The sequence below is a fragment of the Myotis myotis genome, unplaced genomic scaffold, assembly GCF_014108235.1.
Source record: "Myotis myotis isolate mMyoMyo1 unplaced genomic scaffold, mMyoMyo1.p scaffold_m19_p_8, whole genome shotgun sequence".
NCBI lineage: Eukaryota > Metazoa > Chordata > Mammalia > Chiroptera > Vespertilionidae > Myotis > Myotis myotis.
This window is the reverse complement of record NW_023416390.1, coordinates 54,494,397-54,638,575: the sequence shown is the minus strand read 5'-3', so window position 1 is coordinate 54,638,575 and position 144,179 is coordinate 54,494,397. Positions and strand designations below refer to the sequence as shown.

At 39.6% G+C, this 144,179-nt stretch overlaps 2 protein-coding genes and 2 pseudogenes across 10 annotated transcripts; 3 read left to right on the top strand and 1 right to left on the bottom strand.

Moving 5' to 3' along the window:
• Positions 1 to 9,407: 9,407 nt before the first annotated feature.
• Positions 9,408 to 23,795, top strand: LOC118662046 (annotated as a pseudogene).
• A 12,914-nt stretch (positions 23,796 to 36,709) lies between these two features.
• Positions 36,710 to 142,312, top strand: TANK (TRAF family member associated NFKB activator). 9 transcript variants are annotated; one of them, XM_036318629.1, is made up of 9 exons: positions 52,563 to 52,716; positions 73,646 to 73,681; positions 79,304 to 79,451; positions 105,295 to 105,406; positions 106,256 to 106,374; positions 131,069 to 131,145; positions 131,801 to 131,916; positions 137,592 to 138,172; positions 141,763 to 142,312. In XM_036318629.1, the coding sequence occupies exons 3-9, from the start codon at positions 79,353 to 79,355 to the stop codon at positions 141,931 to 141,933; spliced, it is 1,275 nt and encodes a 424-aa protein (XP_036174522.1). In that variant the 5' UTR covers positions 52,563 to 52,716; positions 73,646 to 73,681; positions 79,304 to 79,352; the 3' UTR covers positions 141,934 to 142,312. The 9 variants fall into 9 exon arrangements, with proteins under 9 accessions (XP_036174527.1, XP_036174522.1, XP_036174524.1 ...); XM_036318630.1 differs by lacking the exon at positions 52,563 to 52,716 and adding an exon at positions 62,587 to 62,717; XM_036318633.1 differs by lacking the exons at positions 52,563 to 52,716; positions 73,646 to 73,681 and adding exons at positions 62,587 to 62,717; positions 63,295 to 63,441.
• Positions 41,555 to 42,242, bottom strand: LOC118662045 (annotated as a pseudogene).
• Positions 107,579 to 109,588, top strand: LOC118661090 (cyclin-Q-like). Its single transcript, XM_036318636.1, has one exon. The coding sequence runs from the start codon at positions 107,677 to 107,679 to the stop codon at positions 108,259 to 108,261; it is 585 nt and encodes a 194-aa protein (XP_036174529.1). The 5' UTR covers positions 107,579 to 107,676; the 3' UTR covers positions 108,262 to 109,588.
• Positions 142,313 to 144,179: the final 1,867 nt, after the last annotated feature.

Sequence of the window (144,179 nt, the reverse complement as noted above, 5' to 3'; positions counted from 1 at the left end):
TTAAAATATCCAAGGGTGGAAGTGGGGTTGGGGGTGGGCAAGTCCTAAACATCTGTGCAGGCGAATCTGATGAGCAGTTAGGGTTACAAATGATTTCTTTATTGCATCCAGCAAGAATTCACTGCCTCCCAACATTTTGCGGGGGTAACAATGTAAGAAAGTTCTTTCCTCAGGCAAGTCTTAGTGTTCAAACTAGAGACAGAGAAGTGTTACCTGCCTCTCAGCCCTGGAGTGGTTTGACAGTATATCAGAGAGCCTTGTCAAAACTTGCAGAGGTTTGTTATAGAAACTACTCTTCACTTCTTCCGCTTCCTGCCATATGTTTCATTCCCTGCTGTCTCCATCCTGAGAAATTTTTCCATCCCTATGTCCATGTGAAAGCTAAAGCTACCTATTCAGGTGTTACAGCTGTCACCAACAATATCCTGGTGATGGATGAAATAGAATTTGCTTCAGGAACTATAAAAAAAAATCGGTGCAGAGAAATGACACGTTATGAAATGATGAAATACAACATCTGGCTCAAAAGTGAGTCATGCAGGTGTCATTAACAAGACAAACAGGAAGCTTCTTTGTTAAATAGCAGAGTTACATTTTCAGGCTATTTTAGACTTTCTCTTTAATAAATTCAGTCAAAATAACATTACAGTGGATTTGCCCAAATGTTTGACTGAATTAGGTAAAATGGCTGGTTATTATAATATAACGAAGAGTCATCTACATAATTGCCAACTGAAATTTGATAGCTATAGGTAAAAAAATACATCATTACAATACCAAGTCAAAACTGTACACACTTATACCTTTCAAAGCACTTGCTCAAAAATTATCTCTTTGAAATTTTAAAGAATTCCTTTTGTTAGGTGATAATGATATCATTGTATTAGCTAATTATTAATAATAGGAAAGAAGCAAAGGGAAGGCCAGATATTATAGGCATGGTCATTTGGGCAACTACACAGGAAGCTGCAACTTTGCACTCCCCAGGGAATCACCTGCCCATTCCCCACAGATTACTGGGCAAAGGGGTCCAACAAAGAGGAGATGGATGCATGTGCAGTGAAGTTGGAATGGCTAGGGAGGGTGCTTGTCAGTGACACCTAGGGGCAGAGGTGGCTGGACAGAATGGGTAGGGCCGCTGCTGTCAGGGCCAGCCTGACAAGGTTGAGCAGGGCTGAGGCAGGGAGGTGGGAATTGAGAAAAGAAAGAAAGACAGGAAAGTGGGGTCAGGAGGACTCCAGTTCTCTCGATGAACTGAAGCGAGTTTATTAGCTATACAATCCTATTTATACACAACACACTGAATAGGAGGTCTGTCAAGAGGAATGTATTCTTTGTTCCTCTTAATCTCTAAGGTAGAGACACAGCAGAAGGACAAGTTCTCAGTACAGCATATCTCAGTAAATAGTTACAGACTTCTTGGTAAGCTATGAAAGGCTGTTCTCATTCTATAAAGGTTGCTCTCATTCTACTGATAATCACCATCCAAACAAGTCTGGAAAAACTGTGTGGGTAAGGGTCCCAGCCTTGCTAGCCCCTTAGGTGCAAGGACCTTGCCAGCTTACATCTGGCCCCCAACATGCTGCAAGCCCACAACTTTGTGAATACATAATCCCCTAAACAAAGACATTTGCTCATGGGGCTCTCTTGTTCCTGCTTCCTTGCACCTGCCCAGGTTTCCTCCATAGCCATGTGGGCCCCACATGCATGGGCTGATGGACTACAGTGGGGAACACGAACTATGCTAGCCTGATGCTGGACTGGACTCTGCTCCAACATGGGAAGGAAACTGTGGACACTGGCTTGGATTTAACTCTGCTGAAACCCGGCTGCACTTCTCCTATGACTGGACAAAGGGAAATGGGATTTGGAAACTCGGGGATTTAATTCCAAAGAAATAAAACTTTCTACAATATCTCATTCTCCCGTGCAAGTCTCAGAAAATTCTTTTTCTTGGGATATTGTAAGAATTCCACTCCCGGGAGCAACAGATAGGGATGAGGACCTTTCCCCACCAGTAACAATAATAAATTCATATAATAGATGAAGAAATAGAGGCCTCTGTCAAAGGACTTACCCAAGTTTATTTAATTAGGTAAGAGGTTGCACAGATCCCAGATTCTCTAAATCTAAAATCATGCTCAAATTCTGAAGACCTTCAGGTTTTTAGATTACAAGAAGCTTAAAAATAATTAAGTGATGATAGGTAGATAGATAAATAGATAGCCAACATAAACCTAACCATAATTCTAAAAAACACATGACTGAACAGGAAGAAATGCAGTAAAAAAGAGAATGTGTGAGGAACATCTATCCTTGGCTGCCAAGGGGACATGTCAGTTTTCAAACTGAGCCCTAAAGGACTGCTGGTGACATAAACATCTGCAGTTGATTCCAAGGCTCACTGGCAACCAGCTGTCGAAGGCACAGAAATAGAGCAGAGAGCAGAAGAATGCCACCACCTTATGATTCTGCAAAACTTTATATGCTATGCAAAAGAGATGAGACCCACTTCCCTGCCAGGTAAATCCTGGCTGTGGAATATTGGGGCACAGGAAGTTTGAGGGGAAAAACATGTGAAGTGCAGCTGAACAAACTTGTTGAACTTCAGCCATGCCAATGCTTTCTGATGGTCCACCATGATAAGGGATGAAATTGAGGTCCAAGACAGTAAACAAATAACTATGAAAATATAGTTTATTATGTGTTGTTTGATTCTCTCATATTTGGGTCAGCAAGCAAAGTTAAGTCATGGTGAATGAGGAAGAATGTCTGTTAAATATTAAGTTCTTAAAGCCCTAAATGATGAAGCCCCTGGATCATTAGTTGACAAGAAGTTGACAGTGAAAACAGTAGGGCCCCAAGGCCCTCTGTATTAAAATATACAGAGGAGAAATTAAATGTGGATAATACTTTGCCATTTAGGACATTTTATTAGAACTCTGCTATGAAATTGTTAGCAGATTGAAAATTTCTTATGGTTTAATTTCTTTTTACTTTCCAAATATTATTTTCAGTGTTGACTTTAAAGATGGAGGAACTAACTCAAAATGTTATGTATCCTTATACTAATTTTTTAAACTCTTTATTATTGAAAGTATTACATATGTCCCTCTTTTCCTACCCATTGACTCCTTCTAGTTTGTCCCTGCTCCCCACCCCAGGCCTTCACCCCACTATTTTCTGTGTTCATGGGTTATACATATCTATATATATAAAAGCCTAAGAAACCATAACAACTGGTCAACTGATCGACTATTCGACCAGTGACTATGATGCACACTGACCCACAATTAACCTCCCCCTGGCCAGCCAACCTCCCGTGGTCCCTCCTCCGGCTGGCCGGCCCTGATCAGGACTGGGCAAGATGGCCCTGATTGGCCCCAACAGCTGGCCAGGCGAGGGACCCCACCTGTGCATGAATTCATGCACCAGGCTTCTAGTATGTATATATGCATGTTTTTTGGTTGATCTCTTCCCACCCACCCATCCACCCCCACCTTCCCACTGAAATTCGACAGTCTGTTCTATGCTTCTATGTCTCTGGGTCTATTTTGTTCCTCAGTTTATTTTGTTCATTAGATTCCACATATGAGTGAGATCATATGATACTTGTCTTTCTCTGACTGGCTTATTTCACTTAGCATAATACTCTCCAAACCTATACTAATTTTTGTTAATGGGATATATATATATATCTGTTTTAGGAAAAGCCAATTTAATTATATACATATATATTTCAACTTAAGAAAAAGCCAAAGTAACAAAATTCAAAATAATAAAATAGGAGGGATTATTTGCTTTCATTACATTTATTAGGTACTTATCTTGTTTCAGACACTATGTTAGATATAAGAATGCAAAGATGAGTAATACAGGACTTCCCTTTAAGCGGTTTACTAAAGGCAAAGCAATTCAATGCTAAGAGAAAGGAAAAAAAAAAGTTATTCAGGATATGGTAGAGACACAAACCAGTAATCAAAACTCAAATGTTAAGCAACCTTATATTCTACTCTAAGAAATGTAGACTTTTTATTGTAGGCAAGGAGAGCCATTGAAAAGTTTAAACAGTAATTGTCAAAATCATGTTTTTTAAGAAGCAACACTCCAGAAACGGGACACAGGATAGCTTGAAAGGATAAAGACTAAAGATGATATAACTAAATAGAAGACTGTGAGAGGGTTCACATTAAAAAAAAAAAAAAATGTTATGGGCTTCAACTAGAATCATAGCAGCAGCAATGGAAGTTAAGCAGGGTGAAGGTGAGGGGTGGTAGGAGAACAGGAAATGAATGCCATAGGTATTAAATATTCTTTTTCAAGAACTAGAGTGGAGGGGAGATGAAATAATTAACAATGGGAGTTTCCTGACCCAGGAAAGGGGGATTTCTTCCATAGGGTGCTAGGAGATATATGTCAGCAAAAAGGAAAAAAGGAAAATGGGCAAAGGACTTGAATAAATAGACATTTTTCCAAAAAAGATATGCAAATGACCAACATGCAATATGAAAAGATGTGCAATAGCATTAATCATCAGAGAAATGCAAATCAAGGCCACAGTGAGATATTACCTCACAACCATTAGGACAGCTACTTTCAAAAAAAGAAAGAACAGAAAAGAATAAGTGTTGGAAAGAATGTGGAGAAGTCGGAATTCTTGTGCACTATTGATTTGATTGTAAAATGGTGCAAACTTCTGGAAAACAATCCAGAAGTTCCTCAAAAAATTAAAAATAGAACTACCATATGATCCAGGAACCCTTCTTCTGGGTATACATCCAAAAGAATCAAAAGCAGTTTCAAAGAGACATTTTTACACCCATGTTCTTAGCAGCACTATCCACAATAGCTAAGACGTGGAATCAACCCAGATGTCCAACACAGATGAATGGATAAACAAAATGTGGTCTGTCACACAGTAGCAGATTAGCCAGCCTTAAAAAGGACGGAAATCCTGTCACATACTATGACATGGATGAACCTTGAGAACATTATGCTAAGGAAAATAAGCCAGTCACAGAAAGATACTTCCATTTATGTGAGGTAACTGGAGTCGTCAAATTTATAGAGGCAGAAAGTAGAATGGTGGCTGCTAGATGGTTGGGGGACAGGAAAAGGGAGCTGTGGTTTGTGGGCACGTAGTTGCCAATTTGCAAGATGAAAAACATCTGTAGCTCTATTAACACTACTGAACTGTGCACTTCAAAAATAGTGAAATAGTTAAGATAGCTAAAAAGAAGGAGGAGGAAGGGAAGAGGAAGAGGAGAAGGAGAAGAAGGAGAAGGAGGAGGAGGGGGAGAGGAGGAGGAGAAGGGGGAGGAGGAGGAGGAGAAGGAGGAGGAGGAGGAGGAGGAGGAGGAGGAGGAGGAGGAGGAGTGGGGGGGAGCTTCCACTTCCCCCTTACCTCCTCGGGGTTAAACGTTAAGTGAGCTGTGTAGCAGAAATACTGAGATTGGTTGAGGAGAGCAGTTTTCTAGAGCAGGAATATTTCTCCTGGACAGGCTATAAGCCTCTCAGAGAAACCCCACTATCACATACGGCCTTTCCAAACCAACAGGGCACCTGCGCAATAGAGGAGAAGCAACTGGGCAAGGTGCCTGGCCAGATGGCCTAGAATTCCTTTTCCCCAGGCCCTGCATGTGTCTGGGGTGGTCACAGAAACTGTTCAGGGTGTCAAGCTCATAAGAAGTTCACCAAGATCATGGGTGAGGAGACTGTAGTGGATCGCAGCCAGAACCCAGAACCCACAAGGTTTTTCTCACTGAAACTAAGGTGAGGGTCAAGTCAACAAAGAAAGGCATTACACCATAATTATGGGGGCCAGGGGCATGCCAGCAGCTCGTTCAGCAAGAATCCAGAGTGTGGCATAAGGGCAGACATTCCTCTCCATTGCCAGCATTTCCTCTCACCTACATATTATCTTGAGAAGAAGAAAGGGAAAGAGTAGACACTTGAGAAGGGGAAGAGAGGGGCAAATCCAGATTTTGCAGTGCCCAAAGCTTATACAATTTAAGGATTCATCTTCAGGGGAAAAAATTATAAATAGAAAATTGCTAGGGTACCTCCCAGGAACTTTTAAGAGTCACAGGCAAATTAGGAGCCCTGAAGCATATGCTGCCTTTAATTCACCTCTGGGAGGAAGCCCTGGAAACCTGAGTAATTGCCCAAACAGACTGTTTTGAACCTGCAGAAATGCAGGTATATGTTACTGGCATGGCCCGTGTGCTTTGCTGTCATTTGGGAATGGGGTCTCCAGAGTACCGTGAAATCAGTTGTAGAAAATAAAGTGAAAATATGAGTCTTGATGTGTAAATTTCTACCACTTGCCACATTTTCTATGTTCAGAGATTCAAAAGTCACTGTAAATTACTCAAAAAGAAATAAGCTGCTGGAAGTCAGATTTGAGTTTTGTTGCTATCTGAGTTTAACTCCATGCCCGCCCATAACAATGAGGGATGAAATCCCCTTGCAACTAATAAATGTGAGGATAAGATCACCAGATTTCTATGTACCAGGAATAGTTTTCACTCTTCCTAGCATTGTAGTATAGACAAACTGAGATAAAAGCTACTTTGTGCCGGAGGGCTCTCAGAGGATACATGAGGTCCTCCCTTTTCCAACTACAAAGTTGTGTGTGGCTGGATTTTTTAAAATATACACTTCAAGCAAAACAACATTTCACAACAGATTGAATGCAGGAGCAGACATGTGAATCCAGCTGTCTTCTATTCAGCCAAAAAAAGATGGAGATTTGCAGACATGTAAAACAATGCCACTTTCTTCATTAATGTTTTTGCTTAAAAAATAATTTTAAAGTGCATATGTGAATGTATAATATAGAATATAAATCACGTGACCTATGTTAACAATGAGAAACTCATCACGTGTTGTTTTTAAATTCATACATTTAAGTTAATAAATGTTTAAACTTTGCTAATTACTAATATTAACATAATAGTAATACAATCCACATAACCCAAAGCTTTTTGGGATCCTCAACAATTGTTAAGAGTGTAAAGGGAGGCTGAGAATCACTGGTCTATGAGAACCAATATGTGGGTTGTATAGCAAGCTTTATTCCAAAGAAATCAATAATGAAATATTGTTCTACTTTTATAGTACAGGGGAACCAACAGAGACTAAGGAACACATAAATAACAGATATTGTATTAACAGTGCCTTTAGACCTCAGCTTCAATGTCACTTCACTCTCTTAGAAAAGTCTTTTCTGACCACCTTTTCCAAAGGGGCCTCTCATGTTTTCTGTGTGTGTGTGTGTGTGTGTGTGTGTGTGTGTGTGTGTGTGTGCCCATTCATATCCTATTTCCTTCAGAACACATTATAATAATCTCTCATTATCTTATTTCTTTTTTTGGCTTTCTATGTGTTTATTTCCTTAGTCTCCCACTTTTTTCTTGCTTATGATCTGTCTTTCCCCTGGAATATCAGTTTCTTGAAGACCTTGGATGTCTTATTCAATGCTCCGTCCCCTACACCTACATAAAGATCTGACACACAGCATAAGTTTAACTAATATTTGTTGACTGACTGAACAAACTGACAACATCTGTTAAATATTTGCTTCCAGAGCTATGCAATGAAAAGAACTGAGAAGTCTAGAGAGCATTTTTTTAAAGAGCATTTTAAAATGTGATCCTAGCTCTTTTTTCCTGAAATAGTACATTTTCCTTAACTATTAGAGGAGCTTCTGTTCTCCTTGCAGTTTTTCTTGTGAAGCAAGGTTTTGTCAACAGCCTAGTCTACGGGGACCTCCAACTAGGAATGTTTCCATTAGTGAAAACTGACACCCACATGCAAATCCCAAGGAAACCTGTCAAGTGCATCTACGATTGACAGGACTTTGTTACAGATTTATCTCTGACCAGATTTACTGCTGCTCTTTGTCTAAATTTGTTCTAATAACAGTAGCCCAGGTTGGACCAACGTATCAAAAAGTCCCACACCTCAACACACACACACACACACACACACACACACACACACACACACACACAACTGAACTCAGGCTATCATAAACATATATTTCCATCAAAAGAACAACTTTGTGCTAGAGAAAGGCCTTTAAGTGTTTTCACTCAGGCTAAGGACACCTGTTATATTACAGAGACACATCACTATGAACGCAACTAGCGTTCCCTAAGCAGAGGCTCTGATCTTTGTCCGCAGACAATGCTGGTCAGGCCATTACATTCCATCCCGGTCTGGGTCTGCACAGATCTGAACAGTGTAGCTGCTACAAAGCTATCCCATAGTTAAAACATGTCCTATACATGCCCCGGCTAACAGCGTGACCTTGCTCAAATCACTAAACCATGTGCCCTGGTGTTCCTATTTGTAAAACACAGATAATAATTCCTGTCCCAGGCAATCATCCTATCAGGGTGCTGGAAAGATAGTTGAGATTAGTGATGGTGAAGCTCTTTGTTTGAAAGGTGCTATTTAAATCGCAAGTACTATTATTAGGGCTCTCTGCAATTTCTCAGCTAATGGACTATGCAACAGATGGGGCCCAGAAGACGTTTGATATTATTGATATCTCCCTTGAATTTTTTTTTCCTCTTTCCACTTCTCTTGTTTATTGTTTATTAAAATTCTAGCTCTGAACTACATAATAAAAAAAAAAAAAAAACAGAAGGCTTCTGTGTTTGGGATGAATTTGTGAAGATCACCTTATCCAGGTAGTTTAAAATGTATTACTCCTGTCATTTGTAAATGCGTGGAGGCCTTACCAGCAGGAACAACTGACACAGTTGGATTAAGCAGTTACAAATGTGTTAGGATTTAATGCAGGTGAGTGGATGGATTATGAGTTCTTTTTCTTCCTTTTATAACATTCTTTTTTCGTGTTTGATGTTTGGGAAATAAAAATGGATGGGGGGGAACTTTAAAGCCCTACCTATACTAAAAATGTTTGTCTGGGAGGTCTGACATGAACACTTTAGACTAAACTAATAGGATAGCGTTAACTACTGACCGAAGATACACCAGTCATTTACAATTCCACAAACGAGGCTATCATAAACATATCAGAAAGACTCAATAATGGGGGCACTGGCCACTCAGAGCCAGGAGAGGAGGGAGGAAGTGGAGGTTTAGATCTGGCAGGTGGAGGTGAGACAGTTAAGAATATAAAAGGTTTTGAAAAACAGCCTGATTCATTGACCTGTCATAATCACAATCTCATGCCCAGCAGCCTCTACCGCCAGCTTACTTTCTGCTTAAAATCACCTCTGGCCAAACCAATTGCATTTTTAGTGTGTGTTTTAGTCTGCCTTTTAATACAAATTATTTCAACAATTAACTCACCGTCAAGATGCAACTTTAAGCTGAAACACACATCTAAGATTTGAGAGGGAGATGCCTAGTAAGGCGCTGTATTTGACCCAATGGGGTTTAACCCAGCCAACTCAAGGCTGCTGCTGCTGCTACCAGGAGTCTCCAGTGAGCAGGCGGCGCAGGCGGTGGCTGCTGGGCAGAATAAGAGCGAAAGGAACAGGTTGTGCCTGTGTATTGCTGCTTGGTGTTGCTCCCAAATAAATGGATGCTAACTGAGAGGGAGTGTGGCTTCAGATTTTATGACACCCTGGGTATATGTTAGGAAGTCTCAGGAGGGCTGCTTTAAATTAAAGCTAATGTTAAACTGCTTAATTAGCATTGCTTATAGCGAATTTCATTTTTCCCTGTTAGGAGAAGGATGTGCTATGTTACAGTTTTCCTATTGCAAAATACTAAACTCTATGATGGAGGTAAAGAAGTGATTTTGGAACTGAATGACTTGCTGGCAAGGTAGGACCAGACTGGATGGCATTTTACTAATTAAGATGAGTGGTGTGCTATTCCGATGGGAGGAATACAGAGTGGAACAATGGAATGAAATCCTCAGGATGACACCATTATTTTGGAAACTATTATCTATCAGATGGGGCTGGGGACCTACAAGCAATTCCCAGTGAAAAATGAACCAGTCACTCTTGAACAGTCTTTGGTAAAAAGCATTAAAGATGCTGAGGACTAAAAGTCCTGAATTCCATGTAAATCATTCGTACCTGGTGAGAGTATAATAGAAACAGCAGAGGTGGGAATAGTCTCTACTTTTGCCAAATATCACTGCCAATCAGCACTCCAACTGCTCTATCTTTGACTTTTCTTAATCTCATCTCTGACACTGGCTTTAGCTTTGTTCCCATTTACACATAAACTGTGCAGCCTTTGTGCATTAGTTCAAGCTCCTTCCTTAGTGTCACAGCAAGTCCCCCAATCTCTGGGTGATTTCATCTGCAGCAGATGTGGAAGGTGGAAGTATCAGATTGGTTGTCTGTGGGCTGGCCACCAGACACGAAGCTCTAGCCATAGCATAAGGTACAACCACACCAAAGGGCCTTTCACAGATTGATCGAGTAAGAAGCTGCCCAGAAAAAGAAACCCAAGCTTGTAGTTGTGCATAAAAATGGTTTTCTAAGTGAACTGTCCTGCTCACTCTCTCAGGAGAAAATTTCTGAGGGTGACCCCACTGAGTCTGCCAAAAAGGACGATTGTCATCTGAGAATAAAGAGATGATTATTTGGCTCTCTGATGCAAGTCAAAACACATCTCCTGCTCACAAGGAGCCAGCATGAAATGGGTACCGAGCTGGGAGAACAGGTGTGTTTGCACTTGTAGGAAGCAGTAGGGATATGAAAATGACTTAGCAGCTGGTGAAAAAGAAGATTGAAGTTGTGCCAGGAAAAAGGGTGTTTTTCCCCTAATTATGCAAAAGCCTTAATTTTATTGATCATGTTGTTCTCTTCTTTCTCCATCTAAATAATATGAAGTCTGTGCAACAGCTCATTTGGGAAGTCAAAAACATGGCAAGGGATGCTTATTAAGGGAATGAGGGTCAAAAAACACTCGTTAGTAGATAACCTTGCTATTTTCACAGGGTTTATGAACCATAGAAGCTTAATTAGAAAAAAAATAAAAGATGTAATAAAATGAGATGCAGTCATTAGAGCTGACAAAAATGGCATGAAGGGAGTGACCTCAGAAAACAAAACCGAGGAAACCTGAAAGGTTCTTTTTTTTATTTGCACTGTTTCTTAATTGTTGGTGTTTATTGCTTCACTCATTTGACAAAACTTTATGAGACATGTATTTAGTGGCAGGCACTGAGCTACACTTTTAGAATACAAAGATGAAAAATGTGTTTTCTGCCTTCTACAATGGTTCACAATCCCGGGGGTGAAAAAAATGTTTCACCCTAATTCAGTCGAGGTGGTTGTCGGGTCAGCTGCTTAGCTAGAACTTTATTTTAATTAAGAAGATTAGTCTGACCTCTCATGTCAGGTGCAGATTCCACTTTTAAAAGTTGAATCTTAGTTGAATTCTTCAGATGATTTGTGAGAAACTTAGCAAAAGATTTGCATTGAGGGCAAGAACCTCACTCACCCATATATGACCATGCGATTCAGAAGGCCCATGTCTCCCCCTTGACTTGCTCTGTGATCCTGTAAGTGATCCCACATGAGCATGTAACCCAGATATGATCATCTTTTCTGAATCCAAATATAGTAAAAGACTACAAACAGCAAAATAAATAAATAAATAAAAAACACCCCCAGCATTCACCAAAAAGGAACAACTCTTTGAAAATGTGTTAGCGACATCACTGCCCTTTGCTTCCAATCTCCCCAACTCAAGGAAGCAACGTGTGCCAAGCGACCAAGGAGCTGAGGCAACCTTCCGACTCTACAGCTTGTGGTTTTGAACCAACATTGCACATCTCTCCTCACTGTCAGAAACTGTATCAGCAGTCCTCAGAGCTGGAAACAGCAGTCACCGTGTGAGGTTCCATGTCTCTCTGTTTCCCTTACAAAGTGTCAATCATCGCGTGGTCTCAGATACGTTGACTTGCGCACTGTTTGGTAACATTGCAATGACAATGTGTTTTAAATATATGCTGGAAGGACAATTTAAACACTTGACAGAAGTGAGAGTCAAGACAGACCATATTTTCCTTTCTGAATCTAGTATGCAAGAGAAGCTGCACATACTGCCAGTGTTTTATTGTCGTTTACATAGTCTTCAAATGTGAAAGTGTTGGCTAAGCAGGCATTTTCTGGTTGGTTTTACCTTGAGAGCCTAGTAGAAGGGGGAAACTTGCTAGTTAAAAAGAGAACAAAGAGGTCAGGAGCCTAAGGCACCAACCTCCAGGTTTCCTATTCATTCTGTGGCTCTCCAGATGCGGCACCTTTTTCCTTAAACTCACGCTTATCCCCAGGCTACTGTCCTGGAAATTACACCCTTACAATGGTCCATGCAACACTCTACAAATGGTCATCCACTTGTAGTAGGGGAAAGAATCTAAGGAGAACGTAAGAAAGAAAAGATATAAAACAGTGTGGCAGGATGATTCACTGAGCTATTAAATCATGCTTTATTCTTAAATTACTTTTCCCTCTTCAGTTCCTTTCCAGGAAAAAGATCCATGCCCTTTGGACTCCGTTGCCCCAGAGGTCCAAATATATTCCTCCTGCCTTTGTTTTCCAAACATTGTGAGCATTGATGATATTATGTTAAGAGGATGATGAGAAAGAAGTTGGCTTGACAGAGAGAAGGTTCACCTTGCCTGTAAACAGAGTGAGGAGCCTGCGACCTGCACCTTCCTCCAGGTTGGGCTTCAGCAGAGATGCCTATGGTTGTGGGGGAGCACGGGAGACTTGGTTGGAAAGTTTGTAAGGAGGGAATTTTGACCTAGAGGAGTTGGCTGAAGGCAACAACCCCTAATTGTTCCTTGTCTTTTCCAAACAAGTCTGTGTACTGGGGACCCTCAGGTGTTTACTAGGATCTTTATGCTTAATCTTTAGGCGTCCTTGCTTAAAGGACACTGCAGACACATGTGTCCTCCCAAGAATGCTTACCTCATTGGTTGTCTCTAAAAGTTAAACTTTATCTCAAATTGCTATTACAATAAAAGCCTGAAGAGGCAGGCGAACGAGGCTGAATGGTTCCTATAGCCAGGCAGCCCCTTAGCCCTCTCTTTCCCAGCAATTGTGTGTCAGAGTAATCATTCATCCATCGCTCACGGTCTGCTGGTCGGCATCGGCATATGATCAGGTCATCACAGAAGGAGCAGGGTTAGCTGCTTCAAGGGGACTGTACTTGCTCAGACAAAGAGCCTATCAGTGGTGACCATAATGGACCATCCTGCCTCTTCCCCATGTTCTGAGCAAAATTTAATCCCCTGGAATGAAGGAAAGGGAGCACAATAATGGCAAAATTTGGGTTTCCGACCACTTTAGTAAGTTACAGAAAATAAATATGACATTTCTTGATCACAAAAATTTATGACCCCAAATTCAACAGTTTCAGATACAAGCAAAGTAGACTAACTACATTTGATAGCAGTTTGTTCTGCTAGGTGTCTTTTTCTCCCAGGGAATGTGTGGCTGCTGTTATTTCTTCTTTGGCTATACTTTGCAGAAAAGTGCTGACTTCTCCAAGAGCCATAAATTATGGTCAGCAGCCCCAGAATCTGTTATTTGGCTTTTTTTATTCTACTCTATAATTTTTCTTTGAATACCATTTTGTGGTGTCAAGAACTGTTAGTTTTATCATATTGACTAGGTAACAAGTTAGCCTGCCACAGTTTCATGGATGTTGGCTGATAACTCTTGGGTTAAAGATGAAGGACTTTATTACTCATGGCACAGCAAGCAGCATGAGTAGCATATTGTTGTCTGTTCTTCCTTGTCTTCAAGTCCTACAGAGGCAATACAGATGGGCCCATATGGATGCCTGCACATGCAGTGGCTTGCATTTCAGGAAAAGAACTTTGAACTTAGGGAACTTGAATCTTGTAAACTGGGCAGCATGCTTATCTTTTGCTCTGGAGGGAAATACCATCTCAAAAATGGTTTGCTATACTAATCTCCTTGAGAAGACAATCCAGGGCAAAGGACAGTCCATGTCTCTGCTCCCAAGACAGACAGAAATGTGAGAAATACATGGAAAATTACCTCTGAGCAGTGCTAAGCCTTCCATAGCACTTATAAAGGCTAAAGAAACATGGCCTCGACCCCCAGAAAATCCAGTGAAATAGATCAGTTAGCAGGTGTGGGACTATAAGCAGAGAAATCCACTCTCCAGTGCTTCTCTTTCTGTGATTAGAAAATAGGAATGAAATCTTCCCACTCACTGCTTATTTTGAGAAATAAAGGAAAAAGAACAGTCTGACAAATGCTTGAGCTTCATGATGGACACTCTAAAATAGAAGACATCGTATAAAAAACATACTGGGTTCTAATCACACTTTTATTCTCTGATGCCTTTGGAGGAAGTGTGATAAACAGGGATATTTATTCTGGTAGAGATACTGATTTCTTTAAATGGCAAATATAAGTTTAAACCCTTAGTTTCATCAAACTATAAAGCTGACTAGATATATTCACTCTGTTCTTATTAAAATCACTACTTAGATTTCTTAAGAAATCAAATAAGTTTGCTGTCTCTTGAGCACATCACTTTCTAGCTAGAAGAGAATATTGATGTGTGATTCCACAGTCCTCCTTACAATGTCTTCCCCTTACCTCTCATCATCTGTCTCTCTCTCTCTCTCTCTCTCTCTCTCTCTCTCTCTCTCTCTCTCACACACACACACACACACACACACACACACACACACACACACACACAGTTGGCAGGACTGCCTCCCTATCTATCTCCCAGCTAAGGGGTAGCTGATCTCTTCATTCTCCCTGTCTTCACTCCCTCTCTGCTGCCTAGTGAGTTTTGACATAAAGCCAAAACTAGACTTTATACTTACAGATACAAGAATCATTAGACTATGCAGGCTGTATTTAAAAGTTTACCTATGCCTGGCTGGTGTTGCTCAGTGGTTGAGCATCCACCTAAGAACTAGGAGGTCAGGGTTCAATTCCTGGTCAGGGCATATGCCCAGGTTGCAAGCTCGATTTCCAGTGTGGTGTGTGCAGGAGGCAACTGATGAATAATTCTCACCATTGATATTTCTCTCTCCCCCCCCCCTTCCTTTCTCTCTGATATCAATAAATATATTTTGGGGGGAAAATAAAAGTTTACGTAAATTCAAATATAAAACCTCCAGCATTCTATGGTAAATTCTACAACAATTGTGTTAAAATATGTCCTAGCCTCAGGCTGGGTGGCTCAGTAGGTTGGAGCATTGTCCATGAACCAAAAGGTTGTGGGCTCGATTCCTGGTCAGGGCACATACCTGGGTTTCCAGCTCAATCCCCAGTCGGTGCACCTATGGGAGGAAACTGATCTACTAGTACGTTTCTCTCTCACATCCATGGTTTCTTTCTTTTTCTCTGTCTCATATGTGGAATTTAATGAACAAACGGAACTATCAGGCAGACAGCACAGGGTGGAAGGTAGGGTGTTGGGGGAGGGTGGTTGAAGGGATTGAGCCAAAAAAAAAAAAAAAATAGAGAGAACTCATAGACATGAGCAACAGTGTGGTGATTGTGGCGAGGGAGGGGGGTGGGGCTGAGTGATAGAGGTGGAAGAGGGTATAGAGGGGATAAATGGTGTTGGAAAAAAATTAAATTTAATTAAAAAATAAAATCAATAAACAAATAAACATATCCTGAGGTGAGAATTTAAAAAAAAGATGTTCTAAATTTCCCTGAAGACAGTGTTTATCACATATATGCTCTATAACCCTTACAAAAGAATGCCTAGGCCTACACTCCAGATCTAGTTAATCAGCATATCTGAGGACAGAACCCAGAAATTCGAGTTTAACAAGTACCACAGGTGATCCTCATAGCCACTAAAGTTTGAGAACCACTTCTTTACTATAATCACCAATAGGATTTCAATAATGATGTTTATCTTCTAAATTTTACAATATAAGACAAAAGAAGAGGCCGTTACTTTAAAGATAAAAAAAAGGCAAGAAACAAAGTTTTTTAATTAAATAGAATGATTTCTAAAGACCAAATGCTTTCTAAAGACCAGACTTAATTATATACATAAATAGCCCCATTTCCTTTATTAAAAGGCAAAGAATCTGAATAGATTAACTATCCAACAATAAGCAAATAGTGAACTAAAATATAGTACATCTACTCAATGAAATATTCTGCAGTTGTTATAAATGGTTATTATGAAAACTATTACGCAATATAGAAATCTTCAAGAAAACAAACAATAATGTAGAGCACAAAATTGCAGCTAAATCTGTGTATGTATTTGGAAAAAACTAAAAGAGAAAAAGTCAGATTATGGGTGAGTCCACTCTCTTCATTTTTTGTGGGGTTTTTTCAAAAATACATTTAATGTTGTATTTCCCTAAAATTTTAAATAACATTTAGATTGTGATAGGGGTGGGACTCCAAATGCAGCCTCTGACAAGTCTACCAAGTAGATTAACACTAATTTGGCAAGTGTTATGAAACAAAGAAATAGATGAAAAATTTTCAGTATCACATATTAAGATCTTTTTTATTTCCTATCATCTTCCCACTAACATCCAACTACTTATCATCAAGACTCTTTAACTCACTTCTCAAACTAGAAATCAAATAACTCTTCTCCTCCCTCCCATAATGGCTTCAAGGGCCTGCATCTGCTCACTGTCTTGAGGGGTAGCACAAAGATCCACCCTCCAGAAAACACCTATAGTTCCTCTTTAGAAGTCCATAGGTCATCTGGCCAAATTTAGAATTCATAATAAATTTTACTCTGCAGTACATTGAACACATTTGGTTTTTTATTGCAGCTGTTTTTCTTAGAGTTTCAGTTTAGGAAGAGAGAATATTTTTCCCTCTACTTACAAATTGAAAATGATATTGAGAATCTCAAGACTCTTAGAAGAGTATAAGCAATAAAATCTACACTAATAAAAGAGAAACATGGTAATTGGCGTACAACCACTACCCTTTTCATTGACTAATCAGCGAGATATGCAAATTAACTGTCAGCCAAGATGGCGGCCGGCAGCCAGGCAGCTTGAAACTAACATGAGGCTTGGTTGCCTCAGTGACGGAGGATCGTTGGAGGAAACCAACGTTCCCCGCCTGCGGCTGCAGGCCTCTGAGCGGGCAGTTTAAGAAACATTGTAACAAATCCCTCCGGACTTCAGCCAGCAGATTCGCAACATTGTAAGCAAAGGCCAGAAACCTACTTTCAGCCGTGGGTCGGAGGCCTAAGAGCTGGAGCCAAGCCTCAAGGTAAAGCTGGCCCAGAATAAAAAGAAAAAAAAAGAAAAAAAGGAGCGGTTGGGAACTTTAGTCACTCCCAGCCTGAAAACAGCCCTCCCCCCTGAGTGCACAAATTTTTGTGCACCGGGCCTCTAGTCCTATATAATAAAAGCCTAATATGCTAAGTGCCTGGTCATCCGGTTGGCCGTTCAGCCAATCAAAGTGTAATATGCTAATGATATGCTAAGGCCACTCCACTGCTCGCTATGACGTGCACTGACCACCAGGGGGCAGACACTCCAACTGGTAGGTTAACTTGCTGCTGAGGTCTGGCCCATTGGGACTGAATGAGATGGGCCAGACGTGCCCTGGAGCCCTCCCTCGGTCCCTCCCAGCTGGCCAACCTACCGTGTCCCTCCCCGGCCCTGATCATGCACCGGTGGGGTCTCTTGGCCTGGCCTGCGCCCTCTCACAATCCGGGACCCCTCAGGGGTTGTCAGAGAGCCGGTTTCAGCCTGATCCCTCAGGCCAGGCTGAGGGACCCCACTGGTGCACGAATTTGTACACCCGGCCTCTAGTAATACAGATAAAATCTATGTCAGGGATGTCATGAAAAGTGTCTCAAGAAGGGCACTGCACAGGGCTCAGGCAAGAGGTTGAGTGGCGCCAATATCCAGCTGGAACTTGGCTCACCAAATCTGTTCTTTTGTTGATGCAACACCCAGAAGAGAGTGTACATTTCTCTCTTGAGAGAAGAAATCGGCTATATGTTCATTTTCAAAGCTGTTTGATTCCATGACTTTCACCCCATCAAATTCACCTGCCCAGGAAAAGCTTCAATATAACAGAGGATCTGGATCAGATGCTACCAAGTCTACTCCTAATGCTCAATTTTTTCTGGGCGCACAGACTCCTGAACAGAGCTTGACTTGTACATAGGGGGGAAATCTTCAACTCTAGCATCTGTCCCATCCAAGCGCAATTCCAGAGAAGCTCAATAATAATGATGTTGGTGTCCCTGAAAATGACATAGCTCCTTTAGGATGTGGAGTAAGAGATGGAAACTGGCACTCTGTGCCTACCCTAAGTCCTCTCTACTGACGAGCTTTTAACTTCACAGCTAATGTATGCAAGTGCCGAACACAATACCTAGGACAGTTGCATGCCTAATGAGTCACAATATTATTATCATTATTATTGTATCTCTCATCTAAACGCTAAGTGAAGAGGAAATCAGTCAAACATTAAATTGGAGGTGGGGAGATCCCACAGTCATGCACTGGGTAAGTTTCAGACCAGTTATAAAACTGCATTTTCCGCTTAGCTAACTAACCCTTACCCAGCCTAGTGAATGCTCACACCAAGCTTCGTAGTGAAACTGTAACTTGTGACAGTCATGTGCCCATACAGCTGCCCTAATCCACCACAAGTCTGTTTTTATCACGAAACCCATCTTACAACTGTTATTAATTTTTAGTCATTGGTATTAATTTTTAGTCACTGATTGTTGTTGTTTTTTACAGAATTTCTCATTTTTAACACTTTCTAACCCATCAATTTCAAATCCAACAATTTTAAATCCAACAAAAAATAGAGCTTTCATTTTCATGATTCAATATTGTGTCCATTTGTTAAGATCGAAAAATTTTTCCCATGAGCTCAGCCTTCATGATTCAGTCTTAAATGCATCAAATTGTAGAGAAGAGGCAGCCTCAGAATATTAACCTTTGAAAACAGCCTGTTTTATTCAGTCCCATCAATAATTCAGAAATTCACAGGGGCTCAGAAACCCATAATGCTAACTACTGGGTGTTAAGCCTGAACTACTCTCTAAATTAGAGTGTTTGAGGCTACGAGTCTTCCCTAGTTCCACCTGGCTCTACCTGAAATCAAGGCTCAAACACCATGCTTGGGCCAATCTGACCCTCCACCTAAACTTACAGACTATCCGGCCACAATAAGCAGCTACAGAATTTAGAGAGAAGCTGGGAGGTCAGCTGGCATTTGGCTCTATTTAGATCCTCAGGGAAAGAAGAAACATATCATAGGATTGGAATAGTCAAAGATTCACCAAAAAGAGAATCAAGGGAGGTGATGAAAAGTGAGGGGAGCCAGGTCACAGCCCACTCACACAATATAAAACAGAGCTGTACACATCTGCCTAGTATGTTTCACATACAAAACAATTGCTGAATCTTAAAGAAATAATTGTCAGCCATCTTTCATGTGTAGAAAATATCTTTATGGATATAAAGAAACATGATCTAACAGGCCCTTCTGCCCTCTGGGGAACATATAGCATGTGTGTCATACAAAGACCCTAGACTAGCGGTTCTCAACCTGTGGGTCATGACCCCTTTGGGGTCGAACGACCCTTTCACAGGGGTCGCCTAAATACATCCTGCATATCAGATATTTACATTACAATTCATAACAGTAGCAAAATTACAGTTATGAAGTAGCAACAAAAAATAATTTTATGGTTGGGGGTCACCACAACATGAGGAACTGTATTAAAGGGCCGCGGCATTAGGAAGGTTGAGAACCACTGCCCTAGACCCTGGATACAGACATTCCTGAGATCAAATCCTGATCTTCCATTTATTATCTACGTACAATTTACTTAGTCTCTCTGAGCTTGTTTTATCCTCCGAAAAATATCTAATTTACAAGGTAGTTGTCAAAACGAAATGAGAAAACCTAGTTCAGCACAGAATAGGCACCCAGTGAGAGTTAGCTTCTTGCTCCTTATCTTCATAAGAATTTGCAAACTAGGTGTTAAGGTAATAAAAAGAATCTCCTTGTTTCCAAGATTAGCCTTTTGTGGAGCTGCTCCACTTCCAGACAGTCTAATTAACACCCAGTCTTCACCTTCACCCACACATTCATCAGTTTCAAGAACAGTTAATGGCCAGCAAGAAGTCACAGAGCAGATCCAGTCTCCCAATTCTTAATCCCAATGGATACTTCTGAGAATCTGTTTGTGACAAAAATATTAAATAAAATTAAAACAGAATATTTTATTTGTAGTTTAAAATACATATACAGATCTTCAAATTCATCCTCACTGTCATCCTTCAAGGTCCTGACACAATAAAAAGATATTTCCAATTAAATGTTTACTTTAGTTTTTATATTAATTTGTATAGCAGATATTTATGCTGTATTATAGCTGCTTTAAATATATATATATATATACACATGTATATATAATATATAAATATATTTTATTTCAGAGAGGAAGGGAGAGGGAGAGAGAAATAGAAACATCAATGATGAGAGAGAATCACTGATTGGCTGCCTCCTGCAACGCCCCACATTGGGGATGGAGCCTACAATCCCAGCATGTGCCCTAACTGGGAATCGAATCGTGACCTTCTGGTTCATAGGTTGATGCTCAACCACTGAGCCACACTGGCTGGGCTAGGGCTGCTTTTTTGTGAAGTGTAAATACTTATTTTCTTCTCTGCGGATCTTTATTTTAAAGTTCTATAAACAAATAAAATATTACAGACTTTGCGATGCTGTTTGCACATAACTAGAGAAATGTTTTAAATACTGAAGCTTGGGACAAACCTCAGACCAATTAAATCAGAATCTCTGGGGTAGTTCCCAGGCACTGGACGGTGTCCAAGGCTCCCCAGATGATTTTAATGAGCAGCCTGAGGGGAGTGGGATGGAGTAGACATGACTATTTCTCTCCCCCTTTGTTTATTACACTTCAGAGCCCTGCTCCCCACTGATTAATCTCTGAGTGCCAACTCTAGCCAAGACACTGGTTGGGATTTTAGAAGAGCCACATCATCTCTCCCAGGAAGAAGCCCCGTGAGCTTGCAGTGAGTTTCCAGGCCCAGCCTGGAAGCATGTCTTATGATGCAGCTCTTCCTTGCAACCTTCCAGATGACTTGGCCTGGTCCTGTGTCCCCCTTGCACTGGGCTTATGCCCCCTTCCAGTATTTATAATAGACTTTGTTCTGTCTGCTAGTCCTCCTGGTCTGGTTTCCTGGACAGAACTAGAAGCATCTGGGGATCTTATTAAAATGCAGATTCATCAGATTCAGGTTGAGAAATGCAAAGGCAGGGCCCTGGTATTCTGCATTTCTAATAATCTAATGGTGCTGATGCTGCCTTTCTGCCAACCACACTTAGGTAGCAAAGTCATAGGTGGTCCTTTTCATCTCTAACTTCTGAAGCAGATACAATTCTTTTGTTTCAAGGCCTTTTTTCTTCTGTGAGATATTCTCTGCTTGCCATTTCTGGTATATTTGATGCTGAGTGTTTGGGTGGAAATGCATCCCACAATGAAAACATTCCTCATCTGGAAAAGCACAATCCATTTTATGAAAACCCAATTTTACATTCAGCTCACAGGAAGCTCCATGGTGAAGAGTGAGAATTTCCTGTATAAATAAATTGATAAGTAGTTATACATCTGGAGCAATATGTGCTGAGTATCAAGTGAAGGTACAGACCTGAAATGGCAAATACACAACAATCACAAATATCTCCCATTGTCTTCCCTCTGGAGTCCTTGGCAGACATCAATGTCCATTCATAACATTCTTTTTTTCCTTTGAGATCATAGTTTGCCTTAGAATCCTTCCCAACACAGAGACCTACCCAATAGCCAATATTGACATCCCTGATATGGATATGATGAGAGCTCAGAGAAAGAAACAATTGACTCCAACTAGGAGCACTTCCCTAAGGGAATTGATTTTGATTTAGCCTGGCGAGACAATGTTCTTTCTTTGTGACGCCAACCTGCCAGTGATAATAAGCTAGAATGTTTAAGTGTTCATACACTTAAAATAACAGTAAATAGTCATCTTATTCTAACTATGTAATTATAATGTGTGCTTTATCGATACTTCTCACGAATCCTTGATTTTCATCTTCCTGGTATATCATTAATACTAACAAAACAACAACAATTTCAAATGGTTCCCAGAAATAGCACCGATAGAAAATCCATAGGCAACACTTCCGCTGGGCTCAGCTCCTGCTGCTGACTTGGAGAACTGCCTCTGGAATGTGCTGCCACTTTTGCTCCACAATCTGTTTGCCACTATCCAAAGAACATGCTCCCTTCCTGATTAGGTTATCTGTGTCTTTGTCAGTTGGTATATATCACTGTATAATGAGTGACTTACATCAGAACTTCAAAAATATTTGCTGAGGAAATGAACTGGCTCTTTTGAAACCAGGTTGAAAACCAGTATCTGCTAAATCATCCCTCATCCCTGCACATATCCTGTTTGTTGTGCCCTGTGCAGTAGACATCCAGCTGTCCCTGGAAGGCCAGTTTCTATTTCCATGTGCTCCACTTCAGCTTCCCTCTTCTACCTGCTGGTCCATTTTGGCCTATCAAGGCCAACCAGTGTTAATCCTATCTCCTATCTTTTGAGGGAAGGCCAGGCTCTGGTCAAAAAGAACTTTTCATTTTTTTCAGTTATTGTAGAATATGAACCACTGATTTCCCCCAAGTTGTCACACTCTGCCTTACACTGTGCGAACTGCATTAGTGAACCCATTTATGAGCAGCCCACACCGTGCAATTACCTGGAAAAGGAACAAATTTCTGAGTCTGTCAGGATTTAATTCTGCCACCATTTTTAGGAAGTTGTGATAGCTTTGAAAAGAAGGCAAAACTATGTTTCTCTCACGTTTCAAAAGTGACTTCAATAAAGGTAAAATTAAATCAAAAAAGACTTTGTAGTTAAAGATGCCTTAACTTTGAAATCTTTATTAATCATAGAGCAGTGGAAGCAGTGGCAGAATCCTTCCTTCTGAGTATTGATAATGGGACAAATCATAGTGAAGCAAATTCAGGGCCACAGACACCAGAACTCAACAAGGGAGAAGTAGAAATCCAGACAGGTTGCAAATTCAGGGTTGGAAATATGAGCATTGAAATCAAGAGTAAAGCTGCCAGGCTTCCTTCTACAACAGGTATGGGTCACACTCTCACTCTCTCTTTCTGCCATCATCTAGGTTCTGCGTTCCCCACACAAAGAACCCTGTGAAACCTCAGAAATCATCCCTGCTACAGAGCAGGAGCTGCCACAGCCCCAGGCTGAAACAGGGTCTGGAACAGAACCGGACAGTGATGAATCAGTGCCAGAGCTCGAGGAACACCACACAGGCAACCACACAACAAGCCCAGCTGGCAGCAGCTGCTGAAATTGATAAACAACAAGTCAGTAAAGCAAAGGGAGCCAGTGTGAAAAGGCGGCACCGTAAACTGGGTCCTAACAGGTTTCAGAGGTTACTAGGAAATCTAAGAATATCCTCTTTATCATCACAAAACCAGATGTCTACAAGAGCCCTGTTTCAGATACCTCCATAATTTGGGGGAAAGCCAGAATGTAAGATTCAGCTCAGCAAACACAGCTAGCAGCTGCTGAGAAATTCAAAGTTCAAGGTGAAGCTGTCACAACATTCAAGAAAACACACAGACTCCAACTATACAAGAGGAGAGTAAAGAGGAATGGGGTTGATTAAACAGGTGTGGAAGTTAAAGACATAGAGTTGGTCACATCACAAGCAAATGTGTTGAAAGCAAAGGCAGTCCAAGCCCTGAGGAACAACAATGACATTGTAACCATCTAAAAATGAGGAGTGTGTGTGGGGGGGGGGGCGCTTTAAAAGAGTAACTGCAGCCCATCTACAGTGGTGGCTCAATGGTTGAGCATTGACCTATGAACCATGAGGACATGGTTCAGTCGGGGCACATGTCCCGGTTGTGTGCTCGATCCCCAGTAGGGGGTATGCAGAAGGCAGATGATCCATGATTCTCTCTCATCATTGATGTTTCTATCTCTCTCTCCCTCTCCCTTCCTCTCTGAAATCAATAAAAATATATTTTTAAAAAGAGTAACTGCAGCTTGGTTTGAAATTTGTACTCTATCATTAAAAACCTATGGCTTCTTGTGGGATGAGGGAAAAAAAAGAAATCAAGAACAAAGCAGAAATAGCATAGAAACAGGCTGTTGGAGTTTGGTGATCAGGCCAAAATTAGCAATACAGTAGATCAGAACTAAGTCTTTATTTGAGGAGCATGAACACAAAAGACCACAGATAGGCGAATGCTTAGTAAAGTGCCTTAATTCAGAGTTTCTGGGAAGGAAGGCTGAAGAGACCTTAAATCTATCTCTCAGAAATCTTTTCCTTTGTCATCTCCAGCCTACAAAATAACTCCCATTTGCTCTGTCTATCCATTTGCTTGTCTGAAGAAACCACCTGAAAAGAATGATGAAAGTCTCTGAGACTAATTCTACAAACCAAACTGGTCCAACCATATTGACTGAAGCAATACCTTGAGAAAACAAGCCCATAAATTAAGTCATATAATTGTCTGTAGATAAAGCCTGAATCTAAATGTGCTTAAATTGTCTCAATAGTGAAATTACTGATATATATATAGCACTATAAGTAGACTTGTTCCTGTTGCCTCTGATTTTCATCTGAAACCCCAGAGTAAAGAACAGTGTTAAGAGCTTACATATCCATAAATTTGCTCAAGGGTTACCTAAAAAGGTAATCCAGAAACTCAATCCAGAGAGAGTAATCAAAGCAGACGGCATTTTTCTCTAACCATCACATTGCAGAATTCGGGAGAATATTCGCAAGCATATAATGCATCCAGCCAGGTGAGAGGGAGAGGAAGCCTGGCTGTATCCACTAAAGCTGGTTGGGTAGAAACTCAAGCAAGAGGCTGGCCTGGACCTGCCTTTGAAGAAAGAGCAAGGAGAGAGGTTTGTTGCAGAAGTAGCCCACACTTCTACAATTGAGCAGAGAAATGTCACAGGTTTTCTGGTGGACACTAGAGGAGAGAATCAGGTGTAAGTCAAGGTCCCAAAACCAAGAGTCTGTGTAGGATATACTGCTGAAGCAGGGGCTGATGGGCAATAGTAAGAAATCAGAGATTACATTGTTCATGCCAGGGACAAGTCAAATGACTCACAAACAACTGGGATTAGGGCTACACAGAGGCCTTCCAAGTCAGATTAACACTCCAGCAGCAGACCTTCTGTCCCATACCTCTCCTTCTTTCTCACAACCTCGCACCCGTGTCTGGAAGACACAGAGTTTCTCTCTGCTGGCCCTGAAGGTCCTGGTTTTCTAGAAAGAGCAATAATCACCTGGGCATCTTGTTAAAATGCAGATTCATCAGATTCAGGTTGAGAAATGCAGAGGCAGGGCCCTGATAGTCTGTATTTCTGATGGTGCTGATGCTGCTGACCTGCCAACCACACTGAGGTAGCAAAGCCATAGTTGGTATCACAGTAAGGTGGGGACTGAGGACTGTCAGAGCAAGTTAGAAGAATGAAGAGGCCCACCATTCCTTCTTAATGCCTTTTTCCTCACTGTAGATTCTGAGTCCAAGTCAGGCCCACGCTGGGGAAAAAAATTAGTACTTATTTAGATGGAACAAGACTTTTTTAAAATGGTGATAAAAGAAATTAAGTTGCTTTCTGTTTGTCCCATGCCAAGTTCAGTTCATATAATGTTGTGGGCTAAATTGTGTTCCACCAAAATCTTCCATGGAAGCTCTAACCCCTAATTCCTAAGAATGTGACTATATTTGCAGATAGGGCCTTAAGAAGGTGATTAAGTTAAGATGAGGTTATTAGGGTAAGCCCCAATCCAACCTGACTGGTGTCCTTATAAAAAGAAGAAACGTTGCCTGGCCCATGTACTCAGTGGTTGAGCATCAACCTACAAACCAGGAGGTCGGGTTTCGATTCCAAAAGGGCAAATGCCCAGGTTGTGGGCTCAATCCCCAGTGTGGGGCGTGCAGGAGGCAACTGATCAAGGATTCTCTCTCATCATTGATGTTTCTATCTCTCTCTCCCTTTCCCTTCCTCTCTGAAATCAATAAAAATATTTATTTAAAAAAAGGAGAAATATGGATACACAAATACATACCACAAGGCATGTCTGCACAGAGAGACCACCATGTGAAGAGGCAGCAGGAGAGCTGCCATCTGCAAGCAAAGGAGAAAGGTCTGAAACAGTTTCCTCCCCAGTGGTCCTCAGAGGAAACCATCTCTGCCAGCACCTTGATCTTGGTTTTTGGCAGAAAATAAATGTCTGTCATTTAAGCCACCTAGCCTGTGGTGATTTGTTATGGCAACCCTAGGAAACTAATACATCTAGTAAACCAGTTAATAGAGAGAATATTTCTTCTGCGTATTAACTTCAATGCTATATGTCTTATAGCTTCAGAGAACTTCTGCAGCATACTTCTATCACATTTAAAAATCAACCTAAAACGTCAAGTTAGAATGCAATCAGTATCTTTGTAGGAAGCTTACCATCTTTGTCTTCAAATCTTCTAATACAGAATGTCTGAAATATTATAGCCTCATACTGTATCTTATCACATGTCAGAAAAATAAACTATTTTCCCCCTACATGAAATAAGTAAACTTTTCTCATTAACATACGCATATGTTTAAACAGGAGTACTATCTTCAAGGCTTTAATCATGTTTCTATAGCTAGAAAAGAAGGGAATATTTGAGAGCTCAGTTTGATACCATTTGTTTAAAAGTTTCAAAAGGGACTGGTGATTAAGATTCAGAGCTGCAGTTAAAGTCTTCTCCTCAGACCCTTGGTAGGATTTACCATCTTAAGAGTTTATGGGTGAATTAAAGTCCTGATAGACCTCATGCCCAACTACTTGCTCAATTACCTCCACATGAATGCTTTCCCCGCTCCTGATATCAAGTTCTGTAAAAATGAACATCTCTCCTCCACTAACATGGTCCCGTTTTCTTTAAATCCTTTCTTCCAGGTTCTGATGTGGTTGGAAAGGTTCGAGGAAATGACATCTTTGTGTGCAGCAGCGAGAATGGTGCCTGGCACCACAGGGACTCTCAGTCACTGGATTAAGGCTTACCCTAATAAACCAACTTTCCAGTGACACCGTCAGAAACCCGGTAGCTTCTTCAACAACTTCCTTTCCTTGGTTTCCCTTATTTAATCCATCCATGTTCTGCCAATTTTATAGTTTAAAAAAAATTATTCCTGACTGATCTCCCTGTCTCTAATCTCTCTCCTCTTCATCCAATTATAATGTTTTCTTCCTCTCTGTACCCCACAGAGTAGTTCAAAGTAATTTATTCTACTCAACTAGAGTTTTCAGCTATTAAATAACCATTTCCTCTGAAACCTCAGAAAGGTGTGTATATACAAAAGGTGTCTCCTCCAGTTGACAGAAGCCAAACATAAAAATGAAATGGGAAACCCCAAGAAATAACTATTTAATGTACTTCTGTCTTCAAACATTCACCAGGCTCCAAAGCTCTCCCAGCTGTGGTGCCATTTTTTTCCAGACCACGCCCCCACCTTTGGAAAGGAGCACCCAACTGGAGAAAATCTGCACCAGTATACCCCCTCCCTGCTGGGCCACCAACTGGACTAAAGCTGTGTTTCCTGTCTCGGCAGCTTTCTAACTAGCCGCCACTCCACTCTAGCTAATTTCATTCAAAGTTACACACTCAAGCCCCATGAAAAAGTTCCCTGCTTTTAGAGGAAACTCAGGTCATGGGCCTAAACTAAGGAAGTGAATTTTTCACTCATTCTGATTATTATAAATTTTCCTCTTAAGAGAGACTGAGTCGTGTGGTAGAAAAAGCATGGGCTGCAGAGTTAGATAGGCCTCAATTCAAATCCTGGTTCCCCATTAGAAGCGGTGTGATCCTTCTCTCCTGTTTTCTCACCTATAGAATGAGAATTCAATCTACTTCCTAGTGTGGTTGAGATGACTCAGTAAGGTGATGTATTTGTATATAACAACTAGCATGATGCCTGGCACAATAAAGTTACTTGATAAACATATCTCTTTATCTTCTTTATTAATTTAATTTCTCTCTCTAGTTTTCCAGCAATACGTGTATAAATTCACATTATGATTTCACAGAGACAGTGAATAAAAATATACCAGGGAGTAAAGAACAATAACAAAAAACTTACATAGCCTCACCATGTGCTCAACATTTTATGTTTTACATACATTAATTCACTCATTCTATGCTCCAACTACCATAAGAGTTAGGCAAAGAACTATTCAAGAATGGAGTCAGGATTTGGAACCTAGGCAATATGGCTCCACCATCGGTGTGCCTAAACTTCTGATAGACTGCCTCTCAACACAGAGATGATGTTTAATTCCTCTGATGTGCTACAAAGTGCTTGGTTCTATGGCACCCTCTGCCCAGAGGTGATCAACCTAGAGCAGTGGTCGGCAAACTCATTAGTCAACAGAGCCAAATATCAACAGTACAATTGAAATTTCTTTTGAGAGCCAAATTTTTTAAACGTAAACTATATAGGTAGGTACATTGTTATTAACTTAATTAGAGTACTCCTAAGCTGGTCTTTGCTAAAAACGTCCTCAATCTGATTGAAGTATGTTTGATGAGGTCGACCCCTTCCAACTCGTCTTGTATACTTGTTTCGTCTATCTCCTTTCGTTCATCCTCTCTATATGTCCAAACCATCTCAACATACCTAACCACTGCACAATGAGACTGCTGACTGACTGGCTCACTCAACTAGTGCATGAATCTCATGCGCCTCCCTCGCTCTGCGTATCCCGCGGCCCACCTGCGCCTCGTCTCCCATCACCCGACCGACCGACGGACCTACCGACACCCCCCCACTTCTTCTAATGCCACTTCTTCAAAATAGACTCGTCCAGGCCGAAAACCGACTTCTGCGCATGGGCCACAAAGTTTCAAACGCACTGTACGTGCGCTCCCACACATGGTATTTTGTGGAAGAGCCACACTCAAGGGGCCAAAGAGCCGCATGTGGCTCGCAAGCCGCGGTTTGCCGACCACTGACCTAGAGCAACTGATAAATAAATGGAGGACATGGACAGTTCCTAGAGGGGTGTGTTTTTTTTCCATTCAAACAATATTTAAAAATATGAAACCCAATGAAAAGTGATGAGACGGCATTTCCCCAGTAGAGTAATCAGAAAAAAGTTCTCCAGTCACACCCCACTCAGCTTCCAAACCTTACAGCATCCTCAAATTATAAAGTCAGAGTTGATTATTTTGGAGGCAGGTTCTCTAATGCCAGGGGAAATTTCTCAACACCATTAATCAGCTATTTGATATTGAGAAAAATCTCTTTGATTCCTGCACTTCTAGCACTGCTTCAATTTCCCCCCTCAAACTATAGCTTGTGATTTTACTTGAAACCCATGTTTATTGAATCTCTCATCATGTCTCTGACATTCCCCAAATAGGATCAAATTAAAAGGAAACTTAACTGGTAAGCCAACGAATAAAGAACAGAAGGAATCTTGAAATCTCTCTGCGAACTTCAGCTACTCAGTCTTCCCAACCTCCCCCTGGAGTCAAGCTAAATGGTTTTCAAAGGTCAGAGCTTTTTGGAAGTCTGACTTATTAAAGTCACAGATAAACTCAGATTTTATGGATTATCTTTCCTGTCTCTCCCTCTTTTTTCTTCTAATTTCTCGCTGTTATTGCTGTGCATAAGCTCTCATATTTTTTTTATCCCCTCATTCATAGAGAATTACAAGTATGAACCATTGATCCTATTAATATTAGAAACTGAATCAGAACTAAATTACTGTATTGTGTGTGCTCACATAGAAAATTATTGATGACCTTAAGCATCTCACAGCAATTGCAATTTCATGAATTTGTAAATCCAAAAGATATATGTTTTAAGTAATGCAAACTTGTTTTCTACCATTTATAAATTCTGGATCTCTATGAGGGAGCCAAGTAATTTCTGTTTTCTTTATTCTAATATCTGAACCACTTTTCTGGGTTTCTCAATATAGAAAGAAAATGTCTGTGAGACTCATTCTTTTGGCTGGTGGTTCTCATTAACCTTAGATAGGAGAAATCTCAGTACATAGATCAAAATAAAAGGGCCATTTGGCAATAAATTCAATGTATCACTACCTTGACCACTAAAAGAGAAAGTAGAATGAGTAATGCCTGGAGCAGGCCTTTCTATGGAGAGGTGCCTTCATTCCCTGATGAAATTCTGTCACTCATAGAAATTTTTTATGGAGCCTTAGATAGTTCACCTTGTACCCTGAAGAAAGTATCGTGGATTTTTTATGAGACTTACTACACTATACATAACAGATTGGAAAGGAAAAACTGAAGGATAAGTAAATCTGCAGAAACAAATTGTGTTCTGTCATCATCCTTAACTAATGGCATTGACTCTGCTCCAAGGCTGCCTCATTTTCCTAAATTGGCATTTGAGAAATAGCAGCAAGTCTAGTTCCCTTTTCCATTTCTCAACAGAGGCCCCACTTCTGCATCACTCTCCTTTTCTTTTCCCATCCTCTGGCTGTCTCCAATTATATCATCTTTACATGCCCATCCTAATACCAAACCGGTAGATATTGAACAGGGATTAGAGGTGGCACACTCTCAGTTCATTAACTTCTTGTCAGGTTGGAAGCTTTCAAAATTGGGCCTAAGAAGGACTAAAATCTGGTAGGGTAAACATTTGAGTTTCTTTTTGCCTCCTCTAAAATTCCATGCTACCAGTGAATAAGGGACTCTGTGTTAGGTAAAGCGCGCTATAATGAACATCCCAGCTGCACTACAGTAAAGTTGTCAAGAGTATGGACTCTGGAGACAGATGCCTGGGCTCCCACTTGCTAGCTACATGTACTTGGTTAAGTTAATTAACTTCTTTATGCCTCAGTTTTATTTCTATAAAAGAGCACCTTCCTGATAGGGTACTTGTAAGGATTAAATGAAGAGGTACATGTGAAGTACTCACTAGTAGAATCATGCCAGGACCAGAGTAAATGCTATATTAGTCATTATGATTTCACATGAGATGTTAATGCCCTTTCAACATTCCCAAGAAGTGGTTGTTTATCTTATGCTTGATTTTCCCAAGAACAGGGAACTCATTATCTCCCAGGGTGACTTACTATTATGTTTAATATTGGAATGTTGATCTCTCTGTAATGAGAGATCAACATTTTCCTTTTAGTTCCTACGTACTAGTCTGAGGACCACATTGGAGTGATATAAAAAAAAGATAATTGATATTTGAATTGATATATTTTCTCATTTTCTCTAAGTTAAACATCCTCCATTCCTACAATCATACACATATAATATGGATAAGTATTTAATAACTATTTTTCCCATGATTTTCTTAAAGAGTGGTACCCAGAAAGAGGGTCTGAAAGCACAGTTCCCCTCATTCTAGAGCAGTGGTTCTCAACCTTCCTAATGCCGCGACCCTTTAATACAGTTCCTCATGTTGTAGTGACCCCCAATTTCATTGTTACAAATGGAACATAATTAAAGCATAGTGATTAATCACAAAAACAATATGTAATTATATATGTGTTTCCCGATGGTCTTAGGCAACCCCTGTGAAAGGGTGGTTTGACCCCCAAAGGGATCGCGACCCACAGGTTGAGAACCGCTATTCTAGAGGAACTTCTAAGAATGGAGCTTCTAAGTTCATTTTGGAATTTTTTTTAACATCCCCATAACATTACCGCATGTAAAACTCTTAAGTCTTTTCTGTATGACTACTACTAAATTGCATTTCATCATTGCCTTTCCGGGCTAGTGCAATTTTTTTTCTGTTTTTTTGTAGGATGGTGGATGGTATGGCATGGTTGTAGGATGGTGTAAGGCAAGCATGTCAAATTCAAAGGCTAACACAGGCCAAATAAACGAGGCATGCGACCCACAGGCCACGAGTTTGACATGCTTGGTGTAGTGTATAAGATGGGAGTAGTAACTAGACAACCTTATAATTATTCTTGTTAAATTTCATGCTGGCACCCGCCTATAACTTGAGTTTCTTAAGATACTTTTGGATTTTAGTTCGATTAACCTTCTTTACATCATACATCACTAAGTGTCCTCTTTCTTTTGATAACCAAAAACATGTAGCCATCATACAATAAGGATGAAAGAGTGCTGAGAAAACCAGTGTCCTACTTTTATTCCTAGTCTCAAAAATAATAGGCCTGAGGTACTTCTTAACTGTTCAGGATATCTGTGTACCTCACAGATTTGTTTTTGTTTTTGTTGTTTTGAAGTTAAATCTTTATTGTTGAAAGTATTACATATGATTAAAAAAAAAAAAAAAAAAAAAAAAAACCCCGAATAGCTGCGATCCTGAGAAAGAAGAACAAAGTAGGAGGGATCTCAATACCAGATACCAAGCTGTATTATAAAGCCACTGTTTTCAAAACTGCCTGGTACTGGCACAAGAACAGACACATAGACCAACGTAATAGAATAGAGAACCCAGAAATCGACCCAAACCACTATGCTCAATTAATATTTGACAAAGGAGTCAAGATAGTCTCTTCAATAAATGGTTCTGGGAAATCTGGTCAGACACATAAAAAAAAAAAATGAAACTAGACCACCAACTTACACCATACACAAAAATAAACTCAAAATGGATAAAGGACTTAACATAAGACGGGAAACCATAAGAATATTAGAGTAATCCACTGGTAGCAAAATCTCAGATATATGCCGAAAGAATTTCTTCACTGACACAGCTCCTAGGGCAATGGAAACTAAAGAGAAAATAAACAAATGGGACTATATCAAAATAAAAAGCTTCTGCGCAGCAAAAGAAACCATCAACAAAACAACAAGAAAACCCACTGCATGGGAGAACATATTTCCCAATGATATCTCCGATAAAGGTTTAATCTCCAACATTTATAGGGAACTCATACAACTTAACAAAAAGGAGATAAACAACCCAATCAAAAAATGGGCAACGGACCTAAATAGACATTTTTTGAAAGAGAACATACATAAGGCTGAGAGACATATGAAAACATGCTCAAAGTCACTAATCATCGGAGAGATGCAAATCAAAACGACAATGAGGTACCATCTCACACCTGTAAGAATGGCTATCATCAACAAATCAACAAATGACAAATGCTGGCGAGGATGCGGAGAAAAAGGAACCCTCCTTCACTGCTGGTGGGAATGCAAACTGGTGCAGCCACTGTGGAGAACAGTATGGAGGTTCCTCAAAAAACTAAAAATGGAACTTCCATTTGACCCAGTGATCCCACTTCTAGGAATATATCCCAAGAAAACAGAAACACCAATCAGAAAGGATATATGCATCCCTATGTTCATAGCAGCACAATTCACCATAGCTAAGATTTGGAATCAGCCTAAGTGCCCATCAGCAGATGAGTGGATTAAAAAACTGTGGTACATCTACACAATGGAATACTATGCAGCTATAAAAAAGGAAGTAACTTCTAGCATGGATGGAGCTGGAGAGCATTCTGCTAAGTGAAATAAGTCAGTCAGAGAAAGATAAATATCACATGCTCTCACTCATTTGTGGATTATAATGAACAACATAAACCAATGAACAAAAACAGATGTAGAGACAGAGAAGCATCGATCAGATGCTCAAGACTCAGAGGGAAGGCAGGCGAGGGTCAGGGTGAGGGGGAAAGATCAACCGAAGGACTTGTATGCATGCATATAAGCATAAGTGATGGATGTGGACAACAGGGGGTGAGCGTGAGGGCAGGATTGGGGGGATGAGGGGACATTGGGGGGATAAGGACACATTTGTAATATCTTAATTAATAAAGGGGAAAAAATAAAAAAATAAAGGACCAGAAGGTTGAGAACCTCTGCAAAAAAAAAAGTATTACATATGTCCCCCTCTCCCCCGCATTGACCCCCTTCTAGCCCACTCCCTCCCCTCCCCCAGGCATTCACCATTCTATTGTCTTTGTCAATGGGTTATAAATATATGCATATAAGTTCTTTGGTTGATCTCTTCCCATCCTCCTACCCTCCCCTGCTTTCCCTCTGAGATTCAGCCGTCTGTTCCATGTTTCTATGTCTCTGTATCTGTTTTGTTCATCAGTTTATTTTGTTCATTAGATTCCACATATGAGGACTCACAGATTTGTTTACCTCTGAAGCAGTGGTTCTCAACCTTGACTGCACATTAGAATCACCTGGGAATCTTTTAAAAATCCTGATTTCTGGGCCTCATCCTCCAGAAATTCTGTTTCTTTGTTACTAATGTTGTGGCCCCACCCCATAACAAAGAAACAGAATTTCCGGAGGATGAGGCCCAGAAATCAGGATTTTAAAAAGATTCCCAGGTGATTCTAATGTGCAGCCAAGGTTGAGAACCACTGCTCTAAAGGTTAAAAAGCAAAATAAGGTTTTTAGAAAAATTTTACTTATAAAATTATAGAAATGAACATAACGCCAAAAGGTTAGCCTAAAAAAATTATAGTGAACTTACCAAGACTATGGGGGAAAGTCTCAAACTTTAACCCTAGATCCTTTTTGCTTGTTCAGTTCCCGACTATCCATGCTTCTCTTCATGAGTCACTCAGCTGAGAACCACCTCTTCCCTCCACACAGCGCCTTGCACATATCTCTGCTCTGCATCCCAGCCAGCAATTAAGAGCTCTGGCTTTCTTGCCCTCCACTGTCCCTAGGTAAGACTTTGCTTTCCAGGAATTCTTAGGGAGGCCTTTCTCCCAGACCTGCCCTGAGAATCCTGCTGCTCATGGTAGTGATCTCTTCGTCCTTTGATTAGCAACCCCTTGGCCTTTCACCTCAGCTTAAATGGGAACCTGACTTTTGCCTTCCATCCTCTCATTTGGGCTTGAAGCACCCCAAGTCCCCTCTTACTCTAGTCATTTGTACCCCAACCCTTGCCGATTGTGGCTTAGTGCCAGTTTGCTCCTTTCTCCCCTACAGGAATCTGCATTTCTACCTGCCCAGGTTATATCATTTATGACTCTGAGAGGAAAAAAGGAGGGGAAGGGAATAGAAAAAGGAACCAGTGGAAACAACAAAGATAAAAAGTTCCATCTGCCTCACATGTTTTGCCAAGAGCCAGAACTGCTCAGTCAGTGGCGTAGGTTTTAAATTCCATTCACTCAGACAGAATTTCCTCAAAAAGATCTCTAACTATAGCTTCTCTGTCTTGGCCTCAGGACCCTCTTACAAGCAGTGCCCCTGCGGGTTGAGGCCAAATACCCAGGACTGGCCAGTTCCTCTGGAGCTTGGGCATCAGCCAAGCTCAGAGGCCAAAGCGAATAGAAGAGGGAAGGGGCACAGATGGAGAAATCAAAGGGGCATTTCCCAGTTAAGACGTCAGCACTGCTTTTTTTAAAAAGAGTCTTGTTTTTAAGATCCTGTTAATTCAAAATGTAAATTCTTGAGAAGCATGCTTTCCTTCCACCAGTGGCTCACTTTTTTTCTTTTTCTGCATTTGCAGTATTAGTTAGGTTTTATTTTTCCATTGCACACAAGAAAGCTTAATGTTTGATATCAGTAAGGTAGTTATAAAACACAAGGCACTGAAGGAAATTAATTCTTCATTCTATGTCAGATGAGTAAATGGAACATGTTAAATCATAAACCTATTCATCATTTTAGATACTTTCAAAATGATTTCCTTTTTATAGAATAATTTCATCACGAGTAGAAATATCTCAGGCTTATTTAGCATCTAGTTTAACAGAGGGCAGTGTTTTCAAGCGGACAGGCCACTAGACTGAGAATCAGAAGTTCTAAATTCTAAGCCTTTTACTGATGTGAGGAACTCTGGGTAAGGTCTCGAACTCCTTATCTGAAAAATGTAGGAACTGAACCAGGAGCCTCTCAGTCTTTTTGTGGTTACAGTCTTTTCCCTCGTTAATAAGTTGAGATGCTGACAGTATAGTACCGTAAAGAGAAGAAACGCACTTGGATTCAAAAGATTCAGATTTTAATCTGAGTTTTGCCTCTGACTTTCTTTGTGACTTTGAGCATTTATCCTTTCCTGTTCCCTCATCTGAATAAAAAGGAAATAGAACAGATGGCGTCTAAGGACATTCCCAGCTCTAAAATTTTACAACAAAGAAAAATGACAGTGGTGCCTGTGCTGCCTTCCATTTGCATGTTTTACTCCAAATAGCCCGAGAAGCTGGAACACACACCCCTCCACGTGCACCTTAGTTCCCAAGGAAAAAAGCTGTCTTAAGAGCCTCTTCCCCTCTCTCCTAAGTACCTGAGGTCAGGCTCTGGAATCCAGCATAAACATTATTATTTCTAGGCTTCATCCAACTGACCCCTGTTGACCATAAAGCAAAGACAACTAGTCTTTGCCTTCTGCTTATAAATATACTACTTAGGGGAGAGAGTGACTTCTTAAAAGCAAAAACAACAACAAAAAAAAACACTATTTGTCAAACTTGCTTTTTAAATTTTCTTACATGAAAATCTGCTTAAACCTAAAATATTTGTGTTTATAATTTCTGGATTTCTCTTAAAATGCCCTAACTATTCAAGTAAAGTGTCTTTGCTTCAAAAGGAAGTCAGAGCGACAGTCACGGGTGGTTTACAGAACAATTTCTGGTGTCTTTGCTTCATTTCAATATGTTGCCATGATTGGCCGTTGATAGTTACAAATAAGGAAGTTTTCAAGTCAGGGGATTTCTCAGTGGAAGTTCCCAGTTCAACACAAGGGAGAGCTCAGGGAGGCTTGGGCAGCATTCTAGAGCCTGTGTATAAAGCTTTCAGACTCTGTAACTGCCCACATCTTTAAAGAGGAATAGTCTGTGAAGGAAGACTTGTAAGCTGAAGAAGAGGTGACCAAAAACTTCAGTCGTTCCTATTGATTCGCAACCTAAAGCAAGGTGGCCAGGATGTCTTAAACTGAAGTGTGGCTGACTTGTTCTCCTCTTGCTTCTGCTAAGTGAGTAATTTATGACATGATTCAATAATACCTTTGTATTTATTGTCATAGTTAGAAATTTGACGTTTACAAAATAGGGTCCTTAGCTAAAACTAAAGGATAATTTAAAATACTGTGATACTTTTTACACTTTTCCCAACATTTAAAATAAAATTGATGTCTACTTGAAATGATCATTTTTTTTTTTTCGTTTATATCTGGAACATACACCTTCTCTGAGTGGTTTTTATAACAATGTAAGACTTAAAAGATATGTAGTTAGCATAAGTTAAGTTGCATATAGCTTACTAGGTTGAAAAGTACACTAATACTATATATAGTCATACTTCTTTTGGGTTAAAATTTTAAAAATCAATTCCTGTCTCATCCAGTGTATTCATTCAAACATTAACTAAAGTTTATATTTTTCCATTTTCTAAGAAATACATGTTAATGAATATATCTTTACAATAAAGTATTAACCTCATGGAAAACTTTCCATTTCCTATCTTAAAACATTTAAACTTACATAATTAGAGTAATCTAGTCTTCTTCTATTACCAATTGACTTCTATGTTCAGAAACAAAGATGAATACTAAAGACTGTATAGTATTTTCTTAAGTATTTTCTTAATGATAAGCCTAGGAAATGTTGGTAGTTCAAAAAGAGTAAACATCAAGAATCATTATCACTATTGTTATATTAATAGCTGCCGTTTATTGAGTGTCTCCTGGAGGAAAACAATCACAAGATCTTCCAGTTCAAGGCAGAACCAGGGCTTAAACAAGATCTCATATCACTTTTTCCATGGCTCTCTGTTTCCACTGCCCTGCCTTCTTACAACATTAAAACAATATTTTGAGATGTGTTATCTGAACTGCAAAATGATGGGGGAGAAAGGAAGATGACCTAGCCAAGGGCCCAGAGCAGCCAAGTCATTCACTGAAGCTTAGAAGTTATTTCCAAGTCTCCCTTCTCTTCACTCATCCACCCCATTTCCTCACTCCCTCCAGGGTGCACTCTTACCTGTTCACGGGCGCACACAGCTATCTATCTCCAGGCAGGAGGGATGTGGGCTGTATATCAAGTCCAACCTGACTGAGGTTCCTGATAGCAAGTGACCAGGGCCCTGAAGGAATGTCCGGATACTTCTTTTAAACACTTGTGACAATAAAAGAGATGGCCAACTGGAAGATTTAAAACAAATCTGTTAAATTCCTCCCAAAAGGTTCTGGTTGGAATTTCATAAAACATACACTGATTTGATGAAAAGAATCATTCTTACAGTAGAGAACTTGCCTGTCTGCAAACATTCTTTCTCTCCATGTACTTAAGGCCTCAGAAAACATATAGGTCTTTGTTTATAGTAAACTGTATTTCAGCATGTTTTATTTTCTTTGTGTGGGGTGGTGGTTTTAAAAAGTGCTTGATTTCATAATTTTATCTTGCATTTAGCCATTATATCAATCCTTTATTCTAAATTATTTTAGGTAATTTACATGTGAAGTCTACATAGAAAAAATATAATTTCGTAGCCTTTTTTTTTCCTTCTCACCACATTGTCCAGAACTTCTAGAACAGTGTTTAATAACAGAAGAGATAGCAGCCAACCTTGTCTCATTCTGATCTCAGTGGGAATTTCCCTAGTGGTTAACATTAAGAATGACGTTGGCTATTGGTTTGAAGTAAATAAGCTTGTTATAAAAACCAGATAACTACCAAATACATTTCTAACCCGAGTTTACTAAAGGTGTATCAAGACTTCATGTAAAATTATATTCAATGTCTTTTTTATATCATTAGAGACAACTGTATGGTTTCCTATATAGTTTTAAACTATATAGTACTGTGCTGTTACACAATACAATAATTTCATTTTTTTTAAATTCTGTGATACCAAAAATCATGTCCCCAGTAAAAAGGTAGATTTATAGTTTAACGTATATATATTTTTTTGCTCTGGTTAAAATAATAAATTGATCAAAACCAACCAAACCAAACCTACACATTTCCTCATTTTCTCTTCAATCCACACTTCTTAGATGCCTCTCCCCTATTATTTTGGATTCACAATTTAGTTCACAACTCAAATTAACAGAAAAGAATGAAAACAATGTGTCACAGCCAAAAAGCCCTCTCCCGGCAGAGCAACCAGATACTCAAACAAAGCAGCTGTTCCTGCATTTTGTGCAAAAAGCTTTCTCCCTATTATGACAGCGCCAGTTGCAGACCACAATTCAGTTACAACCGACAGTGGTATGCAAAATGTGTCCAAATTCACTGATCTTACACCAATGTATGCTGAATAAGAAATGTCTGTAATTTACTGAGAAATTTTGCTTTCATATTCTTAAACGAAATTAATCTGTATTTTTTATTTTCTGATTTAAAAAAATACCGGTTTACCATGCTTTCAAAAAGTTTAATGGGCTTTATTTGCTCTTTGAAATGTTTAAAGAGCAAACCTTAACACTATTTATCCTTGGCACCCACTTTTGGTTGTTTTGTTCATGTGATTTTGTTTTTATCAAATTTTTCAAATCTATTAGCTTACATGGTATTCCCTTGTACTTTTTAAAAATCATCTCTATAACTATGTGGATAACCCTTTTTCATTACTTATTTTGACCATTTATGTTTTCTCTCTCCCTCTCTTTTTTTTCCTGATTGGACATGTCAAAGAGTTAATCTGGATGTATTACTTTTATGGTTTTCATTTTTTCAAATAATTAGTTTTTTTATATTTATTAATATTTCTTAATGCTTTATTTTAGAATATCTTACTTTTCTGTTCTTGCGTTGAATGATTAGTTCATATTTTTTTTTTTTCTTTCTTGTTTTGTAATGAAAACATTTAAGGCTAGGAATTTTCTTTGAGTACCATTCTAACTACATCTCACTTTTATATGTCACTTTCACATGGCCATTATTTTATGTTTTTTTCATTGTAGTTTTATTTTCTCTTTGATCCAAAAATTACTTAGGATAATAAAGGGTTTTTTTTAGTTAATAGGCTTTATTTTTTAGAATAACTTTAGATTTAGAGAAAAATTGAGCAAACATTACAGAGTTTTCATATACTCCATCACACACAGTTTCTTCTATTATTAACAGCTTACATTAGTATGGTACATTTGTTACACTTAAGGAACAAATATTGATACATTTTTACTAACTCAGTCCATAGTTTATTCAGAATTCCTTAATTTTTCCTTTTTTCCCCCTTTAAAAAAAAATTGAGGTAAAATTCACATCACATAAAATTATTTTGAATACTATTGTAAGTAGAATTATTTCCTTAATTTCATTTTTGGATTATTCATTGATGATGCATAAAAGCACAACTGATTTTTGAGTGTTAACCTTATATTTAGCAACTTTGGTAAAATAATTTGTTCATTCTTATGGATTCTTTGGAATTTTTTTATACATAGGAACTAGATGCCTAGTGCACAAAATTTGTGCATGGGTGGGGTCCCTAGGCCTGGCAGGCAATCAGAGCCGATTGGAGCCTTCTGGCTGCCAGCTGGGGCCTTCCTTCATTCTGCGCTGCCCCCTGGTGGTCAGCACATGTCATAGCAAGCAAGTGAACTCCTGGTCTCCTGGTCGAACTCCCGATGGGACACTTTGCATATTAGCCTTTTATATATATAGATAATATCTGAAAACAGATATTTTCATTTATTCCTTTCTAATTTATATGCCTTTTTTTTTCTTGTTTAAATGCTTTGGCTAGAACTTTAGGACAATGTTGAACTGCAGTGGTCTTGTTCCTGGTTTTAAGGGGAAACCTTTCAGTTTTCACCATTGAGTAATATGTTAGCTATGGAATTCTCATAAGTTCTCTTTATCATATTGAGGAAGTTTCCTTCCATTTCTAGTTGTCTGCTTCTTTTTATTTAAATCATGAAAGGGTGTTGGATTTTGTCAAATGTCTTTTCTGCATCAATGGAGATAATCATGTGGGGTGTTTTTTTTTTCTTTCTTATTCTATTATGTGGTATATGCCACATTGAATGGTTTTCTTCTGTTTAACCACCCTTTCATTCCAGGGATAAATCACATTTGGTCATAATGTGAAGTCTACTTAATATGCTATTAGTTTAGTTTACTAGTATCTTGTGGAGAACTTTTGCATCTTTATCTGTAAATGATTTTGGTTGTTGTTATTTTTTATCAATTCTTTAATAGTTATGTAAATATATTACAGAAGTAAAAAGTGTTTATAATTCATTTACAAGTGCAGTCTGTTACACTATTAAATGTTACTTGACCTGTTGCATAAAGTAAATAATGCATGAGAATTAGTCCTGAAACTGTTCGCTGAAGTTCTATTTCCAAACCAGTGGATTAAAAACACAACTGTGAATGGTACAAAGACATAAAAACTCATATTATGATAAAATAAATTGCAAAAATAGATAATCCACATCCTACCCGAATAATATAAGAACTCAGCAGTTTTCCGCAACTTAAACATGAGGTCCACACAGAAAATATTAAAGATATCTTTCAGTGTGATGAAACTGTATAAAGCTAAAATAAGCTCATTAGATGACCAATGTATCAAAAGTCAACAGAATTTAGAAAATACATCTAATTCTAAAGTAAGCAGAAGTAAAAAGTCAGTTTACAAAGAATTATAACTGCTCTCCATCATCAGAGTCCAAATCATACTTCTTTCCTTGATAGTTTTCTTTTCCAGCTTTGGGAAGTTTGTTCCAAATTTCTTTTGGCTCTGAAATGGTAGCTCCATTAAATTCCCATCGTAATTAAGAATATCAGAACAACCAAGCCTCCATTCTAAAGTTTCTGTGGCGAAGCCATCTGTATTTCTAGGCCAGTAAGTCAAGCAACATAATCTTGTGTTTTTCCGTCTTTTACCAGTGCTAATGTGGGAATGATTTTGATCCTCAGTCTCAAAAAAAGGAAAGGTGCTTTTCTACATTCAGCTTCAAAAATGTGGTCTCCAGATGTTTCTCGGACAATATTACCAAGTGAATGTCTAGCATTTTACACCCGAATGTGGAGTCTCTGTAGAAATGGCAACCCACTTTTTTACTCTCTCTGACTTCTTGAAAAAAGTCTCTCTCACTGGGGATTTCTCTGTAGTCCCCAGGTCCTTTTTGAAAGTCATTCTTGTTTCTGCTGTTAAGCTTTTCTTAGTGCCTCGAATCTCTTTTCTTTGAGGTGTTCCAATTCATCCTCATCCATCTGATCCAGTTCCTGAATTTCAGCATCCAAATGTTCTTCCACTAGTTTGGTAGTCTGAAGCAACCGATTCTCCAGGACTTTTAAAAACATCTCAACAGAGGCATTTGCTTCCATTCTTTACAGTTCAGCCTTGCTGGGCTCTCGGCGATACCTGAGAAATGACGGACCACTGGCTCCAGAAGAACTGTCCGCTCTGGCTTCAGCCTCGCAACAACTGCTAGTGGCTAATAACAGGCTGTCACTTTTACCTCCAGATTGGCAGGGTTCCTTCTATATTTTACAGCCTGTGACCCTGAGGAATTGAGAGGGGAGAGGAATATTGGTTTTTAGTTTTCTTTTATTTCCGTGTTTTGTCTGGCTTTGGTATCACAGTAATTCTGGCTTCATAGAAAGAGTTAGGAAGTATTTCCTCCTCCTCTGTATTTTTAAAGAGTTTGAGAAGGACTGGTGTTAATTCTTCTTTACACATTTGATAGAATTCACCAGTGAAACTGACTGGTCCTGGACCTTCCTTTCTTAGGAGGTTTGTGATTACTGATTAGATCTCTTTGTTATAAGTATGTTTATATTTTATATTTCTTCTAGATTCCGTTTGGGTAATTTATGTGTTTCTGGGAATTTGTACATTACTATTAGGTAATCTAACTCGTTGGCATATGATTATTCATAGTATTCTCTTATTATCCTTGTTATTTTTGTTTAGTTGGTAGTAATGTCCACACTTTCATTTCTGATTTTAATTATTTGCTGTTCTCTCCCATTTTCTTATAGACTAGCTAAAGATTTATTGTCAAGCTTTTCAAAAACTGATTTTGACTTCATTGACTCTACTGTTTTTTCACTCTCTATTTCATTTATCTCTGCTCTGATCTCTATTGTTTCTTTTTTTCTGCTAGCTTTACTTCTTTTCTAGTTCTTTGGCATGTCAAGTTAGGTTACTGATTTCAGACTTTTCTCTTTTTTAAAAAATGTAGATGTTTACAGCTATTCATTTCCCTCAGAGCACTGCTTTCATTGCATCCCATGAGTTTTGGCATGGTGTGATCTATTTCTAAGTAAATCTAATTTCCCTTGTGATTTCCTATTGATCCGTTGGTTAAGAATGTATTGTTTAATTTGCACATATTTATGAATTTTCCAGTTTTCCTTATTTTATTGATTTCTAGCTTCATTTCATTTTGGTTGGAGAAGATATTTTGTATGATTTTGATATTTTTAAGTATATTGAGAGTTTTTGTGGCCTAACATTTAATCAATCATGGAGAAGTTTTCATATCCACTTGAGAAGAATGTGTATTCTACTGTTGTTGGGTAGATTGTTCTATATATATATATATGTTAAGTCTAGTTGTTTATACTATTCTTCAAGTCCTCTATTTCCTTTTTGAACTTCTGTTTTTTTCTATCATTTATTAAAAGTGGTATCTCCTTAACCTAGCCGGTTTGGCTCAGTGGATGGAGCGTTGGCCTGCAGACTGAAGGGTCCCAGGTTGGATTCTGGACAAGGGCACATGTCCGGGTTGTGGGCTCGATCCCCAGTAGGGGGTGTGCAGGAGGCAGCCAATCAATGATTCTCTCTCATCATTGATGTTTCTATCTCTCCCGCTCCCTTCCTCTCTGAAATCAATAAATATATGTAAAAAATAATAATAATAAAATAAAAATAAAAGTGGTATCTCCAACTATTATTCTCTACTGTCTATTTCTCCCTTCAGTTCTATCAATATTTGCTTCATGTATTTACAGGGACAGGGGGTGTTTGTTTGATGTGTACATTTGTATAATTTTTATATTTTCTTGATATATGACTTTTATCACTATAATGCCCTTCTTCATTCTTACAACAGTTTTTTATGTAAAAGCTATTTTATCTGCTATTAGTATAGCTGCTCCATCTCTCTTTTTGTAACTATTTGCATGGAGAATTTTTTCACGCTTTTACTTTTAACTTATTTACGTCTTTTTTATCTAAAGTAAGTCTTTGTAAACAACATATACGTAGTTTGATCATGTTGCATTACCCATGCTGCCAAGCTCTGCCTTTTGGTTTGGGAGGTTAATCTGTTTATATTTAAAGTAATTGCTGATAAGGAAGCCTTACTTCTGCCATTTTGCTATTTGATTTCTGTATGCCTTACACCATTTTTCTGTTCCTCACTTACTTCCCCCATTACTGCCTTCTTTTGTGTTTCGTTAACTCTTTGCTATATACCATTTTATTCCATTCTCATTTGCTTTTATATGTTTTTTAAGATACTGTCTTAGTGGTTACTATGAGGATTAAAATTAGCAACTTAAATTTATAATCTAATTTGAATTAATACTAACTGAACTTCAATAATATACAAGCATTCTACTCATATACAGCTTGATTCCCTCCCTTATGTTGTTGTAATCACAAATTTTATCTTTATACATTGTATGCTCATTAACATAGATTTATAATTATTTTTAAGCATTTGTTTTTTAAATTATGTTGGAAATAAAAATAAGACTTCAAACAAAAAATACAGTCACGCTGGATTATATATTTACCTATGTAGTTGTCTTCACCAGGGTTAATTTTTTGGTATGGATTTAAATTATTGTCTAGTAGACTTTTATTTGAGCCTGAAGGACTCTATCATTTCTCATAGGGTAAGTCTACTAACAACAACTCCCTTACCTTTATTTTTATCGCAGACTATTTCAATTTCTCCTTATTTTTGAAGAATAGTTTTGCCAGACATAGAATTCATGGTTGAGACCTATTTTTTCCAGCACTTTAAATATGTCATTCCATTGCCTTCTTTCCCTCATAATCTCAAAGTGAAGTTGTTTGTATTCTTACTGAGGATCCTTTGTTCATGATGAGTCATTTCTTTCTTACTACTTTCTTACTACTTACGACTTTCATCTTGGGCTCTCGACAGTTTGATTATAATGTACCTCAGTGTGAATCTCTTTGTGCTTATCCTACTGTTGTTTATTGGGCTTCTTGAATGTGCAGATTCAGTCTTTCATCAAATTGGGAAATTTGGGGCCATCATATCCTCAAAAAAATTTTTTTCTGTTCCTTTTCTCTCACTTCTCCTTCAGAACTTCCATAATGCATGCTTTGGTTCACTGGATGCTGTCTCACATGTCTTTAGGCTCTTTTTTCTTTATTCTTTTTTTTAATGCTCCACCAACTAGATAATTTCCATCACATTATCATCATATTCGCTGGCTCTTCTGCCTCCTCAAATCGGCTACCAAGCCCCTCTAGTAAATGTTTTGTTTCACTTATAGTATTGTTCAGCTCCACATTTCTATTTTGTTCCTTTTAATAGTTTCTACCTCTTTACTAATATTCTCATTTTTTCCATTTATCATTTTCCTCATTTTCTTTGGTTCTTTGTCCATGGCTTTCTTTAGCTCTTTGGGCATATAAGATAGTTCATTTAAAGATTTTTTTCTTGTGAGTCCAATGTCTAGCTTTTCTCAGGAAGAGCTTTTAAAGACATTTTAAATGATAATTACAACCACTTATTTAAATTAAAAATAACTATACATAGAACCACATACTTAAATTACAGAAATTATCTTTTAGTTAATATTATTGAGTTTCTTCGGTATACCAGGCCCTGCTTATATATTATCTCATTGTACATACACACAAACTTTGAGGCAAGTACTACTATAATCTGCATTTGACAGATGAAGAAATTGAGGTATAGGGCTAATAAAGTCATATTGTAAATAAATGACAATGCCAACATATGAATGAGCCAATTTTAACTCAGAATTCTTACTTATTACCAATATGAATGACCTATCTCAGCTTGAGTTTGGTTTTGCGGGGGAGGGAGGACAATGACCAGCTAGGCCTCAGACTGGTGTTTGCACATATCCTTAATATCATTATAACAGCCATCCTAACTTCAAAAACATCTATATGTGCATATTGGAATTTTAAGTGTGGAGCATGTCATAGAGAGGAAAGGACAGTGAAATAGGGATCTATAGCTGAGCCCATAGTTCTAACCTGGAAGGGGAGTCAAGTGAGGTCCTGCTTAGAGTCAGTCCAGTTAGCCGAGGCCTAACAGACCAAGTAAAACATGAGGGAAACATGTTCTGGAATAAGAAAACCACATGAGCAAACACCTGAAACAGACAGAACAGGGAGCATTTGAAGTATTGAAAAAGCCCCAAATCAGCAAGAGGAAGAGAGAAGATATGAATCTAGAGAAGTAAGAAGAAGCTTCAAGGTTAGAGTTTGGATTTTATCCTAAGGGCGATATGAAACCATGAGTGATTTTAAGTGATACAGGAACATAACATTTAGAATTTGATGAGAGTAAAAGTGAGGAAAACAGTGAGAAGGCTGATATGGTAAATATGAATTGATAGTGGCTTGAACAGGGACGACAATAGACATAGTGACAATGAGGCCAGAGTGTGACAATAGGGACACAGAGTATATGCAGCAAGAAATGTTGCAGAGGAGCACTTACATGAGTTACCTTATTGGGTGATTGATAAATGCTGGGAAGTAAGAGTTTTATGTGATATGAACAATGTTTTATTTTCTTTCTTCTATTTACACGATAAAAAAATGAACATATAATTTTTATTCTACTTGTACTTATTTATCTTTACATTTAAAAAAAGCTAAAATAGCCGAAACCGGTTTGGCTCAGTGGATGGAGCGTCGGCCTGCGGACTGAAGGGTCCCAGGTTCGATTCCGGTCAAGGGCATGTACCTGGGTTGTGGGCATCTCCCCAGTAGGAGATGTGCAGGAGGCAGCTAATCGATGTTTCTCTCTCATCGATGTTTCTAACTCTCTATCTCTCTCCCTTTCTCTCTGTAAAAAATCAATAAAATATATTTAAAAAAAAAAAAGCTAAAATAATATATGTTCAATTATAGTTAGAGTGAGACCCTATCTATCATTTTCTTATTTCCACATATAAAATATAAAAAATGAGTCAATTAGAAATTTTTACTTCCTGCCAGCTTTCTTTCACCACTTGAGTTTTTGTTGCTATAATTAGGAAGTTTAGAATATGTTATTATTAAATTATTTTTATACTTATATCTTATGTCTTAAAAATTATTTTTAAATTATTTTTAATAGTCTCCTTATATTTGCAACAAGTTTTTACTTAATCTAGTATTTAAATTATTTCAAATAATTATAAATATTTATTTTATATCAGAAGTTCATCTTTGGTTTTTTTATTTCGATTCCCTTCTTGACCAACTGAAGTATCTCTTCAGTTATTTCAGAAAATGAGTGGTATATTTCTGATCCCTGAAGTATCTACGAATGTCTTTGTTTTCCTTTCCTATGTGAATGATAACTTGTGTGGCTATATAGCCTTTGTATAGACAGTTCCCAAACAACTGTAAATGTTATTCTACTCAGCTTCTGAAGTTTAATAATGAAGACGACTTTTCTATATATTTTTTCCTTTGCAAGTAATTTCTTTTCTGCTCAAATTCTTGTTGATTATTTTTCCATACTTTAGATACAGGCAGTCTTCCCTCACCCGCTCAAACCTGGGCGAAAGCCTTTCCAATGTGTTTTCAGAGTATCCCACACTTACCCCAATTGTAATATTGTAATACCACATCGTGCAGCAATTGCCTGCTTCTGATATGTAGCTCAATCACAAGGCATTCTAAGTTATTTGGTTAGGAATGTGTCTGGCTCTTCTTTGTATTCGTAACAGTTAGCATATGTCAAGTACTCACAAAAAATTTGCTGAATAAATTGATAAATCATTAATATCACATTTTTACCAGGTTAGGTCAAAGTTTGGTCTCTTTTCTTTAATATTTTTCAAAACTCATTGATCCTTTTCATCTCTGCTTTGGACTAAATTATTACTTCAGATACCTTTTTATATATCTTTGATTGCTATTTCTGTTCCATTTACTCTGATCTCTTCTGAAGAAGTTGTAGCACTATTTTTCTACTATTTCATGCAATGGTTTTCATCTATTTGTCCTTTACATTTACATTTTTATCGAGTTTTTTAAGCTTTTACTCTAAACATTAATTTAATATTCTGTAGTACTGATCCCTGGATTATGTCTAAATAATATTTGAATTTTGACATTGCATATTCTATGTCCTTATAGCCTTAACTTATTCAATTTGTTTTTATTTCTCCCTGCCACTTAACTAGGTCTCTTCTTATATTAGTCTAATATCTTGTATTTCATCTCCTGTTTCATAGAAAATGCAAAGCAGATTCTTTCCATTTACTTATTTTTTTTTCTGACAGTGGTCAGCACCTAACTACCTAACAGTCCATTTACTTATGCTTCTAGTATCATTTTCCAAAGTGTTCACTTTCTCAGCATTTTGAGGATTCTCTCCTACTTCATTCATGCAGCATAATCTTTTAAAAAGGAGTACTTTGTCTTGAATTTACTCATTCTAAGCCTCATGTATCCTTTACTAACCCAATTTATGGATTTTCCTTGATTCTCATTATTACTGCGTGAATTCTATTAGTTTCTCTGCACAGATCTTGAACTTAGAGACAGTATACATGTACAGCTCACAGCTAAATTTTTGGCGTGAAATTGACATTTATCAATTTTGTCAGCACAGGTATTGGCTTGCGGTGAGACTCCTCATTCTAATTGCCTATTTTACTATGAAGAGACTAATTCCTAGTTAATCAGAAACAATCATTGGTCTTTTCCTTGGTTGGAACCATATGTGAAAAATTAAACTCCCAGTGAGAATCAAACACACTGTTCTGTCTGCCCAGCCCCTTTGATATTTTGCTTCACGCATCCTTAAATACAGAGCATCCTATCTCTCTACTCCCATTGGAATCATGTTGCTATAATCCAAACCATAGCTCCAAAACGGGTAATAGAGAGAAGTGCTAATGGGGGATATTGGGGCAAGGAGGTGTAAAATACTACCTGTAGTAGTGGGGTTACTGTCAATTCATTCGTATGTGCCAGGAGGCAGATAGGTTTGTTGTTGTTTTTAAATATATTTTTTTATTGATCTTAGAGAGAGAAGGAAGGAGAGGGAAAGAGAGACAGAAACATTTCTTTTCCTTCAGGCCAGCAGATTTGGTCACCTTCAAATAACAAAGTTCATATCCATTTCAGCCCCCACAGTTCTTGCAAATGGAGGGAAATCCTGTCAGATTTTGTCACCAGGGTTACAGCTACTCTTTTGATGTTTTTAGTGGCTTAGAAAAAGGCACCCCTTTAGGGATGATTCAAGCCTAAGGGGTAAGTGAGCACCTCTGTCAGCTGGGTACACTGAATAGGGCACAGATTGCTCAGCCATACACCTGGTTATCAATCCTGCCTTTCAATGCTATTATGAGTTCTCATATTTTCCTGATTTTTCATTTAGTTTAGAGAATCTGAGACACAAACAGCTAGTCCAGATGTCATCTTAAATCAGAAGTCAACCAGATTCTATTAATAGTGATATTTCACATCTAAGATTTGAGTGAGATCATTGATGCTTACCTGACATTCCAAGTTGTAGTATTTATACTGGCAGCTTTCCTTGTCCCTAGATTTATATTTAGAACTCACAATAAAATATTAAGTAGTTTTGAAAATAGCTTCTAAGATATTTTTAATAAGTCTGCAATTCTCATTTTCATCCCAATCTACCACACAGTACTGCTTGCTAACCTAAGGTATCTATAATAATAAAAGAGTAGTATGCTAATTAGACCAGACAGCCAAACAACCTTCCAGATGTCATTCCGGACATCCTTCCAGACAAAGCCGCAGTTGTGGGGGGCAGAGGCAGAGGCTGTTAGGGGTGATTAGGCAGGCATGCAGAGTGATTAGGGGCAATCAGCAGGCAGGCAGAGTGGTTAGGTGCAATCAGGCAGGCAAGTGGTCAAGGGCGATGAGGCAGGCAGGCAGAGTGGTTAGGGGCAATCAGGCAGGGAGGCGAGTGGTTAGGGGTGATCAGGCAGGCAGGCGAACAGTTAGGAGCCAGCAGTCCCAGATTGCGGGAGGGATGTCTGAGGGGTCCTGGATTGCGAGAGGGTGCAGGCTGGGCTAAAGAACCCCCCCCCCACACACACACACACACACACACACACACGAATTTCATGTACCAGGCCTCCGGTCTATAATAATAAAAGCGTAATATGCTAATAACACCAGACAGGGGCTGTGAGGGCCAAGGCAAGCTGCCGTAGCTGCGAGGACCAAACCTATAAAATGTATGTTTGTACATAAAACACTGAGCATGAACCTTAATGTGAACTATGGGCTTTGAACGATAATGATATGACAATGTAGGTTCATCTATTGTGACAAATGTACTACTCTGCTGGGAGATGTTGACAATGGAAGAGGCTTGTGCATGTGTCCATGTAGGGAGTGTATGGGAAGTCTCTGTACCCTCTTCTCAATTTTGCTATGAACCTAAAACTTCTCTAAAAAAATAAATTCTTTTAAAAAAGCTTTGTATTGTCATGTTTAACTCAATAACTTATTACAAGAAAACTGTTCAACTGGTCACAATTTATATACAAGAAGTTTGTGTTTGTTTAAAAAAGTCTTTAAAACTATATTTTGTTTTTGACTTTTAAAAGGAAGCCCAATATTTTAAAATGCACTGTCAAATTTGTAAACCCTTGGACTTACTAGCTTAAGGAAAGAAGCGCAAACATCCATGGTTCAGGAGTGTAGGGAGAAGTTGGGGCAGCTAGTGCCTGATCCTCCTGCTCTAACAGAGAAAAAAATTCTATCACAGGAGGGGCAAGAAGCTGGACTTCCCCGGGGAGATAGCAGCTTCTAAGTTACATGGACCATATAACCAGAGAAGAAGAAGAAGAGGAGGAGGAGGAGGAGGAGGAGGAGGAGGAGGAGGAGGAGGAGGAGGAGGAGGAGGAGGAGGAAGAAGAAGAAGAAGAAGGTCAAGAACTCCAGAGCTAGGCTTAACATTTTCAGGATGAAGAAAAAATTATGAACTGAAGACCTGTTCAGGCATGGCATGGCCAGGATCACTAGGACTGGAGAGTTTATGACTTAGAAAATTTTGTCAAGTCTATGGATATAAAGTTATGTTCTAGAGCAGGCTCTGCCTGACAAAAATACATAGTATTCATGGTCATTTTTTCTTGGCTTTGTGTTTGGTGGTGAGGTCTTTTTCAAACACCATTAACCCACATCAAATATATGCAAAAGCAGTGAGAGTTTTAAAAACTATTTTTAATTAAATAAGTAAATAGGTCTTTATCATGGAAGCTTCTGAGAATGCTACCTGCTTTCAGCCAGATGCAATCATACTGCAGTCAACACGGAGAGTCCCAGCCTTCCGTGTTCTTGGGAAGCTGCCACATGGGCTGTGGATTTGACTACTTTCATTTCCTGAAAGGAATCCCAGGGAAAACCTTCGTGATGGGAAGGAGCCAGCATGATGCGAGTGACTTGGGACACCACCTTTCCTTTGGAGAGCATTCTATACTTTACCACGAGCTTTTGCTTACTCTATCGGATTGATCTTCTCAACCATCCATCCAGTAAAGTAGGTTATTATTGTCCTCCTTTGTCAGATAAAAAAAAAAAAAAAATGAAGGTTCATTAAGTTAAGCAACTTGCCTTAGCCTGTAGGTGTCAGAGCTAAAACTGGGAGTACAAACACTTTCCTTCAGTTATCTAAAATCTTTATCTTGGACAATATTCAAGCATGGCTTGGAAATGGCAACATCGTGGGAAATTTCCTAATAGAGATTTGTTGCATTTACCAACCACTCAAACTTTAGCAAGTACAGTTAATGAAAGGCGTTACTTGTTGGGGGGGGGGGGGGGGGGGGACCAAATGTGTGTGTGTACGTGTGTGAGTAGGGTTTCTGAGTGTGGACCTTAACCATATCCACGCGAGGATCTGCCGAAAACAGGTTCCTTGCCTTCACCCAGTTCCTCTGAATTCTAGGAATCTCTCTGGGTGAGTTGTTAGAACCTTCATAAGCCTCTCGGGTGATTCTGTGTTCGCTAACTCACCTACAGGGTGGTTTTAGACCTGGTTGGTTATTTATTGTTCGGCAAAAACCTAACCAAGACCCTCAGGTGACCTTTATACTTGACATTGGTCCTCTTTCAGTGGCAGTTTTCCCTGCGGGGCAGGGAGGCACCGGGCTGCGCTGGGCGGGGCTTGTGTGGGCGGGGAGGAGCGGGGCTGCGCTGGGCGGGGCTTGTGTGGGCGGGGAGGAGCGGGGCTGCGCTGGGCGGGGCTTGTGTGGGCGGGGAGGAGCGGGGCTGCACTGGGTGGGACTTGTGTGGGCGGGGGCGGGGCTGCGCTAGGCGGGGCTTGTGTGGGCGGGGGCGGGGCTGCGCTGGGCGGGGCTTGTGTGGGCGGGGAGGAGCGGGGCTGCACTGGGTGGGACTTGTGTGGGCGGGGGCGGGGCTGCGCTAGGCAGGGCTCGTGTGGGCGGAGAGGGGCGGGGCGGGAGAGGCCCGGCCTGGCCCCGGGGAGGTGCAGGGTGAGGAGTTAATGGCTCCGCGCGCAGGCGCTGCCCTCTGAACTGGAACGGCAAGCCACTTCCGGTTGGAGTCCCTTGGCTGGGCGCCGCCGACCCGGAGCGTGGAAGACCCACTCGGAACCCCTGAACTGTGAGTAAGAAACTTCGTGAACGAGTAGGTGTGTCCGACCCCGTCGAGCACGGCGACGGAGAACTTGTGTGTGTGTGTGTGAGCGAGAGGCATCCGCTGGCAGCGTGTGGCCGCTGGGAGAGAAACCGGGGAGCTGAGGAGAAGTCCAGGTCTCTGGACGGGGAGGGACTTGGTGCGAGAGGAGCCAGCGGGTCTGCGCTCCGGGCTGAACCGGGAGGGGCTTTCCGGGCCCAGGACGTCCCCGCCGCGACGTAGCTGGGGAGGGACTCTGTCGGACGCCGTCGTCTTCGCTGGAAAACTGGGGAGGCAGGGCTTAGGGGGCGCGGGAGCCGCCTGCCAGAAGCTAGCGCTGTCACGGTCACGCTTTCGAAAACTTTTTCCCAAGTTGTTGCGCAATTCTGTTCTCGGCTTCCCCGCGGGTGTCCTCATAGTCTTGTCGGCGAGAAGTTGGGTAACTTCCCCGAGCGTCCCGGGGAGAAGGGGTGGCCGAGGCGGGAAGAGCGGAGGCTCACCCGCCGCCGGTGCAGGGAACCTGGACGCTGGGTCCAGTCGCTGAGAGTGAGTGGCCGCCGTGGAGAGCCGCGCTGGTCAAGAGGCGAAGAAGGCGGGAGGATACCCGAGCGAGAGGAGTTGTCTCTCTTGTTACGTTGTAACAAGCAAACATAGGGCAGCCTTGCTATGTCCAGTGTCACTTATCTCAGGTGCTTTTGACAAAGTTCTCATACGGGAGAAATGGTAAGGAAGGAAGTGAAGTGACCTGAAAACGAAGGAAAATGAAATGATCTTTTCCCCCCTCCTCCCGCCACGATTGGAATATACATTTCAAGCGAGAGGTAGCAGACAAGCATGCACTGTGTTCTGTCGGAAAATTATTTTGTCCCTGATCTTTGGGGACGGGAGGAAACCCTAGCATGATACAACCATGTACAAAGCAGAAAAGGAAACTCTTTTGCAGCCCTACCCCCAACCGTGTACACCAAGGCCTTTGACATCTCGCTCTTATAGGTACATAGACGTGTTATTTCACTTTCTTATGAAAAGGAGATTTTATGTGCATACTATCCTGTTATCTGCTTACTCAGATAAAAAAAAAAATACGTAGTGGAAGTCATGCCTTATGCAACACTACCTTATCTTTTTAAAAAAATGTATTTTATTGACTTTTTACAGAGAGGAAGGAAGAGGGATAGAGAGAGTAACATCGATCAGTTGCCTCCTGTACACCCCCCACTGGGGACGTGCCCGCAACCAAGGTACATGCCCTTGACGGGAATCGAACCTGGGACCCTTCAGTCCGCAGGCTGAGGCTCTATCCACTGAGCCAAACCGGTTACAGCAACACTACCTTATCTTCTTAACGGCAGCATGGTATTCCTCTGTCTGGGTGTACCATAATCTAGTTGACTATCTCTTAAAACAGCCTGTCTGTACATTGCCCTTTATTCTTCACAATTATATTTTATTAAGATCCAGATATATTAATCCTTTGTGAAATATATTTTCAAGAACTGTCAGTCTTTTGGTTTAAAATGCCTAGGTTTTATATTGCTTAAGGTGATCCCCACTTAAAAATTATTAAAATATGTTTCTATATTGTCTTAATTTTTTTTAATAATATTTATGCTTTACTTATTAAAACATCTGAATTATTTTTGTACATTGTTCAAGATAGATATTTAGCCATTTTTCCTGAAATCAATTCTTTCCCCCAACTGGCTAGGAATAATACTACCTTCAAATAGTAAAAATGTATACATGGGTCTTTTTCTTCTTCTTCTTATTCTTCTGTTGCATTGTTCTATTTGTCTCTTCCCATACAAATACTAATCTCTTTGATAATGGCCTTTTTTTTTAAAAAAGTAATTCATAAAGCAAGTCCCTCTTTTTCAAAATTTTCTAGAATATTGCACTCTTTCAATAAAATATAAACTGCTCATATTTCATTAAAATAATCCTGTTTCGCTATTATTTAATTTCCAATAAATTCTCTTTACCAAGAAAGTGTCTTTACTGTTTCTAGCTTAGTAGGATTTTTGCAGAGATTAGATTTTGGATTGTGTGCAAAGTCTATTTTGTCTGTGCATTGGCTAGCACTTTGAGAGGACTTTTAAGTAGTAGATGTTGATTGCTCATTTTGTCTATTTCTTCTTAAGATGCTGTCTTTTCATTACTACTTAACGATATATTCATCAGGACTGGAAGTTGAATTCTATCCTGTGGCTTTTTGGCATCTGTCATGGCCTATCATGTGTTTTTCTTCTTTAACTTATTTTAGGATGGTAAGTTATTTTAGTAGATTTTCAGTTTGTGATCCAAGCTTACACCTGGTTATGGTGTAATATTTAAGCATATAGGTTCCTTTTGGTAGTAGTTTTATTTAAAATCAATAATTGAGTTTTATCTGTAGTCTTCTTTTTCTGTGTTATCTTTGCCAAAGCGATATCAAGGTTATGCTGGGTTCCTGAAAAGAACTGTGAAGAGTTCCTTCTTTCTCTGCTCTAAAGTAATGTAGATAGCATAAGAGCTCTCTGTCCTTTGAAAGTCTGAAAGAATTCACTCATGAAACCATGTTGGTTTGAAAGTACGTTGTTCTTAAAACAGCAACAATATTTTGCAAACAGATCCAGAACTTACAACAAAACAAAAACTTCTCAAAATAAATAAAAGGGTCTGAAACACCCATAATGTTGAGAACAAAGAACTGCTGTGCTGATCCTGGTTGTTTTTATCCCTCTCCTTCCCCCAGCCCCTCTTTTTATGGTCAGGGAAAATGTTGTAGGTAGACTGAGGCTGATAATAAAATTCTCTTTCTCACCTCTATTCCAGTTGTAGTATAAAAGAAAAGGTGTTGCTTCTACGTGGGTAAGGTACTATATGCCCTGAAAGAAACCAAGAGTGAAACTCAATTGAAAGAGCATCAGTTTCAGTTTGTTGTCATTAGCTTCCTATTTTTGCTGGGAAATTTCTTCCTTTACAGGTAATAACCAAGCTGACATTCTACTGTAGGCAAATCCCATAGGGTGGTTTCAAAATGAGTGAGAAAATACACAGGCTAAGCAGGCTGGTACTTACTTAAATATAAAGTGGACATCAGTCTCACAGTCCAGGTATGTGTGTGGTGTGTGCACACATAGAACAGGGCTGGCTTCTAAGGAATACAAACTATCTAACCAAAGACTACCTTTTCACTCAACTAATAGTTGACTTAATATGTGGCTAATAGTATATTATGTAATCTTTGGTAGAGTTATTAACTTATTTTAAACACTTTTTGATTACTTTCAAGGATATGACCTCAGTCAGGTAATATAATTTAGCAATGTGCACATGTATACTTCAGGAGACTCATACGTGTTATTTACAGAGTGATGCAGGCATTATGTGAATGGTTGGATATTTGAGTATTTTAATTGATCATCTATTAATCTAGAAAAAATAACTATTGACATGATTTGAGGGCATGCTTCATAGCAAAAACTCATGTTTTTTAAACCATACCCATTATGCAAAAGTAAATGGTAGATGAAAATAGATAGCCAATTGATGTAAAACTTTTCCTCTACTATGGCCTATGCTTGCTGCAATGGTTTTCAATCATGGGGAAAGAGGAGGATATTATCTGGAATGAGGTATGGAGAATTGTTCCCATGAGTGGCAGAACAAACAACAGGGAATTTTGCTATGAAGAGAGACCTGCTAAAAAAGACAGAAATCAGGAACTCAGATCATTTCAAGGTAATATATTATTTAAAATTACTTGAAGAAAAACAACTGTTATTGTGGGATTTTTAAATGGTTTTACTATTCCTAGCCATGTATTATGTGGCATTTCATAACATCATATATATGCTACCCCTAAACTAGAAATGCCTTTTCTTTGATATTGATGTTTCTCAACCTTTTTGAGTCCATATTTCCTTTTTTATAAACATTGAAATCTCACAAATATTAGGAGATTGTAATATGTGCCCTTGCTTTCAACACAGACCTCGTATGCCTCCTCAAACAGAATGTAAGCTTTCTCTTATAGTTTCTCCATTCAAGAATATTCTAAGGAGCCCTACTTTTGTGATTTATAAAAACAGATTTTTAATATTCAGTAGCCACTTTTAAACTGCATACCCCACCCCATCTCCAGATTCTAACATGGCACCTACTCACAGGAGAGGATACCCCTTACAAAACTGAGCAAGCTAACTGAGCAGTACCATGTTTATGTTCACCTCAAAGGGGTACAACACATGCTAGTTTCCCTTTTGGTGTGATATTGTTTAGTTGTGTACTTCAACCAATCACATTTGATAAATTGTCTGAAAGAAATTTTATACAACTGGAGAAGAAAAGGGAGTGAGGCAAAGCTGAAACTCAGGGGTGTGGTCTCTGTGCAGTCTTCTTTTAATTCTCAGAAGATAGCACAAAAAGTTTCACCAAGTTCTAAAATCCAGCCAGATGGAGAACCTGGTCTGGGGAGCTTTCAGTTTGATCAATGAAGTTGTCTTACCTTGTTTATCCTTATGCATTTAGCCAACCTGCTTATGGAAAAAATACAAAATCCAGATTCTGATGATGCTGGCTCTGTAAGTTCCCATTATTTCAGCTGTCTGAGTGGAACACAGAAACAGTATAGTGCAGTGTGCTATGAGTATATCGATAACCAAAGTTTACAACCAAGAAGGTGAGACTAGAAATGCAAGCTGTCATTTGGGGAATTGGCTGCTTTTGCCATGGAGCTCTCTTAAAAGGGGGAACGATCTTAAGTAAATGTTACGAGTGACAGTTTTCATCCATTTCCTTTCTTCAAATAAGGAAAACACACATACTTCTCTAAAGAGTTACCTTAACTATCTAAGACAGAGGGTATCCTTTTATTTATGCTTGTGTACTACATTATTGACTTATTTTCTGCTATTTGCCTCTGTTGTTTTTTGTGGGTGAGAAGGCCAACAGAACTCAGATACAGAAAAGATAGGATGTATCTCTCACTTATTCACCTCTTTGTTTGCTAAGGTGGCAACTTTTCTTAAATAGAATTCGAACTCTTATTATTCATACCCCAAGGAGTTGGGAAAAGCAGGTGACTTTCTTTTCTAGGGCACAGTGGAAGAGGAAGCAGTTACTTCAGGTAATTTCTATCCTTCATCCTGAAACTGCTTTAGATTTAAACTGGCCTCTCACAAGTGTGAACACTGGCAGAACGCTTACAATAGTGTTAGCAGTGGGGGAAACCCAGCAAAGCGGTCTTTCCTACCTCCCAAATCACTCACGCTGTCTATCACCCCACAAAAGGTAGATCTTATTAAAGAATTATAAGTCATTCTGGGGTGAAGGTGGTAGGAATCTACCTTTAAGCCTGTGTTTCTTTTCAGCCTTGAAATGCATGTGTACGTGAGTGTATAAATAATCAGAATTGAGCTGCTCTGGTTAAACTGGGCATGGAACATCTGGTGGTGGAACATTGTTTGGCTCACACAGTCCTAGTCTCAGTGGAGCTCCATAAGCACCATTACTTACCTTGATTATTACTTTATTTATTTAGGATTGGTTACCTATCACTTGGCAGCATAATACTGATTGCCATAGACAATAGGCTTAAGATATTTTATCTATAAAATAGGAAAAGAAGAAAAGAAGTTCATTTAAAATTGAAAAGGAGGCTGGGAGGAATTAGAGTACCACTTTAGAAGTTTCAACATCCGTATAGTTGTAGTCCCAGAAAGGGACACAGAAGAAATGAAATTGCCCAAAAAATAATTCCAGAAAATCTCACAAACTGAAGGATGAACTTCCATATAGGTTAAGTACAAAATCAGGAATCAGACTGTCTCTGGATTTCAACAAAAACAAATGTAAATTAGAAGAGAGCATAGCAAGGCTTTCCAAATTCTAAGGAATAATTACTTCTAACCTAGAACTCTTAACCTGGAAACTATCAGTTAAGTCTGAGGCTTGAGTAAAGCTATTTTCAGTTATGCAAGGTCTCAAAAAATGTACTTCGCAAACACTTTCTCAGAAGTAGCTACTGCAGGGTTAACTTCACCAAGTGGACAAGTAAACAAGAAGGATAAAGATTTGGGATACTGAAAATGAGGGATTCAGCTAGAGAAAGGTAGTTGAGATAGGACGTAAATCCCAAAGGGAATTCCCAAATTCAAGGTGAAAGAAGGTCTCCTTTAGGCATAAAGGGCAACAAGTCCAGACTGGAGCAAGTCAGAAAGCTCAAGAAGAGCTTCTTCTAAAAAGATGAAATTGATAAAATAACAAATGTTCGAGTGGATTGGGAGTTGTATTAGTGATAATAATAAACTGTCCTAACTAGTTTGGCTCAGTGGATAGGCAGGGGTGGGCAAACTTTTTGACTTGAGGGCCACAATGGGTTCTTAAACTGGACTGGAGGGCCGGAACAAAAGCATGGATGGAGTGTTTGTGTGAACTAATATAAATTCAAAGTAAACATCATTACATAAAAGGGTACGGTCTTTTTTTTTTTTTTTTAGTTTTATTCATTTCAAACGGGCCGGATCCGGCCCGCAGGCTGTAGTTTGCCCACGGCTGGGATAGAGTGTCAGCCCTCAAGTTGAAGAGTCAAGGGTTCGATCCTGGTCAAGGGCATGTACATCGGTTGCTGGCTTGATCACTGCCTGGTCAGGGCACATGCAAGAGGCAACCAATCATGTCTCATGTTGATGTTTCTCTCTCTTTCTTTTCCTTCCACTCTCTAAAAATCAATGGAAAAAATATATCCTCAGGTGAGGATTAAAACAAAAAAGGAAAAGAAATAAAGCAAACAGGAAGTTTTTTCAGGGAAAAGGTTTTTTAGAAAAGGAAAAAGCCATAGTATATGGTGGGCAAAAGTAGATTTATAGTTGTAATACAAATAAATAGTATAATAGTAAGTAAATAATAATACAAGAATGAACTCTGTGTATTGAGTATTCACAACTATAAATATTCTTTTGCCCACTACTCTGTTATATCATCCAGCAGTCAATAGCATTACATAGTCCTAAGAAAGTAAAAACTGAATGCTACTCTAACCAAAAAATAGGAGAACAGGGAGGGCATTAAGCAGAGAGGGGGTTTTATAAAGAGACCTTAATCCTTATTTTGCATAGTGGGAAGATGGATAAAACTGAAAAATTAATAGTGCCAATGTAGTATGTTAGAGTACAGAAAGAAATACCAGAAACAATAAACCAGAAGAGCTGAAAACTTTTGCCAAAGTGAAGCAGGAATGGGGAGAGGAGAGCAAGGGACTGCTGTTTTTCGTAAGCCCTGTGAAACTATTTGACTAATTAAAATATAGATATGTATAGCTTTAATTACAAAATAAAAACTAAGTTTGGGTGAGAAGAACTAGAGATTAGATTTTTACGTCACAGAGACCTGGATTTTTCTAGGTCTTCCATTTTCTAATTCTGTGACCTTAGTCAATGTATTTTAACTTTTGATGACTTGTTTCCTTATCTAGAAAATATATGCTCCTGCAGATGGAAGATTAAAATAAGGTATCTAATGTAAAACATCTAGCAAGTAATATTACTTCAATAGGTATGGATCCCTACCTCTGACCCTAATGTTTCCCATGAGAAAATAGAGAACTGCCTCCTTCATTGTTGGGATGCTTGACATTCAAACAAGATTAAGATTGTCCTTCTGTTCCATGGCTATGTGCTTTTCGGGATTGAAGACATGCCATTGGGATCTATGTCCTATCTCAACTATCGGTAGATAGTTTGAGAATTTAAATAGAATTGAGATGATTGGAGAATTGGTAGGGGGAGCATCATGTTAAAAGGGTCACTGCTGCTTGGTAGGAGAAGAGCTGTGGTCACACTCAAACACATGAACTTCAGTGCAAATGTCATTAATGGTAAATCTCTTCCATTCATAGATGAAACCCTTTTATAGACTGACTAGAGGCCTGGTGCACAAAAATTCGTGCACTCGGGGGGAGGGGGACCCTCAGCCCGGCCTGTGCCCTCTCGCAGTCTGGGGCCCCTTGGGGGTGACCACTTGCTGGCTTAGGCCTGCTCCCCGGGGGGATTAGGCCTAAGATGGCAATCAGACATCCCTCTGGCAGCCCAGCAGCCCTCAGGGGACGTCCATTTGCCAGCGGGGAGCAGAACTAAGCTGCAGTCAGACATCCTTAGCGCTGCTGAGGAGGCAGGAGAGGCTCCCACCAACACTGCTGTACTGGCAGCCATTAGCCTGGCTTGTGGCTGAGCAGAGCTCCCCCCTGTGAGAGCGCACTCACCACCAGAGAGCAGCTCCTGCATTAAGCGTCTGCCCCCTGGTGGTCAGTGTGTGTTATAGTGACCAGTCATTCCCAGTCTTTTTGCTGTTAGGGTCAGTTTGCATATTACCCCTTTACTATATAGGATAGAGGCCTGGTGCACCGGTGGGGGCCAGCTTGTTTGCCCTGAATGGTGTCCTGGATCAGGGTGGGGGTCCCACCTGGGTGCCTGGCCAGCTTGAATGATGGGCTGATGGCTGTTTGCAGCTAGTCACACCCCCTTCAGGGTGGGGGTCCCCACTGGGGTGCCTGGCCAGCCTGGGTGAGGGGCTGATGGCTGTTTGCAGCTGGTCACACCCCCTTCAGGGTGGGGTTCCCGCTTGGGTGCCTGGCCAGCCTGGATGACGGGCTGATGGCTGTTTGCAGCTGGTCACACCCCTTTCAGGGTGGGGGTCCCCATTGGGATGCCTGTCCGGTCTGGGTGAAGGGCTGAGGGCCGTTTTCAGGTTGGCGGGTGACTGAAGCTCCCAGCCTCTTTTTTTTATTATTCTGGGATTTATTTACCTTCTATAGCTGTCACTGGAGCTGAGAGCCGGCTCCAGCTCTGGGGCCCAGCTGCAGCTCTGAGGCCGTGGCTGACTGAAAGCAGGTATCTGGGGTTTGTTTAGCTTCTATAATTGCAATATTGTTGCTTCCAAAGCTCAGAGCTGGGCCATAGCAGGCGGGGAACCTTGGCTTCCTCCATCACTGGAACAAGCAAGCCTCATGTTCGCTTCAGCTGCATGGCTTCTGGCCACCATATTTGTTGGCAGTTAATTTGCATATCCTGCTGATTAGCCAATGGGAAGCGTAGCGGAGGTACAGTTAATTACCCTTTTGTCTTTTATTAGATAGAATGAGTTCTGGAAATTTTATGGAAACAATATTATTGGAGTGCTATTGTTCTGGGCCATCTGCCAACATATCAAAATACCTTTAAAAATCATCTACCTTAGCAACTGCTATTTTTGTTTTCACATTCTATATACTTCTTCTGGAACAATTAAAAACGCAGATTACTGTGAAACAAAAGGACACTATGAAAGCCTGTTTCCCTACCTTGGTGCATATTTGTGTAGTGTTTTATGGAGTACAGTGATTTCCCAGTTATAACTAGACACTCCTATGGCAGTGATTCTAAATCTGTGTCACTTCTGCTTCCCCCCCACCACTACCACCAAATATGATCCAAGAAGTCTTAGACACTGTTTGCTGATCATTGGTGGGGTGTGTGTGTGTGTGTGTGTGTGTGTGTGTGTGTGTTTTAACTACCCTTGATGATTCTAATGTATTGACAGGTTGGAAACCTATATCCTGCAGCATGCTCTACCCCTACCTACTAAACTGGGGCATATGAGGGAACTGAGGTCCACAGAAAGGTTAAATGACTTGCTCACTCTTACCTATCAATAAGCATGTCCAGACTCGACATGTATTCTCTATGCCAACTCTGACTTTATCTTTGGTTGATAAGGCTTTTTAAATTTGATTGTAATCTATAAATTATCTTAATAGAGAAATTATTACACAAGATGTGGTCTCATCTAAAAATTGTTTGGAATCTTTATTTTATAGTATTTTTTTTTAATTTTTTCCAGATAAAAAAGGAAGTGAAATAGCAAACCAAAAATCTTATTAAACTTCCCTACAACAGTCTTAGGATTTTCGAGGTCTGAATATTCATATTTCAGAAAAAATTGGTGTGGCCCTGGAAAGAGTGGAAACTTGGGTGAGTTGGGCACAAATACAGGTTTGAAAGGTTGGTTTGTCAGGCCATGCAAAGATTTTTAGTTCCTATCTCAGGAGTATTCAGCAGTTGGAGTGTGTTGCATGGTGTAAAAATAGTATGTCTGGTTTTAAACTTTTATCATATTAATACATTTAAAGTCACACCTTAAACATCTTGGGAATGACTGAAAATGTAGATCTGGAGATCCCTGTAATCTTATTATTTTCTTACTGGAGTTCTCACAATTACTTCTAATAAAACATGTTGTGACTTGCAAGCATTTGCCCAACAGTCTGTAGGTGTCCCCGGGGAAATTAAAAGCCGGAATATGAAGAGCTGTAGAGTCCCATGCCAGTGGATAAGAGCACAGAGTACAGCGTTATAATTATGTGGGCTTTTGCCTGTTCCCATTTATCATTGGTAATATTCTCAAGGCTAAATGACTGCTCAGCAATTTAAACTGTGATTTAAGAGAAAACAGGCCTTTTTGTGAAAAGGTCCTCTGTCTGTCTCCTGAAATTTAACTCTTTTTAAAGAAGCGTTCTATCCTTTTATAATGGTTTTGTTTTTTTTACAGTAAATATCTCAAGAGATGCTGGAGAGGCCCCTAATCTGTTGATTCATGAGATTAATTGCCTCTTTTTCTTTATGAATCTGGTGCATCCTGTGACATCTCTTACATTATTGTCTTCTATTTGGGAGACCTTTTTCAGATAACTTGAAGGTTTGTTTTTTCCCCCAAACACTTTTGGTTAAGACCAGAGCATAGGTACAATGTTGTCCTACTCTTGTTAAAGATCATTAGTAATACTGTTTTATTGTCATGAATTTGGTAGATTGGAAAATAAAGACTTAAGAAAAATCACACACTCAAACATGCTACAAGAGTTGCTTTGTGTGTTATTTAATAGTATGTAAGGGTTAACAGAACAAAGCATTAGCTAACACTTCTACCTATTTGGCTAATAGTCTCTTTACATAAGACAACAGACTTCTACTAAAATGCCTTTCTATTTTATGCATTACCTAGTTTTCCTTCTGACATTATATAGGTAACTAGAGGCCCAGTGCACAAAAATTTGTGCACTCGGGGGGGGGAGGGGGGGTCCCTCAGCCCGGCCTGTGCCCTCTCGCAGTCTGGGACACCTCGGGAGATAACGACCTGCTGGCTTAGGCCTGCTCCCGGGTGGCAGAGGGCAGGCCCAATCCCTAGGTGCAGCCCCTGGTCGGGCTCAGAGCAGGGCCGATTGGGGAGTTGGGGCGCCTTCCCCAGTCATGCACAGAGCAGGGCAAATTGGGAGGTTGCGATGCCACCCTTAGTCACGCTCAGGGTAGGGCCGATTGGGGGTTAGGGCACCGCCCCCTGTCACACTCAAGGCAGGGTCGATGGGGAGGTTGCGGCGCCACCCCCTGTCACGCACAGAGCAGGGCCAATCAGGGGTTGGGGCACTGCCCCCTGTCACTCACAGAGCAGGGCCCATCAGGGGGGTTGGGGCTCTGTACCCTGTCACGCACAGAGCAGGGCCAATCAGGGGGTTGGGGCGCTGCCCCCTGTCACGCACAGAGCAGGGCCCATCAGGGGGTTGGGGCACTGCCACTCTCACACTCAGGGCAGGGCCGATGGGGAGGTTATGGCTCTACCCCATCACACACAGAGCAGGGCCCGTGGGGAGGGGGGGGTTGGGGCGCCGCACCCTGTCACACACAGAGCAGGGCCGATCAGGGGGTTGGGGCGCTGCACCTTGTCACACACAGAGCCGCAGGGCGATCAGGGGGTTGGGGAGCTCCCCCCTATCAGGCACAGAGCAGGACTAATCAGGGGGTTGGGGCGCCTTCCCCTGTCATGAACATAGCAGGGCCGATAGGGAGGTTGTGGCCCCGCCCCCTGTCACACACAGAGCCGCAGGGCGATCAGGGGGTTTGTGCGCTGCCCCCTGTCACGCTGATCCCGGTGCCGGGAGGCCTCAGGGCTCTGCTGATCCCGGTGCTGGGAGGCATATTACCCTTTTACTATGTAGGATAGAGGCCTGGTGCACGTGTGGGGGCCGGCTGGTTTGCCCTGAAGTGTGTCCTGGATCAGGGTGGGGGTCCCCACTGGGGTGCCTGGCCAGTCTGGGTGAGGGCCTGAGGGCTGTTTTCAGGCTGGCGGGTCACTGAAGCTCCCAACCGCTCCTTTTTTTTCTTTTTTTCTTCTTTATTCTGGCCCACCTTTAGCTCTGAGGCTCCAGCTCTTAGGCCTCCGCTCCTGAAAGCAGGTACCTGGTTTGTTTGCGTTCTGTAATCGAAACAATGTATAACTCCATCTCTGAGATCCTGGCTTGCTGAAAGCAGGTTTCTGGGGTTTTGTTTAGTTTCTATATTTGTTACAGTGTTTCTTAAACTGCAAGCTCAGAGGCCAGCAAGGCAGGCGAGGAAAGTTGGTTTCCTCTGTCACTGAAGCAAGCAAGCCTCATGTTAGTTTCAAGCTGCCTGGCTGCCGGCCACCATCTTGGCTGGCAGTTAATTTGCATATCTCACTGATTAGCCAATGGGAAGGGTAGCGGTCGTATGCCAATTACCATGTTTCTCTTTTATTAGATAGGATAAGTGGGCCTTTTCTCTTTTGGTTTATACTTGGGAGAAAAAAGTATACATCTTATGACATAAAGTGGTACAATAATGCATGTTGCTTCTTTCTCTCTCCACTGTTTTCAAAAACTTAGGGGTTTTTTGCCGGGCCTGTGTGGCTCAGTGGTTGAGTGTGGACCCATGCACCAGGAAGTCGCCAGTTCAATTCCTGGTCAGGGCACATGCCTGGGTTTCAGGCTCAATCCCCAGTAGGGGGTGTGCAGGAGGCAGCCAATTGATATTTCTCATCTTTCTTTCCTTCTCCCTTCCTCTCTCTGAAATCAATAAAAACAAATATTTTTTTTTAATTAGTTTTTTTTCCTGCAATAGAAAAAAGATTTTGGTCTGGTTAACTGTATCAAAGAACACTGGACATTCAAATCAGTACTTAAAGAATGTAAGCAGGAGGGAAGGCATAGTTAGTCTTTATTTCTTCCTCTAGATTTTTATATCACTTAGTAGCTACATTTTTCCTGCCTATTGTTAATTATGTCTCTTCAAGCACTTTTGTCCAAAATTGAATACGTTTTCCCCCAAAATTTTTCTTCCTGTTTCTCTGTGTCTGGCTATCAGCCCTGTCTTGTCTGCCTAGTATTTTTTTAAAGTATTACTATTGTCTAAAGTTTACATATGTCTTCTTTTTCCCCAATTGACCCGCCCCCCTCCCCAGCAATTCCCACCCCAGGCAAGCCCCCACCGTCCCAGTGTCTGTGTCCATTGGTTATGCTAATATGCATGCATACAAGTCCTTTGGTTGCTTTCTAACTCCCCCTCCCCTACCATTTGTCTCTGGATCTATTCTTGTTCATCAAATTATGTTGATCATTATATCCCACATATGAGTGAGATCATGTGATATTTATCTTTCTCTGACTTGTCTGCCTAGTATTTTGAAAATGATGGCTGATGAACCATCTTCAACAGTATCACCTGGGTTACTGTGCTTATCAAAATGTAGATTTCAGGGCCCTATCCCAGGTAACTGATTCTGAATTGTAGGGACCTGAATGCTTCCTCCTGGTCTAGATCTGATTGGCCAACTAATCCTGTTGATTTTACCTTTGAAATAAATATTTCTTTAATCCATCCACCTTCCATTTCCCCTGCTCTATTCAAGCCCTCATCTTCCACCCAGAATCGAGCAAGTTTCCTATGGATATTCTGATTTTGTCTCCCTCAGTTTTATATTCCATGCTGGTGTCCAGTTTACCTTTCTAAAACATGTGCATCTCCTACTTGTAAATCCTTCATTTCTCCTTAATGTCTAAATTTCTTAAAGTCTAAATTTCAAGGTCTACTACAATCTGGCCATAACTGAGTCTGCTGCATATAGTTTATGCAGTTAGTGCACTCTGCATCTCTAGGGGATACTATTCCAGTATGAATGCTGCCCCTAGGGTTTTTGTAATGTGGCACAATCTTAGATGGTGGCCCTGATTATCCTGTCTGAACTTCCTCTCATCCGCACATCTGCTAGACTTCCATAAGTAGAATACCTCCAGTCCCTAAATGCACTATAGTAAAGACTACTCAGTACCTCTGCCCTTTCAGAGTGCATGTTCTTCCCTCTCATTCTCTACTTATTGAAATCCTTCTCATATTCAGGGCCCAGTCTAATTGTTAGATCCTCTGTGAAGCCCAACAGTTCTCTTTTTCTTTTTGCGCTTTTGAGGTGAAATTTACATACAATTAAATGCACAAATCTTGAGTGAACTATTGGGTGAGTTCCTACATATACTTCTAAATGTGCCTCCCACAACATTATTAAGCTATGTTCATACCTTTTTACACATTTATAATTGACTGCTGATATGATTAATCATTTTCATGTGTGTCTGCCTTAAGAAATTATAAGCTCTAATTAGAAGGGGGAAAAGGCAAGGATTACCTACTGTGTATTCAGCACTGAACCAGTCTTGAATATTGTACCAATTAGGGAACAGCTCAGCTCCTCTCAAGAGATCCCCAAACACAGTGGCTTAAGACAGAAATTTTATTTCATTTGCATATTCCAATTCAAAGTAGAAGATACCCAGAGCTGATCTGGCAGCCACAGTGTCAAGAACCTAAGCATCTTCATTCTTGTTGTTCCACCATCTGTTTTGTTTAACCATCCCTGAAGTGTTGCCCTCACCACAGGGTCTGGTTGACTCACCGCAACATTTCATCCAGCTAGACAAGTGAGAAAGGTAAAAAGGAGAGCTCATCTTGGAAATTACATTTACTTTCTGATGACCAGAACATGGTCACATGACCATACAAGCTAAAAATCAGGAATAATAGAAGAGAATGGATATGAGGAACAAATAACATATGTTTCATATATGGTCTCTTTTAATCTTCATAATAACCCTACAAACTGTATGTGGTAAGAAAACATAAGTGGAGAGCAGGGCAAGACTGAAGAAAGAGGCTCACCACTCCAGTTTATTAATACAGTTTATTATGCAAAATTTACAAAGGAGGCATGTCTTGGAAAGCTGCAAGATGAAATGGATTCCCATGCTACTTGGCAGGCATCAAAGAATTATACAGGGTGGGGAGGTGGGAATGGGGATGGAGGAGGAATAGTCAGGAGTGTTAGTACAGTAATGCTACCAGGTCAGGACAACAACCTTCTCCAGGAACCAGCACATAGCAGACTAGGGAGTGGTACTGATTTATGTCAGAATGAACATCAGTTATGATTAGACAATCTCTAAGGGAAGTTTATGGAAAGCAACCTCCATTCTGGCAGTAGTCCAACCTACAGGGCAGACAGCAATAACATCTTGGAACAGTCTCTTCATAGGCTAGAAAATTGCAGATCTGACATCTGAATCCAAAGCCTATATTTTTTTTCATTCTACCTAGTAAAATGTTAGGAGGGAATTTATAAATGTTATTAAATAGTCATTAATTTTCATAGTTTTATATCACATATTTTCATAATATAGTATTATCTCTTTACTTCCAGGATATCCTATATACTTGCTTCTCACCATCTTGAAATGAAAGCCATATCAACCATTTTGTAACCAAGGCCTAGTTTATAATACAATTTGAAACAAAATGGCTACTCTTTTTAAATCTATGGTGTCATTTATGAGGAAAAATAAATCATCATATTTGCCAAGGAAAAGTTCCTATTTTGTATTTCTTTGGAAATGCTATGTAATAATAAAGTTGAAGGAGATTATATTATTTAACCCCTTAATTTTGAAATCAAGGAAAATTGAGGTCCAAAGAAGATAAAGGATTTGTTCTTTATTTTATTTCCACTCTTGTGTTTCAAGGATCATGGGAAAAGCACTAGCCTAATCAATCATTTCTATGAGTAACCATTATTGTTACACTTAAAAATTGTCTTAACCAGACCAGGAAAAATTGAGTTAACCAGACCAGGAAAATCAAACTAAATAATGCATATAATCCTTATTTGGTTTAGTGAAGAATGGATATTATCTAACACTAAAAACATCTTTATAGGTATCTGGAAACTGTCTTACAAAGGATGATTGCTATTTGATAATCAAAAGGAATCAGTGAGCCTGGCCGGTGTGGCTCAGTGGTTGAGCGTTGACCCAAGAATCGGAAGGTCTCCAGCTGATTCCTGGTCAGGGCACATGCCTGGATTGTGGGCTCAATCCCCAGTAGGGGGTGTGCAGGAGGCAGCCAATTAATGATTCTCTCTCATCATTGATGTTTCTATCTCTCTCTATCTCTCCTTCCCTCTCTCTGAAATCAATTTTTTAAAAAAACATATTTTTAAAAGGAATAGGTGAGGTCATTTCTACCCATAATTAAAAGCCCGATCCAAATGCCACTACCTCCAAAACATTTCCTAAACCTTATAAATAGACTAGTGTCCTGGTGCATGGATTCGTGCACATTGAAAAGAAATTAATTAGAAGAAATATTTTAATATTGCTATTCGCCCTTTATAATAGATATGTCAACCAAATTCATGATCAACAGTGACAGGTCAAAACACACGCGTGTGATTGGCGCCAGTGAGAGCTTTATATGTATCATGCATGCATGAGTCAACTTAGCTTTTTATATATCTAGATCAGCCGTGGGCAAACTACGGCCCGCAGGCCGGATCCAGCCTGTTTGAAATGAATAAAACTAAAAAAAAAAAAAGACCGTACCCTTTTATGTAATGATGTTTACTTTGAATTTATATTAGTTCACACAAACACTCCATCCATGCTTTTGTTCCGGCCCTCCGGTCCAGTTTAAGAACCCATTGTGGCCCTCAAGTCAAAAAGTTTGCCCACCCCTGATCTAGATGAACTTGCTTAATTAGACCTGCTTTCTGAAGTAGCTAAACTTTTTCCAGCCCAGTGAAGCACCCCAACTTCTCTTTCAGGTAATTGTCAGCAACACAGCAGTAAATATCAACACAAAGCAGATTATTATTGTAGATCACTCAGGGAGAACAAAGGATAAAATATTTAACTGTAGCAGTGTTTGACTATATTCTGCGCAGTGAGAAAACCTGAAGTAATTTTCAAGGTCCACCATTTCTTCTTTTCAGTCGGGTCAAGTTTCTAAACTTTCTAAATCTCTGTTTTCCATCTAATGAAAAGAAAATAGAATTCTACCAAGCCTCCTATCTACCTACTCCAGGACCTCTGTGAGCATCAAATGAGATGAGGCATGGGAAAACGCTTCACAAACATTTGATTGAACTGTACAATGTTTGCAACTGGCTATAAAGCAAGTCGTGTTCCTGGGCTGAAGAAATTCCAAGGAGGCTAGTTGCTTGGGAGAGGAAGCCAGGCATTGCTATGTGATGTCATTGCCCAGCACCCACAGCTACCGTTTCCGGGCTGGGCTGGGCTGTGGGCCGCATTTTGCGCCATGGGGCCTTGGCACCGTTGGCTGCGATTTGGTGGGGTATTGTTCCGGGGGGGTGGTGAGGCCTGTGTTCCACTTTGGGGAAGCTGAGTGTTGCTTTGTGGGCACCAGGTCCATGGTGCCATTTATTTTTTTAAATGGCCAGTGCACATCAAGGCAGCTCCTGCGTTGAGCATCTGTCCCCTGGTGGTCAGCGTGTGTCATAGCTACCAGTTGGACAGACAGACACTTATCCTTTTATATATATACTAGAGGCCCGGTGCACAAAAATTTGTGCACTCAGGAGGGGGGTCCCTCAGCCCGGCCTGTGACCTCTCACAGTCTGGGACCCCTCGTGAGATGACCATCTGCTGGCTGAGGCCTGCTCCCCAGGGGATTGGGCCTAAGCTGGCAATCAGACATTCCTCTGGCAGCCCGGCAGCCCTCGGGGGATGTCCACTTGCCAGCAGGGAGCAGACCTAAGCTGCAGTCGGACATCCTTAGCACTGCTGAGGAGGCAGGAGAGGCTCCCACCACCACCGCTGTACTGGCTTGTGGCTGAGCAGAGCTCCTCCATGTGGGAGCTCACTGACCACCAGAGGGGAGCTCCTGCATTGAGCGTCTGCCTCCTGGTGGTCAGTGTGTGTCATAGTGACCAGTCATTCCCAGTCTTTCTGCTGTTTGGGTCAGTTTACATATTACCCTTTTACTATATAGGATAGAGGCCTGGTGCATGGATGGGGGCCAGCTGGTTTGCCCTGAATGGTGTCCCAGATCAGGGAGGGGGTCCCGCTTGGGTGCCTGGCCAGCCTGGATGAGGGGCTGATGGCTGTTTTCAGGCTGCCCACACACCCTTCAGGGTGGGGGTCCCCTCTGGAGTGCCTGGCCAGCCTGGATGAGGGGCTGAGGGCTGTTTTCAGGCCAGCCAAGCCTGCAACTGAAGCTCCCAGTCTCTCCTTTTTTCTTTTTTTTAATTCTGGGATTTATTCACCTTCTGTAATTGAAACTTTGTTGCAGCTCCAACTCCGAGGGCTGGCTGAAAGCAGGTATCTTTGGTTTGTTTAGCTTCTATAATTGCAACATTGTTGCTTCCGAAGCTCAGAGCTGGGCCACGGCAGGCGGGGAACCTTGGCTTCCTCCATCGCCTGGGCAACCAAGCCTCATGTTCGCTTCAGCTGTGTGGCTGCCAGCCGCCATCTGGTTGGCAGTTAATTTGCATATCGCCCTGATTAACCAATGGGAAGCATAGCGGAGGTATGGTTAATTACCATGTTAGTCTATTATTAGATAGGACTAGAGGCCCGGTGCACAAAAATTTGTGCACTCGGGGGGGAAAGAGGGGGTCCCTAAGCCCAGCCTGTGCCCTCTCGCAGTCTGGGACCCCTTGGGAGATAACGCCCTGCTGGCTTAGGCCTGCTCCCGGGTGGCAGAGGGCAGGCCCAATCCCTAGGTGCAGCCCCTGGTCAGGCTCAGAGCAGGGCCGATTGGGGAGTTGGGGCGCCGCCCCGTCATGCACAAAGCAGGGTGGATTGGGAGGTTGCGATGCCACCCTCAGTCACTCAGGCTAGGGCCAATTGGGGGGTTGGGGCACCGCCCCCTGTCACACTCAAGGCAGGGTCGATGGGGAGGTTGTGGCACCACCCCCTGTCACGCACAGAGCAGGGCCAATCGGGGGGTTGGGGCGCTGCTCCCTGTCACGCACAGAGCAGGGTGGATCAGGGGGTTGGGGCGCCACCCTCTATCACCCACAGAGCAGGGCTGATCAGGGGGTTGGGGCACCGCCACTGTCACACTCAGGGCAGGGCCGATGGGGATGTTATGGCTCTACCCCATCACACACAGCGCAGGGCCCGCGGGGGGAGGGAGTGTTGGGGCGCCGCCCTCTATCACCCACAGAGCAGGGCCAATCAGGGGGTTGGGGCGCCTTCACCTGTCACAAACAGAGCAGGGCCGATAGGGAGGTTGTGGCCCTGCCCCCTGTCACACATAGAGCTGCAGGGCAATCAGGGGGTTTGGGCGCTGCCCCCTGTCACACTGATCCCGGTGCCGGGAGGCCTCAGGGCTCCGCTGATCCCGGTGCTGGGAGGCATATTACCCTTTTACTATATAGAATAGAGGCCTGGTGCATGGGTTGAGGCCGGCTGGTTTGCCCTGAAGGGTGTCCTGGATCAGGGTGGGGGTCCCCATTGGGGTGCCTGGCCAGCCTGGGTGAGGGGATGATGGCTGTTTGCAGCTGGTCATACCCCCTTCAGGGTGGGGGTCCCCACTGGGGTGCCTGGCCAGTCTGGGTGAGGGGCTGAGGGCTGTTTTCAGGCTGGGGGTGACGGAAGCTCCCAACTGCTCCTTTTTTTCTTTTTTTCTTTTTTATTCTGGGCCAGCTTTAGCTCTGAGGCTCCAGTTCTTAGGCCTCCGTTCCTGAAAGCAGGTATCTGGTTTGTTTCCGTTCTTGAAACTCTGTATCAGCTCCAGCTCTGAGATCCCGACTGGCTGAAAGCTGGTTTCTGGGGTTTTGTTTAGCGTCTACATTTGTTAAAATGTTTGAAACTGCAGGCTCAGAGGCCTGGAGCCGCAGGCAGGGAACATTGGAGTCCTCCGTCACTGAAGCAAGCAAGCCTCATGTTAGTTTCAAGCTGCCTGGCTGCCGGCCGCCATCTTGGCTGACAGTTAATTTGCATATTGCCCTGATTAGCCAATGGGAAGGGTAGCGGTCGTACGCCAATTACCATGTTTCTCTTTTATTAGTGTAGATATATAGATGTGACCACTTTCCTCTACAAATGCTATAGCCTTTGGCTATCTCAGGGTAGTCATATATATATGTTTTAAGTTGCAGCTAGTGGTGCCTTCATGAGAATAGGTTCCATGTCTGTTTTGTTCTCACTGCATCAGTAGTGCCCAACAAAGCTCTGATCGTAGTTGATACTCAGTAAATGTTGTATTGAATGAACATCCACCATGGCACTCTGGGAGAATGCTGTGCAGCAGGTTTGAATGAAAATCTTTGAACTAAGAATTTGTAAATGTAGGCAAGTATTTTAATTGCACAGAGCCTTATCAGTGGAAATATGAATAATAGGACATGATGACTTGGTGAAAAAACTTTGTGAAAGGAATTCAACTCTTAAGGTAGTGCCATCTCTGAAGCCCCTTGCTGCACCCGACAGACTGCTTTACATGTCGCAAGCAAGCAAATACCTTAGTTTTTTTATAATTGAATTCAATAGTAATGGGATGTATTTTATTAAAATAAAAAACTGGCCCTAGCAGTTGGCAAACTTTTGTTGGAGTTGGGCAACTTTACCAAGGGAAGATAAGATTATCTCCCTTGTACAGGCTGCCTCTCCTAGCCTAGGACAATTTCTTTATTGAACCAAGCATCAGTGAAGGAGGAAGCAACTTGCTGCCCAGGGATTATCTTGGTACTTCCTCCTGGGTGGCATGTGCTGTACCTGGGAAGCAGAATAGGAACTTACTGTCCCCCATTTTCCTTCTGGCAGGAACCAACCAGGGGAAAAAAGGAACTCCTGATGGAGGTGAGTGGGTGGAAACTACCCTGGCCTCTGGAGAATTGGGGGAGAGAGAGCACTTTTCTTAGTGTGTGATGGAAAGAAACCAGCAAATCAGGCCCAGAAATAAAGAAATTACTATGGCCCTAACCAGTTTGCCTCAGTGGATAGAGCATCGGCCTGTGGACTGAAAGGTCCCAGGTTCGATTCCGGTCAAGGGCATGTACCTTGGTTACAGGCACATCCCCAGTAGGAGGTGTGCAGGAGGCAGCTGATCGATGTTTCTCTCTCATCGATGTTTCTAACTCTCTATCCCTCTCCCTTCCTCTCTGTAAAAAATCAATAAAATATATTTAAAAAAAAAAAAGAAATTACTATGGAAGGCTTTCCTAAAAATATATTTAAAAGAGTGAAACCATAAGTAGAAGAGTGTTTTCAAGACAGGTTGCTCTAGCTCGGACTTTCTGGGCTTGGGGAGTGAGATTTGGGTTTGAGCATGTTTCCCTAGAGTCTGTGCAGGAGACATGCCAAAATGTAATTGAAATGTGACTGCTTCTTAAATTGTGAAATAAAATATACATTTAACAAATGCTTTAAAAAATAGAGGAACAAGTGGATTTAAAGTTCAAGGTGTTAATATTTGAAAACTATCCAATTTAATTAGCTGGGTCCCAGAGACTGATTTCTTTTTTTCTGGTCAGTGTCACTGATCTAACACCCAATTCTCTTCTTGGTTGTGAGATAGGAATTAAATGTACCATTTATTTAGTTGTATTGACCTGAATCATATCTACCTAGCATAACATTCTTATTTCAGGAAATAGAATGCATCCATGTGGAATTTACTCAGTAACTCAGTGACATTTGTATGATCTAATTCAAGGACCTGAATTGAAGGCTCCACACGATTTACTTACATATGATACAACTATTTTTAATTCTGCATTTACATTTTTTAAAACAAGAATGCACCTTCTTGATGAACAGACATGCATTTTTAGACTTACAGACTCAAGAATTGTAGAACAAGGTACAGTGGGGCCTTGACATTACGAGTTTAATTCGTTCGGAGACCAAGCTCTTTAAGGAGCTCGTTAACTCAAATTACTCTGTCAACTCAATGAAAAAAATTGGCCAAGAGACAGCTGGTATCTCAAAAACCTCGTTAGTCGGGACACTAGTAAGTCAAGGCCCCACTGTAGTTTCTTAGAAATCGATTCCAAACATCTTTTTTATACAATGGGGCCTTGACTTACGCGTTTAATTCGTTCCGTGATGGAGCTCATAACTAAAATTACTCGTATGTCAAATCTTAAAGCGAACGAGTGAGACACATGATGCTGGGCTGATGTTGTGGTGTTCACTGTGACGTTCACTGCGCCAACTAGCGGTGGGGTATCTGAAGCTGGCTTGTAACCCGAATTTTAGCTCGCAACTCAAAGCAAAAAATCGGCCAAGAGACGGCTCGTATCTCGAAAAACTCGTTAGTCGGGACACTCGTAAGTCAAGGCCCCACTGTATTAGAGAGAAAAGAACTTGGGTACAAAAAGATTTAGTGGCCCTAAACTAAGGTCAGAGGTCAGATAGTGATAGAACAAAACAAGAAACTAGATGAGTTCCCAATTCAGGGCCCTTGTTTGTCCCAGATTTTAAAATACAGGTAAAGCCTTGGCCAGTGTGGCTCGATTGAGCGTCACCCCATGTACCAAAAAGGTCTCGGGTTCAATTCCCGGTCAGGGCACATAATCAGGTTGTGGGTTCAATCCCTGGCCCAGATGCATCCTGCATACAGGAGGCAGCCAATCAAAGTTTCTCTTTCTCTCCCTCTCCCTTCCTCTCTCTCCAAAATCAATTAAAAAAAAACAACACATTTAAATATCTATATGGATGAGATTTACATTGACAATTTGTACTGACATGTGCGGCTTCTTAAGACAGTGATAAAATAACTTCAAACCTCTAATTTCTACATTAGCATATGCAGTATATTATACTCCCTGTAGCTACCTAACCTATATATTTCTTTTCCTGATTGTATGCTTATTTGTAATCTCCTGTGTAAGCTGCCTTAAATCCTCCTTTGATTGATTTAGTATATAAATAAAGTATTCAAAGTGATACATTGTATTAATACTACTAATTACTTGTATTTCCATCATGTCTATGGCATGTCAGAAATCCCGGCAATGTTGACTATTCTAACAGTATTTCATCTTTTCCATCTATCAGAGTTAGCAGTAGAAACAAACTTCCTGAGTGGAATGTTTAAAGAGATTACCATTCTTTTAATTTCTTCAGGAAGTAATGACACTGTGGTCCTCATAATGAAAACCTTGAAATTGTTTTTAGTAAGCCTGAAAATTGACCTAGGAATGTATTTATTATCTTAAAATGAAAGACTGTCCAATAAGATTGAAATGTTATCTAGGTATTTAAAAGAGCATTGTGATTAATGTTCATCCATTTTTTGACAAAGGTGCCAAGGCCATTCAGTGGAAAAAGAAGAACTTTTTAACAAGTAGTGCTAGGACAGTTGAATAGCCACATGCAAAAGAAGGAATCTGGACATCTGCCTCACACCATATACAGATCAACTCAATATGTATTAAAGATCTAAAGCTAAAATTATGAAATTATTAAAAGGAAACATGGGTGATAGTCTGTATGACCTTGGATTAGGCAGTGGTTTCTTAGATATGACACAAAAAGCACAAGCAACAAAAGAAGAAAAATAGATAAATTGAACTTCATCAGAATTTAAAACTTTGCATATCAAAGGATACTGTCAAGGAAATGAAAAGGCAATCTAAACAATGGAAGAAAATATTTACAAATTATATATGTACACATATGTACATATATGTGTGTATATATTACATATATAATATATAAATGATACATAAGATATATACATATACATATACATATATATATATCTGATAAGTCTCTAGTTTTCAGAATATATAAAGAACTCTTACAAGGCAGCATTAGAAAGATAACCCAGTTAAAAAGTGGTCAAAGGACTACAGTAGACGTTTCTCCAAAGAAGATATGCAAATGACCAGTAGACAGAGGGAAAATGCTTAACATCTTTAGGGAAATGCAAATCAAAGCTATGGTGAGGCACCACTTAACATATAATTTTATATGCACTAGGATGCATATAATTTTTAAATGGACAATAAAGGTTGGTGAAGATGTGAAGAAATTAAAACTGTTGTACTTTGCTAGTGGAAATATAAAATGATACAGCTTCTTTGGGAACAGTTTTGGCAGTTCCTTGAGAAGTTAAACAGAATTTCCATCTGACCCAGCAATTTTTCACCTTGGTATATATCTAAGAAAATTGAAAACATGTTCACACAAATATGGAAACAACCTAAATGCCCATTAATTGAAGAACGACTAAGCAAAATGTGTATATCTGCAGTGGAATATTATTCAGGCATAAAAAGCAATGAAGAACTATTACTTGCTAAAGAATGGATAAATGCTGGAAATTTTATGCCACGTGAAAAATGCCAGGCACAAAGACCATATATTGTATGATTCCATTTATATGAAATGTCCAAAATAGTCAAATGTATAGCATTAGAAAGCCAATCAGTGGTTGCCAGGGATGGAGGGAGAGAGAATTGGGACTGCTAATAGGTACAGTGTTTCTTTATGTGGTGACAAAAATGTTTGGAATCATAATGGTGATGATTGTACAACATAGGGAATACACTAAAAAACAAAAAAAGTACACTTTACAATGGTGCGTTTTATATTATATGAATTATACCTTAATGTAAAATACTAAATTAAAAGCATTATGTACCCAAAGATAAAATGAAAGATATTATGAAAGATTAGAAACTGATATTGTGAAGAATTTCCAATTGTAAAGAAGCTAAAAATGGGCATAGGACTTAAATAGACACTTTTCAAAAGTGGACATACAGAAGGCCAAGAGTCATATGAAAACATGTTCAGAGTCACTAATCATCCAAGAGATGCAAATCAAAACAACAGTGAGGTACCACTCACACCTGTCAGAATGGCTATCATCAACAGATCAACAAATAACAAGTGCTGTCAAGGATGTGGAGAAAAAGGAACCCTGCTGGCGGGAATGCAGACTGGTGCAGCCTCTGTGGAAAACAGTGTGGAGTTTCCTCAAAAAATTAAAAATGGAACTCCCATTTGACCCAGTAATCCCACTTCTAGGAATATATCCCAAGAAATCAGAAATGCCAATCAGAAAGAATATATGCACCCCTATGTTGTCCATTTCTATGAAGTATTAATAACAAAAATTACAATAGCTAAGATTTAGAAACTGCCTAAGTGCCCATCAGCAGATGAGTGGATTAAAAAACTGGTACATCTACATAATGGAATACTACACTACTGTAAAAAAGAAAGAACTCTTACCATTTGCAACAGCATGGATGGACCGGGAGAGCATTATGCTAAGCAAAATAAGCCAGTCGGAGAAAAATAAACATCATATGATCTCATTCATTTGTGGAATATAATGAACAACATAAACTGATGAACAAAGATAGATCCAGAGACATAAAACCATTGAACAGATCATCAAACCTCAGAGGGAAGGCCTGGGGGGAGGGGGTAAGAGATCAACCAAAGGGCTTATATGCATGCATATAAACATAACCAATGGACACAGACAGTAGGGGGGTGAGGGCATGTGCTGGGGAGGTGGGAGCGGCCGGGGAGAAGTCAATGGGGGGAAAAGGAGACATGTAATACTTTAAACAAAGAATTTAAATTAAAAAAAGAAGAAGCTAACTAATTTGGTACTCCCAATACCTCCTATAACTGATAGAGAACTTTGTCTACTCTGTGGCCTTCAGAGGGTTAAAAGAAAGGTCCTGTGGTATGGTTTTTACAGCTGGACAGGAGGAATCAGTTATTGGATGGCTCTCTGCTCAGAGCTAAGGTATGTGGTTAGAGATGTTATGAAATTGAGATGATAAAACCAAATTACTTCCACTGAGTAAATCACCTGTAGTTCAGAAACAGCAGGGAAGTTGGAAAACTAATATGGAGTGGGGGCAGTACTTGAAGGAACATAATTTTTCTTTTTAAATACACAATCCAGTAGCAGTTCTCCCTAGATTTTGTGCTAAAATAAGAGCATTTTCACACATCTTAATTGCTCTGTGATAACAACAGTGTGAACTTCATCCACAAACATTTATTGTGTATTTAATTTTGCTCTAATTTCAGTGTAGCGAGAAATCACCTTGGAAGTGGGAATAACTGTCCATTTAGTAAAAAGAAATCTCTTCCCATGCTGTTAATTCTGTTATGCATTTCTATAAAGTATTAATAACAAAATGGCCTTTTATATTTCTCCATTTTTAGGTTGCACTTTACTATTTTCAAAGTAGCATCTTTATGAACTGGAACCACGCTTGCCTCTTAAACATTAGTAAAGAATATTTTTAAAAATGTAGAAATTAAGGTTTCACAGTATTTCTTATTAGGATTTAAGATGAGACCTTTATGCCTTTATAAACCTTTATAGTACTTGATGCTATAATGTTCATGATAGACCATATAGAACTGTCTTTAAAGACGCATTTTTAAAATGAGGTTTATCTAACTTAATAGCGATAAATTGTTCTGGTTATTTTCCAGACCTGTCATTTACTCCATCCTTTATAGTGATGCTACAGGACAGAGAGGAATGGATAAAAACATTGGTGAGCAACTCAATAAAGCTTATGAAGCCTACCGACAGGCATGCATGGATAGAGATTCTGCAGTAAAAGAACTACAGCAAAAGGTATATGGTTTTGGTTTTCAAAGTTATTTATCCTGGTAAATGGATTTTGAGAGTCTTTTGCTACTGAAAAAATATTATATTGTTAGAAACTGTCTTGAAGAACTATAAGTACTGAAACATTGGGATATATTAATGGATATAATCTGAGATTTTTATGTGACCTGTGGGAAGAGTTCATTTAAAGGTGATTGTATAAAGAAAATATTATAAATGGTCTCATAATTTCTTTTTTAGTTACAATTGACATTCAATATTTTATATTAGTTTCATAGTGTTTACATAAAATGATGAACTGAAAGAAGTATCACTGTCTTAGTTTTGTGTTTTGTTTTGTTTTTATATATTTATTGATTTCAGAGATCAAGGGAGAGGGAGAGATAGTAACATCAATGATGACAGAGAATCATTGATTGGCTGCCTCCTGCATCCCTCACACTGAGGATTGAGCCCTCAACCCAGGCATGTGCCCTGATCGAGAATGGAACCATGACCTCATTGTTCATAGGTTAGTGCTCAACCACTGAGCCACGCTGGCCGGGCATGTTTTGTTTTGTTTTTACATTTTTATTTGGCAAGCAGGAAGTCAGTAAAAATTTTTAAATATCCTAGAACTAATTTGTTATTAGTTTATAATAGTCTTCCATCTTTAACTATAACAGAAAAATAGACTATCTCAGTGGAATATTTAATGACTTACCAGAAGTTTCAGCTTTGTAAAATTACCTCTATACACAGTATACTATAGGGTGATCCTATGATTCCTAAAAGAAGTTGTGAAGGTATATTATGGCTCAGTCATGATTAATATGACTAAGTAGTTTGTACTTTATTCTTATTCAGTCAGAATTTACTGAAGGATTAATATATGCTTTAGAAAAGTCTAATATATAGTTATATAAAAGACTGTGGGATAGAAGATAGGATAGAGAACAATATGGAATTCAGCTCAACAAACATATCAATGCTAAGCAATGTTCTAAGAGCCAGGAACATTGGCTCTTAAAAGTAAGTGGCAACCATCAAGTTGAACTTTATGTACTTTTAATATATAATTATGTTATACTTCTGTTTTTAAAAGAAAAAATGAATGACATCCATTTCAAGCAATCAAAATAAGGAGTTAAATTAAATATTAGGAATGAATTGGAAAAGAGATCTAAGATTTATGTAGGAGATAGAGAATGGAAAGCAGGTGACACCTGAATGCAGGCTACTTCTAAGGGTGACAGCCTGGATTCTAGAATGATAACCAAATATCTGGAATAGAAACTGGGTTAATGGTGGTGCTGATAACTGAAACCAATAATGAGAGGAAGTGCAAATTTGGAGATAGAGAATTATGATGTCTAATTTGGTTTTAGTTGTTAGGTTTAGTTACCTATGGGGCATGCAGGTAGAGTGTTTAGTAGATGTTTGCAAATATGGATCTAGAAGCCTGTGTAGAGTTCTGAATTGGAGATTGTAGAGGCAGAGTATAGGACAACAGGTTTGCCCTAGCCGGCTTGGCTCAGTGGATAGAGTGTTGATCTGCGGACTGAAGGGTCAAGGGTTCGATTTTGGTCAAGGGCATATGCCTGGGTTGTGGGCTCCATCCCCACTAGGGGGCGTTCAGGAGGCAGCCGATCAATGATTCTCTCTCATCATTGATGATTCTCTCCCTCTCCCTTCCTCTCTGAAATCAATAAAAATATAAAAGATAAATAAAATAGAATAACAGGTTTTATTATAGCCTTGAATGTGGATAACATTTCTTTATTAGAATGTATAGTGTAAGGAAATAGTTAAAGGACTAAGTGGTAAGAGGAAGGAAATGAGGCCAACCCATTGGTCAGGAACAGGTTAAGGAATTTACTATGAACAAGAGGAGAAACATCTATTCCTCTGGGTACTGGAGGGAACAAAAGGGGAAAAAATAGCTGCAAATGAAAATAAGTTTGCATATAGGAGGTGGTGGTGGCCAGAAATTAGAAGGGTTATCATGTATCACTTATATGTAAAATCTAAAAAGTCAGACTTATAAAAAACAGTTAAATGGTAGTAACCAGGGGATGGCGTGGGGGGAGGGAAATAAGATTGATGGTGTTTAAGGTACAAACAGGTGGCAAATAAGGGTACAAACAAGTAGTAAATAAGACAAGAGATCTAATGAACAATAAAATGAATATAGACAGTAACATTTTACTATAATTATGTAATGTGATAACACTACAGTGTTTAGTATATTATAATATACTAGAGGCCCGGTGCACGAAATTCGTGTACGGGGTCAGGGGGAGGCCCCTCAGCCCAGCTTGCACCCTCTCCAATCCAGGACCCCTCAGGGGATGTCTGATTGCCTCTCGCAATCCGGGACCGCTGGCTCCTAACCTCTCGCCTGCCTGCCTGATCGCCCCTAACCCCTCTGCCTGCCTGCCTGACTGCCCCTAACCACCTCTGCCTGCCTGCCTGATCACCCCTAACTGCTCCCCTGCTGGCCTGATTGCCCCTAACCGCCTCTGTCTCACCCCGCACCCGGGACCCAGGATTCCCTCCTCCAGCCAGTCGCAGGCACCCAGGACCTGGGCTTTTCTTCCTCTGGCTGACTGCGGACACCCAGGACCCAGGCCAGCTTCTCCTGTGCCGGCCACAGCTGCAGGGGACTGTGGGCGGGTGGCTTCGCCTGGGCCACAGCCACAGGCACCTGGGACCGTGAGACGGGGGCTTGTCCCTCTCCAGGGCTGCAGCTCCAGCTGCTGGTCCCAGACCCGTGGGGCAGGCAGCTTGTCCCTCTCCTGGGCCGCAGGCGCTGGCGCCCAGGACCATGGGACGGGTGGCTTGTCCCTCTCCCAGGCCACAGGCACAGCCACTGGCGCCCAGGACTGCGGGGCAGGTGGCTTGTCCCTCTCCTGGGCCACAGCCTGGCTGGTCCCCATTCCTCTCTCATGAGCTCATTTGTGCCTGGCTGGTCCCCATTCCTCTCTCGCGAGCTCATTTGTGCCTGGCTGGTCCCCATTCCTCTCTCCCCAGTGTTGAGTGTCTGAGCCATTACTGCGTGATGGTGTGAGGATGTAATGACCATTTGCATATTAGTTCTTTATTATATAGGATACATGTATCAAAATAACATGCTATATACCTTAAACTTGCGCAGTGTCGTACATCAGATTTATTCAGTAAATTCATCTGAGCCTTCAGCAAGTCATAATCTTTTCACTGGTAGAGTCTTGGCTCAGTGCTGATGAAAAGGAAATATCTATGAAGCACAATAAAGCAAAGTGCAATAAAACAAAGTATGCCTGTAATACAAAGAAATAAGAGTTCTGACATTGGGTTTTATACTTTAAATCTCATTTATTTTTAACTTTTTCTAAAACGTGTGAAGACACTTATACTTCCTTTTGACATTTCTTGGGATTTTATTTTATTAAACATTTATTGTTTTTTGGGTTTTTTTTAATATATTTTATTGATTTTTTACAGAGAGGAAGGGAGAGAGAGAGAGTCAGAAACATCGATGAGAGAGAAACATCGATCAGCCGCCTCCTGCACATCTCCCACTGGGGATATGCCCGCAACCCAGGTACATGCCCCTGACCGGAACCGAACCCGGGACCCCTCAGTCCGCAGGCCGATGCTCTATCCACTGAGCCAAACCGGCTTCGGCAACATTTATTGTTTTTGAACTTACAGAATCAAAAGTACCAAATGTAAATCACTAACTTCTCCTCATGTATCTACTACCAGAAATGACATTGAAATTTAAAGTAAAGCAAGCTAGTTATTTCTCACTTATAATCCTTAGTAACAAGTTCTCAAACTTCTATCTATAATAATTAAAGTGTAATATGCTAATTAGACTGGACATTCTTCCAGATGACCTTCTGGGTGGAGCTGGGGCTGTGAGGGAAGCCTGGGTCCCGGGTGCCTGCTGGCGGCCAGAGGCAAGCCCGGGTCCCGGATGCCAGAGGGAAGCCGGTGCCAGCAGCTGGGGGAAGGAAGGCCTACTCTTGCACGAATTTTGTGCATCGGGCCTCTAGTCTATATTATAAAAACCCAGTGGCCCTAACACCGTAACGACCAAAGACAGGTCACCAGGAAGCTGTGTGCGCGGCAAGGTGCATGCGGGTGGGCAGGGCTGAGTATGTGGCAAGGTGTGCGCGGGTGGGTGGAACCGTGTGCACGCGGTGAGGTGTGCACGGGTGGGCGGGGCTGCATGTGCGGCAAGGCACACACGGGCAGGCTGAAACTTGACTCTGGGCCCCGCAGCATGGTGGGACTTGACTCTGGGTCTCATGGCACGGCGGAACTTGGGGAAGTCCCACAGCGCAATGGGGTTTGGGGTCCCAGGTCTCACGCAATTCCCCGTGGGTCTGGGTCTCGTGTGATTTCGCACACTGGGTCACTAATATAAAGATAAGATCAAAGGCTCTGAAGTCAGACCTAAGTTTTAAATACCATTTTGAGCACTTCCAAGATTTTTAGCCTGGATGAATGGAAGATTGATGCAGCCACAGAAGTAGAGAATGCTGATTTTAGTATAGGAAATTACTTTATTTGGCTTAGATATTTTGAGTTCACATGTTGGATCAAGAGCCAGAGGAAGATGATCAGCAGGCATTTGAAATATGGATCTTTGGAATAAGGTACCAGTTGGAAATACAACTTTGGAAGTTGTCTTTATAGAGATGATATTTGAAGTGACAAGAGAAAGAGGTACCAAGGAGAAAGAGAATAAGAAAAGCAACAGGACAACCTTGGAAAAGTTTCATACCAGCAAATTGGATAACCTTGATCAAATGGACAAATGGCTAAAAACATTCAAGCTACCAAGACTAAATCATGAAAAATAAAAAATCTAAGATTGAAACAGTAATCAAAAAATTCCCAACAAAGAAAGTCCAGGACTCATGCTTCACTGATGAATTCTACCAAACCTTCAAATAAGAATTAACACCAATCCTTTTTAAATTCTCCAAAAAAAAATTGATTAGGATAGAACACTTTCTAACTCATTCTTTGTGGCCAGTATTACCCTGATACCAAAGCCAGATAAAAACAGTACAAGAGAACTAAACTAATATCCTTTACAGATGTCGATGTAAAAATCCTCAACAAAATACTAGCAAATCTAATTCAGCAGCATATATTACAAACATTATACACCTTGACCAAATCAGATTTATTCCTGTAATGCAAGATGGTTAACATACAAAATCAGTCAAGGTAATACCATCTATAATAATAAAAGCGTAATATGCTAGTTAGACCGGACGGCCAAACGACCTTCTGGACGTCATTCCCAACTACCTTCCGGACGAAGCCTGGGCTGCAAGGGCCAAGGCAAGCTGCCGCAGCTGTGAGGGCCAAGTCCCTTGCATGAATTTCGTGCATCTGGCCTCTAGTCTTAACAGAATGTTTGGATGAACAAAATGCTATATATACATACAATGGAATATTATGCAGCCTTTAAAGGAAGGAAATCTGACACATGGTACAACATAGATGAACCTTTAAGATATTATGTTAAGTGAAATAAGACTCACAACAAAAGATGATTCTACTTTTATGAGATACCTAGAGTAGTCTAATTCATAGAGACAGAAAATAGGGTGGTTTCTAGAGCCTGGGGGAGGAGAACGGAGAGTTAGTGTTTAACAGGTACAGAATTTCATTTGGGAAAGATGAAAAAATTATGGAGATAGATAGTGGTGATGGTTGCACAACTATGTGGGTATATTTAATGCCACAGAACTGTACACTTAGAACTGGTTACAATGGCAAATTTTATGTTGTATATATTTTACCACAACCTTTAAAAAATCTACTACAAAAAAAATAGAATTGGTGTAATCTAGATTTTCTTACTAGCTGTTTTATTGCTGTCCATCTGTCATTCATTAGTTTGAACAGGCTTTTACCATTTAGCTGTTCACACACGAAGCCAGTCCTTGTCACAGTGTTTCTTCTAGTTCACTACAATTTAAGACTGTGAGGCCCCTCTTTGAGGAGTCAATGTGCTACATCCATTCAAGAACATTCTGTCAAGCAGATGCATTTAAGTATTTCAAATTAATAAGGGAGACAAAGACAAGGCAGGTAAGTGATTTTTAAAATATTATTATAAAAGCAGCACATGCTTATCGATAAAAATACAAATAATTCAAGATATACAGAATATAAAGTGATGGTCCTCTTTCTCACTCTTCAGGGGTAACCATTGTTAGTAAATTGATATAAATCCTTCTAGAATATGTGAATAATGTTTTATCAAAAATAGGTTAAAAAAAATAGGTTCATGCCACTCTGGCTGGTTTGGCCGAGTGGATGGAGCGTCGGCCTGTGGACTGAGGGGTCCCAGGTTCGATTTCGGTCAGGGGCATGTACCTTGGTTGCAGGCACATCCCCAGTGGGGGGGGGGGGGGGGGGGGGGAGGGGCGGGAGGCAGCTGATCGATGTTTCTCTCTCATTGATGGCTCTCTGTCCCTCTCCTTTCCTCTCTGTGAAAAGTCGGTAAAATATATTTTTAAAAAAAAATAGGTTCATGCCAATCTGAAAAAGGTTTTAAGTTTTTTAAAATATTTTTATCTTCATTGTCATTATCACTAAGATTTAGTGAGGCCTATGTTTGTCAGAGTGCTTTACAATCATCAAATTTTATCATCACACAAATCTTATAAGGAAATATTTTCATTTTTCAGATGAGGAAAATTAAGTGCAGAGAGGTGAAATTACTTGACCACAAGCACATAACTACATAACTAATAAGTAGTAAAGCTAGTAGAACTTGGATTTGAAAAAATCTGACCACAGATTTCATTTTTATAATTTATTTGCCTAAATTGATAGTCTTTCATGTTCATACATATTGAGCTACTTCATTTCATTTCATAACTCACTATCTCTTGTACTACCTCTTCCTTTAAACACTATTTTCTTTAACATTCCAGCACCATGTTTGATTTTTCTCATACCCTCTTGAGCCCCACTTCCTCAGTCTCTTTTGTTAGGTTTCTCTATGGCCAGGCCTCTAAATATTAGAGTTTTAAGGCCTGTGTGCTTTTTTTTTTAAGGTTTGTAATGATACAAATTTAATAACCAGAGTAAATTTATCAGATAAATCTATTACACCTGATAATTACAGAATATACATTGTTTTCAACTATACTTGAAAGATTCATAAAACCTGGCCACATATGAGATCTATCAATTGAGAGTGAAATCCATTGTAACAGAATCTTCCCACAAGAGTGGTTTAATCCAGTTTGGAGCTTTTTTTTTTTTAATGTTACATGAAGTCCAGAAACAAGCATCCCAGGGTTGGTACAGCCAAATACTATTGTATGTCCTTGCTGTATAATCAGTAGCCTATAACTGCCATCCTTTTGGTTTATTTCAAGGTTGCTCCCTGTATAAGGTAAGTTGAGAGTTGTGCCTAAAGGCTTTCATCATTGGTCACAATGAGGTTTCTCTCCAGTGTGAGTTCTAGAGTGAGGAATGTTGTGTAAAGCACCACTTAACAGCTAGCCTGTAGTCATTTCATTCTTAAAGTTTTTGCCCAATATGTATTCACTTGTGCATTATAAGGTTAGTGCTGATCCTAAATGCTTTTCCACAATGAATATATTTATAGGGCTTTTCTCCTGTGTGAGTTCTCACATGTACCCACAGGCAAGAGGAATTCCTAAAGGCCTTCCCACATTCTTTACATTCATAAGTTTTCTCTCCAGTGTGCATTCCCTTGTGCACAATAAGATAAGAGCCCGTGCTGAAGGATTTTCCACATTGATCATACTCATAAGGTTTCTCTCCAGTGTGAGAGCGTCGATGTTTCTTAAGGAATGACTGGTCAATAAAGGCTTTCCCACAGTTGCTGCATTCATAGGGCTTCTCTCCAGTGTGGGTTCTTTTGTGCACATTAAGATGAGAGCTCTGGCTGAAGAATTTTCCACAATGATTACATTCATAAGGCTTCTCTCCACTGTGTGATCTCACATGTTTCTTAAGGGAAGAGTGAAAAATGAATATTTTCCCACAGTCACTACATTCATAGGTGTCTCTGCAGTGTGAAGTCTCGCACATTTCTGAAGGGACAAGGGGCCAGTAAAAACCTTCCCATGTTTATCACATTTTGAGCTTCCCTCCTCAGTACATGAGTTTTTGTGCACCCTAATAGAAGGTCATTGTCCATAGTCACTGCATTCGCAGAGTTTCTCTCCAACAGGGTTTTGCACATGTCCATTTGTATGCCATTAGAAGTTTTTTCCTCAGGAACATTCTGCATAGGAATTGCATGTTTTGATTTAAATTGAGTCGCCCAGCCTGAAACTGAACAGGCCCCTTGGAGAATTCTTCTCTTCCCTGGCCTCAGTTCTTCCTGCTCCACTTCAGTGATCAGACTGTATTTGCAGAGATGATATCCTCCCACGGAGGCCAGATTCCTAAAGTTCTCCATCATCACATCTCTGTACAGGATTTTCTGAGCAGAGTTCAGGAGTGCCCACTCCTCCTGGGAGAAGTCCACTGCCACTTCCTCAAAGATCACCAAGTCCTGTGACCAAGATGTCAGCAATCCTGCACCCATTCTTCCCTTTCTGTGTCTCCCTCCTCACCTGGCAGAGTTCTGAGCAAGCAGAGCTGAGAATAATGTGTCAGGCATCCAGTGATAATCTTTTCCCCCTTGGACTTCTCTACATGAAGACAGAAAAAGTCATAAGGAGAAAGATCAATGGCCAGCATCCTCTGAGTCTGAGAGGAACCTGCCTGAACACTTCTTGTTCCCAAAGTCTCTTTAAGAGAGTATGTCTCAAACTCAGTTCCTCTTGATTAAGTAGTAATGGGAAGTCTGGCCTCAGACCTTCAGTCTTTAGGCAGCAGGCATTCGTCATCAAACTGCAATAACGGACACCCCCTGTGGGAACAATTCCACGGAGGGCGCACCGGGCCCGAAGAAAGTGCCAGGCTGCTGGGGACAGGGCACCCTGAGGCCGAAGTAAGCGATGCGAAGGATGGAGATGCTTTTCCTTCTGAGGAAAGGGCACAAAAGGTGATAGACTTGGAGGCTTTTGTAAAGGGGAGGAGGCCGACCCGCCCGCCCGCAGCTGCTGTGGGGACCCCGCAGGCTGAGCCCCTCCGAGGGGGAGTTGCCCCGGAGCGCCCCCCGGAGGCCCGAAGGGCCGGGTCAGAACGCGCAAGGCGAGCCCGTGTGACCCCGCCTCCCCTCACCTCCCCTTACTAGCTTTTTACTGTATAACATAAGCTATCACATCTTTTCCTGTGGCCTCAGATACCTGTAAGAACGACTCCCACATTATCTTACTCCAGACCTGCCCTCTGAGCTCTAGGCTCATCTCATTTCCATTTGGAAGGCACATTAAATTGATGTCAGACCTGAACTTATATATCCATTCTTTTTTCTCACTTATACCATTTCAAAGGAGTGAAGAGTTTTATAAGTTGCCTTTTTATGTATCCTAAATTACCTCGCTTAAGTTTTAAAGGATGATCCCGCACACTACTACTGATCATCAAGTATATTTACATTCCCTGACCCCTAAATACTGTTTTTCTCTTTTCTATACCAGATTTTCCATTGTTGTGCCTAGGCAGTCCTGCCACTGTGCCTTTAAATTGTTTGTCTTAGAACCTCCTGTCTAAGTGTCTAGTAAATTGTTACATACTTTAAATTTATATGTAAATCCTCTTAGCCCTACAATGTCAGCATTGTGAGCCCATTTTCAGATGAAACTGATACTCAATAAAGTTAGTTTTTCAACCTCAGTGGCAGAATCTATACCGAAACTAAGTTTATCTGACTCTAAACTTCATATTCAGCATAATAACCTGGATAAATCATAGCCCATTTCAGGCTTTCAAACTGTTTTCTTCCTCTTGCTATGACCCTAATATAGTCTCCTCTTTTCTTGGCTGAATTCTTTTTTTTTTTTAAATTAAATCTTTATTGTTCAGATTATTACATTTGTTCCTCTTTTTTCCCCCCATAACTCCCCTCCTCCCAGTTCCCGCCCCACCCTCCGCCCTCACTCCCCACCCACTGTCCTCATCCATAGGTGCACGATTTTTGTCCAGTCTCTTCCCGCATCTCCCACACCCCTTTCCCCCCCAAGAATAGTCAGTCCATTCCCTTTCTATGTCCCTGATTCTATTATAATCACCAGTTCATTCTGTTCATCAGATTATTTATTCACTTGATTCTTAGATTCACTTTTTGATAGATGCATATTTGTTGTTCATAATTTGTATCTTTACCTTTTTCTTCCTCTTCCTCTTCTTAAAGGATACCTTTCAGCATTTCATATAATCCTGGTTTGGTGGTGATGAACTCCTTTAGCTTTTCCTTATCTGTGAAGCTCTTTATCTGACCTTCAATTCTGAATGATAGCTTTGCTGGATAAAGTAATCTTGGTTGTAGGTTCTTGGTATTCATCACTTTGAATATTTCTTGCCACTCTCTTCTGGCCTGCAAAGTTTCTGTTGAGAAATCAGCTGACAGTCGTATGGGTATTCCCTTGTAGGTAACTGAGTTTCTTTCTCTTGCTGCTTTTAAGATTCTCTCTTTGTCTTTTGCTCTTGGCATTTTAATTATGATGTGTCTTGGTGTGGTCCTCTTTGGATTCCTTTTGTTTGGGGTTCTCTGCGCTTCTTGGACCTGTAAGTCCATTTCTTTCACCAGGTGGGGGAAGTTTTCTGTCATTATTTCTTCAAATACGTTTTCAATATCTTGCTCTCTCTCATCTTCTGGCACCCCTATAATTCTGATGTTGGTACGCTTGAAGCTGTCCCAGAGGCTCCTTACACTATCCTCGCATTTTTGGATTCTTTTTTTATTCCGCCCCTCCGGTTGGGTGTTTTTTGCTTCCTCGCATTTCAAATCATTGACTTGATTCTTGCGCTCCTCTGGTCTGCTGTCGGGAGTCTGTATAATATTCATTATTTCAGTCCGTGTATGCTTAATTTCTAGTTGGTTCCCCATCATAACATCGAGGGTCTCATTAGTTTTCTTGGAGATCTCATTAAGTTTATCGGCGGCTTCTAAACAGTTCTTGAGAGACCTTAAAAGTGTGGTTCTGAACTCTATATCTTCCATTGACAATTTTGTCCTGTTTCTTTGTCTCCGCATTTTGTTATGCTTTCTTGGTGCACCCCCTAGTGGTCTTTGTGCGCAGTCTTGTAGTTAAGCCTTGATTGTTGTAGCTAATACCAGGGAGGGTTTGACCTCCAGGCCAAGTGGCTGTGAGAATCAGCTGTGTCAGCAGTGAGAGAACTTCTGTCCTCTAGGGAGGTGCTAATCTAGCCTTTGCCTGAGGCTATCCGGCAAATGCCTCTGTGCAGGGCTTGGGCGGGGCGGGTCGCACAGGATCAACAGGGTGGGCCGGAGAGAGCAGTTATGGCGGCTCTCAGTCCTGTCCCCAGGGGCTCTGCCTCTCTGAGTCCCAGCAAACGCTGCAAACCTAGGAGAGAAAGCTGCACTCGCTCTGACCGAAGCCAGACAGTCCAGCTTCTCCCGTTTGAGTCTGGGTCCCTAAAGACTCGCCCGTATCTGGAGCTCAGAGTCTGCAACTCCCTCCCGATTGAAAACGCCAACCGCGCCCTCCACCACCAGCCCGCTCCTCCGCGCACTCCGCACCTCAGAATTTGACTTCAGCACTGCGCCTCCTCTGAGTGTCCGTATGCGTTTCTCTTTCCTCCTAGTTGTAGGACTTCCACTCAGCCAGCGTTCCTGTGGTTCTGGGTGATGTCCGTTCCGTCTTTTAGTTTCACTTTTGAAGTAGTTGTTTCAAGGCAGCAAACTCCGGCGTTAACCTATGCCGCCATCTTGGTTCTCCCTCTTTTCTTGGATGAATTCTTATTTTGTGATCTATACATCTCTTACCAAAAAAGGGTAGAATATAAAGCTGTTAATATTTCTTTCATTCGTCCTACAACCAATTTAAGATGTGCCAGGCACATAATAAATGCCTGGGATTCAAAAATAAATAAAACATAGAGCATGCACTTAAAGCAGTGGTTCTCAACCTTCTGGCCCTTTAAATACAGTTCCTCATGTTGTGACCCAACCATAAAATTATTTTCGTTTCTACTTCATAACTGTAATGTTGCTACTGTTATGAATCGTAATGTAAATATCTGATATGCAGGATGGTCTTAGGCGACCCCTGTGAAAGGGTCGTTCGACCACCAAAGGGGTCGCGACCCACAGGTTGAGAACCGCTGACTTAAAGGGTTCACTGTCTAATATTGCTTATTCTTCTTTTTTCTTTGTGTAAGCATTCATATGTATCTGCACTAAGAGGTTTTCTGACTTACAGAAAAGAGGAATGTTTAAATCACAATAGCCCCTGACATAGACAGTTCTAATAGATTTACAGAATAAGAGAAGAGACTATTACATAGGGAAGTGATAGAGTTGGCTTGGCCTCTGAATTAAGTATAGTAGAGGATAAGCTGTTGTTATGGAGAGACCAAGAAATATTGTGGCTAAATCAGATAGAAGTTTGGTACATCTACACAATGGACTACTACGCTGCTGTAAAACGGAAGGAACTCCTACCATTGCAACATCATGGATGGACCTGGAGAGCATTATGCTAAGTGAAATAAGTCAGTCACAGAAAGATAAATATCACATGATCTCACTCATTTGTGGAATATAATGAACAGCATAAACTGATGAACAAATACAGATCCAGGGACAGAGAAGCATCGATCAAACCAAACCTCAGAGGGAAGGTATGGGAGAGTGGGGGTAAGGGAGAGAGATCAACCAAAGGACTTATGTGCATGCATATAAGCCTGACCAATGGACACAGACACCAGGGGATGAGAGCATGAGTGCGGGGGGGGGGGGGGGGGCGGTGAGCAATGGGAGAATAAGGACACATATGTAATACCTTAATCAATAAAGAAAATATAAAGTTTATTTCTTGCTCAGATAACAATCCAGAGTTGAGTAACCAGGGCTGGTAGGCAGGTTGAGAATCCTTAAAATGTGGTTTGTGTCTCTGGAATCACAGTGGCTACTCTATATGTTACTATTTCCCTGCCAGTGTGCTTGGGGGTCAGGGGGTGAGAAAGAAAGAGATGGTCCAGAATTTGTACAGGTTACTTCTGTTCACATGCTGTTAGTTAGCACCTAGTTACGTGGTCACACCTCGTAGTGGGGAAGGCTAGTAAATATATTCCCTAGCTGGATGACCATATGCCAAGATAATAGTTTATATTACTAAAAAAGAGAATGAGAATGTATATGGGGAAATAATTAGCAGTTTTGCCACATCTTATGGCTGACTAAGCTAAATTTGCCTGGAGAGTTTCCAATATCACAGGATTCCATAATGTGGAATTAAATATGTAGTACCGACTTCTGCGCATGGGCCACAAAGTGTCAATCCCACTGTACGTGCGCGCCCGCACATGGTATTTTGTGGAAGAGCCACACTCAAGGGGCCAAAGAACCACGTGTGGCTCGAGAGCTGCAGTTTGACGACCACTGGTCTAAGGTAAAGACCTCAAATAAGACTAAATTTGACTATGCTCTTTTTATCTTAAATTACAGATCCAAAACTGTTTTTCTGACAATAAATGTAAATTTCTAAGGACTGTCTTGTCAGATTATTTTTCTCTAGAGCTGGTCTTGGCCCATCTGAAATGTTACCTTGGCCAGAAGACTTATGTTACCTCTACAAGTTTGTAAAATATGTTTTAAAAGGATTGCATGAAAGCATAAAATGCCTTTATTGGCCGAAACCGGTTTGGCTCAGTGGATGGAGCGTCGGCCTGCAGACTGAAAGGTCCCGGGTTCAATTCCGGTCAAGGGCATGTACCTGGGTTGTGGGCACATCCCCAGTAGGAGATGTGCAGGAGGCAGCTGATCGATGTTTCTCTCTCATCGATGTTTCTAACTCTCTATCCCTCTCCCTTCCTCTCTGTAAAAAATCAATAAAATATATATTTTTTTAAAAATGCCTTTATTGTAGGTACTATTTTATTTTTTTAATGCCTTTACTTTTACTTAAGATGTAAATTATCTCATTGTTTACCACCCTTTTTTTCCTTTCTGTGTTCCCAAAAAACGTATTTCTTTGTGTAAAGTGTTGATGGGAACAGAGCAGTTCACTCTATATGTTTTTTCTACTGAAACTACTGATACTAGAATAAGGGTGCTTCTGGCTGTTTCTAATCAAAGCCTCACTTCTTCTATTGTACTGTTAGTACTTTGCCATAGACTCATTTGCACCTATCAGAATTTAAAATGTATCCTTTGTTCCAGGTTTTTATATCCAGAAATATGTCCTGTCAAAACTTTTAGACAGTTATGCTAGGTTCAAGAAGATCCACTGATAATTAGAAAAATTAAAATTCTGATATTTATTCAAAACTATTTTGAGCACCTTAGTTAATATAACAGAAACTGCTGTAAGTATTGGGTCTGCAATGATAAGCAAGACACGCTCCCTGCTTTGTGGAATGATGGCACAGTCTGGCAAAGCAGAGACTAGTCAATCTCAGAAATGTAAAGTTTCAAAGTCTGATAAGTGTCAGGAAGAAACTGTTATTAGATTGTCTACTTCACCTAATCTAAGAGGTCCGAGAAGACAATCTTTATGAAGTGATTTTTGAAAGGGCTGGGTTGAGGTGGGTGTTGCTTTCTGGGTATAGGGACCTGTGTTATAAAGACCCATTGGCCTAAAAGAACTGAAAATATAAGGGAAATAGTGCAATGAGAAGAGCCAGGGGCAAGACTATGTAGAGGCTTAGATGCCATATTGAAAACTTTTGGTTCTTTATTCTAAGAGCAATAGGAAACCATTTAAGATTTGGGGACTGGAGGGGGAGATTTGGTATTATGGTTAGATTTGCATTTTGCAAAGAACACAGTAACTAGTGTGAAGAGAATGTATTGACTGATAGATTTAAGGAGAATAGGTAGGCCATTGCAGTAGTTCATTAAAGTTGTGATGGCTTGAACTGTGATGGCTACTTTGAAGGTGAAAAAAGGGATAGATTGGAGAAATATTTAAGATTAAAATTGACAGTAATGGATTGGCTATAGAACAAGTATAGATGTCAAGTATAGTTATAGCTTTCTGGATAGACAGTGTTGCCAGATACTGAAAGAAGGAATACTAGCAAAGGACCTAATTTTACAGGCAGCAGGGTGGGGTGTGGGAACAGTGAGGTGGTTGGAGGGAAGGTAATCATTAATTTTGAATAAGTAAAATTTGAAATGCTTTTCTAGTAGCACTTGGCCACATAGATCTGGAGGCCAAAGGAGAAGTCTGGACTAGAAGGAGAAATTTGAGTCTTGCATGTAACCAGCCACTGGGGATGAGATTGTCTAAGGCAGTGGCTCTCAACCTTCCTAATGCTGCGACCCTTTAATACAATTCCTCATGTTGTGGTGACCCCCAACCACAAAATTATTTTCGTTGCTACTTCATAACTGGAATTTGGCTACTGTTATGAATCGTAATGTAAATATCTGATATGCAGGATGTATTTTCATTGTTACAAATAGAACATAATTAAAGCATAGTGATTAATCACAAAAACAATATCTAATTATATATGTGTTTTCCGATGGTCTTAGGTGACCCCTGTGAAAGGGTGTTTCGACCCCCAAAGGGGTCGCGACCCACAGGTTGAGAACCGCTGGTCTAAGGGAAAAGTATTTAGCAAACAGGACCTCAGTAGAGCTAGATATACTCACATGATATGCCATAATGGTTATTTAGGGGCTTGGTCAGGCAAACCTAGATTCAAATCCCATCTCTACTACCTATTTAGAAATTTGGGGCATGTTATTTTATACCTCTTTGTGCCTCCGTTTTCTCATCTGTAACCTCCTCAGAAGATTAGTGTAAGGAATAAATGAGATATAAAGAATATATAGCTCTCTGATTTTGTTGCATAGTAAGTATTCAGTGAAATGATCATATGAGGATAATGAGGTGTTGAAAAATTTGATTACAGAACAATTTGCATTTTTTAAAAGTGAGATATACATACATGTACACAGAAGTTCTGAAAGGGTACATACCAAAATGTCAGTAGTAATTGCTTCTGAGGAGGAATGGAAAGCAAATAAAAGGAAGAGGCTGCCACTTTTTACTTTGTACATACCTGGCTTTTTGTTGTGGTAGTGATGGTGGACATTTTGTTGTTTGCATTTTTTTCAATAAACATGCTATTTTTGTATTATTAATAGCCATTAATTATTCCTTAATCAGTTTAGCCTATTTTTATAAGCTTTATGAACCTTCTTTGTAAGCTTTGAACAACCAGAGTTTTTGCTTGACAGAATGTTTTTGATTCAATGGAGGTACCACTCTGATTTCTCAAAGAGAAACTTCTGAGTTATAGGTTACAATGATCTAGAAGAAAGACTGAAAAAAACTGGCTTAGAGCATAGGGTGGTTGTGTGGTAAGTCTGGTGACAAATTGCCAGTATTCATTGGTAATCAGAGCTTTAGTTAATGGATGTGTGTACTATAGGCTATGACAGTGATGGCGAACCTTTTGAGCTCGTCGTGTCAGCATTTTGAAAAACCCTAACTTAACTCTGGTGCCATGTCACATATAGAAATTTTTTGATATGTGCAACCATAGTAAAACAAAGATTTATATTTTTGATATTTATTTTATATATTTAAATGCCATTTAACAAAGAAAAATTAACCAAAAAAATGAGTTCACATGTCACCTCTGACATGCGTGTCATAGGTTCGCCATCACTGGGCTATGATAATAGATATTATGTAGATACCTTACTCATTATTAAAGGAAAGGAATTAATGTTTACAAGGAGCTTATTATGTGCTGGATATTTTATACATGTACTCTCAGTGCTTCAGGTAAATATTATTTTCATTTCCAAAGAGAAAGAAACCAAGGCTAAAAGAGACTAAGTAAATTAACCAGGACCAAAACACAGAATTATAAAATAAAAATAGTTTGTCTTACTTTATCATTTGACATGCTGTGAAATTGATGGCAACACCATCACCTAATAATCTGATTTGTTAAATTGTAGTTCCAGCCTAGATAAATCTTGGCAGTGGTGAGGGCAGGACTTCTGCCTAGTTATAAGAGAATATAGCAGAGAGTGGGTGAAGAATGAGCTGTGTAAACCAGGATCCTGAGTTGTTAATCCTATACAATCTTTTTTTTCTTTACTTAAAATTGAAGTTGATGTTTAGTTTGCCAAAGTGTGAAGATATGACAGTTAGTTTGTGTCTAAAGTGCTGTGTATTGGGATAATTAATATTTAATTATCTTCCTTTATGAACTCTGGAGCTCTCTATTGAAAGCATTTATGGTAGCCAAGCAAATCCTTCAATAAAGCTTTTGTTCTCTTTGTTAATCTTGGTACAGTTTAAAAGGTTTTTAAATTGAGACTGTTTTTTAAATTCATTCAACATTTGTTAAATTCCAGTTTTTTATACTTGGAGGAAACAATGGTATTTTTCAAAATGTTGAGATTAGTCCTTGAGGATGAGAAGAGATTATGTTCAAGAAGAGATAACTTACGTTTGATCTATTTAGAGTATTACAGATGACATAAGGACACTAGACTTTTTTTCTTCATCTAGGAATAAGTGCTTTGGGAAATATGAAAAATGAGAATTTTCAGTGTCAGCATAGAAAAAATTTAATTTATAGAACTCTATTTTAATATTTATGGAACTCATAAAAAGTTATGCAGCTATATGTCCAAAATTATGGAAAATATGCTGCTATAGTTTTGAAGATAGATTCAAATTTTGCCTAGATAAAGGGACATTTCTTAAAATAAGCTTTTGATTTATGATAGTTGAGAGTATGTATGGCCAGCCATTTTTAATAAATTTAAGATATGTACTATATGTGATAACCATTGTTGTAACTTTTGCTTTTGAACACTAAGAAAGAATACAACATGCATTATAATACAAGTACCTAAGAACCTGTTTTGCCTCTTTAGATGCTGGTAGACCACTTGTTTTGCTAGTCTTTAGAATTGGAAGGAGTGTCAAATACACAGAAGCCAGAGTCATCTTGGCCAGATGGTGTTTGATACAGATGGATGGTTAGTTGTCATGCAGATCTCTTAGTTGGTAACTTGTTGCTGCCATCTGACTCAAAGAATCATTCACACACACTGGCTGTCAAAAGCATCTTCTCTTCTGTCTGTTTTAGCTGTCATGTCTGTGCTCTGTACAGAAGTGTTGACAAGACATTGCTGTTGTACATTTTCAATGCGTTTGTTAGTGATTTTTCTGTTATATGGGGTCTTTGGTAGTGCTGGAATGCACTTGCTCTGTAATTGGTTTTCTTTTTAAATACTGTGACAGTGCAATAATTATCTGACCTTTTAAAAGGACTTTTCAGGTTGCACAAAAGCATTTAATTTAAAAAACACTTTTTGTTTCTTTTAGTTTCCAAACATAGCAAATAAACTGAATTCCATTGGTTATTTTGCAATCTATACTAATAAAAGGGTAATATGCTAATTAGACCTGGTCGAACAGACATCTTCTAGTCGTCCTTCCTTCCTTCTGGACAAAGCTACGGTGGTGGGGTCCGAGGCAGAGTCGGTTAAGGATGATCAGGTCGGCAGAGGAGAGCAGTTAGGGGTGATCAGGCCGGCAGGGGAGGACAGTTAGGGGCGATCAGGCAGGCAGGCAGGTTAGCGGTTAGGAGCCAGCAGTCCCAGATTGCGAGAGGGATGTCCCGGATTGGGGAGGGTGCAGGCCGGGCTGAGGGACATCCTCCCCTGCCCCCACCCCCCCCTGGTGCACAAAGTTCATGCACTGGGCCTCTAGTTTGACCTAATATTCTCTGTACTTTCCCTCTCACAGCCTTCTGGCCAATTTTTTTTTTACTATTTTCTGAATACTGTGTATTATCTCTTCTCAAATTAGTAGGGTTTTTTTCTGATGGCATAAGCTTCCCCTTTTTTTAAAAGAAAAATCTTCAGACATTGCCTATCATTTGCATCCATTTTCTCAAACTTAACTTCCTTTGTCTTATTCACCTGCTGACCTTGTCTCCATTGTTCCTGTTTCCCTTATGGAATATAAGCAGTGCATGTTGTCCTTTCCTTCAGGTCACTTGGGAAAGCATATCTATTTCTCTGATACTTCTTTAAGTACTTAAGTTATTTATTTGTTCAAGTAATGTTTACTGAGCATCTCAGTATGTGCCAGACACTCTGCTATACTGTGGAGATATCAGGACTAAATAGTCCGCCCTTGAGGAGTCATAGCTTAAAGGAAAATTGGGTATATAGACAATTAGACTAGAATACTATAATTTTTATAACATAAGTATGTAGAGCAGTGAGCCATTGCTATTCTGTTTCCCCTACTATAAAGTTTTCGTTTTTAAATTATTACACAATTTGCTTGCGTTTATAAAGTACTTAATTAAGTAGCTTAAGAAATAGTTCAAAACTTCATTTTGAAGTAGTTGTTGATCTGTTAATTTATCTAAGCTAATGAATTCATTTTCAACATTATTCATTTATTATAATACTAGTAGCCTGGTGCACGAAATTCATGCACATTGAAAGGGAATTAATTAGAGGAACGTAATTTGGACTCACTATCTAATATCAATAATACGTGAGCGTGAGGCAGTCCACGTTTCTGAAATTCAATGACATGAATTTTAGCTATTACATTGCCAAATAAATGGACTTTACAGATATCATTTAAAAGAGCATTCAGCTTAATATTAAAAACTCTGGCTACCAAGTCAGGTCTGTTTTCAACTTTTTGCCAGCGTTGTAAATTGTTTGCAATATCTGCCCATTTGGGGTTGCATGCCATGGTTATGAATAAATCGGGCTTGCCATACCTCGTTACAATTGCCATAGCATCCTGATATCGCTGCTGCATATTTCTGGGACTACTCTCAGAAGATGATGGAAGTATTATCATTTTACCAATTGGCACATTGTCATTTTCAGATCTAGATTTGAGATAATCTATCAAACCACTATATTTTTTAACTCTCAACTTAGATTGGTTTGCTTTGATGAAATTCATCCAATTGGCCTCCATTTTTTAATATGAATCCACGATAAACTGTTGAGTTAATTTTCCTACATTTAAAGTAGGATTGAACGTGTCCCGCTCAGAGAGATGAAATCCATAATACCGCATTTGTGTGACTCGTGTCCTTACATTTTGTGTAGTATTATTGTCGATTACACTGTTGTCTCTGAGTCTTAATGCAATATCTGTTCCCCAGCCTTTTTCACCATGTGGAAAAAGAATAGGATTTGTCATTGCATCTAATGTAGGAAACAGGATATTGATTTGTTTCATTTTAGTGGCATTTGGATTTGGGGGATCTGGTTTACAATGAATGAGCAAGTCCCTTTCAAAAGAGGTTCTCCTTCTTCATTTCTGAGTATGACAGCAACCTCGATTACGCGTGGAGAATTATATCTACCTGGATCACTGTTACGCTCATATTTAATCACCATTGTTACTTCTGTGGGAGCAATACCTTTTGCTGCTGCTTGAGATTAGGCTTCCTTTTCTACCTCATGTAGCATCTTGTACAATTTTGTTAATTCACTTATTTCATGCATGAGGTTGTTGATGTTGATCATGAGTCTTTCTGAGCAGCCCTGGTTTTCTGGCATTGCTAATGTTTTACTTGTAGCTTCAGCTGTATCCAAAATACAGAGCTGAGCAAACTTCCGAGAAACACCATCTGAAGGATGTAAAATTCCAGTCTGGTGATAAACTTGTCCATGTATTCTAAAACAGTATGGCCCATATCCTGATGGCGATGCAATATTTGCACCCATGGAAGCAAAAGCAAAAGAACTATTTATGGAACAAATATTTTCCATGAAACTTTTACTGTCAGAATCTTCGTTTGTAATTAATCGTTTTAAATATGCCAGGTAATCTGGAAAATGTATATCATTTGGACAGACTTTCTCTTTGCTACAACATCAAGTAAATTTCCCATCGGATGGTTTTTCATCAGAGAAATTTAGTGATAGGCAAAATTCACATCAAACAGTCATTCCACTACAGCTATGTTCGAGGATTGCATCGTCATGTACTCCATGTTTGCTGAGAAGGCAGTTCCTACCAGTATTGGTAGTACTTGTTGATGACTGTTCTCTAGACATTTTCTGTCGTCGTCGTCGCCACCGCCTTCTTTCAACTTCACAGGCACGTTGGTCTTTAGACATTTTCTGTCGATAACGCCGGTGGTTTTTGGCATCAGAGTGATGTTTTTCCAGTAGCTGGTGTTCAGATACATCCTGTCGTAGGCACCGCCTTCTTTCAAGATCAGAGGCACACTGCTCTGCAGACACTTTCTGTCGATAACGCCAGCATCTTTTGGCTGCAGAGCTACGTTGTATCAACAGCTGTTCTTTAGATATAGTCCCACCTCTCTACTGTCACGGTCTGAGATGCAGGTGAATGAGAGTCCTGGCTATCAGGCTGCTGAGAGATGTCTGACCAATGGCTGATTCTGGCTGATTCTGTGGGGGTGGGACTTCCTCTTCCCTGCTGTAAGTTTCCACAGCTGTGATGAGGAAGCTGGGGTGACAGAGGGAGCCGTGCCCTCCAAGCCACCCTCTCTCTCGCTCTGCTGTATGTCCTGCGGTCTCCTGCTTTGCCAAGTCCTCCAAACATTCTTCTCTCCACTGGCAAGGTCCCAGGAGCCTGTGGGCATGGCTAGGCGCAGGTGGCCTCGGCCACCTGGGTCAGCGAAGGTCCCAGGAGCCCGCAGCCGCGGCCGCCGTCACCTCCTGGGGCGGCTGACACCTGCTTATGCAAATTAACCTCTATCTTTGTCGTATTAATTTGCATAGTTACTCTGGCTGGTGGGTGTGGCTGGTGGGCGTGGCTTGAGTGTAGCAGAGGGATGGCTTATTTGCATGTTTCTTTTATTATATAGGACTAGAGGCCCGGTGCACAAAAATTTGTGCACTCGGGGGAAGGGGGGAGTCCCTCAGCCCGGCCTGTGCCCTCTCACAGTCTGGGAGCTCTCGGGAGATAACGACCTGCTGGCTTAGGCCTGCTCCTGGGTGGCAGAGGGCAGGCCCAATCCCTAGGTGCAGCCCCTGGGCCGATTGGGGAGTTGGGGCGCCTTCCCCTGTCATGCACAGAGCAGGGCAAATTGGGAGGTTGCGATGCCACCCTCAGTCACGCTCAGGGTAGGGCCGATTGGGGGGTTGGGGCACTGCCCCCTGTCACACTCAAGGCAGGGTCGATGGGGAGGTTGCGGTGCCACCTCCTGTCACGCACAGAGCAGGGCCAATCAGGGGGTTGGGGCGCTGCCGCCTGTCACTCACAGAGCAGGGCCCATCAGGGGGTTGGGGCTCCGTACCCTGTCATGCACAGAGCAGGGTCCATCAGGGGGTTTGGGAGCTCCCCCCTGTCACGCACAGAGTAGGGCCGATAGGGGAGTTGGGGCACCGCCCCCTGTCACACACACAGCAGGGCGGATCAGGGGGTTGGGGCGCTGCCACTGTCACACTCAGGGCAGGGCCGATGGGAAGGTTATGGCTCTACCCCGTCAAACACAGAGCAGGGCCCGTGGGGGGGGAGAGGGGGGTTGGGGCGCCGCACTCTGTCACACACAGAGCAGAGCGGATCAGGGTGTTGGGGCGCCGCACCCTGTTACACACAGAGCCGCAGGGCGATCAGGGGGTTGGGGAGCTCCCGCCTATCAGGCACAGAGCAGGGCTGATCAGGGGTTTGGGGTGCCTTCCCCTGTCACGAGCAGAGCAGGGCGGATAGGGAAGTTGTGGCCCCGCCCCCTGTCACACACAGAGCCGCAGGGCGATTAGGGGGTTACCCTTTTACTATATAGGATAGAGGCCTGGTGCATGGGTGGGGGCCAGCTGGTTTGCCCTGAAGGGTGTCCTGGATCAGGGTGGGTCCCCACTGAGGTGCCTGGCCAGCCTGGGTGAGGGCATGATGGCTGTTTGCAGCTGGTCACACACCCTTCAGGGTGGGGGTCCCCACTGGGGTGCCTGGCCAGTCTGGGTGAGTGGCTGAGGGCTGTTTTCAGGCTGGCGGGTCACTGAAGCTCCCAACCGCTCCTTTTTTTCTTTTTCTTTTTTTATTCTGGGCCAGCTTTAGCTCTGAGGCTTGGCTCCAGCTCTTAGGCCTCCACTGCTGAAAGCAGGTATCTGGTTTGTTTGGGTTTTATAATCGAAACACTGTATCAACTCCAGCTCTGAAATCCCAGCTGGCTGAAAGCAGGTTTCTGGAGTTTGTTTAGCTTCTATATTTGTAACAATGTTTCAAACTGCAAGCTCAGAGGCCGGCAGCGGCAGGCAGGGAACTTTGGAGTCCTCTGTCACTGAAGTAAGCAAGCCTCATGTTAGTTTCAAGCTGCCTGGCTGCCGGCCGCCATCTTGGCTGGCAGTTAATTTGCATATCGCCCTGATTAGCCAATGGGAAGGGTAGCGGATGTACGGCTAATTACCATGTTTCTCTTTTATTAGATAGGATAAGCATGTACTGAATACGTCCTATGTATAAGTTACCTTGCAGAGCTCTATGGAAGTATCAAGTTATATAATACTACACTCAGGCAGCATGCACATCACTTGGTTTATTTGTCAGTTATGTTTAAAGTGTATTATAAAAGTTTACCTTTTACTTGGAAAAATGTGGTTTTTTTGCTTTAATTTCTTAAGCTACCTTATTTTGGGAACCTAAGAACAGCTGTGTAATTTATAGGCTTATTAGTCTCTGAAAACAATCGAGCTTTACTGATTTTGAACTTTGGTTAAGAATCAGCTCAAAATCAAATACTTAATATCTATTGAAGGGACATTATGAAATTACTAGAGGCCCGGTGCACAAAAATTTGTGTGCACGGGGGGGAGGGGGGGGTCCCTCAGCCCGGCCTGTGCCCTCTCGCAGTCTGGGACCCCTCGGGAGATAACGACCTGCTGGCTTAGGCCTGCTCCTGGGTGGTAGAGGCAGGCCCAATCCCTAGGTGCAGCCCCGAGTCGGGCTCAGAGCAGGGCCGATTGGGGAGTTGGGGCGCCGCCCCCTGTCACACTCAAGGCAGGGTCGATGGGGAGGTTGCGGCGCCACCCCCTGTCACTCACAGAGCAGGGCCCATCAGGGGGGTTGGGGCTCTGTACCCTGTCACGCACAGAGCAGGGCCCATCAGGGGGTTGGGATGCTGCCCCCTGTCACGCACAGAGCAGGGCCCATCAGGGGGTTGGGGCGCCGCCCTCTATCACCCACAGAGCAGGGCTGATCAGGGGGTTTGGGCGCTGCCCTCTGTCACGCTGATCCCGGTGCCGGGAGGCTTCGTGGCTCCGCTGATCCCGGTGCTGGGAGGCATATTACCCTTTTACTATATAGGGTAGAGGCCTGGTGCATGGGTGGGGGCCGCCTGGTTTGCCCTGAAGGGTGTCCTGGTTCAGGGTGGCGGTCCCCACTGGGGTGCCTGGCCAGCCTGGGTGAGGGCATGATGGCTATTTGCAGCTGGTCACACATCCTTCAGGGTGGGGGTCCCCACTGGGGTGCCTGGCCAGCCTGGGTGAGGGGCTGAGGGCTGTTTTCAGGCCAACTGAAGCTCCCAACTGCTCCTTTTTTTCTTTTTCTTTTTTATTCTGGGCCAGCTTTAGCTCTGAGGCTCCAGCTCTTAGGCCTCTGCTCCTGAAAGCTGATATCTGGTTTGTTTCAGTTCTATAATCAAAACTCTGTATCAACTCCAGCTCTGAGATCCCGGGCTCGCTGAAAGCTGGTTTCTGGGGTTTTGTTTAGCTTCTGTATTCATTATAATGTTTCTTAAACTGCAGGCTCAGAGGCCAGCAAGGCAGGCGGGGAACGTTGGAGTACTCCGTCACTGAAGCAAGCAAGCCTCATGTTAGTTTCAAGCTGCCTGGCTGCCGGCCGCCATCTTGGCTGGCAGTTAATTTGCATATTGCCCTTATTAGCCAATGGGAAGGGTAGCGGTCGTACACCAATTACCATGTTTCTCTTTTATTAGATAGGATTAGGACCTCATCTCACATTTCAAGGAATTTACAGTTTAGTCATTTATTTGTTCTTCTGGTGATAGAAATTGGTAAAAAAAAAAAATCTCTATTAATTTTTGGTAATATATTTTGAAGACTTTGTACTAATTTGGTAATGGTAATGCAACATCTTCAAATTTGCTGGAAGGTTTACAGTATCTGTATTCTGCAAATTGTGTCTTCTTTCACTGCTTAATTCTCAGAGCCATTATAATAAAATAGCAAAAGGGGTGGATTAAAAACATAAGGGAAATTAAGGTATTTAAGATATCCACTAAAAATTAGCTGTTTTCTCAAGTTCTTAAAACTTTTAGAAAGGAAGTTTATGATCAGTTGGATTTTGTCATTTTTATGTGTCCCTTTAGTTTTCATAATGTTTTAGTTATACCCACTTCCTTTTTATTTTGTCCTCTAAGAATAAGTTCAAATGTGTGATTATTTAAAAGACACAAAATCTTACCTTTTTTATGTTAGTGGGGTATTTTTATAGAAAACTTTAATATGATGTCTTTTTATTATTCATGCCTTTCTTTGTTATCATTAAGGATAAAATTCTAAATTATAATTTTTATCCTAACTGAAGGACCAGAAACCATCTGTTTAACTTTTAATTGAAATTTTCTTTAAGATTATTTTTTAAATTGTAAAGCGTTTCCAATCACAGATGTTTGTAATGATTTTAAATACATTACTGGAGCCAATTTTTAGATCATAAATAAATGCTCAATACCTGGGAAATAGCAATATGGGCAACTCATATCTATATATAATTATTAATAGACAGTAAATGTATGTATATATCTCAGTAAATATCAGGCTAACTGGTTTTTATGTCAGCAGACTGAAAACTATGAGCAGAGAATACGTGAGCAACAGGAACAGCTGTCACTTCAACAAACTATTATTGACAAGCTAAAATCACAATTACTTCTTGTGAATTCCAGTCAAGGTATGTTCATGCTAATTTTTTATGTGTTTCTTAAACCGCTTCTAGAAAAAGGTGGAAGTCGAGTTTTTCTATTTTATTTCTCCATTTTTTTCTCTGATTTACATATGTTTAAGAAATGAGCACTTTCGGCCTATGGGGAAATGGACATTCATGTACTTAAAAATCTGTATGTAAGGATACTCATGATAGCATTTCTAATAATGAAAAACTATAAATAAAGAAATGTCCAAGAGTTAAATTACAGTCATCCATATAAGGAACAGCTATGTACCCAAGAAAACTGATGATAATAGATCAGCTTATTAACATGACATGTACTCAAGATATATAGCAAAATGAGCAAAACAGGGTACAAAAATAAATATTTTATTTATGCCAAAAAAATTCTCATGTGAATTTATATATATACATATATATATGTGTGTGTGTGTGTGTGTGTATATGTATGTATATATATATATATATATATATATATATATATATATATATATATGAAAATCTGCTAAAATACAAACCAGGAATATAACTCACAGATAATAAATAAGCATGGAATAGTTATACAAATGAGTATCTTAAACAAGAAATACATACCTGAAAGTGCAACTTATATAAATTCTGCATATTTTACACACCATTGACTAAGTAGAGTAAGGATTTTGTATGTTTAGTGGAAATGAAAAAAAAAAACAAATATAAAGAAAATATGCCAAAATCGAAATCAGAAAATCTAAATTGTCAAAGTCTCTACTCTTTAAAATTAGAGGTTTCGATTTGTATTCTGTTTACATTTTCAGGTACTACCAAAACCAAGAGTTTCCTGCTTATGTCCAAGAGGGTTTTGTTTTACAGATAACAGTTACAGCTGTAGTCCCCTGCTTGAAGACAGTGAAGCAAGGAAGAATAATTTGACCCTTGATCAGCCACTTGATAAAGTAAAATCAGGAATACCAAGAGAAAAAGAATCAAAGGTAAACTGCGCCCTGGCTTATTCCCTATAGAAATGAGAAATGAGAGATTAGGTTCCACAGCCTTCCTGAATTATTTAGTCAGTATTCTATCATAACTTGGGTGGGCAGGAACAGGGGAGGATATTGGCAAGATTCTTTTCAACCATAAGATTGCTTCCGCAAAAAGCAGCATTCAAATGCTGATACATAAAAATATCTTCTTCATTTTATTTTCCTGAGGTAGATTCACCACTGAATTCTAAACAGAAGTTCTGTATATACAAATGACTTACATGATCCTAAATAGAAGTACCATTTCCAAGTAAAAAAAAGGCTTAGGTTTCATATTTTCTGGTATTCTCTTTTCAGGCATTTGACAAAGAAATAAAAAATTATGCAAAGGTAGATAGTAAGACACTGATGATTCTGGATTTAAAAAAATAGCATTCTGGGGTGTTTCTTTTTTATCAATTACCTGTGCTTCATTTAAAAAGAAGAAGAAAAAAAAAGCCACCTCATCAGCTTAAGCAAATGTCTTCATTGAAGCAAGATAGAAAGGAATATTTCCTATCTGCAAGGAGACAGGTACTGTACAAGTATGTGCATGCTATGTTGGTTAGAAACAACCTAATCATCCATCAATAGCAGAATGATACATCTTTACAATAAAACACTTTAGAAAAAGTAAAATAAACTTAATTTATACATTAATATGCCTAGATTTCAAAAGAAATGTTGAATAAAAATGGAAACTACAAAATGACAAGGCGGGAATAATTTATGTAAATTTTTAAACATATAAAACGTTACGATAATTGTTTCTAAAAACACAAATAGGGACAGAACTTAGAATACGGAACCAGAAGAAGACAGAACCAGGAGACACAGAACCTACACAGAAAGTTCTCTAGAGACAGAAGAACTTCGCTGGAGAGAACATGGCAAAAGATCCTGGACAGAAACTGGCCTCAGAACCTAGAGACAGAACCTAGCAAGAGAACATGGCAAAAGATCCTGGACTGAACCTGACTACAGAAATTGGCAAGAGAACCTGACTAGAACCTGGTGACTGAACCTGGCTGGAGAACCTGGACAGAACCTGGCTGGAGAACCTAGCAAGAGAACATGGACACAGAACCTGGCTGGAGATCCGAACCAGAAACTCTCTGGAGATCCAGACCAGAACTTGGCTGGAGATCCTGGCTGGAGATCCTGGCTAGGCTGCTCATCAACTGAACACTGTCTCCACGTCATTCCTTCTTTGCCGACTCCGCCCACACCTTTGGGGACCCCTGGACCTGCTGGGGTCCAACCCCAGCAGAGATGGACTCCCTATTCTGGGTGATCCGGGACAGCATTGTGCAGTGCGAGCTCCTTGTGCTGCGGGTACTGCGCTTCCAAGTCTCCTTTCAGCACCCACACAGGTACCTGCTCCACTACCTGATTTCTCTCAAGAACTGGCTGAATCCTTACAGCTGGCAAAGGACCCCCATCTCCATCACTGCCTGGGCCCTGCTGCGGGACAGCTACCATGGGGGGCTGTGCTTCCGGTTCCAGGCTCAGCACATAGCGGTGGCGGTGCTCCATCTGGCCCTGCAGGTCTATGGTGTCCAGGTGCCCGCCAAGGCCAAGGCCGAGAAGCCATGGTGGCAGATGTTTAGTGGCGACCTTACCAAGCCAATCATTGATAACATTGTGTCTAATCTCACTCGGATTTATACCATGGACACAGAGATTCCCAAAGGCCCTGGCCCAGGCCTGCCCAAAGACAAGCCTGGGACTCTCGGCTGCCAGGGGACAGCGCCATCACATGGCCCTGACGGCCAGTCCCCAGAGCACTGGCTGGGAGGACTGGTTTTGTGCTGCTGGAGACAGGCCGGTGAAGGCGATGACATGCTGCCACTTTGAGTCTCAGGCTTTGACTGTCCCTGGCAGCCAAGGTCCAGATGGGGATGGGCGCTGCACCTCCTGCGGGCAGGAGAATGCTGTGGGCGGCTCTGAGGCCTCCGGCTCTGCTTTTGTCTTTTGAAAGAATGCAGACTACAGCCGAAATTTGGGATCAGTGGAAGGAAAATCAAAGAACAGATTGGACTGTGCCCCAGGGGATTTTTTTTAAAGGCCAGATTTAGAGAAAGTATGACTCAATTAACATAGAGGAAATTTTACTTTGTTTCGTTAAAGATATTACAAAGCCAAAATAAAAACATATAATAATTGGTGTTGGACATATAACAGATACATGCAAAAAAATTAGTCTAGACCACCAACTTACACCATACAAGTATAAACTGGGAATGAATAAAGGACTTAAACGTAGGTGGGTAACCATGAAAATCTTAGAAGAAGCAAAATATCAGGCATCTGTCTCAGCAATACCTTTACTCATGCAGCTCCTAGGGCAATGGAAACTGAGGCGAAAAGAAACAAATTGGACGACGTCAAATTAAAACACTTCTGCAAAGAAGAAGCCAACAAATACAACAACAACAACAAAACAAGGAAGTCCACTGCCTGCGAGAAGATATTTGCCAATGTTTTTTCAGATAAGGACCTATTCTCCAAAATTCATACTGAACTCATCCATTAAACAAAAGGAAGATCAACATTTCAATAAAAAAAAATGGGCACCACCACCACCACGAAGGCCCCTTCTGACTTATTATGGTCCAATCCCTGTGAATATTGTTACAGCCACACAGGAGATGGGTATGATGGGGGCACGGCAATTACTGCAAAAGCGGATGGGACACCCCTGTAAGAGGTCCTGAGTTTGGTGCTGGCGGCGAGCATAGGATACACCATGTATGCAAGAGAGAGTGAATCATGAAGTACAGTAGCTCACCTGATCCGGCAATCGGGGAGCCAGGGGTGAAGCCCCTGTGACAGAAGAATTAGACACTGAAATTAAAAATGATAAGGTACAGACAACAAAAAAAAAAAAAAATAAAAAAAAATAAAAAAAAATAAAAATAAAAACACAAATAGGTAGTAAAAGTGTAAGAAGGGTACACATCTTCTTTAAAAAAATGACTACCTCTACAGTCCGTGAGAGAAGAGAGTGTGACTCTGGGAAGACGATAAGGAAGCTTCAGTTGTATGTATAACTTATCCTTTTTTAAAGAAAAGATCTTGCCCGGCTGACATGGCTCAGTGGTTGAGCGTCAACCTATGAACCAAGAGGTCACGGTTCAATTCCCGGTCAGGGTACATGCCTAGATTACGGGCTTAATCTCCAGTGGGGGGGGGTGTGCAGAAGGCAGCCAATCAATGACTCTCTCTCATCATTGATGTTTCTATCTTTCCCTCTCCCTTTCTCTCTGAAATCAATAAAAAAATATATTTTAAAAAAAGAAAAGATCTGAAGCAAACATGACAGAATGTTAAGACTTGTTAAGTCAAGGTAGTGGATATATAGATGTATATTATTCTCCATATTTTTCTGAACCATTGAAATTTTATGTTTAAAAAGGAATTCTTTAAATGAGGTGAGTTGGGTTTTAGTGGGATGAGACAGCTTTTGAATAAAATGAGATCTAACAAATGAGGACACTTAATATTTACACTATCAATTAAGTCAAGAGCACTGTGTTTCTTTCTTTCCTTCTAAATGATGTAGATTTTAGTTTTGTGTGTCAGGGCTATTCTGTTACTGATCCCATAACTGAGACTATCCTGTTTTTATTTAACATCAAATCTGATTTTAATAATTTTCTATAAATAAAATTTTAGAATGAGTTCTCTGTAGTATCTCCCAGTTCATATTTTTTAATTCAAAATCATTTTTTTATTTGAATCATTCAGCTGTCTTTACTTTCACTTCAATTTCCATTTATCTAAAAATGCTGAAAAACACAAGAGACAGTGGCACTAGCATTCGTTTAGGTTTCTTTTGCAAGAGATAAAATTTAGAAACAATGATTCTGACTTCTAGGATATTTTATGATTTGGTTTATTATAGTACATAATAAGTCACTGAATTATAAATGCTGACAAAGAATTTAGTGCTTAAGTAAATAATATTTACAATCCTTTTCCTATTTCAAAGACTTCTAAATTTCATTATTTACCATTATTTTTTAATCAAAATTATTTTTATTTCCATTATTACATTTCTTTGAAGATAGTAAAATATCTCCAGTTCAAACTATGTAAAAGGTATTTTTTTAAAAAATAGCAGTCTTACCGAAACCGGTTTGGCTCAGTGGATAGAGCGTCGGCTTGCGGACTGAAAGGTCCCAGGTTTGATTCCGGTCAAGGACATGTACCTGGGTTGCGGGCACATCCCCAGTAGGAGATGTGCAGGAGGCAGCTGATCAATGTTTCTCTCTCATCGATGTTTCTAACTCTCTATCTCTCTCCCTTCCTCTCTGTAAAAAAATCAATAAAATATATTTAAAAAAATAGCAGTCTTGGTTAGAACAAAAGGGATGATGTGAAAGACTCTAAAATATGTTAATAATTTCGTTTATTTTAAATTGGTCATTATTTATGAAAGTTTTAGATTTAGTTTTCAGTCAATAAGTGTCCAAAGGGAACCTTCTTCAGAATTTTTTAAATTACATTTGTTTTAACTTTGTAAGATGTTTTTATCTATAACAGGGGTGGGCAAACTTTTTGACTCGAGGGCCACAATGGGTTCTTAAACTGGACCGGAGGGCCGGAACAAAAGCATGGATGGAGTGTTTGTGTGAACTAATATAAATTCAAAGTAAACATTACATAAAAGGGTACGGTCTTTTTTTTTTTTTTTTTTTTTAGTTTTATTCATTTCAAACAGGCCGGATCCAGCCCGCGGGCCATAGTTTGCCCACGGCTGATCTATAATATAAACTGAGTGGCATGATTATTATGACCACCTGATGTTTGTAGGCAAATTAGCTATAATTTCACGCTGAAGTTGCTAGAGGGCCAGACCATTCTAAATAGGGAAGCAGGTTGTTTACCACGACAGTAGAAGTGATTTTTTTCTGAAGATATGGGTAAACAGCACGATTTAACAGCCTTTGAACATGGGATATATTTGAACGTGAGTGGCCAGATTATTATGACCACCTGACATTTGTAGGCAAATTAGCCATACACTGCATCATATGGGATATGAAAGCCGAAGGCCCATTCGAACACCTTTGCTGCCTGCAGTTACCAAGATAAAACGTCTCCAATTCACACAGGAACACAAGGATTGGACAGTTGAGCATTGGAAAAAAGTCATGTGGTCCGATGAATCATGTTTCCAGTTGCATCAAGCAGATGGCAGAGTGATAATTTGGCGGAAACAGCATGAAAGCATGCACTCCACATGCATGAGTACAACCCTTCAAGCTGGTGGGGCAGTGTTATGGTTTGGGGCATGTTTTCCTGGCATGATTTGGGCCCTTTAATTCGTGTGGAACAACGTCTGAATAGCACAACATACCTAAGTATCATTGCTGATCAGGTTCATCCTATCATGTTGATGGCATATCCCAATGGAGATGACTTGTTCCAACAAGACAATGCGCCATGCCACGGTGCTCGTATTGTGCAGGAGTGGTTTCAAGAACATGAGGGAGACTTTACCTTGCTTAGGTGGCCTCCACAATCACCAGCTCTCAATCCAACTGAGCATTTGTGAGACGAAGTTAAAAGAGCCATCAGACAGCTGGTTCCACAACCATCAGATCTCACAGAACTGGACAGTGCTAATCATCAGGCATGGTGTCAGATTCCTCGCATGACCTTTCAACATCTCATGGAGTCAATGCCAAGAAGAATCGCCGCAGTATTGAAGGCAAAAGGTGGCCCAGTGAAGTACTGATGGGATGGTCATAATAATCTGGCCACTCAGTGTATATATTTGCATACTTATGCTGGAATTAACCGTAAGTAACAGAAATCATGTCAGAGATAGCTTATTTCCAAAGAATTACTGATATTGCATCAATTGAAACTTTATTTGTGAACAGACAATAAGAGGAAACAATATAAAGCTTCAGGTAAGAAATAAATCTAAATTTAGTGAGTTCTCTTAATTGTCATTACTAAAAGGGGAAAGATTTATGTGACACCACATATTTAATACCTTCAGTATCTCATCTACTCAATCTTATACTGTAACCATTTAGTAAAAATAAAAACCAATTGTCTTACATTTTAACTTTCTCATCTTCCTTTATATATCTAGAACCAAAGTGCTAATGCACACTAGATATATAAGGGATTAAAAGAGAAGAGGAAATATATTCTAAAAGAATGAATAAGTTGGATTTATTGAATATTGAGAGCTGGCTATATAGTCATTGAGCTAGTAACAGAAGGAAGCTCCTACTAACAACCCACAGTCCTTTCCTCCGCCTGTTTGGTGGGTGGTTTGAGGATGTGTTTTCTTCAGACTATTTTGTTTAGGATTTGGTTAGAATATTTGAGAGGGGAAAGACCCATGGACATTATAGCAAATGGCAACCATTGTCACCTTGGAAAATGAGATGAGGGGAAAGAGGGATATGCTGAGGGAGAAAGGGGCCCTTTAAAAGAAAATTTTATTTGAAAGCACAAAATTTATAGTTCACTTTCTGTTCATGCTAATCCTATGCAAACAACGCATAAGAATCCTTTAACTCCTAAGAGGATATAAAATCAAGACAACAGAGCCTTTATCATTGGGTGCTTGCAGTTTAGAGACATTAGAGAAGTATTAAGTTTAATGGAAAACCTTTCGACTCTTGTATACCATGGCAGTTTGCACAGTCTTTCTTGATAAGATCTGATTTTGAAAGGGACATTGTATTACAAATCATATCATATGTTATAGAAAATACCCTAGATTTACCCCAAAAGTTAACAGCTTAAAACAACAAGTACTTACTATCTCAGTTTCTATGGGTCAGAAATTTGGAGACTTAGCTGGGTGGTTCTGATTCCAGATCTCATGTGATCGAAGTCAGGATGTGGGCAAAGGCTTTAGCTATCTGAAGGCTTGACTGTGGTTGGAGGATCTACTTCCAAGTGGCTCACTCACATGATTGTTGTTAGGAGACCTCGCATATGGATCTCTCTATTCATAACCTGGCAGCTAACTTCCTCTAAGTAAGAAAGTAAGAGATCCAAGAGAGAGAGAACAAGGAAAAAGCCACAGTATTTCTATGATCTAGTCTCTAAAAATCACATAACCTTCCCTTCCACTTTATTCTGTTCATTAGAAATAAGTCACTAAATGCTCCAGAGGCAAGGAAATAAGTTCCACCCCTTGAAAGGAAGATAGATGTATTTTTAAAGCATCACAGGGACTGTAGATTGTGGTACAGAAGAGAGTACCAAAGATCAAAGGTGTGTTGGGGGGGACGAGTATTTTTTTTTAACCCTCACCCAACGGTATGTTTTTATTGATTTTTTTTAGAGAGAGAGAGAGAAACTAATGTGAGAGAGAAACATCGATTGATTGCCTCCTGTATATGCCCAGACCGGGGATTGAACCCACAACCTTTTGGTGTGTGGTACAATTCTCCAACCAACTGAGCCACCAGGCCACAGTGGAGTGAAGGGAGGCTAGTACTTAATTTACCATATGATAAATATTAATGAAAGATAAAGGAAGTTGGCAGAATTTAATAATGAATTCAACTTCCTGAATCCTATCATTATTAATCTCAGGAAAAAAATATCGTAGTTTATCGTCTTAACAATTTCAAAAATTCTAATATGAAATAAACTTTCCAGAGGAGCATAGCTGAACAGTGCTTTAGAGAAGAAAGAAACTGTTACATGTTGTTATTATTTTTATAACAAGTTTTAAAAATTAAAAATATTTATATATAGAATATCAAATAATACTAAAATACATACATTTATTCTGGCAAAACCTTTTTTTTCTGCCAAAAACTATTATCTTTTATTTATAGGACAACACTGTCAGAGATAGTAACATACATCATGATAGCAGTTATTATTTAAATAATATTTTGTGTTTTAATGTAAATATAAATTGGCATTGTTTAATTTGCTTTTTTAAAACTAGATTGTACCATACTGGGTCATTTGTATGATCTTAAAAATAAGTTATTTTTACCCAGCCGGCATGGCTCAGTGGATTAAGCATTGTCCCATGCACCAAAAGGTTGGTTGCTGGTTCAATTCCTGGTCAGGGCATATGCCCAGGTTGCAGGCTCAATCCCCAGTAGGGGTTGTGCAGGAGGCATCCCATCGATGTTTCTATCTTCTCTCCCTCTCCCTTCCTCTCTCTCTAAAAAATCAATTAAAATACTTTTTTAAAAATAAAGTTTTTTTATAATACTGCTTCTTTTATAATCACTTCATTTGCCAAACTAAATACTATACCGGATGCCTAAGGCTTGGCAAAACTGTTCGCCCTCATCTTCTAGCCCCATTTTTTATTTTTGTGGCAATTATACAAAAGTCTAATGTGTTTTAATACAATAAAATATGTAGAGAGCAATAATATAGAATACATAAAAGAATTTGGTGGTCTGGTAAATTTTCTTTACTCATTTATTCAGTAATTCTCAACTGCTATGTACCTGACACTGTCGGCCACTAGAAGAAAAAAGAGATATTGTCCCTGCCCTTTGACTTAAAATCTTGATTTAATAACTAAAGTAGAAATTATAAAACATTGTAAAGGTTTTTTCAGATTCTAGGACCCAGCACACAAAGTAAATATAGAATGAGTTTATTTGAGCTTTTAACTATTAGAAATTATGTGTTCATGTGTCCAAAGAGCTGTTATTTTGTTTCATTTCTGATTTCCTATATGTATTTCTAATTTATTCTATATATATGCCCTTCTTTATCTGAGTTATATGCTTTAAGCAAAACTTTTAAAATGTGAAGAATGCAATTTTTACCTTAAGTTACCAGTTAGAAAGTAGGCAAAATTCTGATGTGGCTCTCATTATGATTAGATCAGCAAGTATGTGGTAGCTTTGAGGAAAGATTTTGTAGGTTTAGAGTAGTACAACAGTGAAGGTAGCTGTGGAGTTGTCATTGGTGCTGACTAACATAAGGAAATGTGCTATACCTGGCAATTGCAAATAATATAGATACTTTAACGTTTGAAGAATATTAATGTGTAAAAATTCACCTGCCAAAAATAAAAAATAAAAGATCGTAGTAATGCCAAAAAAAAAAAAAAATTCACCTGCCAGTCACTTATACAAGAAGTATTTATTGAACCCTTCCTATTTGCATACTCTTGCTAGTCAATGACACGAATCTATATATATAAAGAGCCAGAGTCCATAACGTCCAAAACGACTGAAGGGATGACCAAACGCCAGGCTGCGCACACAGCAGGCTCAGGTGGGCGGGGACTGGCAAGCGGGCTGAACTGCTGACCTCTCAGAGAGAGAGGTGGGGCTGAGCAGGAGCTGCCACAGCTGCTGGCAAGGCCTGGAGAGAGAAGCAGAGTCTGATCCACAGCCTCTGTGGCAGTTGCTGATCAGCCCTTGCCTCTCTCTCTCTCTCTGGACCTCGCCAGCAGCCGCGCTTCTCTCTTTCTCTGAGAGTTCAGCAGTCAGCCTGCTCGCCAGCAGCCTGGGGCGGCTGCTGATCAGCCCTGCCTCTCTGATCAGGCCCGGAGATAGGCCTGGAGACGCTGACTGGCATAGAAACCGACCAGTCGGAACCAAATCTGGGTGAACTGTGAGGAGCCAATGGCTCTCTAGGAGGTGGAGCTTTTGATGCTGACTGGCATAGAAACTAACCAATCAGAACCTAATCTGGGTGAACTGTGAAGGCAGAACCTAAGGTGGGGGCTGAGGAGGGGTTTTAAGGGCAACAGCTGTTCGGTGTAAAGTATAAGAAAGCGATTCAATTTTTTAATGACTGGTTTGGCAGTATAGTGCATATGGCTGGCTATCAGTCCAGATATAGGGATTATGCATTTCTGTTTGCCAAGAGCATCTCCTCCTGCTGAAAAAGTCTCCCCCCCCCCCCCGCCCCTTATTTAAACAATCCTATCCTATATAATCTATACTAATAAAAGGGTAATATGCTAATTAGACCAGGTTGACCGGCCATCTTTTGGACGTCCGACTTCCTTCTGGACAAAGCCATGGTGGTGGGGGCTGAGGTAGAGGCAGTTGGGGGCGAGATCAGGCCTGCAGGGGAGGGCAGTTAGGGGCAATCAGGCAGGCAGGCAGGTGAGTGGTTAGGAGCCAGCGGTCCCAGATTGTGAGAAGGGTCAGGCCTAAACTGGCAGTCGGATATCCCCAAGGGGTCCCAATTGGAGAGGGTGCAGGCTGGGCTGAGGGACCCCCCCCCCCCGTGCATGAATTTCATGCACCAGGCCACTAGTACAACAATAAAAAGGAGTAAGAGAAGATGCATCCCCTTTAAGGAGCTACAAATTGGTTGGAGAAACAGATTTAGAGACCTAAAGCAATTAACAAGCATTGTATACAATGTGAAGTCCTAATTGTATGACAAAATGAAATACTAATTATAACTTTATGGTACAGATAAAACATATAGGACGTTATTTTTAAAATTAAAATGTTCAGTGAGCTGAAGGTAGGCTTGAGCAGGGGTTCAACATTTAGTTCAAGTAGGGAAAAGAAAATAAATTATTACTTGTTTATATCTTGGTAATGTGTGCATAGATATGTAAACGTAAATTGTCTACAAGATTTTAATGGAAAAAAAATGATTTCTTTCGGGTCACTTTAGAGAGCATCATCTTTAACTGAAAGCCAAAACAGAGGATTTTGAAAGAGCAGTTTCATTTACTATTACCTTTTTAAGTGACATAACCAGGGCTTCAGAGGAGACAGTGCTCCCCACTTTTTTGTATTTAGACAGTCCTTCAGTGAGAGGCATTTGCCTGTGATGTGTTACTTCAGTTACGTATGACAGTTTCAGCAAACAGTGTATGTACTCGAACTCTGTTCTGCTTTCTGGCCTCTGTGGCTTATAAAATACTAGCCTCACAAGTCTAGGTTTTGGATGGTATCCCCATCCTTGAACTGTTGATATTTCATATACTTTGGACTTTGTAGCAGCTCTCATTTAGTGATCTCCCTCTGAATTTTAGGGCCCCATAGTTTTTCTCAACACTCCTTTCTCTATTGCAAGTCTCTCAAATTATATTTATTTGTTTGTTAAGTTGCGATATAAGGTACCTGGTTTTATATACATTGTAAAAGTTTTAAAATAGAATACCATATATAGGTTTATGATAAATTTGTTTTTCGTCATTTGAACAAAAGTTGGAAATCAGACCATTAGTCAAGATATATAATTACCAAGTGGTTTCTGTGAGAAACTCAGATCTGGTTTGCATCATATAAACACAGTACATTTTATAAGAGAGGAACTTGAAGTAAATTTGATTGCTTATGTTCACTACTCAACTTTGTAAAAAAAAAAAAAAAAAGTTCCTATATTTCTTTAACATTTTGTTCTTTCTTTTCATCATCTTTATTCAATAGAAATGGTAGTGTGCCCACTATACGTTAATCTAGGCTGGGGCTTACAGAAAGTTAGAGAAAACCTGTGTGTGTGTGTGTGTGTGTGTGTGTGTGTGTGTGTGTGTGTGTGTAGCACTTTGCCGTCTCAGTCAGAGCAAATGTCCCATTCCCCCTGTTGTATTTCTAGATACTGGATCGAATATACCTTCTTCTTGTATATAACACTTCTATAGTACTCCTCTTTGGAGACTAGTCTTTGTTTATAGACTCTCTGGTAGAATAATTAGAAGGAAAAATAATTATCTTCAAACAGTTCATTGCTTAAAGTTCAAAGTTTTTTTCCAAAGTGTCATAATAACTATGTCACAATAAGAAAAAAAATACTGATATCCAAAGCATTTTAATACTTACATTGAAATTTCTTTTGCAGAAATTTTGTTTCCAAATATTAATTATTAATTCATCCTAACCCTTACCTATTCTGGGTCTCTGTTGTTGTTTTTTTAATTCAATATATCATTTTAGGGTTTTTGAGAGTAAGAGAAAATGAGAAGTGGTATATCACTTTTTTAAATCTCTTCTGGGTTTCTAAACAAATTTGAGTATCTTTACTATGGCTTTTCTCCCCTTAATTCCCCCAGTTATCCCCTTTCTCGCATATCCCATTTTTCTTTTATTTCTACTCTATTCCAGAGCCCACAAAACAGAGCTTGTATATTTTATTCAGCCCTGATTTCTCTTGACCAAGGCATGAAAGGCTGTTTTCAACCTCAGTAGGTTAGGACTAGCCCCCCAAAACAATCTAGTTTCTCTTATTAATATGTCATAATCTTTCATCCTAAAAGTCCTCAAAATTGAAAATATTTGGTTTTCATTGTTATGAAATGCTTCAGCAATGATCTGTTGTAATATTTTGTATTTTGAGGGGTTTTTTTGGTGTGTATTGTTTTGTTAAATTATATGAATAAATTTTAGCCTCACACAGATATGTAGGTGGGAAAGGGAAGGGTATTTTTTTTTTTTTTAGTGCCCTTGACCGGAATCGAACCTGGGACCCTTCAGTCCGCAGGCCGATGCTCTATCCACTGAGCAAAACCAGTCAGGGCAAAGGGAAGGATATTTTAACAACCCTTTTAGAAATGTTAGATATTCTTCTTTGGTACAGCTCCAAAACTTGATAAATAGTAGTTTCTTAAGTGTTAACAGTAGTATAACAGCCGAAACTAACAAACTTTATTGCTATATTAAAAACCAGTGGCTTATCTTATACTTTGAATGTATCTTTTACCTATACATGATTTTGTAGCATCATGAATTTAGTCATTTGGAAAATACTGGTTCACTGAAGTATGTAAATCTCCCAAATATTGATTTATTGTAAGATATATTTAAAAATCCCATTTAACATCATTACTGATCTTATCAGAATAGTCTTTTAAATATTGGGCAGTTGTCAAGCTTATTGTAATGGGTACAAGTTTTCCATAATTTTAATTTTCACATGAAAACTTAAATTTTTTTATGGACAACAAATCTTCTCAGTTGTGTTTTTTGGGTTTTTTTAAGTCAGAGTCTAACTTCATTTGCTTTTCAGAAAATGTCTGCCTAACCGTAGCTTGCCTATCAGTCATTCTTTCAAGGAAAAATGGCATTCCATTAAAAAAAAAAAAAAAAGTGACTAGTTCATTTTGCAATGCAAACAGTTACACTAGGTGCTTTCCCCAAGAAAACCCTTGTGATTCACTGTGAAACAGAGGTCCTTGTGTATATTTCCAATTTTGTCACACAATATTGAAAAGAGGTTAACTGGGAAATAAAATTCAAGAAATCTTTATAGGCTCATCAAGGACATTGTCCAGTGAAACTGGCTTGTTTTCCTTTTTTTACTGAGAGTATGATATTGAAAAATACATACAATGACTACAATTTGGTACCATGGCATTGGCACCAGCAATTTTACCATCACTTTTGCATCATCAGTATAAATGTCAACACAGTAAAAAAAAAAAAAAAAAAAAAGCCCTGGCCGGTTTGGCTCAGTGGATAGAGCGCCGGCCTGCAGACTGAAGGGTCCCAGGTTCAATTCCTGTCAAGGGCATGTGCCTTGGTTGTGGGCACATCCCTGGTAGGGGGTGTGCAGGAGGCAGCTGATCGATGTTTCTCTCTCATCGATGTTTCTAACTCTCTATCCCTCTCCCTTCCTCTCTGTAAAAAATCAGTAAAATATATATTTTTTTAAAAAAAAGGCAAGTAACATCTAATGGTCTTGTGACAGTAGTTGACCCATGGGTTTTAGGGTCTACTAAAATCACTGACAAGCTAATAAGCCAGTTATTGCTTCCTGAATGCTGGAAGAAGACAAAAGACTCCTGGATCAGAGGAAAACATCTTTATTACTCATAGTACAGCACCGTGCAAGAGCATTTTATATTTGCATTGGTCTTGCCTGAGGGTGACCTGGTAGACTCACATGGATGCTAGGACATTGAAGGAGAGGAACATTGAGCTCGGGAAACTCACCATTTTATAACAAGCAGTAAAGCAGCCTGTTCATTATCCAAGAGGGAAACATACTTCATCCTTCCAAGTTTTTCCTTTACAAATGCAACCCTGGGCCCTAGCTGGTTTGGCTCAGTGGATAGAGCATCAGCCTGTGGACTAAAGGGCCCAGGTTCAATTCCGATCAAGAGGACATTGCCTGGGTTGGGGGGGGATGGGGGGGCGTGCAGGAGACAACCAATCAATGTTTTTCTCTCATCATTAATGTTTCTATCTCTCCCTCTTCCTTCCTCTCTGAAATCAATAAAAATATATTTTTTAAAAAAAATACAACCCTGAGAAATGTCCATGGTCTTGTATTCTTGCCATGCGCAGCAAAAATGTGCAGGGACACTCAGGACTCAAGCAGATTTTTTCTCCCAACAGTGGATCTCTTGAACTGATCTCAAGATCCATCCCACCCTCCCCCAGGGATTCTAGACCATATTTTGAGAACCACTGGTTTTACCAGATTGTAATTTCCTGTTAGATAAATTATGTTGTGCTTTTCTTACTAAGTTACTTGCTTTTCATCTACAGGAAATATGTCATGCTCTAAGAATACTCTAGCATTCCCTCAGGAACTCTTCTTTATGCATGGAGGTCATATTGCCTGCTCATCAGTCCTTCTCACATTTTTTGGATAAATAATTGCTTTACGTCTTTATACTTTAAATTGGGCGGGGAACGTCCACGCAAAATCATTTGGTCTGGCCCTGCCAAGGTATTAGGGGTGAGTTTATTAAATGTTGGACCAAATATGGCAGTCTAATTTTTAAGTTGATAATTCTGTATGGCCTGCAAATAATGTTATAAATATCCAAATGGCCCTTGGCAAAAACAGGTTCCCCATCTCTGCTTTAAATCACGACCCTGGTTACTTAGCTATACCTGCTACATTAAATCTAGAGAAAGCTCTGATTTTGACTCTAATCTGTTAAAAGAGTGTGGTACCTGATGCATTTCCAGAGATGTTCCACAAAACCCTAGACTTGTGAATTGTGAAATGCTGCATACTATGGACTCGGTGGTTGTTTTTAAAGGCACAGGATGTATTATAGGATCTAAAATCAATAGTAAGAAAATCAATTAGCTTCCTTTAACCACAGAATCTCTAGATAGCACTTTTCCCATTGTATTTAACAACTTCTTATTGGCTTTGTAGTCCCCTCTAAAATATTACTAGAATTTGGCAGGGGAGTGGAAGGGAAAGCTCACTAAATTTTCATTTGCACCTGATTTGTTATGCTCTCTGAAGTTCTCTGTTGCTTTTTTAATTGGTCTTGCTATGTTATGAGAGCTCACTTTTTCCCTGAAAGATTTTTTTTGCCAAAATGTATCTTTCCATGTACTTGATATTTTTCTCTAAGATATATACATAGATATATCCTACAATTCTAATAAAATTAAACTGCAAAATATATTCCAGGCATTCTGTATATCATTAACCTGTGATTATTTTTTTTCCCCTGATAAGTCCCTTTTGAAAAATCAAATAATTCCAAGATGGATATCTTGTTTTCTTTCTCCCATTTTGTTTATCAATGAGAGCATGATTTTTGTGTTTCAATTGAGGTTTCATCTAAGTAATTCCATATTGGATGGGTTTACATACTCTTATTTTTACTCCTAATTGCTCTCCACTATTTAACATTAAGGGCATCATGTTTCCCTGGAAGTTTCATCCACATAATGCTGCAGGGGGTTACTGACCTGTTCATATTCCCTGAAAGTATTATCTGGAATGTACTCTTGCTAGATGGCCAAATGGCCACAGTACATCTTGCTTTACTTCTTGCCTCTGCTGATTGAACATTATCACCACCTCCTCTTTTCCCGTGCTGGAACCCCAGATCCCCATTCCTATCCTTAGCTCTTGCTTCTCATGTTGTCCTGAGGATTAAGTGATAACATTTTTCTAAAGCTGAATCTAAAAACCCCTCCTACTTTTTTAACAAATGCCTATTTCTTTTTGACAAGAAGAAGATAGTAGATCTTGGTAGTTAGTTGTTTTTACTACCTTCTTGGCAAAATTAAAAATTGGTAACCCTTTGTCACACCCCCAGTCTTGTTTTGGATTTTACTATTCTAAGAAAGCCAGCCTCAGTTTCTTTAAGGTTTTATCTTGCCTTAAGATTTTTGATGCTAAGCAGGATGCCTTACATTAAAAAAGAGAAATGAAGATTAGAGGTGTGTACCAGATTTGAGGAAAAGGTGATTGTATTATGTGTTAACACAGTAGACAGCAGAACAAGTGAAACTGTATTGGATCAAAAGAGAATTGAAAGGGTGAGCCTAAAGATACAGACCTTAGGGATGAATACTCCATAGATTTGGTGTGAGAATGAATGATAAGAAGAGTGTATGATGAGGGAAAACAGTGTACACATGTCTGAACCTTAAAGGATGCACACATTTATGACCTGGAAAGAAGGACCAATGAAAATACTAAAAGTTTAGAAGAAAACCTAAATATTACACTGGTAACAAAAATAAATAAAGTTTCAAGGAGGAGGAGCTGCTCAGTAGTGTGAAATACTGTCGAATAAGCATTAAACAAAATAAGAGCTTTAGGAAAAGCTATTGGATTGGTGATTAAGTCATCTCATGAAAATCATGGTGAAATTCAAAAGAATTGAGGGATTTTTAAAAACTGAGTTTGGAAGTTCAACTTCTGTTATAAAGGAATGAGTACCAAACAAGCCTCTATAAATAACAGTAATAACTCTGTACAACATACAAAAAAATCAACTACCTGAGGACTTCGGAGACTGAACTTTGCACATTTTGGCAGGGAATCAAATGTAATGGCTCAGAGTAAATTCCTAGTTTTCTGTGGTTTTGTTCTAAGGGTGGCCTCAGTTGCAGTGGCTACAATTCCAATAGAAAGCCCACACTTATTTGGCTGGCAGAAGCAGGAAGCTGATGAGCCCAGAATAACCATGGTCACCATAGAGGGAGTGAAGACCCCCAGAGAGGAGAGAGCCAGAGAAGAAAACCTAAGTTTCTGTGTTTAAACTCAGCCCAAGTCTCTGGCTCTCTCCCAAACCCAGGGATATGTGTGGGGCAACCTGAAACTTAAAAGGACTGAACTGAGATATGAGCTGTTGCTCTTCAAAGGAGTGGCATTTTGAAGTCTGAGGCTGACCTACTTAATTGCCTGCAAAAATAAAAACATCAACATCCTCTGGCATCATGTAACATAATGTCTCCACAGCATAATATTAACAATGTTCAGGGTACAGTCCAAAATTATTCAACATATGGAGAGTCAAGATAATGTGACTAATTTTCAAGGGAACAGATACCAACCAGGAGATGATCCAGATACTGAAATGATCAGACAAGGATTTTAAATCAGCTACTTAAATATGCCCACTCTTCTATTAGGAGATAGGGAGGCAAGAAAGGGAGTTAAGGTTTTGAGAGGATAGATTTATCAGGAGGATATTCCATTGTCATGCTGTCAAATGGTTAACTTTTAATAAGTTTGAGAAATACTTAGGCTATACAATTTTGGTTAAGAAATTACTGCCAAATTGTCCCTGTCAGCAAGGGAACTGGTTTGGCAGAACTTGATAAATCTATCTAGGTTGTTTTTGGATGTAAATTTCTACTTGGACATTCTTGAGCACATAAAAAAAGGCCATACCGAAGAGTTGTTTTCATCCAGGCAATATTTAAACAGCAAAACTTGGCTTAGGACTACTCCTGAGTGAGGAATATGTTTGTTGTATGACAGACAGGTTTTAGAATCTTAAAATTATTCTACATCAGTTCAGTGTGTAAATGTTATCATTCAAATGTGTCTACCTCACCATGCTGATAATTATACCACTTTACTTCTCTAGTCGCCAAACCCCTGTGCCTGAGAAGTTAACAGCCTTGGTTCCAATTGCAGCTACTTCAGCTACTGTACCTGTAGATAAATTATTTTACCCTCCATGTACCTCCCTCTTCCCCCTCCCCAGGCAACAATCACCACACTTGTCCATGTCCCTCCATCCTCACCTACCCGCCCAATATTTCCCTCTCCCCCTCCCCCAGCCCCTGGCATCTGTCAGTCTGCTCTCTATGAATCTGTCTCTATTTTTCTTGTTAGTTCATTTTAAATCTAGTGTTTGGAGAAGGGATGAGAGAATTACGGGAAACCTTACTTTTTTTAATAGGTCATTTAATTTTCTATTTTGCACTAAAAGGTATTCCCACAATGAGCTATTTCTTCCCATTGAGAAAACAAGACATATGCAAAAGGAACCTAATAACAAGGTGAAAGACTCAAAGACAGATAGTGGGAAGGTATTAATCTCACTCTGCTTCAAATTAACTTCAATGAATTGAAATTATAGTAATTGTGGCAGTACTGGTAAAGAATGTTTATATTTTTTAAAAGAATTTTTTATTATAACATTGAATGATAGAGCTTTTGGGGGGATTTACATTAAACCAGAACCCCGTAACAAACTTGGAAGTAACTGGGGTATTTAATTTTATTTTTATATTGTTTATTTTCTTTCCACTTCCTTCAGGACTCTGGGATGGATCCCATTTGCCCTGGAATTGTTCCCAAACTGGCAGTAGGAGTGCCTAGCACTCTGCATCATGCAAAACAGACAAGGCTCCTAGAATTTGTGTCTTGCTTTGCTAGATTTTCAGTAATGTTAGCAAGGGTGGGAGAACCGTAGATTTCATATAGCCATACATTCTTATAAATACAATTTCTTTGCATTTTTAATTAACCTTTTGACCTCAAACTTTTTTTTACCATGCTTCTATATTTATTCTTATCAAATCTCTTTTTTTTCCTATTCCTATTTTCTACTTTAATCCCTTCCTTGTCTCATCCATTTTCTCACTTTCTCACTAATTCAACCATATTCAGTGCTTGACTTTAATCATAACATCCTTGTCTCAGTGTATCTAAAACTGGTAAATATATAAGAGTGAAGCAAAAGTCGGTTTACAGTTGTGAGTACATGGAACGGCTTATTTTTGTATTATTTATTAATTGTATTATTTTCCATATGAACAACTGTAAACCTTCTTTTGCCCCTTACTGTATTTTACCTCAGTTTCTCCTTTTAACATTTTATTCTTAGTGTAAAAAACTTTAAGTGATAAGTGAATCCTTATTTTCAGTTTCTTAGTTTACATTGTTCCAAGTAAGAGCATAGTTCTTTTTTTGTTTTAAAAGTATAATTCTGTTAAGCCTCATCCAGAAACAAAATCAAATACTGGCTACACTCAGGAAAATAAATATTCCTTTTGCGTGCAAGAATCTCAGAGTTTAAAAGCAATCTTTGATATGCACACTGGAATAAAAGTGACAGTCATCACTGTATTCAAATATGTATCATTGAAAACTTACCACCTATATTCAGTATTAGCCTTTAAAGTTTAGGTTTTTTTCATATGAGAGAAGATACTTCATATTAATGAGTTTAGGAAAATCGTCACACAAGTTTCATAACTCAATTCACTGACTCTAGTTGCTTAGAAAAAAATGTGATTCTGAATTTAAATTTTTCATTGCATTTCTTTTTTCCTCCAGCTTTAGGTATAATGAACAAAAATTGTATATATTTACAGTGTACATGATGTTTTGATACATATTCATTATGAAATGATTATTTTTTAAATATATTTTATTGATTTTTTACAGAGAGGAAGGGAGAGGGATAGAGAGTTAGAAACATCGATGAGAAACATCGATCAGCTGCCTCCTGCACACCCCCTACTGGGGATGTGCCCGCAACCAAGGTACATGCCCTTGACTGGAATCGAACCTGGGACCCTTCAGTCCGCAGGCCGACGCTCTATCCACTGAGCCAAACCAGTTAGGGCTATGAAATGATTATTACAATCAATCAAATATATTTGTCACTTCACATAGTTATCTTTTGTTTTTATTGCGGTGAAAACATTTAAGACTTAACTCTCTTGGCAAATTCAAGTAATACAATAGTAATATTAACTGTAGTTGCCATGCTATAGATTTGATCTTCAGAACTTATTTATCCCCTGAAACTGAAATTTTGTCCTCTTTGACTAAAATGTAACTGTTCACCCACTCCACAAACCCTCGCAACCACCATTCTATGTCTACTTCTAAGAATTCAACTTTTTAAATTCCACATACAAGTAAGATCATGCAGTATTTGTCTTTCTGTGCCTGGCTTATTTCTCATAGCATAATATCCTTCAGGTTCATCCATGTTGTCTCAAATAACATCTTTCTTTCTTTTTTTAAAGTTGATATATTCAGCCTTAAAATGTTCCTTTATATGTGTATGTGTATGATATCCTATTATATCTACATCTATATATAGGGATATACAGTATATACATATAGAGAGAGAGAGATAGAGAGACAGGTATATAGATATATAGATGTGATTTTCTTTATTCATTCATCTGCCAATAGACAATTAGATTGAACATCTTGCCTATTGTAAATCATTTCTGTTTTTCAAATCCCATATAATAAAAGGCTAATATGCAAACAACCAAACGGCGCAACGACTGGTTGCTATGATGCACACTGACCACCCGGGGACAGATGCTCAACACAGGCGCTGCCCCCTGGTGGTCAGTGTGCTACCACAGGGGGAGCGCCACTCAACCAGAAGCCAGGCTCACAGCTGGCGAGCATAGCAGCGGTGGCGGTAGCCTCTCCCACCTCCGCGGCAGTCGGACATCCCCCAAGGGCTCCCGGACTGCGAGAGGGCACAGGCTGGGCTGAGGGATGCCCCCCCCCGCCCCCCGCCCCCCCCCCCCACTCAGTGCACAAATTTCATGCACCGGGCCTCTGGTTGGTTTATAAATGGAATAAAATACTTGCACTTTTACTACCAAATATTTTAAAAGCAGGCATAGGGAAAATACACATTTCTTTCTTTGAGATATTGACATATACATTTGTGTGTGTGTGTGTGTTGTGTGTTATTGATTCGCGAGAGAGAGAGGAAGGGAGAGAGAAACAACAATTTGTTGTTCCTCTTATTTATGCATTCATTGGTTGATTCTTATATGTGCCCTGACCTGGGATTGAACCTGAAACCTTGGCGTATCAGGATGACACCCTAACCAACTGAGTTACTAGATGAGGAGATGTTGATATCTAACAGAACCTGGACTCCAGCACAAAAATATTTTCCATTGCCTTTGCATTAAGAATAAACCTGGCTTTGGCCTAATGAAATATTGGCCACTTCGCGTTTGTTTGTTTTTTTCTTTCTTCTTAAATATTATTGCTTATTCAAATAGCCCTTAAACGTATATTTTTTATATAATATCCATCAATGAGATGGGTAAGTTTATTTACCTATAATAAGCTTAAATTGATTTATATATACTAAACAAGTTCTCCCTATTCGCATAAAAGAAAATTTAAGGAATCATTTTACAATATCTTCCAACTCTTTCAAATGGGTTTAAAGTATGACGTGTAAAACTCTTATGTCAGTATTCATTCCACAAGTTCAGCATTTCCAAACTAGTACTTGGAACAGTTTATAATGTTAACTATTTTAAGTTTTAGTACCTCAAGACAAATTTATTTGTTGAATGATTTAATGTTTAAAATCTCCTAAAGCATAATGTTCAAAGTTCCCTTGCTTTCTTATTTGAAGTTGTAATGACTTCAACTTCCTGCAGTGCAGAGTCCATTTGGATAATATTGAGAGTAGAAAGGAAAATACAAGTTATTTCTTCTAATGTGTACTTCCTCTCTGGTATGCTCAACAAACGGAGAAATCTTCATTAAGATAATTTAGCATTGAAAAAAAATCCTAAGTTTCTGAAAAAGCGTTGGAGTTGCCATTGACTATACTAATCCTTTAAAAAAATAAATGATCATTTTCAGAAATTTGTGTCAATGGAAAATACTACATCCATTCTAGATTAACCCTGTATGTCTTTATTTTATTTTATTTTATTTTATTTTATTTTATTTTATTTTATTTTATTTTTTTAACGGAACTAACATGTCATAAGGTGCCTTTTAAAAAATTTTTCTTGGGGTGTTGGGGACCTAAAATTTTTACTTAATATATCAGCAGATTTATTTGGTGTCAATCATAAAAGGGGAAGTACATTGCTTAGAACAATCAAATTCTAAAGTATTGAACAATACTTTTCTTCAATAATAATAACAAAAATAATAGTAAGCATAGCTGTATTTCTAACCCCAAAGAAGAGCAAAAATTCCTCAGAGTGAGTCCTTCCTTATCCCCTGCCAGTACACCCAAGGTGTATTTTCCAGATAAATTCATCCACACCAGTAATCAAATCTAAACACAACAGGAATAAGTTGACAGTTATTTGAGAAGCCAAAGATTTATCATTCTTTTCCTACCTTTTCTTCCATCTTCTCCCCTTTTAAAGCTTCTTTAACATCAGAAGCAGTCATCCCTAGTTTATGTCAAAATCATCAGTAATTTGACAAATGAAATAGTCTTTATCACTTTCTGTAACTGCCTTCATTTATGGCTCAAATTACAGAGTACTTCTTTTTGGTTCCTAATGAAATAATTGTTTTTCATATCGAGAACCTAGAGTAGTAAATTTTAAAAAGAGATTAGATGTTCCATTGAATTTAATTACATATTTTATTATGATTTGTTTAACATTGTCAAATGTTTCTATTCTCTTAATATTACTTCAGATTTTGTTGATATGGATTTAATATAATCTTTTCAAAGTTTAGCATCCTGAATGGTTGGCATGTGACCTTTCTTCCTAATCCACACTAAAAGGCATTGCACGCTCTAATTGCACATAGCACTAAAGAAAAACTTTGTCTGCCACTTTCAAAAACAAACTGTGAATGTGAAAATGTTTTCTGAGTGACTGTTTTATAAGCTCAGTAAAGCAATTTTAATCCAGAAGAAAACATGCCCTAAATGTTTGTCAGACAAAAAGTATGCAGCAGGAAATGTTCTTTATTTTACCCCAATCTGACTAGATATATATAAAATCACAAATTGGGTTGCCAAGATTTTATTTTACTAATTACCAAAGTAATACCCTACTTTAGAAATGTTAAGCAAGCATTGGTATTTAGAAATGTTTATTAGAAAAGCTGGGAAATATCTATATATATTAAAGCCCAGCAACCAAGCAGCAGAACGACCAGAACAACTGGTTGACCAATCGCTATGACGTGCACTGACCACCAGGGGGCAGACGCTCAATGCAGGAGCTGCCCCCTGGTGGTCAGTGTGCTCCCACAGTGGGTGCGCCACTCTGCTGACCGAGATGAGCAGCTACTCCCGCAGAGGGAGCAGCCGCAAGTGGGCCCAGGGGGAGGCCGAGTCTCTTCCCCTATCAAATACCTGAGACAGTCCGGACTCTGGCCTGACCCCACCAGCTGATGGAGGCCCTCTAAGGTGTGTTCTAGAAAGAGCACGGGGAGCTGGCATAGGCGGATGGCAAGTGGGGACGTGACTGTGGACCCCCGGGGAGGCTGTCCTGATGGCTGAGGATCCTGAAGCATGGCTGCCCAGAACATCCCCAATGGTGTCACCACCTGGCATCACACGTCAAGGGCATTCACCGAGTGGCTTTGGGGTGCAGAGCTCTCTTGCCAGGTACCTCCAGGACATAGAACATACCTTTACCAAAGACATTACCCTGAAATACCAGCTCAGACTAATTTCCTCATTCAGCAGCCACTCAGAGGGTGGGTCCACCGTCGCTCAGCTGACCGGAATAAGCAGCGCTCCCACAGCAGGTGGGTCCCTGCAGGCCACGCCCCCCACCAGTGCATCCATGCACTGGGCCTCTAGTATATTATAAAAAGCAGGAAAAGTAGAATAATAAACTGAAATAAATTGGAGAAGATATTAATTTTAAGAAAAACAAGAATCTAGTCTTTTTCTTAAAGAATAAATGAGACTCCTATGAAATTGAAAGAACTTTTTGAAAAGCAAGATTACAGGGAGATATACTCAGATGATAAGAAACAGTAAGGTAAAATCACATAAAAGCTACGATAACCTTAACTGAATAAAATCTTAAAAGTCACTAAAAATAAAAGTCCACTGGTTTGAACTTAAATTTAAGTCCTTAACCGTTTTGACTGAATTATAATTGTATGATACTAGTACTTCTTCACATCTTGGAACTTGTCAACTTATAGCTTTATAAGGTACACAAAGTTTTTTAGGTATGATAGAATTTTTTTTTTAATCTAAACCATACAATACATTATATCACATTTTTCAATATTGACTTTTAAATGTCAGAATAAATGTAATACCAGTGTAAGCCACAGGGTGGGAGTGAAAGGCAAGAACTTGTGTTAAAGAAGCTTAAATACATAAATTGCACTATCTTTAAAATGCTTGTTAAATGCTAAGGAGCTGTTGCTTGGTTTCTTCCTCTAATACAGCTGCATTCCCCAGCAAAGAAAAGAAGTGTACACACACACACACACACACACATTTTCTCCCCTAAACTTTCGGTCATTTCAGGTGCTACTAGTGATCAGAGTAGCAATTTTGATCAATAGGTGGGTCTGAGGAAATTTCTTGAATTATCAGTATTGGAAATAATAATTGAACAGAAATACTTTGTCCTCATCCTATTTTTCTGCCTTTGTTTTCCTTTTCCTCATATTTTCATTTAAAGGGGAAAAAATCTTATTATATATCTGTAAGCTACCTAAACTTATTTTTCAATGAGGAATTTAAATTTTCCATTGTGTTTTTTGTTAACCCATTCTTATTGAGTTTAGAAGCAATTTAAAGTGTTAATTATTTTGTATCTCTAAGGAAAGAAGACAAGAGGTTTCTTCTCCTAGAAAAGAAACTTCACCAAGGAGTTTTGACAGTCCTGTATTCCATGAAAGGTAGTTCTATATCTTTTTTTTTTGCCAACTCTAAAAATTACAAATGTTGAAATATATTCTTACTTACATATTTTGTAAATATTAGCAGTTGTAAGAAAATAGCAGCCTCTTAGAACTAGAAGAGACTAATCCAAGGCTGCTCAATGTGAAAATAACCTAAATAAGTTATACAGTTTATAGCAGAGGTGAATCCAAAAATTGAATTTTCTAAAGCACTAATATTTTATATTAAGGATTTCTCGACCAACTATTACGGCCACATTGTTTTATACAGTGGCTCTTAATGTGAACTTTATCAAAGTGAGGAATATTTAATTTTCTTCTACTTAAGAAGCTTACAGAGAACAAAAGTTAATACATTGATATCTCTAATGTGCGAATGAGACAGCATAGGTGTGATTTATGAATAAGTACATACGTTAGTCTGCCCTACGTTTATGTATTAGAACTTTTCATTTTTCACTTACTTTGTGCCTGGCTCTCCAAACATTAGAATTGTTTTGGGGGATATTTTCTAGGAATTGAAACATTTTTTTAACTTTAACTTTTCAGTAATTATTTTATGATACATAAATATGTGCTATATAACTTTAATTATGATTAAAGAATATTTGAAGAAATATCCTTAAATTTTTAAATATTGATTTATTTTTAGGAGTTACATAGAGAAGACTTTCTGGGATCTGAAAGAAGAATTTCGTAGAATATGCATGCTAGCAAAAGCTCAAAAAGACCACTTAAGCAAACTTAATGTCTCAGCCACTGCAGCTGGTAAGGTTTGACTTAATGTAATATTAGTATTATTGATAATAATTTTATTGGTTGACATTTCTTTTTTATTATGGGAATATTTTAAGTGCTCTTTACATTTTGTAATGTATAATTTTATGTAATTTCTTGGCTCTTTCCCTCTTTATTGTGTGTGATACATATAGTAGATTAAATTGAATGACACAATTACTAATCATCTTAATGAGAAGTTTCACCTTGGAAAAAGTACAAAATACAGGATATATCTCTAATAGTTTTTAGTTGCCTTTCTGGGGTCTTATAAAACATTAATTCATATGTTAGTAAGCAATTTTATAGCTACACTAACATACATGAGCTGAGTTACATTATAACATCAGCTTTGTTTTTAACTTCTGTCTGAAAGTTAATTGAACACTATAGATAGATGCTTGTAATTTGGTTTGAGAAATAAACATTACACATTTTGTGAGGCCAGTTCTGTTGGAGGCACAAAGTACAAACTTAGTATTAAAAATAACTTAAAAGGAACATCTGTTCTACACATGTTGCAGTGTTTTTTTTAAAAGCTCCACCCTTTCCTAAAACCTCAGACTGCTTTCCTGGTGTTTGCATCAGTAGTTCATATGAATAGCAGAATTCTGGGGATTGAACCTGGCTACCACGCCCTTATGAAAACAAAAGGAAGGTAAACTGATCAGTTATGATAAATTCTCCTTTACCCTTGTGATTTGAGATATTCTATATGCAATTCCCAAGAGATGTGATTTACAGTTTTCACTCTGAAAGATGTTGCAGCAGTGCTGACTAACACCCCTTTAATTAAAGATCACTTTCCATTTCTTATAGCTCTTATATCTAGGCTATTTAAAAATTATTCTGTAGTATGAATTCACTTTTTGCTTACTACTGCCATTTTATTTTCAGAAAAAGAACACCATGTTGTGTTGGAAAAACAAAACAATCTTTGTAGATAGACATAATGTATTGCTTCTCTTCTCTTCCTCTTACCTCTCCAAAGTAATTTTTCCATCTTAATTTTTGTCATGTTTATCAGAGATTGATTGATCTGTGCCAACTAAAAACACGAGGTACTTAGGAAGCGAAAGAATTATTTTTACTTAAAATATACTAGCTATAGAGAAGTAGTACCTGGAATTCATAAACATGCTTTTTTGAACATTAACATCTTATCAAAACATCGAAATGGTGAAATATTCGTTGGCCTTACCACATTATCCATGGCTTAATACTTTGACCATTTCTAAATTGCACAGGTCTAAATCTAGTATGTATCTGTCAACTAGAACACTGAGTATTTAACTTCAATTTCTTCCCCATTAAAGCTGCTTCCTAACATTATTCTTATGCTTTATATTAACTATCACAAAAAGTAAATATAACACTATTCTTGAAATGTTTTAAATCTGCTGTGCCACAGATTCCACTGAAGTTTTGCTGGATCCAAACAGAAACCAAAATATCAAATATTAGGCTGTTGACAGTAGTAGATCAAAAGAGAAAAGAAAAAAAAAATGTTTTGGAAAAAGATGTCTAGGCATGTTTTTCAAGGATAAAACACTACTTTGAAAAAGTATAAAGGAACTATTTCAAATGTGATTTGCATAATACATCTGAAAAAAGTACATTTAATGTTATTGTCCTTGTGTTTCTTTTGTTAACATTTGATTTTTACTTTTAAATAAACATAATTCGTGGAAATTGCTGTTAGTAGACTTGTATGTTTCCCTTTTATTACTTTCGTTTTCCATTTCATCCACATATGGCAATAGCCTTGAGAAGGAATAAAGATAAAAATGTATATTTAAGCAAATATAGCTTCAAAAAAAGCACTATTTGGAGGAAGGGAGGGTTCTATTTCAGTGGAGATCGGGGCAAAAGAATAATTGGATTAGAGTGTCACAACCATCAGATTTTTTTATTTTGTCGATATACAAGTTAAACTGTAAAGTAGTCTCAGTGGATAGCCAATACTTTAAAATTTTAAAAATCTAAAAATATTTCTCATTTTATATTTTTTCCCCTGCAAAAAATAAGTTTTCTTGAAGTAAACAAAATAGAAAAGCAATTTACTCACCTGATCATGTTTCTCAGTACACTGTTAGGGCTTTTGTGTACCTCATTTGAATGTTAAGTTTTCTAAACTTGGATTTCTAGAAGCCTTAAAAATCATACGTTTAAATTTTTTTAATTGACTTCAGAGAGAAAAAGAGAAGGAGAAAGAGGTAGGAACATCAATGATGAGAGAGAATCATTGATCAGCTGCCTCCTGCATGCCCACACTGGGGATCGAGCCTGCAACCTGGGCATGTGCCCTGACCGGGAATTGAACCATGACCTCCTAGTTCATAGGTCAATACTCAACCACTGAGCCATGCCGGCTGGGCTAAAAAAGTTGTTTTTTGGTAGAAAGTAACTTTCATTGCTTGAGCAGATTAATTGAGAAGATTTTTTAAAATATATTTTTATTGATTTCAGAGAGGAAGGGAGAGGGAGAGAGAGATAGAAACATCAATGATGAGAGAGAATCATTGATTGGCGGCCTCCTGCACACCAGTTGGGATTGAGCCCGCAACCCAGGCACGTGCCTTTGACCAGAATCGTACCTGGGACCCTTCAGTCCGCAGTCGGACACTCTATCCACTGAGCCAAACCAGCTAGGGCCAGAAGATTTTTTTTTTTATGTGACTGATCTATGCCAGGTAGTTATGCTGAAAGAAATATCTGCTTTAATACACCTGTTTGGGTTTTTCATGTTTTGTTCACAGGGAGGATCAGAAAAGAAATTCATAGAACATTTCTGTCATTTTATGGACTCCTCTGTGTATAGAAACCGACATGTTCAACTTAGCATAATGGTACAGAGCACAGGCTCTAGAATTAGGTTGCCTGGGTCCCAGTGCCAGATCTACCACTCATCCATTAGCCAAGTGCCTTGGAATTACCTCTCCATGCATGCCTCCTTTCCTCATTTGTAAAGTGGGGATAATAAAGTATCTATCACGTGAATATTTTGAAAATTAAATGAAATTGTGTATATACAATGATTATAATAGTGCATAGCACATAGAAGCACTATTAATGTTGGCATTATCAGCAGCAGCAGACTCTTCTTGTAACAGTCATTTCGATAAGTGTTTCTTCCTTCTCAGGTGATACAGAATTTGGGTGCCTCAACTGTTGGTTTTCCTAATTTGTTATTTACAATTAGCAAGTATAATCTACAAAGAAAGTACTGTTTCCTAGAATTTCTTGCCACTCTTAAATCTACTACTAGGAAAACGACTACTTGAGAGTTAATGGATTTTAAGAACTTCAGCAGACAAAGAAATCTCGCTAAACAATTAAGCTTGATCTCAATTACTGTACCACTCCTAGGCCAGATTATCTAGCAAATGTAGATTCTTATACCTAGCTCTGAGGGGAGGAGAATACAGATTCATTCAGACTGCATTTATTGAGGGCATACTGTGTGCCGGGCACTGGGCACGGTACTGGGAATAAGTGGGAAACAAAAGATAGTTTAGAACCTTAAGAAACCACTTTAAGCATACCTTTAAGAAAGTTATGCTTATCGGTACAATGCAGAGTGTTTAGTCTGCAGAGCACCCAAGTCATGCGTAAACCAGTCTTGGGAAGCCAGACGAGCCATCCAGATAAATTAATATTTAAGCCCAGGAATAAAGAGCAAGTAAGAGTTAGACAAAGGGTAGTGGGATGGGACACCAGGTAGTCTGCACAGCATGTGCAAAAACCACAAAAAAAGAGAGCATATCTATTTTGGAGCACTATACCGATGTTCATTATAGCCAGAGTAAGATGTGAGACAGGTATAGTGAATATGAGAGAATGGAGAGTTAACTAGGGGCTGAGGGCCATGGAGAGCCATGAAAAGGTTTTATTAGGAAGGTAACAGGACCAGATTTGCACTTTAGAAAAATTAAGGCAGTAGGGAATGGGGAGATGTAGAGAATGGATTAAATATGAGATAAATTTAGAGGCAAGGGAGCAGTTCAAAGGCTACTATAATAATCTAACAAGAGAAGGTGGTTTGTACTAAAAAATATAGAAGGTATATAAAAGAGGGACCAAACAGTTGGATTATTGGAATGCAACTTGGTATGAGACTGCAAAGACCCTAGAGGAAGGGAAGGAACTGACTTTTCTTAAGTATCTACTAACCTGAACAGATACTGTGCAAGGTGCTTTGTACAACTGTCTGCTTAAATCGGCATCCAAAATTGGTCAATTTTCCATTCATGAGTGTACAACTTCATTGATATTTACATTGTTAAAGTGATAATCATTTTTAATTTTTATTGTTTGCCCATTTAATGAAAATACATTATCAACTTCCAACCTCACTGCCTTCTTGAAGTAACATTGTAGAGCATAACTGAGCCTTTTCTAATGTCTCAGGATCATCAACATGGAAAGTGCTTTGATCATTGTTTTTTTGTTTGGGGTTGTTTGTTTGTTTGTTTTTTCCTTGAGAAATGTAGCCCCTCCTGGGGCTAAGTGTTTTCAACAAGAGTAGTGTTTTCTGAGTTCTTATATCTGCTTTTTTTTTCTTGTCTCCTCTCCTGCCTTCAGCTCTTGTTGACAAGTATATCTGCCTTCAACAACTATATGCATACATTTTAATATGCTGCTTCTAACCAGCTATGAGCTAGGGACACATCATTAAGCTTGTTAGAATAAATCTAAAATGAGAATAAGAGCAAAACTCATATATCTGTGGAGCTTGAGGCTCTAATTCTGACTCCTGAGAAGTTCCATTTACTTACTTTTTTAGCTCTGCCTATGTCCTAGAGAGCTGAATTTGTTGGACAAGTGACTTCTAGATAAATGAGCTACAGAGGCCCTGGTATCTATCTACCTGATATCTACCTGTTATCTGCAGAGGCCTTTTTTGTTTAATCTATAAGATGAGCTTTTATATATTCATATATAATTTACTAAACATGCATTCCAAAACTTCATCCTTCTTTTACCTCTACTCTCTTCTTTCTCCCCAACCCCCACCTCCTCCTCCACCACTCTCTCACATAGATTATTGAGAGTAGACAGCGGCTACATAGATTGGTGATATACTGTCACACAGTGATATTAGGGGAAATGAATGACCTTTAAAATTTTTGCTAATTTTTGCTATATGCTAATTCATATAGGTTTTTAATCTGTAATAAATATGTGTGTGTACGTGTGTGTGTGTGTGTGTGTGTGTGTGTGTGTGTGTGTGTGTGTGTAATCTCATAAGGATTTTCCCTTTTAACAAGGTATTTCAAGGTATTTGTCTAATAAGCAAGCTCACAGTTGCAGCTTCTCTTCCTGACAAAATTTTAAATGTATACATTACAAGCAAACGGTTTTGGGTTTTTTTAAGTGTAGAAGAGTAGAACTGTGAACAAGATGCAAAGTTTACAGCAAAAGACCTGGGGGGGAAAATACAAAGCAGTTAAACTGCAGCTAATAAGCATGTTCCAGTTCACCCACCAGAGAATGCTAATATTTCCGTGTAAGACAGTAGCAAATGTAAAAAATCACAGTTGTCTTCAGTTCCTATAAAAACCAATAGAAAAAAATAATGCTCATCTGTCCAAGGCTAATGGAATTCAGACTGTGAAGAATGATTGGTATATGACTGTTTTCCTTGTGTGTTCTTTTCTCTGCAGGAACACAGTGCTCGGTGCCTATACAATGTACGGATAAAGCAGATAAACAAGAAGCGCTGTTTGAGCCTCAGGCTAACGATGATATAAATAGAAGTGCATCCTGCATCACATCTGTCACACCAAGAGGACTGGGCCAAGATGAAGAGGACACCTCTTTTGAATCACTTTCTAAATTCAATGTCAAGTTTCCACCGATGGACAGTGACTCTACTTTCTTGCATAGCACTTCAGAAAGACCCAACGTCCTTGGTCCTGCTGCATCTGAGGCTGTGTGCCAAGATAAATTCAATATAGATATCAGAGACGACCTGGGAAACTTTGTTAAAACAGAAGAAACTTTATTTGAAATTCAGAGAATTGACCCCATAGCCTCAGCTATACAAAACCTTAAAACAACTGACAATACAGAAGCCTCAAATCTTGTAAACACTTGTATCAGGACCACTCTGGATAGAGCTCCGTGTTTGCCACCTGGAGACCATAATGCATTGTATGTAAATACATTACCACTTGAGGACCTGTCTCATACACCTTTTCCTTCACTTGATTCCCCAGGAAAAGCTGTCCGAGGACCACAGCAGGTAACTGTTTTACATTAACAAGTATATTATGTGTGGACACACATTTTGCCAAACAGGCACAGATATACATCTCTTTCAGATTATTGGACATCCTTTTAAACTAATGACTAGCCAATTTAAGCTCCCAATAAAAGATCCAAGCTCTCTAATAAATGACATGAAATTATAAAGGATGAATATGGGAAAGCTCTATTATAAAGTACCTTAATTAAAACTTACGACATGTTTTAAAATATACATAAGCCTTATCCATATCTAGCACGTGTCACTTTCTTAGTCCCTTTACAGAGCTCTCACTCAGCATCAGTGTTATAATGGGATTCTTTTTTAAATTTCATACTGTGAAACAAGTGGCATTTCTCTATTTAACAGTTTGTATAGATCATACTCATCTTTACAAGAATCTGTGATGTAGCATAAGGAAATAATTGCATTGTATATTCCCATTTATCAAAATAAGTAATCTGTCTTTCAACTAATAATCCTATTACATTATCATTTATACAGTACATAGATTTGTACAGTTCAGTTTTGGTTTCTAATCTGGCACTGAACATGCAGCCTAACATATTTTTAATAGTCTCTGCATATATATTATTTTAATTAAATACTTTAATGTTCCTAAAACGTGCAGACTTCTTAATGCCCCCCAATCCACTCCTACCATCCTTTTTATTCAGGTACTATCACAGGATAATTTTTTTTAGTTTTAAAAAAAAAGCTTTTAATGCCTGAAGGCAAATGAAAATATATAATTATTAAAATAAACAGACACTCATGAAAATACAGATTGGTGTAAATGTCTATGTAACTTGCAGACATTTGTTTGATTTCTCTCTGTCTTAAACAACTTGATGAATGCCCTTTGGCTTTGTAAGTCCTCAGATAGGCTGTAGACTTTTAAATCAGCATACATAGGATGCAGTAGCCACACTGTGGCACAGTTTAGTAGTGAGGAAAACTAGGCATCTCCGACAATAAACTTAAATTACAAACTCACTTATATTCTACTTTGTACCTTATTTCACATCAGAGTCTTAGTGATAAGTTACTACTAAATGAAGCAAATTAAGCAATTTCATTTACTGCAAGTAGAATTCCTGTGGAGCTGTGAAATGCATCAGTTCTAATGCTTGTTACTTTTTTCTCCATTATATTTCTTGCTTGTCCTTTTACTAGTTAGTTAGCCTGTGCATTCATGTTTCAGTAGATGGCACCCTGCATTGTGCATTTGCTTTCTATGATAGAGCAGGGAAACAGCTGCTATGTGATTACAACTTGATGGAAAAGTATTCAGCTTAAAAAATTCAGGAGAATTGGTGTTGAGCTGTCACAAGACATGGGGCATAAGGTTAGATAATTGATATTTTGGCAGGAAAGGCAAAATTAGTTTGATTTGAAAGCCATGTTACAGTTTAGGATTGAAAAACTATTTCTTAAGATGGGTTTTTAAAAATATTTTTCTATTTTATTTGTATTAATAAAGCTAGTATGGTAAATAGAAAATTTGAGTTGAAATAACAGGAGCAAAATTGTGGTTACATCTTTCAGATTTTTACTTTTTATCAATCATTACTACTGAACACTTTTTTTATACGTTCGGCTATTATTAGAAAATCTAAAATATAACTTGCTTATTTTTGCTCTTTGTGACTTTCTTTTCTTCCTACTTTTGCTGAGTCAGTCATTGGGACCCCATCTAAATTCTATGAGGAGATCAAAAATTAATAGCTCCTTATCCAAAGAAAGATAAATATGGACTTTGAAGATAAATTGCAGTAGAAGATTGGCTCACCAAATTTAGAAGCCAAATTGCTTCTAAGTCTATTTCTTAGTATTTTATAGATCTTAATAATTATTTTAGCATACCTTTTTTATTTATATCTAAATCAATTTCCCCTTAAGGTGGTAGGTAGTAATCAGTTGTACTTTTTGTTTAAACTGCAAGCAGTAAAATTTAAATCTAGCTAACTAGACATTTGCTTATATACTCAAAATGATTACTGCTTCTTTATCATGAAGAAAGGTTTTTTCAAAAATTCTTTCAAAATGTATGTTTCAGATATTACTGTTTTATGTAATAAAATTACCACTTCTCACAAAAGGAATTGAGTCAGTGTTATTATTAGCCCTCCATACTAATATCTAAATGTTTCAACTAGTGATACATATAGTGTTTTTGTAAATGATTGGCTAACTAGAATGAAAGAGATTGATTGAGGGAATGAAAACTAACACTGTATTAGATGTTGAACTAGGCTATTACTTTAAAAACATATTAGTAATAGGAACACAAAGGGGTCTCTTTAAATTGACTTTTTGAGGTGATTTTCCTCAAACTATCAGCATTTAGCTATGTCAAGGTAATTCATCTATGCAAGGTAAGAAAGCAAGTTTAAAAAATAATTTGGCTTGCAACACTTTAGAAAAATAAGATAGTCCAATCAACAAGTATTTATTGCATACCTCCTATGGAGCTAAAAGGCTTTTCCTTGCCCTTCTCGTATTATTTTTTTTTAACTAATAAATTCAGTTATTTAAGGGTATTTATATGCTGCTTATAGTTTTGTTGAATTACAATTTTCTATAATTCTATAATTAGGTAACTGTTAACAGATTTTACTTCATTCAGCCACTAAAAGGAATAAAGAAGGCCAGACTATGCACTATGTAACAGGAGCAAAATAAGAAAGAATAAATCAGGTGTTAGATTTTGTTGAATGATTAATTTAAATGTTTGTGGTGTGTTTTCTTTTAATATATATATTTTTTATTTCAGAGAGAAAGGGAAAGGGGGAGGGAGGGAAGGAGGGAGGGAGAAAGAGAGAGAGAGAGAAACACCAATGATGAGAGAGAATCATTGATTGGCTGCCTCCACGCCCCCCATCGGGGATTGACCCCCACAACCAAGGCATGTGCCCTTGACTGGAATTGAATCTGGGACCCTTCAGTCCGCAGGCCGACACTCTATCCACTGAGCCAAACCAGTTAGGGCTAAATGTTTGTGATTTTAAAAAACACACACAAATAATCAATGGAATTTGTCTGGTAGTTTCAAAGAAAAAAAAACTTTTCAAAAATCAAAAAAACATTTGCATATGATTTACTCATTATATATTTGTTTATAAGTAGTGAAATTTGAATTTCTCTTCATCACAATGCATGTATATATACATATTATGTCTAGTGGACTATGTATTAATAAAGGCCCTATAATTTAAGGTTTCTATTGTAAAATAGAAAAGGTAGAATTTAATTTTTAAGGTCTCAATTATTGACTGTTGTTCTAAAACTACTGCCTTTGTGGTACTGGTATTAAAATATGCTGGTGCTAAAGTTGGAAAATTTTTAAATATGTGAAGACAAAGTACATGGAAGTGTATTTAAGTGATTTTTAATCACAGTTTAGTTGTACCCCTTATGAAAAAGAGAATATAGTCTCACGCTAACTCTATGGAAAGGTAATTTGCTTTCATATTAGGGATTTCATATATATGCACATAACCCATTCAAACTATTTGAATTTGAAATTCAATGAAAATTGATTTTAAGTACAAATAACAGGAAATGTTTTTCTTTGTTTCCTGCAGCCTGTTTGGAAGCCCTTTCCTAATCAAGACAGTGACTTATCATCGGTACTAAGTCGCACAGGCTCAGAACTGCATATACCTCGAGTATGTGAATTCTGTCACGAAGTTCTCCCACCATCCATTACTTCCATGGGGGATTTCCTCCGGCATCTTAATTCACACTTTAATTGAGGAGACTTAAGACGCATTTGAAAACAGACATGTCACTGTTCTATGTGATGATTTGGGATTTGTAATACTGTAGATACTTGATTGCAAAGTTAGTTCAAGATCATTTATTGAAAAATCACAGATATTTGAATTTTCTCTAAACTTATATTGTAACCCTCCTTTATTATCTTTTAAAAGATCAAATTGCAATTGATTGTGTTCATGTTTACAGTGTTTATTACCATAATTCACAATTATGTATGTGACTTAACAGAATTGTATGACCATAATTTATGTTTGTTTCAACTATCTAAGCTTAGTGCTTGGAATCCTAGCTATATCTATTGAATTTGGTGATGTCAAATGTTTCATTTGTTTTCATTAAAATTTTTAAATTATTTATGCTCTACGTGATATGCTTTTTTAATAAACCTATAATAGAGAATAGCAGACAACATGAGCATCTAAATACAAAACCTAAGACATTTGTTGCCCAGTGATAAAATCACCAGTAAAACAATTTAAACACTTTAGTTTTTTTTTTAAATAATATACTTGGTTTTAATTTTCCTGTGTAGCTACATGATGAAATGAATTAAGTATTTAAAGAGCTACTTATATTGTGATCATCAATGTGTTCTTTGTTCCTGAGTAAAAAAATGTAAAGGAAAAAACACACATTTTTGGGAAGTTTATAAAATGCATATTTTATTTCCAGTAACTTGATAGAAGAGTGATACCAGGTTAGGTGATATTTTATTACAACTAGTAGCTCACTTTTAATTTTTTAATTATTTTTCACACTAACTAAAGAAACATACTTGCATTTAATGGAAGCAAATCTAAAACTATATCCATATTTATTTATATTAGTAATATTCACATTCTTGTTGATAAATTTGTTACTCATTGTTAGCAGCCTGGTTGATGGCCACTGGGAGACATTGAGAAGATACCAGTTCAGAAGGCTGCAAAATGTTTAAAATTTCCTTCCCTGTAATTCTTTTAGGTTTCTCTTCCCTCCCTCCCCCACCCCCAATTTTTTTAAATGGTTGAGGCATGACTTACATTTTATGAAGTAAACATTGATTTGCAACTCTCAAAACAGAAATTTAAGCCTTCTTTGGAACATGTGTTTGGAAAAGCTGGAGGGTTTAGGATGAGGAAATTGGAGCAGGCCCCTGTGCCACAGTGAAGAGCCTTAACTTGAGGAAGGATGAGAGCAGTGCCTCAACCTCTCAGGGTGCCAAGCACATCACACTGACATCTTCCTCACCCAGGTGACATAGTGGTGATTAGGTATTCACTGTGAAGGTGTCTGCGGCATGTACATCTTTCTTTCATTGCCACTGGGTCTGAATGGAAATGCCTAGACAATTATCCCAGGCTCTCCCCTCCCCCCCCAACCTCCACCCACCCAGCCTCCCCTCTCACTTCTCCCACCCCATACACACACACAAAATTAAAAATAAAAACACTCCAGTGAGTACCAGCCAGAATATACCACTGTACCTATCGCGAAAGGGGATGCTTTTTCTTTCTCCTTTTCTGAAAGAGGAAAAGCCCCTCTCACACAGTTGACATCTACTAGACTACTGACAACCCAAAGAAATTACAGCCCAGAAAGTGACTCCAATGACAGTGTATCGCTGACCCCGCTTCCCTCTTTTCCCACATCACCACGTGTGCAGGAAGCGCGGGGAACCCTTGTTTTCTTTTGGGTCCTGGGACTACCGGCTTCTGCGGGACAAAGCCCTCTCGGGCCCCGCGGGAGGCAGCCTGGAGGGCAGGCTCCTTCCTGCGCGGCAGGGGCGGCTGGCGGCCGCGGAAGGTGGAGTGGGCACCCTCCCGGCCTCTCCCTCTGTCTCTGAGGACTGAGTCGTGCAGGGGCTGCATCTTGACATCTGCTAAGCGTGGCCGGGTAAGAACAGCTCCCAGGTAAAAAAGCTGCACACGCGAAACGCTGAGTCTGAAAAAAACACCCCCGCCGAGGCGAGGCAGTTGTGAGCGGGATGCCTGAGAAGTGGGAGGTGAATGTCCTCGGGAGGGCCCCCCGGCGCCGCGCTCCCCGGAGGCTGAGGCTGCTGCCAGCGGGGACATCTGCTTTCCTACACTCGCGCCTGGCTCACCCCGCCCCCTCAGCCCGGGTTGCGTGGTTATTTTACCAACACGGGGGGAGGGAGAGCTCGGGGAGGTAGAAAGGGGGTGGGTGGAAGCTCGGGAGATGTTCTTCCCACTCCCCACGGCCCCTCCTTTTTCTTTCACAT

Excerpts from the sequence above, each read along its gene's own strand:
- TANK (XM_036318627.1), top strand. The coding sequence starts at position 78,577 with ATGGCTCTCTGCTCAGAGCTAAG. Across the intron at positions 105,407-106,255 it reads TCTTGTGAATTCCAGTCAAG|ATAACAGTTACAGCTGTAGT; the intron begins GTATGTTCATGC and ends TTTGTTTTACAG. Across the intron at positions 106,375-131,068 it reads CAAGAGAAAAAGAATCAAAG|GAAAGAAGACAAGAGGTTTC; the intron begins GTAAACTGCGCC and ends TGTATCTCTAAG.
- LOC118661090 (XM_036318636.1), top strand. The coding sequence starts at position 107,677 with ATGGACTCCCTATTCTGGGTGATCCGGGACAGCATTGTGCAGTGCGAG.